The 130501-nt window shown below is 41.5% G+C and overlaps 2 protein-coding genes and 3 long non-coding RNA genes across 6 annotated transcripts; 2 read left to right on the forward strand and 3 right to left on the reverse strand.

The window, feature by feature from the left end:
* Positions 1 to 10330: 10330 nt before the first annotated feature.
* Positions 10331 to 27637, reverse strand: pih1d1 (PIH1 domain containing 1). 2 transcript variants are annotated; one of them, XM_040037303.1, is made up of 11 exons: positions 27548 to 27637; positions 24610 to 24700; positions 22013 to 22070; positions 21695 to 21883; positions 19166 to 19227; positions 18927 to 19008; positions 17578 to 17674; positions 17342 to 17368; positions 17175 to 17262; positions 16389 to 16532; positions 10331 to 10445 (listed from the first exon to the last, which is right to left on the reverse strand). In XM_040037303.1, the coding sequence occupies exons 2-11, from the start codon at positions 24688 to 24690 to the stop codon at positions 10410 to 10412; spliced, it is 864 nt and encodes a 287-aa protein (XP_039893237.1). In that variant the 5' UTR covers positions 24691 to 24700; positions 27548 to 27637; the 3' UTR covers positions 10331 to 10409. The 2 variants fall into 2 exon arrangements, with proteins under 2 accessions (XP_039893237.1, XP_039893238.1); XM_040037304.1 differs by lacking the exon at positions 27548 to 27637 and adding an exon at positions 27447 to 27541.
* Positions 10392 to 11282, forward strand: LOC120736922. The gene is made up of 2 exons (XR_005696642.1): positions 10392 to 10481; positions 10687 to 11282. It is a non-coding gene; the product is annotated as an uncharacterized LOC120736922 (long non-coding RNA).
* Positions 27638 to 56553: 28916 nt separating the features above from the next.
* Positions 56554 to 61398, reverse strand: LOC120736913. The gene is made up of 3 exons (XR_005696639.1): positions 61069 to 61398; positions 58189 to 58196; positions 56554 to 56564 (listed from the first exon to the last, which is right to left on the reverse strand). It is a non-coding gene; the product is annotated as an uncharacterized LOC120736913 (long non-coding RNA).
* Positions 61399 to 89679: 28281 nt separating this feature from the next.
* On the reverse strand, positions 89680 to 94704 carry LOC120736924. Its single transcript, XR_005696643.1, has 2 exons — positions 94497 to 94704; positions 89680 to 92073 (listed from the first exon to the last, which is right to left on the reverse strand). It is a non-coding gene; the product is annotated as an uncharacterized LOC120736924 (long non-coding RNA).
* A 16613-nt stretch (positions 94705 to 111317) lies between these two features.
* Positions 111318 to 113736, forward strand: LOC120736870. Its single transcript, XM_040037221.1, has 3 exons — positions 111318 to 111531; positions 112027 to 112506; positions 112610 to 113736. The coding sequence occupies exons 1-3, from the start codon at positions 111377 to 111379 to the stop codon at positions 113334 to 113336; spliced, it is 1362 nt and encodes a 453-aa protein (XP_039893155.1). The 5' UTR covers positions 111318 to 111376; the 3' UTR covers positions 113337 to 113736.
* The last annotated feature ends 16765 nt before the right edge of the window (positions 113737 to 130501 follow it).

Here is a 130501-nt window from a genome sequence, read left to right on the forward strand (position 1 = left end):
CCTCCCACCACAACTCTTCATATTCATGAAGAAGGTGTGAGGAAGCAGTTTAAGAGTCTGAATGCTCGAAAAGCTCCCGGCCCAGACGGCGTGTCTCCTGCCACCCTCAGACACTGTGCAAACGAGCTGGCCCCAGTGTTTTAGAATAGAATAGAATAGAATAGAATTCAACTTTATTGTCATTGCACATGCACAGGTACAGGGCAACGAAATGCAGTTTGCATCCATCCAGAAGTGCTTTAGTGATATAGATATATTACAATATATATTAGCAATAATATAGATATGTGAGTATAATACAGAAATGGGTCTATTATGGAATGTTATAATGTACATGGTATGAAGTATGTTGTGAATATTCTATAACTATAAGTATGTACAGGCTGTAGTGAGTACAAGCTATGTACAGGATATGAACAGGATATAAATATGAAAAACTATACAGAATATGAAATAAGTAACTTTACAGAATCTGAGATATACAGCTATACAGAAATGGGAACTATGCAAGTTGTAAACAGTTGTAGGATTACTGTTTTTCTGGTTTAGGTTTTCTGGCATTTTCAACTCCTCACTGCAGGCATGTCATGTGCCTGCCTGCTTCAAGTCCTCTACCATAATCCCTATCCCCAAGAAACCTAGGATCACTGGACTAAATGACTACAGACCTGTGGCTCTGACATCTGTGGTCATGAAGTCTTTTGAGCGCCTGGTTCTCTCCTATCTCAAGACCCTCACGGACCCCCTGCAGTTTGCATACAGAGCCAACAGGTCTGTAGATGACGCCATCAACATGGCCCTACACTTCATCCTGCAGCATCTGGACTCCCCAGGAACCTACGCCAGGATCCTGTTTGTGGACTTCAGCTCTGCCTTCAACACCATCCTTCCAGACCATCTCCGAGGCAAGCTTTCCCAGATGAATGTGCCTGATCCCATCTGCCGGTGGATCACTGACTTCCTGACGGACAGGAAGCAGCACGTGAGGCTGGGAAAGAATGTCTCGGACTCCCGGACCATCAGCACCGGCTCCCCTCAGGGCTGTGTTCTTTCTCCCCTGCTCTTCTCCCTGTATACTAACTGCTGCACCTCCACCCATCAGTCTGTCAAGCTAATCAAGTTTGCAGATGACACCACCGTTATTGGACTCATCTCGGACGGGGATGAGTCTGCCTACAGGAGGGAGGTTGAACGTCTGGTGTCCTGGTGCAGCCACAACAACCTGGTGCTGAATGCCCAGAAGACAGTGGAGATTATTGTGGACTTCAGGAAGCACACAGCCCCACTCCCCCCCATCATCCTGACTGACACCCCCATCACCTCTGTGGACTCATTCCGCTTCCTGGGTACCACCATCACCCAGGACCTGAAGTGGGAGCCCACCATCACCTCCGTCATCAAGAAAGCCCAGCAGAGGATGTACTTCCTGAGGCAGCTGAAGAAATTCAACCTGCCAACACGGACGATGATGCAGTTCTACACTGCAATCATCGAGTCCATCCTCACCTCCTCCATCACCGTGTGGTACGCTGGAGCCACTATCAGAGACAAACAGAGACTGCAGCGTGTTGTGCGCTCTGCTGAGAAGGTGATTGGCTGCAGACTCCCATCTTTGCAGGACCTGTACACCTCCAGGACATTGCGGCGTGCAGCTCGGATCTCAGCTGACCCCTCTCACCCTGGACACAGTCTGTTTGACCTGCTCCCCTCAGGCAGGAGGCTCCGGTCCATTCGCACCAGAACCTCTCGCCATAAGAACAGTTTCTTCCCCTCTGCTGTCGGACACATGAACAATAACCATATGACTGTTCCCACCACTAACACATGACCCTACGCTGTGTTCACTGCATCATTCCATGTTTGGCACTGATCACCACCTGCACTCATGTATATATCATGTATATATCTATCTATCTACTTAGCACTTTTAATTCTTATTCTCATTTTTATTTTCATGTCTATTTAAGCTTAATTTATGACAGTATGTTTGCACTGAAGCACTGCAGCAATTTCCTAATGTTGTAAACCCGCTCAACATTTGGCAATAAAACCCTTTCTGATTCTGATTCTGATTCTCCTTCAGCCTCCTCTCTTTGCTTGAAGCATAAGCGTGAGTCTCAGTCTGAATCTGAGTCTCAGTCCTCTGAGACAAACAAAAGTGTGTTGTTTGTTTCAGAGGACTGTTTATATATAAACAAACAAAAGCAATCAAGCAACTTACTAGAATATGAAAAAGTACAAGTGCACCAACAACTTTTAATGTACACCAAGTGAGTACACTACACAGCCCTGATAGAAGAGGTTTCTGTTAATATTTGTACAGCTGCTGTTATTGTGTATATATTTATTTATTTATTCATACATTCTTATATAGTTCTATATTGTGTATTTTGTTGTACAGTTATTTTATTTTCAACTTTAATTTATATATTTTATCTTATTCTTTCTCAGTTAAATTTACCCTTCATTCTAATTTGTGTTGTACAGTTATTTCATTTTTAACCTTAATTTATATTTTATTCCTTCCTAGTAAAATTTACCCTTTTTAATTTTTCATATTTATTTCCTATCTTATTCATAGCCTTTTCCTTTTTTGTTTTCTTTAGGTCACAAGCAGTTGTCCAAGCATTTCACTGCATATCGTACTGTGTATGACTGTGTACGTGACAAATAAAATTTGAATTTGAATTTGTTAGTCCTCCTCTTACTAAATCTGCCCCATAGCATCTAAACCAGAATATTTTCTTGTTATCCGGTGCAACTCCTTTGCTCCCCTTTCCCTCCTCCCTAAGCTTCCAGCTGAAAATTTGAAAAGGACAGTAAAAATTAATTTCAACAAAGTTTTCTTTTTGATTTTACAGAACCTTAAACACACTTTGATCAGTTCAGCTTATAATGAAATGGAAAATCCAGCTACAGCTAACATTTACAGTGGGGCAAAAAAGTATTTAGTCAGCCACCGATTGTGCAAGTTCCCCCACCTAAAATGATGACAGAGGTCAGTAATTTGCACCAGAGGTACACTTCAACTGTGAGAGACAGAATGTGAAAAAAAAATCCATGAATCCACATGGTAGGATTTGTAAAGAATTTATTCGGAAATCAGGGTGGAAAATAAGTATTTGGTCAATAACAAAAATACAACTCAATACTTTGTAACATAACCTTTGTTGGCAATAACAGAGGTCAAACGTTTACTATAGGTCTTTACCAGGTTTGCACACACAGTAGCTGGTATTTTGGCCCATTCCTCCATGCAGATCTTCTCGAGAGCAGTGATGTTTTGGGGCTGTCGCCGAGCAACACGGACTTTCAACTCCCGCCACAGATTTTCTATGGGGTTGAGGTCTGGAGACTGGCTAGGCCACTCCAGGACTTTCAAATGCTTCTTACGGAGCCACTCCTTTGTTGCCCGGGCGGTGTGTTTTGGATCATTGTCATGTTGGAAGACCCAGCCTCGTTTCATCTTCAAAGTTCTCACTGATGGAAGGAGGTTTTGGCTCAAAATCTCACGATACATGGCCCCATTCATTCTGTCCTTAACACGGATCAGTCGTCCTGTCCCCTTGGCAGAAAAACAGCCCCATAGCATGATGTTTCCACCCCCATGCTTCACAGTAGGTATGGTGTTCTTGGGATGCAACTCAGTATTCTTCTTCCTCCAAACACGACGAGTTGAGTTTATACCAAAAAGTTCTACTTTGGTTTCATCTGACCACATGACATTCTCCCAATCCTCTGCTGTATCATCCATGTGCTCTCTGGCAAACTTCAGACGGGCCTGGACATGCACTGGCTTCAGCAGCGGAACACGTCTGGCACTGCGGGATTTGATTCCCTGCCGTTGTAGTGTGTTACTGATGGTGACCTTTGTTACTTTGGTCCCAGCTCTCTGCAGGTCATTCACCAGGTCCCCCCGTGTGGTTCTGGGATCTTTGCTCACCGTTCTCATGATCATTTTGACCCCACGGGATGAGATCTTGCGTGGAGCCCCAGATCGAGGGAGATTATCAGTGGTCTTGTATGTCTTCCATTTTCTGATGATTGCTCCCACAGTTGATTTTTTCACACCAAGCTGCTTGCCTATTGTAGATTCACTCTTCCCAGTCTGGTGCAGGTCTACAATACTTTTCCTGGTGTCCTTCGAAAGCTCTTTGGTCTTGGCCATGGCGGAGTTTGGAGTCTGACTGTTTGAGGCTGTGGACAGGTGTCTTTTATACAGATGATGAGTTCAAACAGGTGCCATTCATACAGGTAACGAGTGGGGGACAGAAAAGCTTCTTACAGAAGACGTTACAGGTCTGTGAGAGCCAGAGATTTTCCTTGTTTGAGGTGACCAAATACTTATTTTCCACCCTAATTTACGAATAAATTCTTTACAAATCCTACCATGTGGATTCATGGATTTTTTTTTTCACATTCTGTCTCTCACAGTTGAAGTGTACCTCTGGTGCAAATTACTGACCTCTGTCATCATTTTAAGTGGGGGAACTTGCACAATCGGTGGCTGACTAAATACTTTTTTGCCCCACTGTATATGATCTCCACCACTTTGTTTATGATGTTGACTGTTCGTCGAATAGTTCGCCGCGATGAATTATGGCATGACAGTCTCTCCTATTCTTTCTTAAAAGATGGTTCCAGTGTTTCCTGTGCAATAAAGGAAGCACTCAAGAGTTTTTCCTTTGTTTTTGGAAAATTAGAACAGCTCTTATTGTGGTGGCCACGCAGATACTTCCAGGTCACTTCTCTTGGCTATTGGAATACACCCTAAGACTAACACCAGGACACAGGGAATAAAGGCGAGGCTTAAAAAGAGAAAACTCCAGGACTTAAATGTAACCTATGAGGAAACTCAAAAGACAACCTAATGACAAAAGCACAGGGTGCCAGTGGTGAATGTGTCAATTCTGGTATTCTATGGCAAATGCCAATCATGCTCCATGGTAGTGAGCACAGGACCCACTAGAGGACCTCAGGCTAAACTCATGAAGTCTGTTCCTGATTCACACCAGTGGCCAACTGAGGGTCATTTTGTAGCTCTGGCATGGCTCATCTTGTTCTGTCTTGCATAGAGGAGCAGGTAACAGTCCTGCTGATGGGTTATGGATCTTCTACGTCCCTGTCCAGATCTCGTAGGGTAACTTCCTGTCTCCTAGAATCTCCTCCATGCTCTTAAGAGCATGCTGGGAAACAGTAAACCTTCTGGCAATGCCATCCTCGAGTGGCTGGACTATCTGCAAAACCTCTATAGAGGCCAATTACTGCTTCACGCTAAAGTCTTCTAGGACAATTACACAGTCTAATAAAATGTAGTCAATCAGATTCAAAAGCTAAAGGTCATCAGTTCTGTGCACATAAATTGATGATCTTTATCAGACCTTCAGCGCTAAAGCTAAAACAAGCAATAATGGTGAATGACTCGGCCTCTGTGTGGAAAGGTTTTAGGAATATCACCAACTACAAGCCTAAAACCCCCCACTCCACTGATGACTTGCTCTTGGCCAACACCCTTAACGACTTCTACTGCCGTTTTGACGAGCCATCAGGCAGCCTTCACACCTCCAACGGCCCCAACAATAGAGGCACTTTGGACACTCATTCCCCCACCTCTCCCCCCTCCATAGAGCCATCACCACCTTCAAACTGTTCACCTACAACACCCCCCTCCTCACCCCACACAAAAGAGGATTTCACACCACCTCCTCCCACCACAACTCTTCATATTCATGAAGCAGATGTGAGGAAGCAGTTTAAGAACCTGAATGCTCGGAAAGCTCCCGGCCCAGACGGTGTGTCTCCTGCCACCCTCAGACACTGTGCAAACAAGCTGGCCCCAGTGTTTTCTGGCATTTTCAACTCCTCACTGCAGGCATGTCATGTGCCTGCCTGCTTCAAGTCCTCTACCATAATCCCTGTCCCCAAGAAACCTAGGATCACTGGACTAAATGACTACAGACCCGTGGCTCTGACATCTGTGGTCATGAAGTCATTTGAGCGCCTAGTTCTCTCCTATCTCAAGACCCTCACGGCCCCCCTCCTGGACCCCCTGCAGTTTGCATATAGAGCCAACAGGTCTGTAGATGACGCCATCAACATGGCCCTACACTTCATCCTGCAGCATCTGGACTCCCCAGGAACCTACGCCAGGATCCTGTTTGTGGACTTCAGCTCTGCCTTCAACACCATCCTTCCAGACCATCTCCGAGGCAAGCTTTCCCAGATGAATGTGCCTGATCCCATCTGCCGGTGGATCACTGACTTCCTGACGGACAGGAAGCAGCATGTGAGGCTGGGAAAGAATGTCTCGGACTCCCGGACCATCAGCACCGGCTCCCCTCAGGGCTGTGTTCTTTCTCCTCTGCTCTTCTCCCTGTACACCAACTGCTGCACCTCCACCCACCAGTCTGTCAAGCTAATCAAGTTTGCAGATGACACCACCATTATTGGGCTCATCTCGGACGGGGATGAGTCTGCCTACAGGAGGGAGGTTGAACGTCTGGTGTCCTGGTGCAGCCACAACAACCTGGTGCTGAATGCCCAGAAGACAGTGGAGATTATTGTGGACTTCAGGAAGCACACAGCCCCACTCCCCCCCATCATCCTGACTGACACCCCCATCACCTCTGTGGACTCATTCCGCTTCCTGGGTACCACCATCACCCAGGACCTGAAGTGGGAGCCCACCATCACCTCCGTCATCAAGAAAGCCCAGCAGAGGATGTACTTCCTGAGGCAGCTGAAGAAATTCAACCTGCCAACACGGACGATGATGCAGTTCTACACTGCAATCATCGAGTCCATCCTCACCTCCTCCATCACCGTGTGGTACGCTGGAGCCACTATCAGGGACAAACAGAGACTGCAGCGTGTTGTGCGCTCTGCTGAGAAGGTGATTGGCTGCAGACTCCCATCTTTGCAGGACCTGTACACCTCCAGGACATTGCGGCGTGCAGCTCGGATCTCAGCTGACCCTTCTCACCCTGGTCACAGTCTGTTTGACCTGCTCCCCTCAGGCAGGAGGCTCCGGTCCATTCGCACCAGAACCTCTCGCCATAAGAACAGTTTCTTCCCCTCTGCTGTTGGACACATGAACAATAACCATATGACTGTTCCCACCACTAACACATGACCCTACGCTGTGTCACTGCATCATTCCATGTTTGGCACTGATCACCACCTGCACTCATGTATATATCTTTCTACGTAGCACTCTTAATTCTTATTCTCATGTATATATCTCATGTATATCTCATGCACATATCTTTCTACGTAGCACTTTTAATTCTTATTCCTACTTTTATTTTTTCATGTCTATTTAAGTGCTATTTATGACACTATGTTTGCACTGAAGCACCGCAGCAATTTCCTAATGTTGTAAACCTGCTCAACATTTGGCAATAAACCCCTTTCTGATTCTGATTCTGATTGTTGTGCTACCTGGGACAGTTCGGCGAGTATTAGGAAAATGTATGGAACAGTCTGGTGATCTGCTGTGAACACACAACTGATATTCAAAGGTTATTTTGAGATTTTTGGATAAGAGTTCATTCTTTGAAGACTTGGATCACATGGGTAGTGTAGGACACCAGATATCCAGCCCCATCCCGGAGTAAACTGGAAATAATAACTAAATCAAAACTGTTTTTAATGTTACGGCTTCCTCCCCAAGACCCGAGACAGCTTTTGATCATTCACGGTGACTAAAATCAATAAAAGAAACAATTCAAATAATGAACACATGAACAAGCAAAGCCACCTGTTCTGGTGACGCATACACATGCATGGTAAGGAAACATTATATCAACACTATTCTGCTTCTCGCCTTGTGGCATTGAAGTCATTAAGTGAAAGAAAATGGATGGATGGATGGATAGTCCCAGGATACCTGGAATATAAAACTCAATTTACAACATACAGTTCACTTTGATGATGAGAAGTGAACTCCCCTTCTGTCTGCTTGCATGACTGTTTGTGCTTAAATTGTAAGAAATTTGTTTGTAAAATACTAGAAAAATGTGATTTGTTCATCTTTCATTTATTTACTTTGTAGTATTAATGGTCATTAATTGGTATCAGCAGAAAAAGATGTAAAAACACAAGTTTTACTATTTAGTTTTTTTCTTTCATTTGAAGGCGACTGTGGGCTGATAAACTGCTTTAAAAGAAGTGCAGTCAAATCAAATCAACAAACAAACAAACTACAGAGACCTACTTGTTTTAAACAGCTTGTGTGGACACAGACGTGAATGTTTGTGTTGAAGGAGCTGATTCTGAAACTGCTGAGTTATAAGAGTGATACGAACACAGGGGAGGGTGCCGTTGAGCAGATCAGAATGGGTGAGGAAATGTGTGCGGGACAATTCCTGATTGAGAGATGAATGTTTGGGAAATTCCAAATTGTTTCTGAAAGATCAGAAGTATTTTGTAATTTTACAGCCAAAATTGCAAAATAATTCCAGGCGGCCTGTTTGATGCTTGGGTAATAACATTCATTGATGAGCCGAGGGTGTAACAGCCTGTGCAGCCTGAGAACATATCAGCAGATCATGCCATGCCTTTAAAAAGAAAAAACACTCATTTTTCCAAGATCTGTGATTTGTCAGTCATGTTGAGAGCTTCCTGTCGTAAAGGATCCTCCAGCGCTTTCACAGATACTTGCGGGTAATTTCATTAATCGTCGCAAACAGATCTGACAACACCATGTTTTTACTCCAAGCTGATTACCTCTGAGCTTTCAGTTACAGAATCTTCACCTATCCAACATCAAGATTGCTTCACAGATAAAACTGAAATCTTGCCAAGTTTTGAAAACATATCTATTAATTTCCCACCAGACACAAAGAACCAGCAGCTGGCAGCAAATGGAGCCAAGCCTGGAAACCAGTTCAGACAGGTAAATCGAGCCACACTGGAACCACACACTCTAATGTATCTCACACTCTCTGTATTAAAACACCTAGAGCCCCAGAGAGCAGCTATTTGGCTTTTCTACCTTTTAAAACCCACCTTCCAGCCAAATGGCTGGTAGGCTTTTAGCTAGGCTTTAGCTTCAGCCAAGTGGAAGCTAAATTGGCTAGTCATCAATTTATATTGAAATTAGGTTGTTACCTGAGAATTCTAACTGCCAACTGCCTCTTTGTTTGTCTGGAGGGGGAGGGGGGGGGGGGGGGGCTGCTAAAAGCTGTGAACTTCCTTTTGTGTTCGTCTTGATGCATTCTCAATCATCCAGGAAAATAAATCTCCAAAAGCCACCAACTTGGAGTGTTTAGTTTCCTGAGCCACAAGGAAACTTGTGTTTCAGTTTGTCATCTTAGGGAGAAATCAACACACATGGGTGTATGTCCTTTGTTGCTGAGATTGATTGATAAAAACAGTACAAAAAACCAACCATTTGTACACATATTTACAAATAATAGTAAAAAGTGAGTCAGTACATTTCAACATTTTCAGCAATCACTCACAATCCTGGCACTGCCATGGTATCTGTAGTCTGCATTTACCACATGTGTATCTGTAGCAGTGAACACATCGCATTTCCCGGCGACTCTTGTTGGCTGTGCCGAGGATGGTGGTTTTCCGTCTAAGAAGTTTTGGCGCACGTGAAAGCGATGTGAAGAAATTGTCCGTGGTAACATTTCTGCCCTTGTCTAGGAATGGTTGCACAGAGGAAATCTGGCAGTCAGTCAAAGTTGCAAAATCACTTCTTGCTCTTTCATCATCTTCACTGCCCCGAGGGACCATGGTTGGTATTTACTGCACTGGCTGTTGTTGGTTAAAGTAACTTTAAAGTAACTCCGGGCTTCTCTACAGTCAGAAATCTTCTCCAACAAGATAATGAATTATTATGAGCGTTTTATGTGTTTATGATATATGGCAGTCCTTTTGCTGCTATGTTTGCTTCTTGTCCTTTTTCTAAAAACATTTGGTTTTCCAGAATAATGTGAAGAGGCATTGCCTCGCTTCACTCAACAGGTGCTCATTAAGCAGGAGTTTCACAGAGATTAGAGGCTTTGCTACAGGATTAGCAAAATGTGAAGTGTTATTAACATTTTCTTTTCCACCTTCGAGCGATTTCCCTGTTATAACATATGTCATCGACACCTGAAACTTACCTGTAATTACTACATGGTGTGTGAATATTTCAAAATGTCAAAGCACTCAATCTGACAGGTCGAACAACTGCTGAAACATCTGCTTTAGAAAAGAAAAATAAACATGAACTGTGGGGCAATAGCCTGAGAAAACTTTCAAAACAGGTTTTACAGACTTCAGGCCCTCCAGATTATCCTTGTGATAACTGAGGATTAATGGAAAAACAACACTAAACGACTTTATGAATAACACTTTTATTGCTGCAGTATTATTTTTTAAAGAAACATCACAAACTGAACAAGACTTCTGCAGTTTCATGAAGACACTACGGGCATGGTGACTGTGAGGATCTGGGGGAAAGAAAACAGAAACACATCGTACAGCAGGTTAAAAGACTGAATTTGACTGAGTTGTGTGTGTGTATGTTTGCTGCAACGTTAAGCTGTTCTTTGCTGGTGTGGTTCCTGTGGCTGCTGCGTCATTTGAATTCTGAACTGTTACTTGTCATCTCACGATGTGCAGTCTGCTAATTCACTCATTTTTATACTTATTTCAGATTTATTTTGACTGTTCATCATTTGGCACTTGCAGATTTGGGTCGTACATCACCACCTGCTAGCATCTCCTCCTTATTCCAGAAAGCATGTCCAACAAACTGTAACGGATCAACTCGCAACTCGGGTGTTCTCGAGCAGAAAACTCCAAAACATCCGAGTGTTTATCCTGAGTACTCCTACATCAGTAGGGAAAGAAAGCATCCAGCAATGCAGCTTTGAGATCAGGATTCACCATGGCAACAGGTAAATGGAGGGCTGACCATGATATTTATCAACCTCGTTTCATTATTTCTGAATTATTAGATAAAAATGATTAATGACATTCACAGCAAACCTTGCTTTAATGCTCCACAGTTTTCTAATCTGATCTAATGTCAGCCCTCACTGATAGATGTTGGCTCTCTAACAGCCACAGCAGGGATGCTTTACTGAGTTTCTGTGATACCCAGAGCTCTGTAGTCGTTTCACGTTTAGCTGAAAAAATGCAGGGCAGCTGCATTTAAAAGAATGTTTTAACACTTCACCTCAATACGGATGTATTGTACTTGGTCCAGCCCAGAGTCGATCATGACCAATTGGCTAATCCACCACCTTTCATTGTTTATACTGTTACAAAAACAACAAATAAACATAAAAAGAAAAAATCACCATCGGCCCACCGGGTGTGCCCGATGGCCAGTCCAGCTGTGCGGTCAGCTGGTGGGTAACAGGCATCTCGGAAAACGTTAGAGCACTTATGCAAATATGTGATGTCTTGATAAATCGAGCCGATATTTGAAGTTTACACAGCAACATTCTCGCCTGAAAATACAGTGGCTTGCAAAAGTTTGAACTTTCCCACATTTTTCACATTACAGCCACAAACATGAATCAATGTTATTGGAATTCCACATGAAAGACCAACACAAAGTGGTGCACACGTGAGAAGTGGAACGAAAATCATCCATGATTCCAAACATTTTTTACAAATAACTGCAAAGTGGGGTGTGGTAATTATTCAGCCCCTTTGGTCTGAGTGCAGTCAGTTGCCCATAGACGTTGCCTGATGAGTGCTAATGACTAAACAGAGTGCACCTGTGTGTAATCTAATGTCAGTACAGATACAGCTGCTCTGTGACGGCCTCAGAGGTTGTCTAAGAGAATATTGGGAGCAACGACACCATGAAGTCCAAAGAACACACCAGACAGGTCAGGGATAAAGTTATTGAGAAATTTAAAGCAGGCTTAGGCTACACAAAGATTTCCCAAGCCTCCAACATCCCCCGGAGCACTTTTCAAGCAATCATTCAGAAATGGAAGGAGTATGGCACAACTGTAAACCTACCAAGACAAGGCCGTCCACCTAAACTCACAGGCCGAACAAGGAGAGCGCTGATCAGAAATGCAGCCAAGAGGCCCATGGTGACTCTGGACGAGCTGCAGAGATCTACAGCTCAGGTGGGGGAATCTGTCCATAGGACAACTATTAGTCGTGCACTGCACAAAGTTGGCCTTCATGGAAGAGTGGCAAGAAGAAAGCCATTGTTAACAGAAAACCGTAAGAAGTCCCGTGTGCAGTTTGCCACAAGCCATGTGGGGACACAGCAAACATGTGGAAGAAGCTGCTCTGGTCAGATGAGACCAACATGGAACTTTTTGGCCAAAATGCAAAACGCTGCACATCACTCTGAACACGCCATCCCCACTGTCAGATATGGTGGTGGCAGCATCATGCTCTGGGGGGGCTTCTCTTCAGCAGGGACAGGGAAGCTGGTCAGAGTTGATGGGAAGATGGATGGAGCCAAATACAGGGCAGTCTTGGAAGAAAACCTCTTGGAGTCTGCAAAAGACTTGAGACTGGGGCAGAGGGTCACCTTCCAGCAGGACAACAACCCTAAACATAAAGCCAGGGCAACGATGGAGTGGTTTACAACAAAACATATCCATGTGTTAGAACGGCCCAGTCAAAGTCCAGATCTAAATCCAATCTAGAATCTGTGGCAAGATCTGAAAACTGCTGTTCACAAACGCAGTCCATCTAATCTGACTGAGCTGGAGCTGTTTTGCAAAGAAGAATGGGCAAAGATTTCAGTCTGTAGATGTGCAAAGCTGGTAGAGACAGACCCTAAAAGACTGGCAGCTGGAAACTGCAGCAAAAGCTGGTTCTACAAAGTATTGACTCATGGGGCTGAATAATTACGCACACCCCACTTTGCAGTTATTTATTTGTAAAAAATGTTTGGAATCATGTCTGATTTTCGTTCCTCTTTCACCTGGAATTCCAATAAAACTGTTTCGTGTTTGTGGCTGTAATGTGACAAAATGTGGGAAAGTTCAAGGGGGCCGAATACTTTTGCGAGCCACTGTATGTTAAAAGTTTATTTTGTGATCCAGAAAGAGTAATATTTTAAACTCCGCCACTCTGCGTTCCTCCGCCGCTGCCTCATTTGAGGTTTGGAAGAAATGCATTCTGGGATATTTGCCTGGGTTTGGCTACAGTAGCTAGCAAGCTGATTGGAGACCAAAACAGCCAGTTAGATTTTTTTGCATCCAAGTCTGTGATTGGTTGGTTTTGTGACACACTTATAACGGTGTACAGAAAGAGTTGAGCGCACATGAAGCAGAAATGTTGTGAGCGCGAGCGACACACTGAGAGCAGGTCCGCAGAGATCTGAGCAAGAGCAAATGCCAACAACTGAGCGAGAGGGGCTGCTATTGTGAGTGTGTGGATACTAGCAAACACTGAAATACATTTCTTGCATGCAGAAATTAATTTGTTCGCTCAAAATCATTTTCTCCTCAACACACAACATTTTTTTTTACGTGTGCTCAGAATAGAGGCACTAAAACAACGCCATATTTTCCCATCAGTGTGATCACTTATACATCTAACGATTGATCACTGATCAGTGTGTAGCATATTATAAAGGGGAAACTGACAGTCTCTGTGGACTAGCGCTACCATCTCACACTTCTGTTTAATCATTTGTCTGCTTGATGTTTATTCAGCTGTGTAAAAACTATAACTTTAATCTCAACCAAACCGATTTACTCAGGAACAAATAAAACACTGAAAAAAGCCAAACAATAACATTTTTAAGTTATCAAAGTGACTTATATATCATGTTTAACCTGAGTAGCGAAAATGATGTGCAGGGAGTTCGTTGTTCTCGCCAGTTCTCGTGAGCCTCGAACCCCGGCTAGCTACGAGCTGGTGGGTAACAGACGTGTCCGAAAACGTCGGAGCGCTTTTGCAAATATGTGATGTCTTGATAAACTGAGCAGATATTTGGAGTTTACACAGCTACATTCTCACCTGAAAATATCTTAAAAGTTTACTTTGTGACCGAGAAAGAGTAATCAGAGTAATATTAAAATAAATAGCTGCTACCATTGTTGGAAACTGGAACTGGCTGGGCCGCGCTATGAATTCTGGGATAGGTTGGGCCACAAAGGATACACCCGACCAATCCTTCAAATCCAGGGAAATGAAGGCCGCATTTGGAGGAGTCTTCGAATTTGGACACCCTTCATCGCGACACTGTAAAGTAATCGGCCTACAAATGCGACCTCCGAAGGATGTGGCCCCTAAATTTGGACACAACTACAATACCGGACACAGCTTCTTCTTCTTCGGGCTTAACGGCAGCTGGCATCTTCTGTTTCAGTCCGTTATTACACTCTTAAATCCTACAACTTATTCCTGCGTCTTTCAGGATCTTGCAAAGCTTCAAACGACGCGTCGACTATTAAATTAGTCATCAACGATTTTAATAGTCTAGACTATTTGTGGCAGCCCTACTGTGGACATCATTACTGTCCACAGAGTCTCAGAGTTACAAAGATGCAGAGCAGAGATCTTTTTCTGAGACGATATTAAATCTGTGCTGTCTTCTGACTTTTTTAGAGAGTCAAAACATTTTTGAGGTATTTCAATCTGGTTTTAAAGCACTTCACAGCACAGAGACTGCACTTTTGAGAGTTTTTAATGATATCTTACTAACTGCTGACTCTGGGAAGTCTGTCTTACTTGTGCTTTTGGATCTCACAGCAGCTTTTGATAGAGTAGATCACAATATTTTGATTTATCGTCTAGAACATCATGTTGGAATTAGAGGCACTGCCTTGGAGTGGTTTAAGTCATACCTCTCTGATAGAAGTTTTTCTGTCTCACTTGGTAAATTTCATTCATCTTCCGCCCCCCTCCCATGTGGTGTACCTCAAGGATCCATCCTTGGGCCCCTTCTTTTTAGTCTTTATTTACTTCCCCTTGGCCATATTATTAAAAAACATAAAGTCTCATTTCATTTTTATGCAGATGATTGTCAAATTTATCTACCGATGAAACACAATGACCTTAACCCCCTCAGGCCTATTTTAGAATGTCTTAAGGATATCAGAGCATGGCTGGCTCTGAATTTTTTAAACTTTAATGAAAAGAAGACTGAAGTCATTATATTTGGGCTGAATGGACCTGGTGTCCCTCCATCTGACTTGGGTCCTCTTACATCGTGTGTCAAATCAATTGTCACCAACCTTGGAGTAAAATTTGACACAGCTCTTAAAACGGACAAACAAGTAAATACAGTGGTGAGAAAAAGCTTTTTTCAGTTGAGGCAGCTCTCTAAAGTAAAACCTTTTATTTCTTTTTGTGACTTGGAGAGAGTTTTGCACGCATTTGTGACCACTCGCCTTGATTATTGTAATGGACTTTATATTGGTATTGATCAGGCTTCACTATCACGCTTGCAAATGGTCCAGAATGCTGCTGCTCGCCTGTTGACAGGGACACGCAAACATGAGCACATTACCCCTGTTCTTGCCTCCTTACACTGGTTGCCTGTCCATTTCAGAATTCATTTTAAAATTTTATTGCTTGCTTTTAAAGTCTTAAATGGCCTGGCTCCTTCTTACCTGTCAGACCTTTTACACCAACACACTCCACAAAGGTCTCTCAGATCATCTGACCAGTCACTCCTTGCTGTCCCCATGTCGAGACTGAAACACCGAGGGGACCGAGCTTTCGCTGTTGTGGCCCCCAAACTATGGAACAAACTGCCCCTCCATATTAGGCCTCAACACTTGAAATGTTTAAATCACTTTTAAAAACACACTTTTTTTCAAAGGCTTTCTAGGAGTATTATCAGAGTCAGTTTGTAGTCAGTTTTTAGTCAGCTGTTGGTCATTCTTAATCTTTTTACTTTGTTAATCTTATTCATTGCATATCTTATTGTTTATTCTACTCATGTTTTGATATTTAATATATACACTGATTTATTTTTATCTTTTTCAATTATATATTTATTTTGTTTATTGATTTCATTGTATGCTTAATGTATGGTTTTTAACTGCTATCTCTAGCAATGATATTGCTGTATAACATTTCTATAGCACATTAATATTTAAACTGGTGTTATTGCAGTCGACATGACATGGCACAGCTTGTAGTCTGAAGCTTGCACGTTCTTCTTGTGCCCGTTTGAATTTTCTTCATCTGCTCTGTTTTCTCTCCAGAGTGAAAGGATGTGCATGATGGGTTAAAAGGTTTTACAGAATGACCTCAGAGCACATTTAGTCCTACGCCGCAGTTTCCAGAAACATAGCTACACTTAAAGTGATGCTGACCTCAGCAAGCTTGCTGTTGCTGGTGGCACTGCTTGGTAAGAAGCTCGTGTATAAATCCCAAAAACAACAGCGGGCATCGAACACAATCCTGTATGTGACAGGGTCCAAGAACAGGGTGGATATTTTCTGTACCTGTGTGCTGCTGTTGTACTGTGCCACGCTGTTCTCCTGGTCAACCAGGAAGGGGTGGAAGATGTCAAGATGGAAGAGCGAGGGCCGAGCCGTTAACACCAGTCGATCCTCCCCCACATCCAGAACCAGAGAGCGAGACGACCCCTGTGCAGGAGACATCAACATATCATATCATCGTGTTTAGGAGCAGAGCTGTCGATCTCTACTTTTAAGATGGTTTTGAGCAAGAATAACTAAGAAAGCAACTTTTTAATTTTAGCCAACTGGCACAGACCTCTCCAGCTGTTTGTGGAGGCCATCAGGTACATGTGACTATTGTAAGCTTGGTGTAAATATTTAAACAATAAGATAGGCATATTTTTAACTTTATGCTGGACTTTGTTAAATGGAGAGTGGTTTCCACACTGAAGTGTAAGTTAACCACTCAGGTTGTTTCTTGTTTCTGATACATTCAAAGACAAATATATCAGTGTGTTTTGGACAGACGTACTGCTCCTTCTCTATGTTTTCTCTAGGCTGGGGTAAAGCTCAAGGTAAACGCAAACCCTAACACTTAGATATATACACACACCAGTGCCTTGCTAAGACACCTCAGCTCTGTGACAGCAACAACAAAAAATGACCTTCAAAACATTTTTAATCTCATCTTATTTTCCCTAACAGCAAAGTAAAGCTAAAATAAACCAGCCTGTATTTGAGGATGACGTCTACCCTGAAAGAAACAGGTAGGCAGAGAGGACTGAAATAAATGTGTGGTTAATTATGTGTGTTTGTTTAATATCTCACCACTCCGGGAAGCTTTATCTCTGCAATCAGATACTCTGGTTCACCAGCAGGAGGCTCAACAATCATCGTGAACTCTGGTCTGCGCAAACTGAGGAAAGGGTTGACATTTCAGATCACGTTGCTTTTCGTGGAAAATGAGACAAACAGGACAATGAACAAAGGTTCACCTCTTAGTGGTTGCGGGTGACTTCTCCCTGCGGGATGAAAGAAAGCCAAAGAAATTTCAACATGTGTTACAAATTATACAGAAACAGATTCCTGTGAATGCTGAAAGCTGAAACCGCAATTCCTGCAAATGATAAACTACAGCAGTGATGCAAATTGGCCTGCATCTTTATTGAGTAAGCCGAGTGCAATGATGTGTGTCAGTGTGTTTTCTGTTGAGCACAGCGGGGGTACATACGGAAGCTGCAGCTCTTCAATGACCGGCCTGCTCTTTGTGCGGATATTCTGCTCACTGACAGAACCCAAAAACTTTCTGTTTTTCAGGACCTTCCACTCTGCAAAAACACACACAACAAGTAGGGCTGGGTATCGTCACTGATTTCTAGAATCGATTCGATTCACAAGGTCCTGATTCGATTCCAATCGCGGAAATTTTGCCTCGAACAGTCAGAAATATTATAATTCTTATCATGCATCAGTACATTTCCATATTTTTATATCTATAAAAAAAAAGCTGACACTTGTGAGACTTTATCAAAGGTGTGAGCATCACAGCAGAGGCCTTTGTGTCAAAGTAACTGAGGATAAAACACAGAAAAACGTGAAGGAGATTTTCCTGGCCTGGGATTTTATAGCAGATAACCTTAAAAATATTCTGCAGTAGATCAAAAACAGAAGAAAACCATGAATCAGCATGTGAACATTACCTGATGCTGCTGAAGTGAAGCAGAGCAAAGTTACAGAGGTTTTATTAGAGACACAGTTAAGCATTTTGCAACTTTGCATAATTTTAAAAAGTTTAAATCTATTTAGTAGCCGATTAAACAGCAGAAATGAGGCTTTCTTGTCAGAAGTAAAAAACACAGCGGCCGACAGCGCTGTGAACAACGGTAGACTGGTGGGTAATAAGCAAGCGAATAATGCAGAAAACAGACTTTTAGATGGGAAACTGTTCATGAGAGAGAGAGAGAGAGAGAGCTGTGCATGAAGTGTGATTTTATCGTGGTGGAAGCAAAACAGCAAAAGTCAGAGTGAATTCACGACGATGTTTGTGTGAAGCGAAATGTGAAGTTTAGTTTGGATCTTCTTTTGCTGCTGGTTCAGTCAATATTGTTTGGAGAGATAAAACCTGCAGCTTCAGAATCGAATGCAAAAAGGACGTAAACACACAGCATGGACCCACCGAAACATCAACATCAGTGCACCATCGGCTTTCAGCCCGACCATGTCCGTGTTCGTGTCGTCAGGTGAGAAAGGCGACATCTCACTGATTCTGATGCGTCGGCGGTCCGCGCTTTGTGTTTACGTCTTTGTGCAGAATAAGCTTACATGCTCTGGTTTGCTGTTTTAGCTGTTTAGTGGTTGTTGAAATTTTGTGAGGTTTAACCTGAGATTCTGGCGTTTCGGGCAAAATAAATTTATATTTAAAAATCGATTCAGGATTTTAATGAATCTGATAATATGGCGTTATTCAAGCTAGAATCGATTTTAATTGGAAACGCGATCATCGAAACCCACCCCTAACAACAAGCGCGGAGTACGTCCAGAACAAGAATTATTAACACAGACACACACAGACACACTAACCTCTACTCAGCTCCAGATTGTATTTGTTTTCTAAACCCTCTACAGACACGAGGATAACAAACTGCTGGAATAAGGGATCCTTCTGCAAGACAAAAATCATACAACACTTTTTATGCAGAGTTTATAAATTAAGAAAGTTAATGAAGGTCAGTGCAATGAGGAGGAGTCAAAGGAATATAAAATAAAATAATTTCCTTTTTGATTGCAAAAGGAAAACAACCACATGCACATGAACACACCTGACACTTCTGGAAGAAGTCCTGGTTAATGACAACGTCATAAGCTGTGCAACCCTGAGAGCCTGAAACAGACAAAGAAACATTAAAAATATTTTCACCACAACACAGGAAGCTGAAACGCTTCCATCCTGTCGGCAACTTGAATCAGGAAAGACGATGAATAAATAAACTACTACTTATACAGACTGATGTTGTGTAGACCTTAGACCAGTCAGTCACAACATTAAAATACACAACTGAGAGATGAGGTAAACAACACGTACCGTACATTGTTACAGTGTTACAATGTTATCGTTATTCAGAAACACTGTTTCATTCATCTTTAACTTAACCATTGACCTTCATTCATTCTGGTCGGTGTGTGTACACCATCGTATATACACCAGGCTCAGTGCTCACTTGCCAAAGAATCGCAGACTTCTTAGTTATTGTTCTTGGTGATTTTAACAAAGGAAGCCTCAGTCAGGAACTCCCCAAATAAAGACAATTTTAATAAATCCAGGCAGTGGACTAAAATGTAACTTATGATCCTGCAAATGTGCCCATCCGTGCTGGAACATAGAAGTGACCAACAGCTCAGGTTAAGCAGTTTGAGGCAAGACTGACATGTGCAGAGGAGGGCTATTGGATATACTGGGCAAAGAGAAAGACTACATAGTAGTTCATGGACGCAGCAAAGGAAGGCATGCAGAGCTCAGAGCTCAGCTCCAAACAACCCAAATCTGTTTAGATAAGAAGCAGCAACCTGGTGTTTTGTCTTTAACATACTGGGTGGCAAATAAACCAGCTCTCAACCTTTTCAAACTCTTGTCACAACATGTTACTGAACCTAATGTGTGCAGGGTGAAAAACTTTCAGCAGGGCTCGCAAAATTTCAAAATCCCTGGTAGCCCTTCGGGCAGGGACTCTTCGGTTTTTGGTAGCCCAAAATAAATTTAAGTAGCCCGAATAAAAAAGAGCAATTTTTGATTGATGTTTTGTTTCCGTTACAATATTATACATTAAAGTATAAAATTGTAAAGGAAACAAAACATTAATCAAAAAATTGTTGAAACACAAATTACAACATTGTATAAAAATTACAATCATCAACTCAAATACTTGGTTGTAATTGAACAGAAATTTCTATGAACTTGTAAGAACTGTGTAGGACATGAATCAGTCTGTGTCAGATCCTGAATTTGAAATTTCCACTGAAGTCACGGGTAAGAGACAAGTGGAACCAAGATCGAGGCCATTTGCTTTTTGAAGTTTGCAAAGACTGCTACATTGTGCCAGTGGTAGTTCACTCTTTGCAACATAGTAGCTGTTCTAAACAGATTTTCAGGTTTATTTTTAGTATGTTATTTGCAATCGGTGTTTTTTCTGGGAAAGATATTGCAGACTGAGCAATAATGCATTTCTTGCATTTTTCATGGGTTCTAATGGGGGCCTTTCTTAAAATGACTGGTCCCAGTAACAAAGGCGCTTGTCGACTCAGAAATCGAGAGAAAACCAACAACACACCCGGCAGAACATGATGTTATTTACACGGGTGCACATAAGTGGTCCGCATGTGCGCATTCGCTGTCAAAATAAAAGACGCGCACCAGATAAGAAGTTGCAGCGCGCGTTTGCGTCCATATAAAAAGCTGTTTTTGTCCACTAGAGTGGGATTTTCACGGCACATTCTGCACCACATCTCTGTGCGTTCATCATTTGTTTGAAGCCAGCTCACCTCCTGCAACCACTTTTCCGAGAATACGCGCTTCTTTTGTGGTTCGGACTCCTTCTGACATTTGTTTGGAGGTGGAGGAACACCAAAGTAATTGCTTAAAGGAGCTTCTTCGACATATTTAAGAGTTCTAAACAAATGTCTGTCCTCCTCCAGAAAATCTTATGTATGCAAACACGCGTTGCAACTTCATATCTTGTGCGCGTTTTTTATTTTGACAGCGAATGCGCACCTGTGGACCACTTATGTGCAGCCCTGGTTATTTAGCTCGTCATATCGCAGCCACAGAAATTCTTTTGTCCATGAAACCATAAAGCTGCACTTTCTTTTTGCCTTATAGTCTGATTTGTCATAACTTCTCCGTTTTGTGGTAAGCTTTTCTTTGGCTGTCACTTCTTCACCCTGACCTGTCTTATTTGGCTCAGCAGAACTAAAATATATATCCTGCTGCTTTTACACACACACACACACATAACGGTCAGCGATTCTCTGCGCGATCAACCTCTCACATGTTTAAGCTTGCTGCGGGAGATTCCACTTGTCATGTTTGCATAGTAAGCTAACGATTAATAAGACGATGTCAGAGGAATTGGTGCACAAATTATCATCACTCACCAATCAGTGCTGTCGCTCTCTATACACAGTTCGCACGATTGCAAAATGAAAGCAAAAAACAAGCGCAAATTCAAACGCGATTTCAATATGTCACATATTGACAGTGGCTCACCGATGCCAATGACATAATTACCCAGCTACATTTCCGAAAGAATGCAAAAGCATTGACATACAAAATCACATGTTTGGCGGTTACGTACTATTGTCTATTTCTGTGTGTGGCTCGCCAAGACTCATGGGAACTCGAAAGCCGCTAGGATCGTCTGATTGGAGCAGCTCCACAAGCTTCTCTCTGGAGAGTTCTGGAGGAGGCGGGACTGAGTTCGACTGACAGACGTTTATAAATACCTTCTCCTTGTTTGACTCTGAGAAAGTCTTCACACACATGCCTGACACGTGGGACAGGAAAGGCAAAGGGAAAAACACACAAAAAGAAATTTTTGTATTAATGAGCAAACTTAGAGTATTGTTCCAAAATGTAAAGATTATATATACTATCTATCTGTGACATAGCTCACCAGGCTCCGGTCGGATTACTTTGGAGTCTGGACTTTCACTGTTGATCTGTCCAAGGGTCTAAACAAATATTACACATATTATTTATTGTTTGGCAAACTCACAGCAAAGAAAAAACACCTGTAACATCAAATGTCATCTGTGATTCTCACAGTTTTTGTGCATGGAGATTTTTCAATAACATTTTCTGTACAAATTTATTTTCCCAAGATCGAACAGAGGACAATATAAACAATGCAAGTTTTCTGAGTGCACTTTAAATGTCACAGGCCAGCTCTGTTTATGGGTAGGCTTCTGTTCACATGTCTATCTTAAAGTTTACATGAACGTCTCAATATTCAGCACAGCTATGACTTTTGATTTTAGCTGCAGATGGTTCTACATGACGTGTAGTCATCATCTGGAATGCATATATGCCAACAATGTCTGTGCTTTCTACTCGAGCAGTGATGAGCTCTTCTGTTTATTTAGAAAAAGAAACACCTGCTTTATTTGGAGAAGAAAATACAGAGGAAACCCAGATGTCCCAGTTTTCCCACTGGGACTTGAATGCACCGTACATTTTCTGGATCTGCGGAAGGCTGGAGGGTGACATCTGTCTCAAAACCCCATGTGGGCCTGCAAAGTGACTTGTGCATATCATGCGATTGGTCCATGTGCATTTAAGTTATTGTAAGTGAGCGAGGTATGTTACTAGCTGTGTCCCAATTCAGGGGCCGCACACTTCGTAGGACCCGGGCTTCGTGGTCTATGTGGGCCGGGTACTCCGAAGAGCGAGGAGGGCGGAAGTGCGAGGCTTGTGAAATGGGACGATCTAGCCTCTGTCGTGCTGCTCAGGTTGCCTAGCAACCATGAAAATAACCGCTAGAAAGGTTTCATAAGCATTGTTTGACAGAAATGAAGGAAAAAAATGTTTTTGTTCATTTGTTTTTTTATGAATGTTCCTTGATGTCACTCATGAGACTAGTGTATTACACTTTGGTAATGTAAATATAATATGGCCAATATTATATTTATTATTATATTAATTATGATTTATTACAGCAGTGAGCTTGAACTCTGTTTCAAATACTGAGCTTCAGTAAAGATTCAAGTTGATTCAAGACTGAATTCACAGAAGATGAAACTATCAGAATGAATATGAAGGATGAACAAAATCTGGAAATAGATGAAAAACACATACCACAACCAAGAGTGAGCACCAAGGAGGGAGAGAACTATCAGCATATTATTGGTCTTTATTGGCGGGCACAAGCATAAATACCTGGGACGCCATTGGCCCATTTATCTAGGTTATATTATAGACTTGACAAAGATTGCCCACTGAAGTCTAAATCACAGGAAACAATGAAAAAGAGAGAGAAGACATCCAGGGAGGAGAGAGCTGTATGCAGCATGTAAGAACTGATGAAGGCAGGAATCTTTCAATGTTTATACAGTTTCCTATTTTTCTATCAAAATATTAAGAAACACGGGGTTGCTCAAGACTTCTGTACAGGACCCTATATTTACTGTTCAAGAAACCCACCGTTTAACATGAGTGCTTTAAGTTTAATAAATAGAACTTTAATCTCAGTAGCGAAAACACAATTGTGATTAGGATTTTTGACATAGTCAGTCAGTCCTACTATGAAAACAGAGTTTTAGGGACAGATGAGATCAACATTCTCAACAAAAAAACGATGAGATCAACATTTTTTTGTTGACAATGAAAAAAAGAAAACACAACCACGTTTATCTCATATATGAGTCATAATAGTGAGCTCATAATGGTGCAGCTGCATTATCATTGTGAAACAAAGAGCTGTGAATGATAGCAGCATATCACAAGAAAATAACAGAACATCTGTTTGTAAACAACAGAGTTTGGCTGATGCAGCAAGACAACACATCTCGGTCTGTAACGCATCTTTGACGAGAGGCTGATGGGAAAAAAATTAAAATGAGTCTTTCAGGGCTGACTAGCAGTTACTGCAAATGCTTCCATTGCATTTCACCCACACATATGAAACAAATTTTCCTCTATGACCAAATGTAACATTTTATCAGATTTTTGTTTCTCATGTAGCACGACTAAGTCAGAGGGCCAGCTTTACCTCAAAACAATTCACCTTTGTTCCTTTATTGTGTTTTACTATTTAACACCCTGTGGGCATTTCTGTCTCCAGCTAGGATCGAACTGCCGACCACTTGCCAAGTACAGTGGAACCCCGACTTACGAATACCCTGTTTAGTGAAAAATTCAAGTTACGAAGGCACTTAACGGTAATATTTCTGCCCGTGTTACGGCAAAATGCCCGCGTAACGAAATCCGCTGGCTCTGATTGGCTGAGCCCACAATGCCCACAATGCGTTCCGAATCATGTGCCAACCCCCTTGGCTTTGGTACTTGCACTTCGTTCCACTTGAACGACATATTGTTGTTGAAGTTAGCAATTAGCCTGTAGCCTATCGTTCACTCAAAAGGCGCGATGGGTGCTTCGACTTACGAAAATTTTCGACTTACGAAAGACCCTCGGGAACGAATTAATTTCGTAAGTGGGGGTTCCACTGTAAATGCGTTACCATGTGATCACAGTTAACATAAAAGCAAACTTACCTGTAACAGTAGTTGCTGATACAACTCTTCCTGTTGCTGTAAGTCCAGCTCAGAGTTAAGAAGCGACGAGTCCGTCATCATTCAGCAACTCCTACAATCATATAAGAAATCAATTGTTTAATTGACTCATTTCTAATAATAACAATGTTACTAAATTTGCTCATACTTGCAGCTATTCTCATAAACTTTACAAAACACTGACAACCACAAGTCCAAAACAACCAGTTTCAAGAGGCAGATTTACAGGCAGAAGCGTAAAGCTGTGGTCAGAAATTTATGCACACTCATCATCTTCATCATCAGTGGACATTCAGCCCCATGAAGGTCTTGGTAATTTGGGCTTTTTAATCCTTAATTGTTTTTTCCAGGGTGGAATGATTGTGCAGTATACATCTTTAATAAGATAAAATGGATGTGTAATGTAAAATGTGAATACAACCTCAAATATCTACATATCCCCACTAATACTTGGTTCAGTGTCTCTTAGCAAGTTGCTCCTCAACCAGACACTTTTGATAGCCATCAGCAAAGTGCTGCACAATCACGTCACCAAAGCGTGTTAAAACGTTTAATAATGCACAAAATACTAGTTTCCGCCATTGCTACCTCTGAATAGCAATAGCAGGTGCATCTCCTTTCAGTAGATGTTGACCTCTGACCTTGAGGTCAAGGTTATCGAGGTTCAAACTAGTCTGAGATTTTTAGTAGATGCATCTATGGTGTCAGTTTGAAAGTCATGGCATTCACAAACTACTCCATCAGCCTTTTAGAGCTCAAGGGTGAAAAAACATTGTACTAATCGGTGCATGCACCTGTATGGAGCTACTGCATTCAAAGATAATGATTGAGTTTTTCTCCCACTGTAGCCAAAGCGCTTGCTCATAGGGGTTTGTATGACTGTTAAGTTTTTCTCATGTATGTATTATTGTAGGGTCTACCTTACAAAATAAAGCGCCTTGAGGCAACTGTTCTCATAATTTGGCGCTGTATAAATAAATACATAAATAAAATTGAATTTAAAAAAATAATTTCACTTATGGATCAGTTCATGGGCATAATTATGTGTCATGTGCAAGGTATAAAATTTCATGCAGAAAAGTGTATGGTAGTGTCCTACCCTGGTACCACAGATCACACATTAAGAACAACACAGGTAGCAGATCTACACCAGAGAAACACAAGCACTGAATTCACAGAAGATGCAACTATCAGAATGAACGTGAAGGATAAAAAAAGAAACAAATATGAAAAAAAGAAACAAATATGCTTGCCCCTGAAAAAAAGATACCACAACCAAGAGTGAGCACCAAAGAGCAAAAGAATTATCAGCATTTTATTGGTCTTTATTGGCTGGCATCACGTATAAAACATCAGGTCATGACCACACGGCCATTAACGCATAATGCACCACAGACAAGCATAAATACCAAGGATGCCACTGGCCATTTATATAAGTTACATTATAGGCTTGACAAAGATTGCCCACTGAAGTCTAAATCAGGCCTGGGTGAAAGAGAGCAGGCATCAATCCCACAGGAAACAATGAAAAAGAGAGAGAAGGCATCCAGGAAGGGGAGAGCTGCACGCAGCATGTAAGAACTGATGAAGATGGCCAGAGAGATGATGTCATGTTATTACACTCAGTCTGACAGCTGATCACTTTTGCTCAGTTAGAGTTGAATGTGGTAAAAGCTACAAGACAAAGGTGCTTGTGCACATGGACGCGTGCATGACCAATGAAGTCTCCTATTTAAACAAGTAGCGCTACACCTCTGATCTGACCCATACACAGGGCTGTGAAAAAGTATTTGGCTTATCTTTTTGCATATGTCACACCTAAAGGTTTTAGATCATCATAGTAATTTTAAATATTATACAGATTAACAGAGTAAACACTAAAATCAGTTTTTAAATGATAATTTTTATTTATTAAGGTCAAAAAACTATTCATACCTCCCTGGCCCTGTGTGAAAAAGCATTGCATGATGTTATTCAAGATTCAAGAGCTTTGTTCTCAATACAGTAACATACACAGTGTACAGTGTACCGGAATTCTGTTTCCGGTACACTGGAAACACAGCCCCCCATGGTGCATTTACAAGTATATATCATGCCAATATGTTCAATTCAATTCAATTTTATTTGGATATAGCAAAATCTTTGAAGAATGTCTGCAGAATGTTAGCAGTTTATACCAAATAAAACATCAGATGAGCATGTATTAGGGTGGCCATGAATATAACTAGGCAGCACGCCAAGGTATAACACTGCATTTCATATCCTTAAGGTAGCAATATATTGTCTGTCACACACACTTTCAAAAATGGAAAAATGCTGCCACTTTTTGCTGTTTTGTGATAACAGAATACCATTTCTTAACTATCAATGGACTAACTGCAGCTGCCACTGAATGTAATATTTGACAAAAACAAACCCTCCCATCATTACTGGCAAGACCCATCACAGGTAACTTGGTTAAGTGCTAAAAGTTGTAATTGCTTTTCTTCAACAGGCTCGCGCAAAACCGTGCATACGACTTAAATAAAGTTCAGTTTCACTAAATGGATGAGGTTTTATAAAGTGGGACGCTTAAACATTAGCAATGCTGTCATTTCTACTGCGTTCACGTCAGAGAATTAAAGTGAACACAATAATAATATTAGTAGCAAAACTGACACTATTAGGTGTACAGCCAAACTGGCGACTATGAACTCTTTCATGTTCCCAAAGCGCAACATAAAACTACTGGCTAGATCGTAACTACTTGTTTATGCACATGTTTGTCCATGTTGCTACCCGTATAAACACGTTAGCTTAGCCTTAGTTTACTAGCTTACCAGCCGAAAACCTCTCCTTTTAGCTTTCCGTTTCCTGTCATTTTCACTTCTGTTATGCAATTTATTATGTTTACAAGGTGCGTAAATAGATGTCTGTTTACCTTGTTTCTCGTGCCAATAATCGCTATTAGATGTCGCGCAGTTGTTAGACGTCACAGCGTTCCAATGGCAACTTCCGAACCAGAAATTTCAGAATAAAATCATCCATAAACTTTTTTTTTTAAATTTTTTTTATTAGTAATATAAACATACAAACAAAATGCACCATATATTACAGATTCAGAGAATAGACATTTCTTACATATTAGCAACTTTCATACATAGTGAAAATAAAATATAAAGATGGGGTCACATAATTTAACAAATTATTAACTCACTAAATCAAAATCTTCCATAAAGGAAACAAAAAAAGCAGCCTTTTTGTTTTTAACTAAAGTCAAAGATTTAACCAACAGGTTTAAGTCGTTTTTCCAGTAAGCTAGTGTTGGTTTAGTCTTAAAAAAGCGACATTTATGTATAAAATGCTTGCACAAGATTAATAACACATTAACACCATAATTAGCTTTCTTTTCTTTCAAAAACACTCCAAACATTATCATATTTAAGGTAAACGGGGTAATTTGAATCCCACTGGAATAAAGCCAGGTATGAAAATCCAACCAAAATATTTGTATAAAATTGCACAAAAAGAATAGATGGTCCAAATCCTCCTCTTCTGTTTCACAAAATACACAATTACCCGTTTCTATTTTGAATCTATCACTAAGGAGTCTATTTGTCGGGTAAATTTTATTCAAGATTTTAAATTGGACTTCTTTCCCTTTAGGAGGGATAGGGAAGGTGATATAATCAGTTCTTATTTTTTCAATTTCTTCCCTTTTGAAATCTTTTAATATGTAATTACATCTAAGTAAATTTGGAGAATAAAGACTCCTTAATGAAGATCTAAGAAACTTATTGTTGCATTTAACATCACAAAATCGAATATAATTTATATATAATTGCCTTAACTTGGGGGAGATGTCAGAATATATCATATCATTTACAACTATGTTTTTAAGTGACAATGGAATGGATTTTATAACCCGATTAAATTTACTTTTAGAACATTGGATATTAAACTTTTGGCAAAAATCTTGATGTCCTAGAACATGTCCTTCCTCATCTACAAAATGGGCAATTGCCCAAACACCTTTTGATAACCAATCTTGAATAAAAATAGATTTTCTGTTCATCAGTATATATCTATTGTTCCAAATTGGGCTATTATGTGGAGTGAAATTATGTTTAAATAACATTTTCCAATAAAGAAGGACCTGTTTATGGAATTCAGAGAGTTTAGCAGGTAGCTTAGTAATTTCAAAGTCACACTTTAGGAGAAAGTCGATACCCCCCAGTGTGTTAAAGACCTTACTTGGTATAAAAAACCAAATGGAGTGTGGATTATTTAGAAAGGATTTTAACCATTTAAGTTTCAAAACACCATTCATTATATCAAAATCAATTGCGTTTCCACCGCCTTCAATGTATGGTTTAACCAAATCATCTTTAGATATATAATGGCACTTATTCCTCCAAATAAAATTAAAATTCAAGCTATTAATTGTTTTAATAACTTTATTCGATATTGATAGAGAGTAAGCTGGATATATAAATCTAGATAAACTATCCATTTTGGTTAATAATATTCTTCCAAAAATTGTGATATCTCTTTGTAACCACTTATTTAAGATTGTCTTACATTTGTCAACATTATCTAAAATATTTACTTTTTCTAAGACTTTGTGATCTTTTGAAATTGTGATGCCCAAATATTTTACCTCCTTCTTCACCTTTATATCGTACAGTAATTGTGAATTACACTCCTTTAATGCCAATAATTCACATTTATTTAAATTTAACTTTAAGCCTGAAGCTTTTGAGAATGTAGTGATTATTTGTTTTACCAGGGGAATCTGATGTTCATTTTTTAAGAAAAGAGTAGTGTCATCCGCAAGTTGACTAATTATTAAAGAATTATCCATAATCTCAATTCCGGCAACGCTGCTGTTTTTAATTAGAATTGCGAGCATCTCCACAACCATTATGAACAACAACAGAGAGCTTCCACACCCTTGCCTAATTCCTCTTTTGATGCTAAATCTTTTACCAGTGCCATAGTCTAATGACACAGAGCTATTTATATAATTATACAGTATATCTATTATCTTCCTAAATTTATCCCCAAATCCAAATCGAGTTAGTGTTTCTAAAATAAAAGGATGTTCTACTGAATCGAAAGCTTTATAAAAGTCCAAGAAAAGAATAAAACTGTCATCACTAATTAGATCATTGTAGTCCAGTAAGTCTAAAACCAATCTGATATTATTATGAATGTTCCTGTCTTTCAAAAACCCTGATTGTGTCTCACTAATTATACTTGAAACCCCTTGTTTGAGCCTTGTTGCAACTGAGCTAGAGAAAATTTTATAATCTGTATTTAATAAAGTTATGGGCCTTAAGTTATCCAATTGTCGTTTATCTTTGTTTGGTTTAGGAATTAATGTAATTAATCCTTGTTTCATGCTAGACATCAATTCTCCCTTTTCAATACTGGCCAGTATAGCTTTGAATAAAATTTCCCGTAAGTCTTCCCAAAAAAATTGGAAGAAATTAACTGTAAGCCCATCTGGACCAGGGGATTTATTAAGTGCCATTTTCTTAACAGATGTATCTAACTCTTCAATTCTGAAGTCAGATTCACATAATTCCTTAAATGATTCATCAATTTTAGGGATCAGATTATCTATTTGATCAAAAAAGACATCACAATCAGCTTGGGAGAACTGTGAGGAGTATAAATTGGAATAGAATGTATAAGTTTCATTCTCCAAAATTTTAGGGTCGTCACATTCAATGCCATCAATTAACAGAGAAGATATAACATTTCTTTTCTGTCTGCTCTTTTCTAAATTAAAAAAATATGAAGAATTTCTTTCCCCCTCCTCAATCCACTTGGCCCGTGAACGCACAAAAGCTCCTTCTGCTTTATTTAGGTAGAGCTGATCTAATTTAGTTTGCAACTCCATAAGTTTACTCCTTTCTTGGGTATTTAGATCATCTTTACTACAGCAATAAGTAATTTCTTGGAATAATTTACATTCATATTCTCTTTGCTTTTGACTTGTGTTTTTACTGAATTGAATACTAAATTCTCTAATTTTGAATTTAATGAATTCCCATTTATTGATATATCCTACAATTAGATGATCAGCCATAATATCTTTTATAATTTTTTTGACTATGTTGCAGTAGTCTTCATTTTGTAAAAGTTTGGCATTGAACTTCCAATAAGTTCTTTTATTTGATTGTCTAATTTCCAATTTTAAGCACAGTTCAATAAAGCAATGATCAGATAGAGGTGCATTTGACATTACAACTTTTACAGTGTGGCTAAGAATGATGTCACTTCCTAGCCAATAGTCTATTCTAGATTTACAAGCTCCATTTGGTTTAAACCAGGAAAAGCTCTTAATTTCCGGATTTCTTACTCTCCAAATATCTGTCAAGTTGTTATTTATCAAAAAATCTATAATTAAGTTATTTTTTTGTGGTCTACCTGTCCTTGAGGGCCATCTATCAGTCCATTCATCAGGAGTCATATTCCAATCACCACCCATTAAAATGTATTCTGTAGGGTATCGATCTTTAAGTTCAAAAATATTTGAAGTTATATCTTCTAACATAATTTTATTCTGACTTTCATTGTTATATCCATAAACGTTGACTAAAATGAAAAACAAACTTTCAACTCTCATTACAGCAATCAACCAATGACCATTCAAGTCAGTCCGTTGTATTACAAGATCCCCAGGAAAGTTATTGAATAAAATTGCTACACCCCCCGACCTCGTTGAGCCATGGCTAAACAGGATTTTGCTACCCCATTGGTTTGACCAAAAAGATACATCACTATCAGATGAATGAGTCTCTTGTAGAAAAATACAGTTTGATTTTTTACCTTTGCAGTACAAAAATAAGGCTTTTCTTTTAACAGATTCTCTTAAACCCCTAACATTTAAAGAACCAAAACAAATGTTAACATTCAACATGAACTATAGACAGAATATCACTCACCACGTGAGAAAAAGGGAAAAAAAAAAAGTACTAAATGCTGAGCTCCTCAGACCGCGAACAAGTTTCCACTATCTCAGTTTTTGTCATTTTTAGTTCTCCTGTCTTTCCTCAACTTTGCGTCCATCAATGAAGGCATGTGGACCACGAAAGTAGGCTCGTTTACCCGCACGTCTTGCTTCCTCCACCAGAGGCCATAGGCGCTGTCGATCTTGTATGTCCTCCTGCGGAAACATCTCTGCGAAGCTGATGCCTTCTTGCTTGCAGGTTGAAGAGTCTTTGGTGCGCCTCCACAATTCTTCTTTAATTTGCCTCTGTGTGAATAGAATAATGATGTTTCTGTTTCTGCCATCAACTCGTTTCCCTAAGCGGTGGACAATATCAACGGCCTCTTCTAAGTTCAAGTCAGGGGCAATCTTCTGAAGCGTTTGCAAAACCTTCACTCTAATGTTTTCGTCTTTGTCTTCCTTCACCCCTTTCAGTTTTAGGCACCACCTCATTCGGTAGCGCTCCTGTTCTCTCACTCTTCTTTTCAAGTCTTCATTTTCTTTAAGCAGCTGTTCATTCGCATTTGCCAGTTTAACAACTTTCAGTTTGCAATCAACTATCTCTGCAGCATTAAACTCTACAGCCTTAGCCAAGCTGGCAACCATAGCTGCACTTTGTCTGTTTTGTTCCTTGATATCCTCCAGTTGTGCTTCAAATTTTTTGTCAAGTCCCATAATGGCTTCAAAAATAGTTTTATTGGAGATATCATCTTCCTTCTCTGAAGATTTTGTTCTTTTCTCCTCTGGCGGTTGTTTTGAAGGAGTTGGCGGCGCCGAGTCTGCTCCCCGTTCTCACTTGTTTAAGCCCACGTTGGCAGCTTCAGTGCTAGCATAGCCATGGTCACTGACTTTAGCATGCGACGACGTCTTAACATTGGGGTTTGACGGCACAAATTGCAGCTTTGCATTCTTAATAACCTTTTGGGCATCCATAGTTATAGTTCAAGTGGAAAGAGAATAAAGTTACTTAGTAAATTTTGCGGTCTTTCGGAGCTCCTGAAAAAACACGACTGTTCAAGCCGCCATCTTGGTGCCACCCCAAATCATCCATAAACTGAACTGACCGAAAACGACTTCCTACAAATGGGCTGAAGCGGTTCATTTGTTAACATAGCCTTGCTGCTACTATGTAAATTGAGAAATTTCTTAGGTAGAGAGGTCGAAATTCAGCCATTCATCATAAATATTTGCTGTATTATTTTCACTGTTCCAGCACAAAATATATGGCAAACTAATCGTAAGCACTCACCAGCCACTATATTTGCTTTATGTGAGTGAATTTGCCCCCCCCCCACCTTCTTCAAATCTAACAAAAGTGGTATCAAACGTTTGTGCTGGTTTGTGCTGGTTTGTGCTTCAAAGATTTTCGTTTGTGCCGCTTTCATTTTAAAGATATTAATAAAAATTTCTAGAGGTCATCAGAGGTCAAACCGGCCCCCCATGTTAATTAAATCAAACAAAACTGGTGTCAATCAACTGTGCTACGTTTGTGTTGGTTTGTGCTACTAAAATTGTCGTTTGTGCTGCTTCTGTTTTAAAGATATTAATGAAAATGTAAAGGTCAAAAGATCGACCACCCACATCACCCAAATCAAACAAAATTGATGTCAAACGTTTGTGCTACGTTTGTGCTGCAAAAATTTTTGTTTGTGCTGCTATCATTTTAAAAATATTAATAAATTAATGTCTTAATGCGGGCTTAATCATCCAGATAAGTAAATCCCAAAAGGTTGATTCTGCAGATCCAGTTTGTGAATGATGGTGTTGAAAGCTGAACTGAAGTTCATGAACGACATTCTAATGTATGAGTCTATAGTGTCCAGATGTGTGAGGGCTGAGTGAAGGGCAGTTGAAATTGCATCATCGGTTGAGCGTTTTGACCGGTATGCGAACTCAAATGGATCCAGGTTGGGGAAAAGAGATTATTTGATTTGATGCGTTACAAGCACTTCATAATGCTTGACTCCCTCAAGGTGGTGTCGGAGGGGCGGATGCTGTCCAAGATAAAGACAATGTTGGATAACACCTCCCACCCACTCCATGACATGCTGGTCAGTCACAGGAGCTCGTTCAGTGAGAGACTGAGATTACCGAAAAGCACCACTGAACGACACAGGAAATCTTTCCTGCCTGTGGCTCCCTGTACAACGCATCCACTTAACACACTGTTTACTGCTACAACTACACATGTTTCTTTTCCAGCTATTTATTAATGAGTGACTTATGTATATATATATCTATGTATATATTGTACTATTCTTAGTTAGCGTATTGTCTGTCTTGTTAATGTTGGTTTATAATGGAGCACTGTAACAAAAAAATAATTTCCCCCAGGGATCAATAAAGTATTCTGATTCTGATAATGATTATTATCATTATTATTATTATTATTCATAAGGATTAATTGTTGTGTGTATGAGGGTACAGTTGTCCATTTGTTTGTTTTGTCTGTTGTGTGTGTGTAGGTGGTTGTGGGTGTGTGTATGTTCAGTCCATGAGTTTAATGTTGGTCAGATGTCAGGAGTTCAGGAGTCTGACAGCTGTGGGGAAGAAGCTGTTCCGGTACCTTGTGGTACAGGATTTGTAGTGTGCTAGGACCAGCTGCTCTAAGCACTTTGTAATGATGGTGGTGAGTGCTACTGGGCGGTAGTCGTTTAGGCTTGATGGGTTGGAGTTTTTGGGCATGGGGACGATGGAGGTGGAGTTGAAGCAGGCCGGTACCACAGCGTGGGCCAAGGACAGGTTGAATGTGTCTGTCAGCACTCCTGCAAGCTCCCCAGAACACACTCTGAGAACACGCCCGGGGATGCCATCAGGACCTGCAGCCTTGTGGACATTAATCCTGCTCAGCACCGCTCCTACGTCGGTGGGGGAGAGAGTCAGTGGTTGGTGGTCCGGCGTCACTTCTGCTTTGGTTGTAGTTGTTGGATTCCCTCGCTCAAAATGAGCATAAAAGTTGTTGAGCTCGTTGAGGAAGGAGACATCAGAGGATGCGGGGGAGGGTTTGGTGGTCCTGTAGTCTGTGATGGTCTGGAGTCCTTGCCACATGCATCGGGGGTTGGAGTTGGAGAAGTGTTCTTCTACCTTCTTTTTGTAATGGTGTTTGGCTTTTTTGATACCCCTCTTTAGCTTAGGCTGTACAGTAGGCGTGTGCATCTCCTGACCTGAAGGCGGTGTTGCGGGCCTTCAGGAGGAGAATGTGGAGTTAATGTGATCCGTAAAGGTTTCAAACTTTCCAGGCCTCAAACCACATGTGTGTTCTTCCAAGTAGTAAATCTATAAAAGTAAGGCTTTTATGAACACACTGAATACATATTCAGGGTTTAAAATGTTCAATCGTGGTTTTGGTCGTGGCTATTATAAAGGCTTTATGGCTTTTCCTATAATACCTGGTGGGCCGGTCACTAGTCAAAATGCCTGGGCTGATTTTTTGTCCCAAACCAGCCCTGACTGATGCACCAGCCTCCGGCTCACGCCAAGCCGCACGCTGTCTACCCTTACATCACAAAAAACACTTAAGGTCATTGAAACTAATAGCGATTTAGCAATTCAATCACGCATCCACCTTATACGATAGGGCGAGCGTGGCTCAAGAGTTGGCAGTTCGCCTTGTAATTGTAAGGTTGCCGGTTCGAGCCCCGGCTCAGACAGTCTCGGTCGTTGTGTCCTTGGGTAAGACACTTCACCTACCGCCTACTGGTGTTGGCCAGAGGGGCCGATGGGGCGATATGGCAGCCTCGCTTCTGTCAGTCTGTCCCAGGGCAGCTGTGGCTACAACTGTAGCTGCCTCCACCAGTGTGTGAATGTGAGAGTGAATGAACAGTGGAATTGTAAAGCACTTTGAGGGCCCCGAAAAGCGCTATATAAATGCAACCCATTATTATTATTGAAAAGTATTGGTATCGCCAATACCAGCCTTATTTACTTGGTAACGGATCGATACCAATATATGCAGCATCGCACACCACTACATGCAGGTCATGTAGTGGTGTGCTTTCTAAAGCCAGAACAGAAAGATACAGTTGGAAGATGAATGATTGCGTTAGAATAAACCATAGAATAAAGTGGTCATGTGACCGCATATTTTTGAAGCATCAATCATTGTACTCATCCAGCAAAGAAGACAGCTTTATTGCATAAAAACCTTTGTAGTTCAAAAACTACTTTTTGCTTTTAAAGTAAAACTTCTATGATCAAGTTGTTTTTTTTATTGTTTTGCCCGAACAGTTATAGATAAGTTTGAAAACATTTCACAAATGTTTTAGTGCTTTGGTAAGCTACAGTCTACACACCTAGCATGAGTTTAGATAGAAACTGCTGGATAATGCATTTTTTGGGGGTGAATTGTGTCAAGAGGCCTGGGTTAAGCTTATAGATACATATTAGTTTATTGTAATTGTGATTGCATTTTTACTGTTTTTTTACTGTGACATTCTAAACATGCCTAAAAACACTTCACACACCACAAAAACACACAAAGACCTCAGCCAGCCCAACAACGGACTGTTCTCTCTGTTGAGGTCAGGAAAGCGATTCCGCTCCCTGAAGACCAACACAGAGAGACTGAGGAGGAGCTTCTTCCAGCAGGCGATACGGTCTCTCAATCACACCACCACACAGTACTGACCCACACATACAGTTCTTACACACACACTGGACATTCTGGACTTTGTTTACACTAATTTGACTAATGCGTGGTCATCTAATCGAATCACTTCATCACTAAATCACTTTAAGCATATTTGCACTGCAAAAGACACTTACAAATGTGGATTGCACAACACTGGACATTATATTTCTTCATTTCCACTTAATACTGTACAGCTGCTGTTATTGTGTATATATATTTATATTTATATTTCTTCATACATTCTTATATATTTCTATACTGTGTATTTGTGAATTGTGTATTTTGCTGTACAGTTATTTTATTTTTAACTTTAATTTTTATATTTTATTCCTTCCTAGTTAAATTGACCCTTTTTAATTTTCATATTTATTTCCTATCTTATTCATAGCCTTTTTTTCTGTCTCTTTAGGTCACGAGCAGTTGTGTAAGCATTTCACTGCATATCATACTGTGTATGACTGTGTATGTGACAACTAAAATTTGAATTTGAAACTTGTACAGCAAGAAGGGAGCATCGGGTAGCATCAACAGGTGTTATGGAGGAGGCCAGATATGTGCAGACAATTGCAGTTAACTTCATCTTCATTTGAATTTCATTTTGTTCTGTGCAAGGTGTAGCGCCACGCTACACCTTGTTTAGGAAAATTGACTTTTGGTATGTTCATGTGGCGCAATGGCCTTTGATGTTGTAAAATAACTGTAAATAAACCTTAGATAAGACATTTTTGTTGAAGTTGTCTAGCCTTCGTGGCTCAAGAGTTGGGAGTTTGCCTTGTAATCGAAAGGTTGCCGGTTTGAGCCCCGGCTTGGACAGTCTCAGTCGTTGTGTCCTTGGGCAAGACACTTCACCTGTTGGTCAGAGGGCCCAGTGGCGCCAGTGTCCGGCAGCCTTGCCTCTGTCAGGGTGGCTGTGGCTACAATGTAGCTGCCATCATCTGTGTGTGAATGGGTGGATGACAGGTTGTGTAAAGCGCTTTGGGGTCCTTAGGGACTAGAAAAGCGCTATATAAATACAGGCCATTTACCATTTAGCCTTTTATATAGCATTACAATTTTTGAGATGAAAAAGAGTTTTACTTTCATAATCAATGGCACAACTTACCCCGCACCGGGGCAAGTTGTGCCGCAAGACCACTTTTTTTCAGGAAGATATATTTCTTAAAAACTATATTTCAGAGCCATAGTGATTGTTTCCCGGGAAGTTTTGGTTGGAAGCTTTGCTGTCATGGCCTCACTTTAAAGTCACTTTAAGTAAAAACTCACCCCACTCTCCCCTACAGTTTGTATAAATTCACACTGAAGACCAAAATACTCGTATGACACACATGACACACGCACTAGGAGGAGACAGGGGCTGACCTAGGATGAACAAGCAAAAGTACCAGATATACTGTATATACTCAGGATATTCAACTAAAAACTAAATATTTTTATTTTTAAGTATATTCAAATTTCATAGTACAGAATATCTATTTTACCTGCATTTCATATTCACTTCACTTGCATGATTTCAAGTAATAAGCTCGATGAAACAAGTAATAGCAAAACATAAACCCAGTGTATTTAAAATTCAGTACTGCATGATGTCATTTCTTACAATATTATTTCATACTAATAATATGTGTTAACATTTTCAAATATGCACTGCTTCACTGTTTAATAAATGTATTTCTACTTTAATTGCTAATTATTAAAATAGCATTAAATCCATGTTGTGGCTCATTGCTGTTGTGTGTTGCCATGTGTGACAGTCACTATTGAAAGTAATGTGCTTCTTTTCATGCCTACGTGCTGTGGATGACAAAAGTTCAAGGATCACTAAAAACACAGAAAATAAGTTGTTGGCAGTAGCTCAAGAATTCACAAGCTGTCAATAATAGAAATGTCTAACAGGACGAACTTTTATCGCAATGATATTTTTACATCCAAAGGGTGAAGAGTTGAGTTCACAGTCTCATTTGAATATTGCGGTGAGAGAGAAACCTGGCCAAAAGTAAGTAACGTCACTCAGGAAGCAACTTCTCTTCAGGAAGAGCAGTCTGGGGATTTCCTTCCTGAAAAAGGACATCAGCTATGTGAACCTATCTAGGTTTTTTCTTTGCCTTGTATGTAAATCAAGAAACAGATGGCTCCTGTTTTTCTTGCAAAACAGTCTGGAGTAGAGTCTTTCCATTCTGCAGGAATTGCAGGGCAATGACCAGTTCATACTGCAAGAGCCCACTTTCCAGCTCAGCAGCCATACCTGGTGACACTTTTGGCAGTTCAGTGAGAAAAGAATTTAGGAAATCGGAGTCCCCTGTATACTCAGTTTTACAGAAACCAGCAGCAAGCAGGGAATCAATTATCTTCCTCTGCCCGATTCTCCTCTCCAATTCAAAAAAAGAAAAGGTGAGAAGGAGCATCCATCAGGGTGACATTCTGAAACCTACTGCGTACCACAGCAACCCTAGCAGACACGACCAGCAGATTCACTAAGGCAGACTTTTTATTTTTAAGGACCTCAATATGCCCTCGTTATCCTGTAGAATCTGCTAAAGACTGCTCCACTCACTCCCTGACATGAACCCGTCTCTTCCAGTCAGCAGCATTACCCTCAGTACTGTGTGGTTCCCGGACAAAGGTGGCATTCAATTTTTTAAGATTTCAATTCAATTTTATTTATATAGCACCAAATCACAACAAAAGGTGCTTTATATTGTACAGTAGATACAGAGAAAAGCCCAACAATCATATGACCCCCTATGAGCAGCACTTTGGCGACAGTGGGAAGGAAAAACTCCCTTTTAACAGGAAGAAACCTCCGGGAGAACCAGGCTCAGGGAGGGGCGGGGCCATCTGCTGCGACAAGTTGGGGCAAAAGAAGAAAAACAGGATAAAGACATGCTGTGGAAGAGAGACAGAGGTTAATAACAGATATGATTCAATGCAGAGAGGTCTGTTAATACATAGTGAGTGAGAAAGGTGACTGGAAAGGAAAAACTCAATGCATCATGGGAATCCCCGGCAGCCTACGTCTATTGCAGCATAACTAAGGGAGGATTCAGGGTCACCTGGTCCAGCCCTAACTATATGCTTTAGCAAAAAGGAAAGTTTGAAGCCTAATCTTGAAAGTAGAGATAGTGTCTGTCTCCTGAATCCAAACTGGAAGCTGGTTCCACAGAAGAGGGGCCTGAAAACTGAAGGCTCTGCCTCCCATTCTACTTTTAAATACTCTAGGAACAACAAGTAGGCCTGCAGAGCGAGAGCGAAGTGCTCTAATAGGGTGATATGGTACTACAAGGTCATTAAGATAAGATGGGGCCTGATTATTTAAGACCTTGTATGTGAGGAGCAGGATTTTGAATTCTGGATTTAACAGGAAGCCAAAACAGGAGAAATCTGCTCTCTCTTTCTAGTCCCTGTCAGGACTCTTGCTGCAGCATTTTGGATCAGCTGAAGGCTTTTCAGGGAGTTTTTAGGACTTCCTGATAATAATGAATTACAGTCGTCCAGCCTGGAAGTAATAAATGCATGAACTAGTTTTTCAGCGTCACTCTGAGACAGGATATTTCTAACTTTAGAGATGTTGCGCAAATGGAAGTCTTACATATTTGTTTAATATGTGCGTTGAAGGACATGTCCTGGTCAAACGTGGTTTTTATGGTTTGTATCGGTTTTTAGCGGGGGTTTAATCGTTTTTATCATTAACTCAGTTTCCCTGTGTCTTTTCCCATGTGTTATGAATAAATCTTTTTTTTTGTTTTATACTGGTTTTATATTGTTGTATTTATCCGCGACACCTTAAAGGCCGGTCAGTGAAAATATTATCGGACATAAACTGGTCCATGGCGCAAAAAAGGTTGGGCACCGCTGCATTACAGGACATGTGCTAAAGGATAAACTGCAGGTATCTGTAACAGATAACAGCAGAAACATTGGCTAAACAGAAGTATTCAACAGAGCACATAAAATGTTGTAAGTCACCAGAACATATATTTTACTATCACTTATTAGCTATAGAATAATAAAACAATATATAACTGATAAATATATTGATTTTAAAAAGTTATACAATCGACTAAATAAGTTTAAATGAAAAACTGCCGTGCAGTCCTCTGCTTCCATGGAAGTGCAGTGCCACTATAGTCCACCTGAGGGAGCATGTTGCTTTGCTTTGATTTTAGATTGCTTCTGAAATCGCTGCAATCGTTGCAACTCAAAAGCCGGATCAACCAGATATGGTGCAACTCTACAAAGTCACATTTCAAACTGAAGCTGACCTGTGACACATGCCAGTTGGATTTGTCCTGACAATTGCTGGGCCAATTACACTACAATGCACAAGTGTCTTTATGCCTGTTTTCCTTCAGGCTCTTTCCAAGAAGAACATTTATAATGTGTAGGTGACAGTGTTCTGCCATTTTCCCACAGCAGCACCTCTAATGAACACACGATTTAGTTGCAGCTTGTATCAAACAAAATCCCCAGTCAACAGTAAATTATACTTATTTTATGTTAGCTTAAATATATAAAAAAAAATTGCTGTTTCTGTGGCTGTGATCAGCTCCACTAGCGGGATTTGTCTCGGTGTGACAGCAAAATTCAACCCTTTAGCAAGGAACTGACTTCCCAGCATCCTGGGAGGAAAAAGTTCAATCTGATCTCCGAATCAACAAGCCTTGCCTGTTTAAACTGAATGCCAGTTACGATTTCTTAGTGGGCTGGTTTCAGTCATTATGCAAATGTACTGTTTATAAGTTTTGGGGAAACCTGCAGTCAGCTGAGACTGAAGAAGTCACTTGGATGGTGACGAAACGTTTCTCCCACAAAATGTTACGTCCAGATGAACAGAATCAACTTTTGGAGATTTACTTACCTGGATGATTGAAAATGCATCAAGACGAAAACAAATGCTGTTGTGATAGTGATGTACACTGTCTTATTGGTATATGTATGATTTCTATACATTTTACATCAGATAAAAACTTTGATTGTAAGATTCAGATAATTATTTATTAAAAGTGAGACATTTTAAATGACAATAAGAAAGAAAAGTGTTTCTTTGTGTCCCTCTTTCCCTGTTAATGCCCTGCCTGGTCCCCTGGCAAAACTTTGCTAGACCCGCCCCTGCACAGTTACCAGCTGTCAGCTAAAAAGGATCCTGGTGTTATTTGTCTCTCAGAAACAGCTCATAACTTCCCTTCAACTCATTCATGTCACCTAAAAGATAAACCTGTTTCTCCATCAGCTGTTCAGCTCTGATGATTCAGTAAGGACATCTCCTGGTTTCATCTTCATGTTTCCCTCTCACCAGGATATCCAAACCAATATCATGACCAGCAGTTTTACAGCTGTGGCTCCAGCAAACAAATAAATTCTAACTAACAGCTGATCAAGCTTAAACGTGCTGCTGTTGTTTAGCGCGACATCCACTGGTTTCCTCTTTCAGGCGCAAAGTGGGCGATAAACAAGCAAGAGAGACGGGACTTATGTTAGAAAAGCCGATCAGCTGATCATTGATCAGTTTCATGATTGAAGTAGCAACAGGAGAGGGAGGGGAGAGAATGAGAGAAGAAGAGGCAGCTGTGCAGCAAAGACGCAGAATAACTCCAGCTTTGTGTGTTTTTCATTGTAGCTGAAGTACGGGGCAAACTGTGTTCCTTTTCACCTCAATATGAAATGCGTAATATTTTCTCTGAATACGAGACGATTCCGTTTTTTACAGGACGGTTAGCAACTCTACTAACTAACCTATGAATAAAATAAAGTTCACTATCAGTAACATCATAGCACCCACCGAGCTGTATAGAAACATGCTAGCTAGTACGCAGTACAAGTTATTGATTGATTGATTGGTAATTTATTTCAACATGTGAACAATATACAAGTACATTTAGAAAAGAAAATGAGAGAGAGAAAAAAATACTATACAAATTACATACAAAAAGAAACGTTCTGATTAATTTACATGTTGAAAGGGAAGAAGTAAACACTTATTTAATCCCACCCCTTTGCCATAAATTATCAGTTAATATTTAGTCAGCTTCCATACTGATATAATTTGTAATAAAAATAGTGAACAGATTTCTGATATACTATATACTATAATAGCACATCATGAGTTTTTTTTTTGTTTGTTTGTTTGTTTTTACATCATGAAATCCACACAGAACATTTTAACAGCATTTACACGTACCTTCATTGTTTTGAAGTTACAAAAACCCCTTAAATTATAACTTCCTTCTTTCAAAAAAAACATACTCTGAATATTACCTGGCAGTTCTTTATTTTTTGCTTTGAATAGAATTTGTGCTGTTTGGAATTTCACTAGATCGTCAATTTTCAATATTTCAGACTGCAAAAATAGTGAGTTTGTATGTTCCTGTAACCTGCAGTGTGGATGATTCGAATTGCTTTTTTTGGAAGAGTAAAACGTGAATGTAATGTTTTATAGTTATTGCCCCAGACCTCTGCACAATAGCTTAAGTATGGTGAAACCAGTGAACAGTAGAGAATATGAAGTGATGTTCTGTCGAATACCTGTTTTGCCTTGTTTAGTACTGCAATGCTTCTTGATACTTTGGAATGAATATATCTTACGTGAGCTCTCCAGTTACGTTTTTCATCTGTTATTACCCCCAGAAATGTATTTTCACTGACTCTTTCAATATCAACACCATTTATTTGAATCTTTGCATTTGTATTTAAACTACTATTTCCAAATGACATAAGTTTAGATTTATTCAAATTTAATGATAATTTATTTTTATCAAACCAGAACTTCACTTTACTTATTTCATTAGTCATATCCTCCAATATATTCTGCAGATCATCACCAGAGCAAAAAATGTTTGTATCGTCAGCAAAGAGAACCATTTTTAATACTCTGGACACTTTACAGATGTCGTTAATGTACAAGTTGAAGAATTTTGGACCCAAAACTGACCCTTGGGGTACACTACAAGCAATGTCCATACATAAGGAGCAACCACCATTTAACTGCTTTCTGTCACTTAAATAACTTTAGGTTTAAATCTGGGACTCCCCACCATTTGACCTTAGAACTGGAGAAGCTTCTCGGATGAGAAGTGAAACGTCTTCAAGCAACTTAAAGAAGTCCAGATGCTTTTCTTTGCAAGCTGCTTTGACTCCCTTTTAGGCTCAGGGAGGGGCGGCCGGTTGGGGAGAGAGGGAAAAAAAGGATAAAGACATGCTGTGGAAGAGAGACAGAGGTTAATAACAGATATGATTCAATGCAGAGAGGTCTGTTAATACATAGTGAGTGAGAAAGGTGACTGAAAAGGAAAAACTCAATGCATCATGGGAATCCCCGGCAGCCTACGTCTATTGCAGCATAACTAAGGGAGGATTCAGGGTCACCTGGTCCAGCCCTAACTATATGCTTTAGCAAAAAGGAAAGTTTGAAGCCTAATCTTGAAAGTAGAGATAGTGTCTGTCTCCTGAATCCAAACTGGAAGCTGGTTCCACAGAAGAGGGGCCTGAAAACTGAAGGCTCTGCCTCCCATTCTACTTTTAAATACTCTAGGAACAACAAGTAGGCCTGCAGAGCGAGAGCGAAGTGCTCTAATAGGGTGATATGGTACTACAAGGCAAGTTTATTTATAGAGCACAATTCAACAACAAGGTGATTCAAAGTGCTTTACAGAGACATTAAAAAAACAAAAACAATAAAAAGCATGATTTAAAATTGATTAAAAAAACAGTAGATAAAATCAGTAGTTAAAATATAAGTTTTGAAATTTAAGCTTAAAAGTGTGGATTTGGTGCTTTATTCAAATGCAGCTGAGAACAGGTGAGTCTTCAACCTGGATTTAAACAAACTGAGTGTTTCAGCTGATCTGAGGCTTTCTGGGAGTTTGTTCCAGATATGTGGAGCATAAAAGCTGAATGCAGCTTCTCCGTGTCTGGTTCTGACTCTGGGAACTGATAAAAGACCGTATCCAGATGACCTGAGGGATCTGGAAGGTTCATACTGGGTCAGGAGGTCATTAAGATAAGATGGGGCCTGATTATTTAAGATCTTGTGTCATGGCCCCCATGCCTCGCTGGCTGACTCTGTGTTTGGCAACATGTTTTGTTTGTTTTTTTTTCCTTTGCGCTCTCTCTCCTTATAGAAGCTCATTATGGGCCCCCGCCCCTGGCCCTCGCACCTGTGCTCACCATCACACCTGCAGCTAATCCCAGCTGATTTGGAGCACTATTTATGACGGCGAACCTGTATCATCCTTCGCTGGATCGTTGAGCCATCAGCGGCAGTCCCTCTGAACCTGAACCTGAACCTGTGAGTTTGAGACTATCCCTAACCTGGACGTCTTTCTCTGTGTGTGTATATAGATCTGCCCTGGACCCGAGCGAGCATGTGTGTGTTTGGAACCCACTGAGAGCGTGTATTGGATTAATCCCTGCTTCCCCCCGGACCCTTTCCCCCGCCACATTGTATATATATTCTCAACTGGTGTCTCACTGTAAATAAACGCACTTTCTCTTTACCAAGGATACCTGGTCTGCGCGTGAGTCCGTTTCAAACATTGTGACACCTTGTATGTGAGGAGCAGGATTTTGAATTCAATTCTGGATTTAACAGGAAGCCAAAACAGGAGAAATCTGCTCTCTCTTTCTAGTCCCTGTCAGGACTCTTGCTGCAGCATTTTGGATTAGCTGAAGGCTTTTCAGGGAGTTTTTGGGACTTCCTGATAATAATGAATTACAGTCGTCCAGCCTGGAAGTAATAAATGCATGAACTAGTTTTTCAGCATTTTCAGCGTTCGATACTGTGCTGTGATGAGCTCTGAAACCTGACTGAAACTCTTCAAATAAAACCATTCCTCTGCAGATTATCTGTTAGCTGTTTGACAACTACTCTTTCAAGGATTTTTGATATGAAAGGAAGGTTGGAGATCCACCGGACTAAAAAGAGGTGCTTGTTTTAAAACATCTCTTGCTCTACTAATATTAAGGGTACCAAGCTTAAAGTTGCTCATATTTGAAGGAGAGCTGAAAGGAAACAAATATAACAGTGCCAGAGAAAATATGTGCTGTGAAATTGAACGAACTTCACTGTTTTCAGAGAAAACATAAATGTCATGGCTGACTCTTTTTACTGCTGACTCTACTCAGCAAGGCCAGAGAAAGGTGAGCTCTAGTGCCAGAGAGCCTTGTTAGTTTGCAGAGCTACATGTGGTGGCTGCTTGCTAGTGGTGTGCTGCTCAATATTGAAATATTGATTCCTCCAGTACAAGTTATTTATGTTCTAGAATCGATTCTCATATTAAAATATCGATATTTTAGTAATTTCGAGTAAATTTGTAGTTTATCATTAACAGGAACACAGTGGAAAGAAACTATATCATTCGGATCGTCTAACCTTAAAGGAATTACTTCGTCTTCCACCTTACGGCAGTGTAAATGTATAACATTACGTTTTTGTACAAAGTATCGGTATCGTCGATACCACCCTGAATTGTACTTAGTATCAGATCGGAAAGGAAATCAGTGGTATCGCACATCACTACTGCATGCTCCAGCTGTGTGTGTGTGTGTGTGTGTGTGTGTGTGTGTGTGTGTGTGTGTGTGTGTGTGTGTGTGTGTGTGTGGTTTTTTTTAGCCGTACTGACAAACCTTTAAGTTTAGTGAACAACTTCTGGGTTTTGTTATTTCCTTTCTTTTAAAGGTGATAGTGGCTTTTCAAAAGTCAAAGTAAACTTTATTGTCATCTCTGCTATATCCAGTGCAGTATACAGAGAGACAATGAGGCTCAGTTTACATCAGTGCAAAAACAAGCTAATAAATCGATATAAAAAGGAGAAGAAAATAAATAAATTTATGCTTAAGAGTTACATTTAGAATTTACACTTTGGTGTGGTTTAAGGTGACTGGTGTAGCAGCTTGTAAACCCGGAGTAAAGAAGATTGTCCATAGAGCAGCATCAATTGTCCATAGGTCAGCGTGTCTTACAGGGGCAGTGCTGTGCAAAAAAGTCAGATCACAGATTGTGTGGGTGTGTGTGGTGGGGAGAGAGGGAGGGCTGATAGTGAGTTCAGGAGTCTGGTGGGTCAAGCACGATGCCTGCAGCCTTACTGATGCAGTGGTTTTGGAAGATTTCCTGTATCACACGGAAATGCAGCTGGTCAGAACGCTCTCTATGGTGCCTCTGTAGAATGTGGTGAGGATGGGAGGAGGAAGGTTGGCCCGCTTCAGGGGTCACAAGAAGTGTAGGCACTGCTGGGCCTTTTTGGTGATGGAGGTGGTGTTGGTGGTCCGGGTGAGGACGTCTGAGATGTGAATTCCTCTTGATGCTGTTAACAGTCTCTACCATGGAACCATGGATGCTGAGTGGTCTGTGGGTGGAGCGAGTCTTCCTGAAGTCAACGATCATCTCCTTGGTTTTGTCCACATTCAGTGACAGATTGTTTTTGCTGCACTAGAACGGCATCTACTGAACCTCATCTCTGTGTGCTGACTCGTCGTTGCTGCTGATGAGTCCAACTACGGCTGTGTCGTCAGCAGTGTTGGTCAAGTTACTTGAAAAAAATAATCAGTAACTAATTACTGATTACCTCCCCAAAAAAGTAATCCCGTTACTTTACTGATTACTTATTTTCAAAAGTAATTAATTACTTAGTTACTTAGTTATTTTTTAAAAACACGATTTACAACCTGAATAGGTGATAAAGCGATAGATCTTTCAGCCCAATTCTACTTTTTCTGCATAATCCATCATACAAAATGTAATCAAATGAAAAAGTCTCTTTTTAAAACTTGTTTTATTAGTTTTCATCTTTCAACTTTATGCATCAAGCAAACATTAAGTTATATGCACCATTCTCTGACTGGAAGAAATTTGTTTAACATTTAAACCTATTTAAATAGGATTAATTTCAGGGATAAATTTTTGGATTAGCTGTTGGATTAACAACCTTATTTTAAAAATCCTGCAGCTATTCAAATTAGCCACACCGTGGAATGTAAGGAGCCCTCTGATTGGTTGGATCCAACAGCTAATCCAAAAGTTAATCCCTGAGCGAACAGGAAAAGGAAATGGAATTTGAAATGCAGTTTATTAAAGTGCAATTGGAAATGAAGTTTATTAAATTAGAATTCAAAAATGTTTTTTGAAATGAAGTTTTTAAAAAGCATTTTAAAAATCAGTTTATTAAATTGGAATTCAGAAATGAATTTACAAATGGAGAATTTATTCTACAATTCATTATTTAAGCGCAGAATTCTTTATTTCGATGCACGTGGCTGTTGTGGTCCTCCATACTTTAGTAGAATGTAACAACCACCCACCGGCCTCATCCAGATGCAGGATGAATTTTTAACTGAAAGCGAGCCTTTATTTTGGTGCCTGTACAAAAAACACTTCACAGCAACGAATGAAGGGATGAACTGAAAACACCAACAAAACTAAACTGGGTGAAGCTACACAAAAGAACATGACGAACAATGAAAACCCTAACCCTAACAAAAACCTGAAACCAGGAACAAGGAGCCCGAGCCATGAAACACTGAGGAGGAAATGCAGTAGCAACATGGAAGATGACGAATCAGCAACAAACAGGTGGCAACAAACAGGCTTAAATACACAGCAGGACAACAAGAGAATGGGGAACAGATGGAGACACAGCTGGGGCAATCAGATCACTTATCAAATCACTGAGAATCACAAAGCTAGAAACACAAAAGACTAAACTCTGGAAAACACAAAATCAAAGGAAAACCAAACATAAACACTGCAGACCCAGGACCATGACAGATGTGGCGTGAACCGCACTGACTTTAGCATAATTAAGAGTTTTGTAGATATTAACAAGCATCTTTTATAAGGTAGTAGTTGATGATAAAGTTCCAATCATTGTTATTGAAGTTCAGCCAACAGGTTTTGGAATGATACATTAGGAGAAAAGATCTTTGTTAAAGGCATTTTATTCTCTCTTTTTGCGTGTATAGAAGCATATATGTTGAATATAAAATAAGAAGCCCTTCTCTCAGAATCAGCAGCACCAGAAAATAGTGTATGTAAGACTGCAGCAGTATCACCATGAGTGTAAAGATTTAAAAGAGGCACTTTGCAGTTTTACAGCCTTAATCACTCAGGATCAAATTACATAAATGTCAGCAGGAAACCACTTAACCACATCCAAAAATAATCCATCCTTCCTGTCTGAAATCACTTCCTGAAATCACTACAAACGTTGACACAATTCCTACTGCCGATGATATAGAAGATGCTGAAAAGCAAAGGCTCCTTTAATATAGTGATGAAGTCTACTCAGCGTGAAATTATTTGGTGTAAGTTACACTGCAGTAGTGTTACACTACACTACATACTGTACATTAATGCCACGGTTTTGCACAATATCCAACTACACACCTCTGTATATTTTATATATTTTATTGTATTGTTGACTCTATTTAATTTGTAAAATATGTATACACACACACACACACACACACACACACACACACGTAGAAAAACATATCTAGTATACACATCCAGTAATGCATATACTATTATATATTGTACATATATTTATTAGTCTCAGATTTAGCCATTCTTATATTTTGCTTGTTTTACGTTATTGTATTTTTGCACAACTCTGTTGCTTGTGAAGCTCGCACACAAGAATTTCACTCACATGTACTGTACCAGTGTACCTGCACATGTGATGTGACAATAAAAGTGATTTGATTTGATTTAAATCAGCTACATTAATCCTTTCTAAAAGTGTCATGTGAATGGCATTTTCTATGTATTTATTATCTAAATACACTTTTTCATAGTTTACAGTATAATTTCTGTATGATAATCGTCATAATAATGGTTTTTCAGGGGGGGTTATGCTCAAAGTAAGTATATATTATGACAATAGGCACAAACCCTGATACGCTGTCAACTGTTACCCATCAGATGCGTTAAAGGTAACCGTGTTGACATTTCTTGCTCTCTGGCCCTGCTGCTAATATTCTAGCTGCTAACATGTCATTTTATGATATAAACCTTGTCTGTATTTTTTTAAGATCTAAGGTCTAAAGTAAGTTTACATGGACATGCTAGTAATGAGGTATTAACTCTGACAATCAGAATCAGATGATGAGCAATTAACCCTCTCTAGGCAATAATTCTTGAATACAATAATTCTGTATTTAAAATTCCCTCCACTGAAAGAATTGAAATAAGTTAGTATTGGCTATGCAACTTTAGGGCAAACTGTTACTGTGTTACAGGGGTTTTGCCAGTGGGTAACATGCTGGCGGAGGTTTCTCACACACAAAGCGAATAATGTATATTAATGGGTGAAATGCTTTTAATGTTTTAATGATTATTGAACAAATAATGCTGAAACGTATACACAAAAAGACACATCGCAGTGTTGGTATGAATAGCAAAACCTGACATTTCATTGGACAGCACAAAAAAAAATGTAAATCTACCACAGCTTCTGCAAAATAAATCATAGAGCCTGTTGACTGTTTTGCATAAATTAAAAGGAAACGTGGCAGTGTATGAAAGTGGTCAGTGCTGAAATTGCTAAATGATAGCTGTAAAAATGAAATGTACACTTAATTGTAGCATAAAAAGTCTATCCACCCAGGAACTCTCCTGCTGACACGCCCAGGAACTTATTTGGTCAGTTATGTTGAAACACTTTCTTAATTAGCTGAACTTTCAAAAGTCAGTGCTGGGACATAAAACTGTGCCTAGTTCTTAGAGAAGGGTGACAATAACAAAAACAACAACGCTTTAGAAGTGACTCTGTCCAAGAATAAAGTTTTGTTTTGCCTTTCATTGTGAAAGCAAAGATGCGAACAGTATCTGATATATGAATAATGGGAAGACAAATTGAACATGTTACATTACAATTTGGAAGAGTTGACCTCTGTTAAAACTGCTGAGCAACTCTTTTATATTTCCCCATGAGTTTTGCATGACTGCAGTATTTCCATTATTGTGTGTGTGTGGTCTCACAGTCAGGAAGAAAAACAGGATACATTTTTTTAACCAGCCACACTAGCAGTCTGCCACTTTAACTCATTTTGTCCGAAAGCCCTTATTAACTTGATGAGGGTCATGGTTTCATGTTTTGCCCAAGGCCCTCTCTAAACATGAACAGAAAGATTCAGTGAAGCAACTGCAGCCAGATTTGTGTTTTTGTCTTTTATTCTCACGACACGAGTACCCTACTAATGTCCCAGCACCTCTAGCATTTACTTTCTGCATATGACAGCCTCATTACTTGTCTGACCTCAGCTTGCTTGAGACACTTGACTCAGTGGCCAACTCTGATATCACCCTATATAATCCTCCAATTGCACATTTTAATCAGTCAAAAGAGGACTTCTGTGCCACTTTCTGTCTCTTTTTAAAGATCAACTAATTCCTTGGCACTGATACTGAAGTCCCGCGAATGACTGAATTCTGCTTGGACTTCACAGGACAGCATACATGTGTCTTTGTGTTTGACACTACTAGTCTGTGGCACGAGATTATAGCAACCAAGCTTTCTGGACATTCCCGGGTTTCAATTCGTGCACAAAGGAAGTTTCAGTACTCAGCAGTGTGAAATTGTGATCATGGCACATACTCAGTTTCATATTCTTACAGAAGTAAAAAAAAAAAAAAATCCACAAAGATGAGCAAGAAAACTCATTAACTTCCTTTAAAGAACATCAAAAAATCTGATTTAGATTGTCTAAAAGAAAAAGAATGATTTGTGGAAACGTAATCTTTTGATACTTGCTCACACATCAAAAGAAAATTGATTTACTGAAATGGTAAATGGCCTGTATTTGTTCAGTGCTTTTCTAGTCCCTAAGGACCCCAAAGCGCTTTACACAACCAGTCATCCACCCATTCACACACCCATTCACACACTGGTGATGGGCAGCTACATTGTAGCTACAGCCACCTGGGGCGCACTGACTGTAATAAATCTTACAGCTGATTTACAGTCACAGTAGCTGCAGGCAGGCTGTGACTTGCCTGCAGCAAACGCAAACGCACACAGACACGCACAGGAAAGAATGAGCGAGCAACATGTTTGAGTCAGTGACGAAGAGCTGGCACTGAACACTGTGCTTTCTGTCAGGGACTGATTTAACCCAGCTTCAGGAAATCAGCCATTCTCAGCAAAACTGCATAAAAACTCTTCTTTCTCTGACAGATGAGGTGTAGGATTTCACACACATATTTCTATATTGAGTCATTGATTACAGTCAAGAAACTTGTCTTATGTTCCCTAGCTCTGTGTTGTGATTTACCGTCCCCCAAAATATAATAAGACTCTCATTGAGGATTTTGCTGACCTTTTCGCATCTCTTTATTTAATTTATGATCGTGTTCTTATCACTGGTGATTTTAACATTCACATTTGCTGTAAAGATGATGTGTTTGCCAAGGATTTTTTAGCCTTAGCTGACTCTTTTAATCTCATCCTGTGGGTTTGTTTGGCTTTGAGGATCCTCGACATCTTGTTCGCATAATCAATCCTGTGACTGTGGCTGAATTTTCGGCTGCTTTCTCCAAATCTGTTCTTCCTGACATTGATCGTTCTACACCCTCTCCAGTTGATGATTTTGCCAACTCCTTCCTCTCTACATGCTCTTCTTTACTGGACGTTATGGCCCCTATAAAGGTAAAACGGCTTAGAAGCTGCCCTCAACCATGGTTAAATGACTCTTTACGTGCTCTACGGCGCATTTGCCGCCAAGCTGAAAGAGGGTGGAAAAAAGATAAGCTCCAGGTGTCTTTTGACATCCTTCGCAGGACCCGCCTGGAATTCCAGAAATCTGTTAGGTTGCCTAAGGCAGGTTTCCTGTCGGCTTTCATTACGGATCACAGTCACAATCCTTTGCTGTTCTCTTTATACTTGTTACCCTTGGGCTGAATCTTTGACTAATACAATATTTCCTTTCATTTTTACACGGATGACATTCAAATCTATTTTGAACTTGCTGAGGATGTCACGTCGTCGTTGCAACACTTTGATTGAATTTTTCTTTATTTGATTTTGAGTGAAGTTGAAAAACTGATTACTGAGCAATTACCTCATTTTAAATGATAAGAAGACAGAAATTGTAATCTTTGATACTCCCATCCCTCGGGCTGAACTAACTGGTATTTCTGGGCCCTTTGCTGACTCCCTTTCTGATACTGCCAGGAACTTTGGTGTTGTCTTGGACAGTTCCTTCAAGTTGGACAAACATGTGTCCTCTGTAGTTAAATCTGGTTTCTATCAATTACGTCTAAACTCTCAGACCAAGCCCTACATACCACGTAAGAACCTGGAAAAACATATCCATGCCTTTGTTACATCAAGATTAGATTACTGTAATTCCCTTTATACTGGTCTCCATTCTGCCCTTATTCACAAACTGCAGCTCGTTCAAAACACTGCTGCACGTCTCTTAACCGGAACTGGTAGGTGTGAGTCTATTACTCCAGTTCTCTCCGACCTGCACTGGCTTCCTGTTAAATTGCGTATTGATTTTAAAATCGTATTGCTCACTTTTAAAATCATAAATAAAACCGCGCCCAGCTATCTTAAGGATCTCCTCAGCTTTTATACCCCTGGGAGAGCGCTTAGATCAGCAGGCCAAAGGCTCCTGGTGCGACCTAGATCCCTCCTTAAGACCGGAGGTGGCCGCGCATTTGCCTCTAATGCACCCTACCTCTGGAATAATCTTCCCCAAGCTATCCGCGCGTCTGATTCAATTCAATCTTTTAAATCTCGATTAAAAACGTATTTATTTAGCCTTGCCTTCCCTGCCTCCTAGACCCTGCATTTTTAACTGTACTGTAACTTATCTTTTTTTGCTTTTATTAATGTTTTTATGTTTTAACCTTAGCCTTTCGACTTGTGCCTACTATGCCTGGTATCATTGGTTCGTTATGGCTCCCACCTGTTAGTATATTCTATTTGTGCTTATATTATTATTTTATTTACTTGTATTTATTATTGCTCTTATTTGCTTTCTGTGAAGCACTTTGGCATACACCTTGTTTTTAAATGTGCTATATAAATAAAATTGTATTGTTTTGTATTTAAATAATTTCCCCCAGGGATCAATAAAGTATTCTGATTCTGATTGATTTCAAACTTTCCTTTCCTCTCGTCTTTCTTGATCATTACTTCCTCATACACTTTCCTTTTTGGGTCTCTGCCTCTCCACACAGGTCTGTGGATAGAAAACCAAATAAAGGCTGCTTTTCACAGCAAAACATAATAATAAAATAAATAAAAAATAATGCAGACTTTAGTGACTCTAAAACATTAGTGTAAACAAATAAATGTGCTGTACATTTACTCTGGATGTCTGCATTTCCAGGTGGGCTTCAGCTTATGACAAAGTTCGACTGCTTTAATAATAATGGATTGCATTTATATAGTGCTTTTCGGGACCCCTCAAAGCGCTGTACAATTCCACTATTCATTCACTCTCACATTCACACACTGGTGGAGGCAAACCACAGTTGTAGCCACAGCTGCCCTGGGGCAGACTGACAGAAGCGAGGCTGCCATATTGTGCCATCGGCGCCCCCACAACTCTTGAGCCACGATCGCTTTACATATAGGACATGTTTATGACCACAAATCTACAAACCTTTGGTCCAGTTTGAGCATTGCTCAGTCTGACACTGGGGAGAATTTGCTGGGGCGTCCATTCTCTGGGAAACTTGCAGCTGTTTTTAATTCTTTCAACATGTAGAAGTGTTCTCAGTGTAGAGCTCATAGTATTTGAAAATGGCCTGAAGATCTTTTTCCAAACTGATGACCGACAACAGTTGCTTATTTAAGATAATCTGATGCCTTTGGCACATCATGCCAATGACTCACACCAGCCATTGTGGATCATGTGGCTGCTAATGGAAGTAGCAGAATGAATTCTAAAGTGTTCAGGGCTATGCTCTCTGCTCAGGTTATGGGTAATAGCAGTAACTGTGATATATTTGTTGAAGGTGAAAAAGTATTTTTTTTTAGAGATGCACACTATTGAAGTTTATAAAAGTGTCTTTTTTTTAAAAACTGGCATCACTTTATCAAGAATTTCCTGAATATTGTCATCAGCACAGCCACATTACATTTTTATAGTTGAAAAACACATTGAGGTTCTGCTTAAAAACTGCCTCCAAATTCATCAACAGTCACAATCTAAAACTAAAATCCATTTTTTGTTCAGCTCAGTTTTTTTCTGTCAAGCCACATTTCAGCACCAATATCATGCTTCCAAAACCAAAGCTGCCTCCGTTTGATACGGATAGATAGCTGTTCAAGCAACATATTTTTTAGGGAGGGTCTCCTGTTTACTTACATTTTGATATCCAGCTCATGCTTCAGCCTTGCTTCCTTCTCTAACATAAGAATTTTCTCACAGAGTCATTTTTTGACACTTTTGAATTCAGCTTTGGACATATGCCGCTTATCAAACAACTTCAGGTCTTAAGGTTTTAATTTGAGTATGGACAAGGCATTGAGTCTCAGGATATATGGACTATCAGAATCCTGAGACTCAGTGCCTTGTCCATACTCAAATGGACTATCGGAATCTGAACACCACAGGAGATGAGGACAATAGTGTCCCAGGAATTGGATCATTTTCTCGAAGGTTTGATAAATTGAGTAAAGTGGACACAAGCTCAAAACAAAATAAAACTTTAAATGTTTAACAAAGTTTATCAAGCAATACACTGGGAAGAAAACCCCCACTGATCTTGAGTTCCTCTGTGATCCGTTTTAATACGGAGCCCCGCAAGGGACATGGGAGAAAAAAAAATTAAGACTGTGTTCCTCCCGGCTGTAGTAGGTCTGGACCTCCCGTTAGCTTTGAGATGGTGGGTGTCAGATCTCCGAAAATGTCGGAGCACTTTTGCAAATATGTGATGTCTTGTAAACCGAGCAGATATCTGACGTTTACACAACTACATTCACGCCTCAAAATATCTTAAAAGTGTATTTTGTGACCCAGAAAGAGTAACATTACAACCAAGTAGCTGCCGCCATTGTTGGAATTCAACATTTGCGAGATCTCGCAAAAGTTTTGCGAGATCCCGAGTTTGTTTTGCGAGATCTCGCAAATGTTCATCGTAATTTTTTTTTCTCCCATGTCCCTTGCGGGGCTCCGTATTTTAAGCATAGAATCCCCTGAGTAATAAAACAAACAACAGTTCCAAAACGTGACCTCCACAGCAGAGTATTTCAGACTCCTGGCACACTGATCCCAATACTGAATACTCCCTTCACAGCTTCTCTCTAAATATTTACAAAGTGGAAACTCTCATCAATGTCCCGAAAGATAAGAGCGCCAGAATATGCACACACACACGCACCACTGTTGGGTAAATTACTTTAAATTAGTAACTTAGTTACATTACTAGTTACTTCTATCAAAAGTAACTCAGTTACTTCAAGTTACTCGTTACTTTCAAAGTAACTAGTTACTAGGGAAAGTAACTTTGGTTTTACTCAGAATTCTCTTGTTAATGTGTTGCTTCCATAACTTTGCCAGTCTTCTAGCTTGCTTACTTGCCACAAGTGCACTGTGCCACCTACCAATAGAAAGGAAAAGATAATGTGCATATTTCCACGAGAGAAATCCCACGCCTGGACCCCCGTTGACCGCCGCTATGATTCTAGCCTACGTCACAGCGTCATGTGCGCCTTTTACATCCAGCACAAAAACTGCAGTCATGGTGCTTTCGATTGTACTCAGAACTCAGAAATTCTGCCTTCTGAATAGGAAGATGTAGGTAACACCAGACTGCAGATGAGCTGCATACATGGCTGGACTGGGACAGAAAATCGTCCCGGGCATTTTGACTAGAGACCGGCCCACCATTATAGGAAAAATCATAAAGCCTTTGAATGAAAATAAACGCTGTTGTGACAGTGATGTACACTGTTTTGATGGTATATATGCATCAATCTATCAATCGTTTGTTGTAAGATTCAGATAATTATTTTTTAAAAGCTAGACATTTTAAATGAGAATAAGAAAGAAAAGTATTTCTTTGTGCCCCCCTCTCCCTGTTAATGCCCTACCTGCCCCCCTGGCAACACTTTGCTAGACCCGCCCCTGCACAGTTACCAGCTGTCAGCTACTTAGAAAAGGATCCTGGTGTTATTTGTCTCTCAGAAACAGTTCATAACTTCCCTTCAACTCATTCATGTCACCTGAAAGGTAAACCTGTTTCTCCATCAGCTGTTCAGCTCTGATGATCCAGTAAGGACATCTCCTGGTTTCATCTTCATGTTTCCCTCTCACCAGATAACCAAACCATATCATGACCAGCAGCTTTACAGCTGTGGCTCCAGCAAACATCAGCTGATACTAGAAATTAATATTAAATAAATTCTAACAACAGCTGATCAAGCTTAAACGTGCTGCTGTTGTTTAGCGCGACATCCGCTGGTTTCCTCTTTCTGGTGCAAAGTGGGCGATAAACAAACAAGAGAGAAAAGCCGATCAGCTGATCATTGATCAGTTTCATGATTGAAGTAGAAACGGGAGAGGGAGGGGGAGAATGAGAGAAGAAGAGACAGCTGTGCGGCGTAAACACAGAATAACTCCAGCTTTGTGTCTTTTTCATTGTAGCTGAATTACGGGACAAACTGTTCCTTTTCACCTCAATAAGAAACGCGTAATATTTTCTCTGAATACCAGACGGGACGGTTGGCAACTCTAATAACTTATGAACAAAATAAAGTTCAACATCAGTAACATAGCACCACCCAGCTGTATAGAAACCCCGTCATGCTAGCTAGTACCCAGCACGAAAAAGTCAGCATAACGAAAATAAACTCCACCTAAACTTGGTTCATATCTGACCCAGATAGACTGCAGTCATAACTTCATACCTGAAGTTCAGTTCACCTGACACTCGGACCAGCGCCCGCATCGGGTCTCTGCTCCTCCAGCCTCCCCTTTCCCTCATCCACCTGCTGGCCTCCACCACTTGCTAATGTTACTGAATCTGTGGAAGCTCCGCGATAGCCGGTCTGCAGACGCTGTGCGCAGACAGTCGGGAGCAGAAGTCCCCTTGTCAACATACCACGGCAGACCCGACGATGTTCGCATGAACATGCTTTTTTCTTTATTGACTACTTTTCACATAGCCAGCTGTAGTTTTACAGCTCACAGCCTGATACATACCAACACAACAGCAGAGAGAGCACAGAATTTAAGCCGGCGAGGCTTGATTGCAGATGCCGCTCAGGTGCGTCCACCTCCCCTGAAGCGGCACTGCAGACCACGCCCTGCCACACACATTAACCACATAAAATAAATATTTATGCAGATATTTTGCAAATACTTATTTTTCATTTTTTAGCAGCATATTGCTTTTTTCAAATTATTTTTAAAATTCAGATCAAGGCTCCGCTACAGGCTGCGAAATCCCAAAGGTGATAAGGATGACGCCTCACTACTGTTTTTGTTTGTATTTTTAGTTTAGTTCAAAATGTGTTCATTCCAGAAATAAAATGTAATTTTCTCTGTAGCACTTCGTGTATTTCATAAGCAACACACTTTAGTTGTTTATACAAAGCATAAAGGTAAAAAAAACAAAAAAACAAAACAGTGTTATCTTCATTTTAGATGTCAAAAAGTATTTGCGGCTCCCAGTGTTTTCTTTTCCATGGAAACTGGGTCCAAATGGCTCTTTGGGTGTTAAAGTTTGCTGAGCCCTGCCCTACACTGACACACACATACAGAGAGAGAGAGAGAGATAGTTGAGGGAGAATGAGCTTGAGGATGAGAGAAAGGCAGATATGGCAATAGACCGGCAAGAACAGGACCACGACACAAAAGAGCAATCATACAACACACACACTTGGTTGGTGGCATAGCCTAAGGCTTACCAGCACAAAAAGACTGTGTGTAAGATACAAATACATTTTTGTTGCAGCCAGTGTTACAAAAGTCAGAAATTTAAATTCTACACAAAGGCTTTAACAAAAAACTCTTTTTTAAGGCTGTCATTACATGGGTCAAACTTAGAAGGCAACATTACTGTCCGACAGAACAATAATTGAAGTGTATGGAAAAGTCCCCTTCTTGAGGCTTAAATACCACTTCATCTGTTTAAGGTCAAAGTTCAAGTCAGTATTTAAATGTAACCTTAACTAGCTGATTCTAACCACCCTCGACTGAAGGTGTTGACCCTCCACTTTTTATTTGCCAGCTATACAGGATATTAGGATTTGATAAGGAACTTAGTATTACAGAAAACATCCTGAGGGTTGGGTCTGGCTCCTAGCCTAAAAGACCTTCCAATGTGATGCTGTTTGGGGGTTGTCAGGCTTTTCTACCTTTGCTTGATTGGCTAGTTTGAACCAACAAGGAAGTCAAAAATGCCGTTTAACCAATGCAAATGTACCAAATGTTGGCACCTGGAGAGAGACAGACAACGTTCAGAGGCAACAGCGATGAGTGTTGTCGCAGCATATAAACCAAACCTCACATTTAGTCAGTATTTGTTTAAAATCAAATAAACACACTTAAGGCACAGGATCAAAAAATAGATTCCAGGAAATCCCAATTACAGGATCATATGCTCCAGTGTGTTGTGTAAACCTGAAATCCTTATCTCTTGCTAAGTTTAAGAGACATTACCAACAGGAAATGATTGGCACAGCTCACGTTTCACAGCCATAATGGAGTGCAGATTTGTTTTGCTATCTGTTTCATCATCAGCAGTCACTATGTCTACATCACTACCACCACTCCCAAAGCTGTAATCTGCCAAATGACAAACATCATCCTTTCCTTTTTGCTAAAGCATATAGTTAGGGCTGGACCAGGTGACCCTGAATCCTCCCTTAGTTATGCTGCAATAGACGTAGGCTGCCGGGGATTCCCATGATGCATTGAGTTTTTCCTTTCCAGTCACCTTTCTCACTCACTATGTGTTAACAGACCTCTCTGCATTGAATCATATCTGTTATTAATCTCTGTCTCTCTTCCACAACATGTCTTAATCCTGTTTTTCCTTCTCTCGCCCCAACCGGCCGCCCCTCCCTGAGCCTAAAAGGGAGTCAAAGCAGCTTGCAAAGAAAAGCGTCTGGACTTCTTTAAGTTGCTTGAAGACGTTTTACCTCTCATCAGAGAAGCTTCTCCAGTTCTAAGGTCAAATGGTGGGGAGTCCCAGATTTAAACCTAGTGGGAGTGACCCCCCGCAGAGGGACAAAAGGAGCCCCTGATGATCCTCTAATCGCCTGAGCCAAGGTGTGAAACTGGGTGTGGGTCCCAATCAGCCAGGGTTTCAGGTGAGCTCATTGTGAAACCTGGCCCCACCTTATCATGCGAATTCCTGAGGTCAGATTGTCCAGGATGTGAGTGGGCGTTAAGGCGTCTGGGAAGGGATCTCAAAACTGGATTATAGATGGCAGAGAGTTGGTGTCGTAAACCCCCGCCTCTGTTCAAAGACGGTCGCTCACAGTGGACATAGATGGCTTCTTTCACTCCTCTTTCAAACCATCTGTCCTCTCTGTCCAAAAGGTGAACATTGGCATCCTCGAAAGAGTGTCCCTCTTTGGGGGGAAACTCCCACTAGGTTTATATCTGGGACTCCCCACCATTTGACCTTAGAACTGAAGAAGCTTCTCGGATGAGAGGTGAAACATCTTCAAGCAACTTAAAGTCCAGACGCTTTTCTTTGCAAGCTCCTTTGACTACAATGACCTGGATGACTGAGAACCTTCACAGACCTGTTAAAAGGGAGTTTTTCCTTCCCACTGTCGCCAAAGTGCTTGCTCATAGGGGGTCATATGATTGCAATCTCCAGTGACTGCTCTATCTAGCAGTAGCTAGACCCCACTCAATTATTGAGCCAATAGCAGATGGTTTGTTTGATCTGCCAGACCCTTATGAAATACACTTAGCGTTTTTAGCAAGTTGTTATGAATCATATCAGGGCCTGGTGCAGTCCAACTCTTTTTACACAGGGAGATGCTGTGATCTGCTTTTAGCTCCACTAGCCACTGAGCATTATTGTCATAGCTGGACTAGCCATCATGCATACCGGGCATTTATGGGCTGATGTTTTTTCGTTTGTTTGTTTGTTTGTTTTTTGTAAAGGTATAAACAATGAAAGGTGGTGGTTTGGCCAGATGCTGGCCGATGTGTGAAAATAACTCAGTTGTTTGGTGGTGGCTATGGCGGAGCTTCCACGGAGGCCAGCGGGTGGATGAGGGAAAGGGGAGGCAGGAGGAGCAGAGACCCGAGGCGGCTGCCGGTCCGAGTGTCAGGTGAACTGAACTTCAGGTAAGAAGTTATGACCTGCAGTCTATCTGGTCAGATATAAACCAAGTTTAGGTGGAGTTTATTTTCGTTATGCTGACTTTTTGCAGTCAGTTACAATAACCGTCACTTAGTTAATAAGAAAACTGGAACGTTATGGTGTCAGAGGGGTAGTTTTAGATTGGGGCCGGAGTTATTTAAGTAACAGAAAAAAGTTTGTGAAAATAAATGGTGGTTGCTCCTTATGTATGGACATTGCTTGTGGTGTACCCCAAGGGTCAGTTTTGGGTCCAAAATTCTTCGACTTGTACATTAACGACATCTGTAAAGTGTCCAAAGTATTAAAAATGGTTCTCTTTGCTGACGATACAAACATTTTTTGCTCTGGTGATGATCTGCAGAATATATTGGAGGATATGACTAATGAAATAAGTAAAGTGAAGTTCTGGTTTGATAAAAATAAATTATCATTAAATTTGAATAAATCTAAACTTATGTCATTTGGAAATAGTAGTTTAAATACAAATGCAAAGATTCAAATAAATGGTGTTGATATTGAAAGAGTCAGTGAAAATACATTTCTGGGGGTAATAACAGATGAAAAACTTAACTGAGAGCTCACGTAAGATATATTCATTCCAAAGTATCACGAAGCATTGCAATACTGAACAAGGCAAAGCAGGTATTCGACAGAACATCACTTCATATTCTCTACTGTTCACTGGTTTCACCATACTTAAGCTATTGTGCAGAGGTCTGGGGCAATAACTATAAAACATTACATTCACGTTTTACTCTTCCAAAAAAAGCAATTCGAATCATCCACACTGCAGGTTACAGGAACATACAAACTCACTATTTTTGCAGTCTGAAATATTGAAAATTGACGATCTAGTGAAATTCCAAACAGCACAAATTCTATTCAAAGCAAAAAATAAAGAACTGCCAGGTAATATTCAGAGTATGTTTTTTTTGAAAGAAGGAAGTTATAATTTAAGGGGTTTTTGTAACTTCAAAACAATGAAGGTACGTGTAAATGCTGTTAAAATGTTCTGTGTGGATTTCATGATGTAAAAACAAACAAACAAACAAAAAAAAACTCATGATGTGCTATTATAGTATATAGTATATCAGAAATCTGTTCACTATTTTCATTACAAATTATATCAGTATGGAAGCTGACTAAATATTAACTGATAATTTATGGCAAAGGGGTGGGATTAAATAAGTGTTTACTTCTTCCCTTTCAACATGTAAATTAATCAGAACGTTTCTTTTTGTATGTAATTTGTATAGTATTTTTTTCTCTCTCTCATTTTCTTTTCTAAATGTACTTGTATATTGTTCACATGTTGAAATAAATTACCAATCAATCAATCAATAACTTGTACTGCGTACTAGCTAGCATGTTTCTATACAGCTCGGTGGGTGCTATGATGTTACTGATAGTGAACTTTATTTTATTCATAGGTTAGTTAGTAGAGTTGCTAACCGTCCTGTAAAAAACGGAATCGTCTCGTATTCAGAGAAAATATTACGCATTTCGTATTGAGGTGAAAAGGAACACAGTTTGCCCCGTACTTCAGCTACAATGAAAAACACACAAAGCTGGAGTTATTCTGCGTCTTTGCAGCTGCCTCTTCTTCTCTCATTCTCCCTCTCCTGTTTCTACTTCAATCATGAAACTGATCAATGATCAGCTGATCTAACGTAAGTCCCGTCTCTCTTGCTTGTTTATCGCCCACTTTGCGCCTGAAAGAGGAAACCAGTGGATGTCGCGCTAAACAACAGCAGCACGTTTAAGCTTGATCAGCTGTTAGTTAGAATTTATTTGTTTGCTGGAGCCACAGCTGTAAAACTGCTGGTCATGATATTGGTTTGGATAACTTGGTGAGAGGGAAACATGAAGATGAAACCAGGAGATGTCCTTACTGAATCATCAGAGCTGAACAGCTGATGGAGAAACAGGTTTATCTTTTAGGTGACATGAATGAGTTGAAGGGAAGTTATGAACTGTTTCTGAGAGACAAATAACACCAGGATCCTTTTTAGCTGACAGCTGGTAACTGTGCAGGGGCGGGTCTAGCAAAGTTTTGCCAGGGGACCAGGCAGGGCATTAACAGGGAGAGGGGGCACAAAGAAACACTTTTCTTTCTTATTGTCATTTAAAATGTTTCGCTTTTAATAAATAATTATCTGAATCTTACAATCAAAGTTTTTATCTGATGTAAAATGTATAGAAATCATACATATACCAATAAGACAGTGTACATCACTATCACAACAGCGTTTGTTTTCGTCTTGATGCATTCTCAATCATCCAGGTAAGTAAATCTCCAAAAGTTGATTCTGTTCATCTGGACGTAGCGTTTTGTGGGAGAAACGTTTCGTCACCATCCAAGTGACTTCTTCAGTCTCAGCTGACTGCAGGTTTCCCCAAAACTTATAAACAGTACATTTGCATAATGACTGAAACCAGCCCACTAAGAAATCGTAACTGGCATTCAGTTTAAACAGGCAAGGCTTGTTGATTCGGAGATCAGATTGAACTTTTTCCTCCCAGGATGCTGGGAGGTCAGTTCCTTGCTAAAGGGTTGAATTTTGCTGTTACACCAAGACAAATCCTGCTAGTGGAGCTGATCACAGCCACAGAAACAGCAATTCGTAAGAACAATATTGCAGAAGTGGAAGCAGAGCAACTACGGATGAAAGTTTTGGCCTGTCTCAGCAATGCAAAGCCCCCAGCATCCAACATCACCATGGAGGAGAAGAAGGCACTCACATCACTTAGTGATGACAACAACATTATCATCCTTCCGGCAGACAAGGGTAGGTGCACAGTATTGCTAAACCAGAAAGACTGTCATGAGAAGATTTTGTCACTACTCAGTGATGAAAATACTTATGAGCCCCTGAAACGAGACCCAGGAAGTGGCTACAGGAAGAGGGTGATAGGCTGTCTGAAGCAGTTAGAACAAGACAAGGCTATTGACCGGACCTCATACCACAGGCTGTACCCAGGGGAGTCTACACCAAGTCTTTATGGTTTACCAAAAATACATAAACAGGGTGCACCTTTAAGACCGATTGTCTGCATGATCAACTCTGTCACCTATAACATCTCCAAGTTTCTGTCTTCGATCCTCAACCCGCTGGTGGGCAGCTCTGAACACCACATCCAGGACACCCTGGATTTTGTTGAGAAGGTGAGAGATGTCATTATGGAGGCAGATGAAACCATGGTCTTAGCATCGACCAAGTGTGTTTGCTTTTGGAACTGTGTCTTCATTCCACCTACTTCACATACAAGGGTCAGTTCTACAGGCAGAAACATGGGTGTGCCATGGGCTCCCCAGTTTCACCCATCGTGGCCAATTTGTACATGGAAGAAGTGGAAAAGAGGGCTTTGCTATCCTACCCTGGAACACCACCAAGCCATTGGTTCAGATATGTGGATGACACCTGGGTGAAAATCAAATCTCAGGACATATCACATTTCATGGATCACATTAACTCGGTGGACCGACACATCAAATTCACCAGGGAGGATATGAAAAGTGACAGGTTAGCCTTCTTAGACTGTGAGATTTCCATCAGTAATGGGGGACATCTAAAAGCTGACGTGTACCGTAAACCTACACATACGGATCAGTATCTAAGGTTTGACTCTCATCATCCACTGGAGCACAAACTGGGCGTCATCAGGACGCTACAACACAGAGCGAACACCATCCCCACTGACACAGCAGCCAGGGAGGCAGAAGAACATCAAGAAGGCCCTGAGTAAATGTGGTTATCCCAGCTGGACTTTTGTCAAAGCTGGAAAGGCTCCTAAAGAAAGCTCCAGCCGATCCAGGAGAGAAGGACAACCGCTGCCCACCTGCAGTGATCCCGTACGTGTCAGGAGTATCGGAGCAGTTGAGATGCATTTTTTCTAAACACCGGGTCTCTGTGGCTTTTAAACCCCGAAACACGCTGCGCCAAAAATTGGTCCAGCCCAAGGATCGGGTCCCCCGACACAGAGTAACATAGTGTACGCTGTTAAGTGCAGGAGGATTGCCAGGATTTATACATCGGGGAAACCAAACAACCTCTGGCGAAGCAGATGGTACAACACAGAAGAGCTACCTCGTCAGGCCGTAAGTTAGCTGGATTTGATTGTTGACGATTTCGCGTGATCTTGGATCGTTCGGTTCCCTGAAGCTCATCCGGGACTTGCTGTCATAGCAACAGAGCCGTAAGCGTAAACCTGCTCGGGAGCAGGTTTACTTTATGTAAACAGGATTAGATCGCGGCCACGCAGGTATGTCCGCTTCATTTATACGAAAGCAACAGCGATATTCCACCACTGTTTCACCATAAATAAATAACATCAATGTAACTAAAGATAATGCAGCACTTGATCCTTTTATTGATTTCACACAGATACATACAGGTCATTTCCTAAAAAAGGGAAATGTACTATTAACATTCTATTACATGTATGTGATCATTACAGATGTAATTCATATTTCAGAGTAGTAATTGTAAATTACTTCGTGTAATCAAGATGAGAGACCACGGCTATAAAAGCGAAGGTGGATTTGGGAAGTCTGTCGCAGCCATGTCCTGTCCGTTTACGCGAGCCACCCATTGCAGAAGGTGCAAGATTGATAAGGAGAGTCCTCAGAATTCAGCGTATATTGCGGGATAGACAGGATCCTTTAGCTCAGCGCGACAGTGTGCTCATAGAGAGATATCGATTTTCCTGTGAGGGTATTATTCACTTAACCAACTTGTTGACGAGGGGGTGCAGGACCACCACCTGTCTTTTTTTGCTCTGCCCTTTTCTTGGTTGCTGTTATAAACAAACAGATTATTTCAGGGTCTCTTTCCAAGAGATGTAAAGCAATATAAGTGATAAATATTACCATTCTGTAGAATATTCTTATATTTCACTTTTACTTGTTCCCATGTTCTAGTGGGTCCTGTTGTGGCTCTAATGTGAAAGGGGATATAATATAACATATTATAATATAATATAATGTAATATAATATAATGTAATTTAATATTGGATAATATAGTGTGATATGATAAATCTACCCTACCGCCTACTGGTGTTGGCCAGAGGGGCCGATGGCGCGATATGGCAGCCTGGCTTCTGTCAGTCTGCCGCAGGGCAGCTGTGGCTACAACCGTAGCTGCCTCCACCAGTGTGTGAATGTGAGAGTGAATGAATAGTGGCATTATAAAGCGCTTTGGGTGCCTTGAAAAGCGCTATATCAATCCACTCCATTATTATTGTTGTTATTAAATTACTTACGAGTTTAATTTGTCAGCAACTTCCTGCCAGCCCTCTCTCCTTGCTTTTGCAGCCTTTGCAGTGTTCCCTTGCGTTCTGATTAAACTCTGGAACTCCTGAAATCCCTCACTCAAGAGTTCTTGCTCTGCTGCCGAAAAATACCGAGCGCGCTCCTTCGACATTTTCGCCGATCAATGTTTCTACTATCGATGCGTAGCCCCTTTTACGACACCCAGTGATCTCACATTACTTCATCCAGCTGTACTAATCATCAACAGCAGGTGTGTTCGGAGAACCGGATTAGCGAGCTCACGGTTAGCGCGATGATTTGGTCTTGGATGTAGTAAGCGAGGTACGAAGAACGGGCCCCAGGACTCTGCAGTCTATTTACACCTACAGGCCAGTGGACACTCTTTCAATGATGAGGATGTAACATCCTGGACAGGGAGGAACGCTGGTTTGAGGGCGGAGTCAAGGAGGCCATCTACGTGAAAAGGGAAAGACCATCTCTGAATCGAGGAGGGGCCTAAGGGTACATCTGTCACCATCTTACAATGCTGTGATTGCAGCCATTCCCCAACTCTCTGTGAATGGTACTCATGGCCATTGATCAGTGGGCTTTGATCAGTGGGTTGTGGTCAGTGGTTGTTGATCAATGGTCATGAGAATTTGCATAATTAAGATTAAGGAACTGACCTCCCAGCTCATTGTTCCTTCAGTGGGCTGGTTTCAGTCATTATGCAAATGTAGTGTTTATAAGATCAGAAACCTGCAGTCAGCTGAGACTGAAGAAGTCACTTGGATGAGTGACGAAACGTTTTTCCCACAAAACGCTACGTCCAGATGAACAGAATCAACTTTTGGAGAAATGTATTCTTGCGATACTTTATAAATATGAAACTCTAAAGATTTTGAGTTCATGCACATCGTGAAACAAAAATCTAAATATTTGTGTCACAATGATTTCTCTAAAAACATGTGCTTTAAGGGGATAATGTGACAAATCTATTGCGGGCCCTATTAATGATCAATGGTAATTGAAGAGGAAGCTTGAACCCTAACTAGCTAGGTGCGGGTCTTGTTGAATTATTGTGTGAATGCCATGAGGCATGCTTCGACCTTTGCTGGTTAACTCCTCCCTCAGTTTTCAGCCGATTTTCACCATTCAAACTTTAAACTGTTCTGCTCCTTCTGCTAATGCCAGCTATATCTTTTGGTGATTATAACTTTTTGAGATGTTAAGCTTTTTATTCCATCTTTTGGCCCATTTTGCTGACAGGGACCACATCATCAGTGTGATCACCAGTTTTGCTTGCCGGGCTGAGCCATGTTTTAGCTCAGTGAGATGAGCAGCCGTTCTCAGAGCAGGATGCCCGGGTTTGAATCCCGCTTATGACAAAAAAGATTTTCAGTTAACACGCCATATCTACAGAGGTAAGTGACGAGTAAGGTAAGTGACGAGTAAGGTAAGCGACCCATGTTGTAGGTGACGTCAGACGCCGGAGAATTGGCGGAAAAAAAGCGAATGGTAGCATAGAGCTTAACAAAGGTTTTTCAAGCTTCAGTATTACCAAATATCAATTGTCATATAACTAACAACATCTGTTTTATCATCTCTAACACACTGGAGGACAACGGGGAGAGTTTAGACGCTCTCCAAGATTACATCGACCGCTGTTTTCAAGATTTAGTAATGAAGAAGGCCCAGAGTGCATCTTCCCCGGCCAAAATTGAGACGCCGTCATCGAAGAGATGTCGCCCGGCAGACTCCCCCGGTACAACATCGCCTGCCGGCAAAGACATCGCAGACATCCTGGAGTCAATCGACAAGCGATTGTCCAGTTTCGATGCGAGGCTGTCCCTGGTGGAGATTTTACACCGGGAATTTAAATCTCTGAGAGAATCCCTGGAATTCAGCCAGCAGCAGGTGGAATCGCTTGCCGCTGAAAATACCACGCTACGGGAGTCGGTCAAATCTCTCACCGATAACGTGACCCAGCTAAACATTGAAAATAAAAAAATAAAAGAGTCCGTTATCGATCTACAAGCCCGTAGCATGAGAGATAATCTTGTGTTTTCTGGTATTCCAGAATCTGCCGGAGAGGACGCGGAGGCAACGGTGAAAAGCTTCATCAAAATCCACCTGAAGCTGCCGGAGGACACCGTAAAGAACATCGACTTCGATAGAGTACATCGTTTGGGGGGCGTGAGGTCGCGGACCGGGAGACCACGGCCTATTGTGGCCAAATTCGGTCAATTCAAACAGAAGGAACAGGTGAAGAGTCGCGGCAGAGAGCTGAAAGGAACGGACTTCAGCGTGAACGACCAGTTCCCCAAAGAGATCCTGGAACGACGCAAGGTCCTGTTCCCAGTTCGACGTAGCTTCATCCAGAAAGGCTCCCGTGCTGTCATCGCCGTGGACCGGCTCTACGTGGACGGACAGCTGTACCGCGACCCCGGCACCACACCGTGGTTATATTGACTGCATCCCAGATAAGAACCCGCTACACTCTTTTCTTATTCATTCACACTCTCTCCTTTAACATGTGTTTAACCTAGTAATATCAATATGATGTCATAGCAGATATAACACCGTCACCCTCCGTCATTACTTTAATTGGAATGTTTCCGTTTCGTTTCTTTTTTTTTGTTGTTGCTCACAGTTCATGTGGTTTCTTTCTTTCTCTTGTCTTTCACTGCTGTGATCACCTTCTTCCCCACTCACCTACAAACAACACTCTCTATTTCTCCATATTTTCACACCACGATCACGCAAACACATCCGCTCAACGGCAGCACATTCACAACAGCCTCACAGCACGCACAGACTTGCAGGACACATAAGCAAACCACGCTTGTTCATATTAGTGAATATTCACACACATAGTCAGACTTATGGAGCCTCTCACCACACTTTTTTTCCCCCTCTCTCTCTTTCTATTTACAAACAAGGGATGTTTCCACATTTTCTCCACCTGTCTAAACGAAACACCCAGTGTACATCATTAGACATACACACACAATTATGGGCATGCTGAGGTTTGTCACATGGAATGTAAATGGAGCTGGCACCAGAGGAAAGAGGTTAAAGATATTTAACCAGCTTAAAAAACTACAGGCAGATGTTGTTTTATTACAAGAAACTCACAGACCTGTCACAGGTTTAAACGAACTTAAAACACCTGAGTTTCCTAACGTGTTTGCAGCCTGTTATAATTCTAGACAACGGGGAGTAGCAATTTTAATACATAAAAATGTTAATTTTACAGTACTCGATACAGTTATAGATCCAGAGGGTAGATTTCTAATTATTAAACTATCAATATTGAACAAAAAACTATGTATTGTAAGTATATATGGTCCAAATGTTGATGAACCCTCATTCTTCCACGGATTTTTTAGTGCACTCTCTGAACACCTCGATTGCACACTCATTCTTGGCAGTGACCTCAACCTTGGACTAAATGAAGAAATGGATAGGCTCAATACAACAGGAACTCAGCGCAATTGGCAATCCACAAATATAATCAAACAGTATATGAGCGACTTTGGCCTTCGCGATGCATGGCGCTCCCTTCACCCCAACAGTAAGGAATATACTTTTTTCTCGCATGTCCATCACTCTTACTCTCGTCTGGATTATTTTCTGGTCAGCAGCTCACTGCTGAGTGACATTTCAGACACTGAGATTCATCCTATAGCTGTCAGCGATCATGCTCCTGTATCTTTAACACTAATGCACAAGAATAATACTACGCCAAGTAAAAACTGGAGATTTAATACATCATTGCTTAAAGATGAAGACTTTATTAAATATTTTAAAAAGGAATGGACTTCATATTTAGACTTTAATGACACTCCCGGAATATCTGCTTCTGTTCTATGGGAAGCAGGGAAAGCTGTGATGAGAGGTAAAATAATTTCTTTCTCATCACACAAAAAGAAAGAAGAAAACAAAAATATTCAGGAATTAGAAAAAAACATCAAATCACTAGAAGAAGCCTACGCGTGCGACCAAGATCAGGAAACATTGAACAAAATACGCAAGACAAAACTAGAATTAAATGAAACTATTAATAAAAAAACACAATTCCTTATACAAAGACTTCGCTTGCAGAATTTTGAACACAGTAACAAATCAGGTCGATTTCTAGCTAACCAGTTAAAAATAAATAAGGAAAAAACAACTATATGTGCTGCTAAAGATTTATCGGGGAACACAATATATGACCCTGGAAGAATAAACAACATTTTTAGGGATTTCTATGAAACTTTATACTCACCACAAATAAACCCATCTAAAAATGAAATTGATCTGTTTCTTGACAACGTAACTCTTCCAAAATTACTAGACAGTCAAGCAATGGAACTGGATTCGCCACTGACGCCAAGTGAACTCCAGGAAGCCCTGATAAGTATGCCCAATAATAAGGCTCCAGGCCCAGACGGCTTCCCTGCAGAATTCTACAAAGAATTCTGGACAATTCTGGCACCAGTATTCCACAGAATGTTGCAGGAAATCGAGGAAAATGGCAGACTACCACCAAATATGAATTCTGCCAACATTAGTCTCCTGCTAAAACCAGGCAAAGACCCTTTATTTCCCTCAAGCTATCGTCCAATTTCTCTTTTAAATGTAGACCTTAAAATAATCTGCAAAGCTCTCTCAAAGAGATTAGAGAAAATAACCCCCCTCTTAATTCATCCTGACCAAACTGGTTTCATAAAAGGTCGGCACTCCTCAACAAACACTCGTAGATTACTTAATTTAATAGACTACTCATACAATAAAAACATCGAAACCATAATATTATCTCTAGATGCAGAAAAAGCATTTGATAGAGTTAACTGGAAATTTTTATTCGCAATTTTACACAAATTTGGTTTTGGAAACTCTTTCATAAACTGGATAAGAATATTATACAATTCCCCAACAGCTCGTATCAGAACAAATGACCAGACATCCTCCAGCTTCTGTCTCCTGAGGGGCACCAGACAGGGATGCCCACTCTCCCCTTCACTTTTTGCAATTTTTATCGAACCTCTAGCAGCAGCATTTAGACAGGCTACAACAATTAAGGGCATAAACTGTAAGAACATAGAACATAAAATCAGTCTCTATGCGGATGATGTGTTGCTTTTTCTGCAAAACACACAAACCAACCTCTCTGAGGTAATTACTCTAATAAACTGGTTTTCAAGAGTTTCAGATTATTCAATTAACTGGCCAAAATCTACAGTTCTCCCCATTAACTGCTCCTTCCATAATTCTTCCTCTGCCCCACTGCAATCCGGAAATATTAAATATTTAGGTATTAATGTTTCTCCTAAGCTTTCAGACTTAACTAAATTAAACCACATCCCACTTCTAAAGAAAGTAGAAGGCGATCTGACTAGATGGAAATCTTTACCCATATCGCTCATGGGAAGGGTCGCCACTATAAAAATGATGATTTTGCCAAAAATAAATTACTTATTTTTGATGATCCCTAACAAACCATCACAAGATTGGTTCAGATCTCTGGATTCATATATTTCCAAATTCCTTTGGAAAGATAAACCCCCGCGTATCAGCTTAAAAACGCTACAAAGAACCAAGGATAGAGGAGGATTAGATCTGCCTAATTTTCAACAATACTTCTTAGCCAACAGGCTTCAGTTCATCTCAGAATGGTCAAAACATACCACCTTAGATGAGCCCTGGCTAGATGTTGAACAGGCACTATGCAAGGATCTAGAGATTTCAGACCTACCATTTATTAGCTCAAACATCAAAAGACATGAATGCTTTAAAAGTATCAACATCAGCTTCTCTCTGACAGCATGGTGGGAGTTTCTAAAAATAACGGAGTCTTCATTAATCCCATGTAAACGTACACCTATCTGGAACAACCCTGACATATTACAAAACAATAATATGATTAATTTCCCAGAATGGAGTTGTAAAGGAATTAAATACTTAGAACATATATTAGAGGGAACAGAATTTATTCCATTTGACAGACTAGTTGCACAATATGGGATCAACAAGAAAAGATTTTTAGAATATCAACAAATTAAATCCATAGTAAAAAAGAAATTTAACCTCAGTCAAGTTGAATTACAAACACCACCAAGTGCGGCATATTTCCTTACTCTTAAATCCCCCAAATTATTATCTAAAATATACAGAACACTTTCTAAATTAGATGAATCAATATCCCTTCCTATTGCAAAGTGGGAAACAGATTTATCAGTCAGCTTAGACCAAAACTTCTGGTCTCAGGTATGCTTAAAAACCTTTAAATTGATTAAAAATCCCAGTCTGCAATTAATACAATACAAAATACTACATAGAGTGCACTATACAGGTCATCGGATGTTCAAGATGGGCTTTACATCTTCCAACAACTGCTCACACTGTCAAGGCAATACACCAGACAATTACACTCACGCTCTTTGGTTCTGTCCACCAGTGCAGAAGTTTTGGCGCGAGATATGTGAAGACTTATCAAAGTGTCTGAAATGTAACATTCCAACTTCCCCCTTAGTGTGTTTGTTAGGCAGCTTAGATAATGTTACTTCAGAAAAGAATATAGCCCATATGGTTTTCACTGCCCTATGCATAGCCAAGAAAACTGTCCTCATGAACTGGAAAAATAAAAACAATCTTAATTCTAACCAATATAGAAATTATCTATTAGATTACATTAGTCTTGATACAGCCTCTGCCACCACATCAGATCAATTGCTCTGGGCTCCTTTGATCAGCTTCATCACCTAGTGGGGGTGGGGGGTCATAGTTTGGTCCCGCCTTCACTGTTGTGATTGGTGTGGCGGTAGGGACAGGCTTAGGGCGTCGGGGGGTTCCCCGGAGGCATCTTCCTTGGGAGGCTCAACCCGGGGTAGCGGTCATGTCCGGGTGGGGGCTCTTTTGGCTCTCGGGTGACTGTTTCCTCGTGGCTGCGTGCAGCGGGGCTAGGGGAGGGTCTGTGCTGACGGACGTGGGTTACTGACCTGGTAGCCTGGCTGCCCCTGGGTGGGTCCGGGATGGGCGTGAGGTTCTGGGGGTGCTCCGTCTCTGGGCTGGGGCCCGGGCCGGGCCTCGGGGCCTTGGGTCCTGGTTTGTGTGTCGCCGGGGTTGTGGGCGGGTGGGTGCATGGGGGCCCATCCCTGGCGCGGGGTGCCGCCGGTGCGTCGAGCCGCCTGGGGGGCTCTTCAACTGGTGGGGGAGATTGTCACACCTTGCAGGAGCTTTCCTCTCCTCAGGAACTCTCTGCAGGAGGGGGAGACACAGGAGAGGTGGAGGAAGATCTCAGCCTGGGCGTCTATTGTCTCATGTAGTCTGGAAGATGAATGGATGGTGGGGTGGGTGCAGTTTTCTCTGTGGTGGGGTTGGGTGGACTGTCCAGGGCTCTGTGGAGCCGGGGGGCGCTACTGCACTGGGCCCCGGTCTGATGGGCCTGGGCCCCCTTTCCCTGGCGGGTCGCGGAGGGTGGGAGTGCCTACTGGGGTCAGCGGGGGAGCTGGCCTCAGGGAGGGGTTACCTGCCCCTCCCTTCCTTCCCTCCCCATCTCCAGCTGCCTCCCTCTTCCCGCTCCTCCACAACCACCCACACATGCAGGGCCTTGGAGTAGGGGTATGTCACCAGGGTGCAGAGGAGGCTACCCCCCCCCTCTGTCCCCTTCTGGCTGCCTCTGCCTCAATTTTATCCCACAACTTAGACATTCACATTATTCACACTCTCATTACACATACATATAGGATCTTGGGGGTGGGCACAATCACGGAGTCCAAATTACCATCAGGGTGTATACCTCACCCCTGACGTCGTTGCCCACCTCTCAATTTTAAATACACTTAGTCATTGAGGGCTAGCAGGAGGGACTATGCGCCTACCTGCTGCTCCTTGGCAGGTAGCTCCATGCCCTCCTGGGTTTTAATTGCACCTTAGAACACATATGCATCAACACTACAATGAGCGGGTGGAGGGAGGTTTGGAGTCTTCTCCCACCCCCATTCTCTGCGGCCTGCTGGAGCGGGGGGGCTAGGAGGAGGAGTTGGCCGTCCGACTGCGGTCTGGGGTGTGGGGCCTCCCTGCTGCTGCGGAGTCGGGGTGGTCTGCCTCTCCCCACCGCAGGGAAAAGGGTAACACCACCTGGGTCTGGGTGCAATTCCCCCCTCCAGGGGCAAGGGTACCTAGACCCGGTTTGTAGAGTACGCTTGGGGAGTGAGATTGTGTGTACAGCGTCTCTTTATGTCTGTCTCCATGTTGGTTGAGTGTGGAGTAAGTGCCTATGAGAGCATGAGGGTGGGAATGGATGTTTGTGTCTGTGTGTGCCTGTATGTCTGTGTCTATATGTCAGGTTGAGTATCAGACGCCACCTCTCTGGGGACATCTCAGGCCCTCCAAGGTTTGGAGGCCTATCTCCACCCACCACCACTTCCCCTGCCAGTGGCGGACTCCCTCAGGTGTCGGTGCGTTGGTGGTTCTTTGTGTCTGGGGGTGGGCGTCTGGGTACACACCGGCTCACTCCTTGGCGGCCGCTTATCGGGGCCTGGAGCCTGGGGCTCGCTCGGGCCACTCCGGAGGTGGGGTGGCCCCGGCCTCTCGGCCTGGGGCTCGGTCACTCAGGCACAGCTGGCTGCCGGCGGAGCTCACGGGCGCGTCACTGCAACTCCCCCTGGCTTCTGCTCCGCGGCTGCTGAGTGAGCCCTCATCTGGGACTCTCCTCAGCTCTTACTGGGACAGTGGCGCGGCTGCCCCTCTGTTGGTCTTCCTTGGTCTCTTGTGTTCTGGGGGCCTCTGGATGTCTGGAGTCTTGATCTCCTCCATACCTGCTTCATGCCCTGGAGGACGGGGCTGTGGCTCCCCACACTCCCTAGCAGATCGTTACATGGAGAAACCTTTGGAATGCAAGCATGCTGATCCACACAGGTATGCACACAGGTGTACACACGGGTATTCACAGACGCGGACTACAGCTTTCTTGGCTGCTGCCTCAAAGCACATTGTGCGCTGTCTATCTTGCGTGCTGCACAATATCGTTTATTATTTAGTAACTATTGATATCTATGACTAGCTAGTTTATTGTGATGGTGCTTTGTTTTCTTTATTATTATGTTGCTCTTTGTTGTTTGCTGTCTCCTCTGTTTGTTTGTTTTTTGTTTGTTTTTTCTTTCTCCATACAGGTGACCCAGGAGTTTGTTTGTTTTTTTTTGGGTTTTTTTTTTTTTTTTTTTTTTTCTCTCTCTTCCCCCCCCTTCTCACCGTCTCTTCTCCCCTTTGGTTTTCTCTCTTTCCCTCCCTCTCTTTCTCTCATTCATTCCCCCTGTCCTATTTATTAAAAAAAAAAAAAAAAAAAAAAAAAAAAAAAAAAAAAAAAAAAAAATGACAAAGGATGAACTGAAGCTCTGCCATCACGTAATGTCGCATACTGCTGTTTCTGATGTCATTTAAGAAAAAAAAAAAAAAAAAAAAAAAAAAAAGATTTTCAGTTAACAGTTCAACTGTTTAAACTCTTTTCAACTCAAATTTCAGCCTCTTCTGCTCTTTTCAGCACAAAGTTCTGCTTCCTCACCTCTCTTCAGCAAATTTCAGCTGCTGCTCCAGTGCACATTTTTTCTGTCATCATATGTTTGTTTGGCACCAGAACTCGTTTGGTCCACTGGCAAAGGTTCAAATCCTGCGTTTGGCGGTTGCCACACATCTTCCCTGCTTGCATGCACTCTGCTTTCTTGACACCTCTTTTAAGATAATGCTGCTTTTCAACTGTTTTCAGCAGATTCCACTACACGGCATTCACACTGCATTTTCGCAGGAAATGCAACTTTTTCTAGTTAAACATATTTTTCTTTAATCTTTCAAGGCATAACCCCCCCCCAACTTTTAATTTTCTTCTGCTTGAGTCTCGGCCTCGGGTAGGTCTACCTATCATTGCTGAGTGAGTTGTCTGTTTGTGCTACTTTTTTCAAGGAGCAGTTGATTATTGGTAAGGGCGACTTTATGTGTTTATGCTGGGCAGACACTGTGCGATTTTTTTCAGTCGCGCGATTCAGCTCCTGCTCAAACTGTACGGTTGACTCGCAGGGGTTAGAAGTTCATAGGTCACGATGCAGGTCTCACACTATACAGCCCGATGCTCTGATGCGACCTGAGTGCTCACACTGTGCGTACATAAAACGAAGGTTATAACAGAAATTCTGTCGCTCTCTCTGTCTTTCACTCACACAGACACACCACCACCATCAACTTTGCTAAATTGCTAATGAAAAACATTGATCAGGCAGCTGTGATTGAGCAGCAATGTAAATCCAACTATTTTCACGGTTGTTGTGGTCGTGATAATTTTGTGATGCCACATGGAAAAGGCTCGGATGAGCTTTCCAAAGTTCTACAAGTTGTTCCTCCATCGCTTGTGTCCAGATCACACGCTGCACTGCCGTGCTGCGCCGTCTTTTTCGCTGACATTTGTGTTTGCGCGTGCGCAGTGTGAGAAACTGCGGTGACACCCTCACGACGGTCGTGAGGATTTCAAACCTGTTTGAAGTCCTCGCGACCAAGCGATTGATGATCGGGAGCTGGTCGTGAGGGGTTAATCGCGTCTCGTTACCCCACGTATACTACACGATGCATGACGCACGATGAAGGCCAAAATCGGGCCGATCGCCAAAACGGTCGCACGACTCAAAAATCGGCTCAAAATGGGCCAAAAATCGCACAGTGTCTGCCCAGCATTAGTTACTTAAGTGGAAGTACTGTGGAAAGTTTTACCTTACATACATCGGCACTATTAGATTCAATAGAATACATCACAAATTCTATAGACAAAAAGCAATATGTGGCTGGGTTATTCATAGACTTGACAAAGGCATTTGACACTATAGATCATGATATATTAATAAGAAAACTGGAACGTTATGGTGTCAGAGGGGTAGTTTTAGATTGGGTCCGGAGTTATTTAAGTGACAGAAAGCAGTTTGTGAAAATAAATGGTGGTTGCTCCTTATGTATGGACATTGCTTGTGGTGTACCCCAAGGGTCAGTTTTGGGTCCAAAATTCTTCAACTTGTACATTAACGACATCTGTAAAGTGTCCAAAGTATTAAAAATGGTTCTCTTTGCTGACGATACAAACATTTTTTGCTCTGGTGATGATCTGCAGAATTTATTGGAGGATATGACTAATGAAATAAGTAAAGTGAAGTTCTGGCTTGATAAAAACAAATTATCATTAAATTTGAATAAATCTAAACTTATGTCATTTGGAAATAGTAGTTTAAATACAAATGCAAAGATTCAAATAAATGGTGTTGATATTGAAAGAGTCAGTGAAAATAAATTTCTGGGGGTAATAACAGATGAAAAACTTAACTGAGAGCTCACGTAAGATATATTCATTCCAAAGTATCACGAAGCATTGCAGTACTAAACAAGGCAAAACAGGTATTCGACAGAACATCACTTCATATTCTCTACTGTTCACTGGTTTCACCATACTTAAGCTATTGTGCAGAGGTCTGGGGCAATAACTATAAAACATTACATTCACTTTTTACTCTTCAAAAAAAAAGCAATTCGAATCATCCACAATGCAGGTTACAGGAACATACAAACTCACTATTTTTGCAGTCTGAAATATTGAAAATTGACGATATAGTGAAATTCCAAACAGCACAAATTCTATTCAAAGCAAAAAATAAAGAACTGCCAGGTAATATTCAGAGTATGTTTTTTTTGAAAGAAGGAAGTTATAATTTAAGGGGTTTTTGTAACTTCAAAACAATGAAGGTACGTACTACAAGGAAAGGCTTTTGTGTTTCTGTTCATGGAGTGAAACTATGGAACAAACTGAATATGGAATTAAAGCAATGTCCAAACATAAAACTGTTCAAAAAGAGTTATAAAAATATGATCTTCTCGATCTATAAAGAAAAGGAAAATATTTAAATTAAGTGAATGTCTCTATTTAAAAACAAACAAACAAACAAAAAATTCATGATGTGATATTATAGTATATAGTATATCAGAAATCTGTTCACTATTTTTATTACAAATTATATCAGTAAGGAAGCTGACTAAATATTCACTGATAATTTATGGCAAAGGGGTGGGATTAAATAAGTGTATACTTCTTCCCACTCCCTTTCAACATGTAAATTAATCAGAATGTTTTTTTGTATGTAATTTGTATAGTATTTTTTTTCTCTCTTATTTCTTTTCTAAATGTACTTGTATATTGTTCACATGTTGAAATAAATTACCAATCAATCAATCAATCAATCAATCAATCAATACATAGATCTGACAGTACAGCTTCTGAGGTAACTGTTTACAAGATGTTATATCCTATCCAAAAGTTCTTTGCAATTTTACATTGATAAACATTATCCTTAACATATTTGGCCCACATAAAGTACCATGGCCATCACACTGGCATTCATAATTGTTTAAATAACTTGTGTCTTAAGTCATTCCATCAAACAGAAAATAAAAAAGCTGCGTGGTTCACTTTTACATCACAAAATGTTAGAAATATAAGCCGTTCATAACAAACTGAAAGGCTGGGAGTTTAAAATGCAAATCAATGGAAGCAGAAGTAGTAGACTATAATGTCACAGAGCACACGGTGTCTATTACTGTGTAGACATTTATAAATAAGAGCTTAATAAAGATGCTTAATTTCTTAGGAAATATGCAGGTGGAGTGATCTTTATCAAAAGTAGAAGTTACATCTGTGGATAAACCACTGTACACAAGAACTTTAAAAATCTACTGTGTGTGAGGCTGTGTAAGTAAAGCTTGCCCTTCTCACCCGCGTGTAACAAACCATCTGTTGGTGGTTGTGGATTTGACACCTCAGCATTGTGAAAGTGGGGAATCATGTTTCTGGCTGAGCATAAAATTTCTGCTTACAACTTAGACTCTCAGTTCTAAATGAAATTCAGATGTTTTTTTAAGTATGGCTAATGTATTATTTAACTTCTAAGGCGCGCACACACACACACACACACACACACGAGAACAACAACACAGAGAAGAAGAAGAGGGGGTCGTTTTACTACACATCATAAAAACGCAATTATTCATCTTCCAACTGTATCTTTCTGTTCTGGCTTTAGAATCATTGTTTGTTTACTGAGCCGTACTTTGGCAGTCATACTGTTGTGATACTGGGTAGAAGAGGGTAAGGTTTGATAGACTAAACCATTACACACAAAACTTCAAAAACCTAAAGAGTGTGTGAGACTGCTACCTGTGTCGTTCAGCAATAAAGTCATCTACAAATGTGTTAGTAAAGAGTGACTTGTACTTCTGTCCCATTAAGCAATGGTTTAACAAATTTCATGATGACTACAGGGATTTCTCTCAGTTGATTGTGTTCAGAGAAAAAGCAGCTAAATACATTGAGATTGCTCCACACTGTTAGTGAGTCAACTTGGAGTGAACAAAAGCAGAAAAACAGTAAAAGATGCAGACAGTGGTTTATTTCATGAACACAATGAAACATTTTACAGTTTACAGAGCAAAGCAACATATATGATGAATAGATACACATAACACGGACAGTGAGAAGTAAAACTCATCGTCTTACCAGATCTTATATTCTGTAAACTTAAAATAAACCACTGAAATTAGAGTTTAGTGTTTTTAAGTCATCTATTAAAAACACGAGTCTGAAGTGACACTTTAACGATGCTTCATATCACAGTCTTTATGATGATAAAACATGCTCTCGCGTTAGCACATGTCCAGAGTTAGGGTTCAAGCTTCCTCTTCAATTACCATTGATCATTAATATGGGGGGGGGAGGTGCAGGTATATTACTACTCATATGGGTATAATTGGCCATTTTTTTACTACTTTTAATGTTTCCTCTACATTTCACCTTTAAAAACTATTTACTTTGCCGTGGTGTCATTCTTTTCAGCACAACCTCACGTGTCTGAATTTACAGTTACATTTTCATTTTGACATACTGTATCAACACAATTGGGCAAAAAAAAGGTGCAGGTATATTACTGCTCATATGGAAAAGATGTATATATATCTTATAAAGTTTGTATCTGTCTTGTGTGAAACTTGTATGAAAAGCATACAAGAGTGAAAACAGATATAAGATCCCTTGAAAAATTATATAAATGAAACTTGTATGTTTTGGATACTTACTAAAACAATATATGAAAGTAATGATAAAATGGCCACTGTCATGAGTAAATCATATAAGCCTTATACGATTCACTATATGAAGTAGGCCACATCTTATGCAAGTCTTTTATACGTTTTTTTTCTATTTCTTTTATGGGTACCCTGGACTCCAGAGGGTTAAACGTTTTTTTTAAAGTAATGCAATAGTTACTTTTCAAGTAATTAATTACTTTTAGAATCTTGTAACTTAGTTACTAACTTAGTTACTTTTTTGAAGAAGTAACTAGTAACTATAATAATCACTTTTTCAAAGTAACTTGCCCAACACTGGTACAGTCATGGTCCTGGGTCGGTGACCCAGTTTATTGTTATAATTTTTCTAGTTTATTCTGATTTTGTATTTGTTCTTAGGGTTTGAGTTGTGTGTTTCTATCATCCCTACCTGTGTCTCTCCTGTGTTCTGTTCGTGTCCCCAGTTGGTTGTGTAAAACAGTCTGTGAGTTTCCTGTTTTACTTTGTAGGTTTGTGTCTCGTTATGTCCATTAGTTCCAGCTGTGTCCCCGCCTGTCTGCCATTTCCTAATTACCTGGTGTGTGTATTTATACTGCGTGTCTGCCTGTGCTCCTCGTCGTGTCGTCTGTGTTCATTCCCTATGTTTCTCTATGTCTCCCTGGTCTGCCATCTCTGAGTTTCTCCCGCTGACCTTATGTTCCAGATTTGTTTGTTAGTTTCACCCAGTTTAGGTTTATGTTCAGTCCTGCCCTCACTTCTGTTATTTTCACTGTAAATAAACCTCCACTCGCATCTCCATCACCGTCTGCATCTTGGGTCCTCATTTATTCATCACACGACTGCTGCCCCAGTCGTGACAGGTACAGACCCAATATCTGATTTAAAATAGAATATACTACCTGGTTGAAGTTGGCCACCCCCACCTTCTTCAAATCAAACAAAATTGATGTCAAACATTTGTACTGCAAAAAGTTTTATTTGTGCTGCTTTTGTTTTAAAGATATTAATGAACATTTTTAGAGGTCATCCAAGGTCAACGAGCCCCTTTCGTTACTTTGCAAAGGTTGTGAAATATAAACCAGAATTGGATATTTTTTTTAATCATGATCACACTCTTTTTAAAAGTAAAAAAAAAAACTAGCTTAAATTATAATAGTAAAACTATTCATTGTGTCAGAGGAAGAAAGCCTCTAAAGTTTAATACAATAATTCCAAAAAAAAGTAGCAAGTTCATCACAAACCAGCACAAATGTAGCGCACACGTTTGACATCAATTTTGTTTGATTTGAAAAAGGTGGGGTGGCAAACTTCACTCACATGAATACACTTTACTGTGGAAATTAATATTTAAGAACATGAGGACTTGTTAGCTTTACATTTCCAGTTCATCAAATCCCACTGAGCAGTCCTTACCTTTGAATCTAAGCTCTCTTCTTCCTCTCCTTTCTTATCTTTCTCCATTTTTGACTGAAGTTAGCTCTATTTCTTCCCTTTCTCTGTGAAAAACAGCAGCTGGACCTTTGAAAATATAACTCTCAAATGTTCACTTCTCTTTTTGTAGTCTTATCGAAGTACCACAACCACGACTTACAGACTTCTGCAGTTGTTCCCATTTGGTGCCAGAAAAAAAAAAAGAAAACCCACTTTAACCCATGACTATGGCACAGGATTGTGGCTCTTTGATCTCTTTTTATTTGATGTTTCTCAGTGATTAATAAAAGAATAGGACTGCTTTTGTGTGTTACTCTTAAGGCCTAACTTGGTTTGATGTTTGAAGGCTCCCAGTGATGAAATAATTACTTGACCCAACTGCCCTTTGAAGGGTTTAGTTTTATTTGCCCCCTGTTTCGTCAGCCCTAATCTCTCCCAGCTGTGTCTCCCTCCTGTTTCCCATTCCCTGATTACCGTATTTACCGCACTATAAGGCTCACCAGATTATAAGGCGCACTGTTGAAGACTGGCTCTGTTTTCATACATAAGGCGCATCATATTATAAGACGCATTAAGACAAACAAAAAATAACTCGACCTTTATTAAGCTCATTCACAGTAACTCTTAACACTGTTAAGCTGTAACACATTAAATATTGAAAAATACACACTTTTTCCAGTACGGTACATTCAACTTCCACAATTCCCTCAAACTCTTCACCTTCCGTGTCCGAGTTACGGTAAACAGCTGGGCAATTTCGGCATCAAGCATGCCCGGATCCCTCTCACACCGGATTAAAAGGCGTTTAAAGTGCATTCAGCAGAATAAAACAATCGGATGAGTTAAAATTTAACCAACTCATTCACAGTAACTATTACGGTGTGTTCACACCGAACGCGATGGACGCGAATAAAACGCCCCAAACGCCCCTAATTTGATGCGTGTACATTCGCGTCTCAACGCGTGTCCAAGAAAAATCCATCGATTTTGACGCGCGTGAACCGGAAATGTGGGAGGAATGTGGGAGGAATGTGGGAGGGAGTTGTGCCAGACCGGTATCTTTGCAAGATGGCAGCTATCGAGCTAGCGCTTGAAGAGAGAGTCTCCCTTCTCTATTTACTGTGGAGAGCAGAGCAGCGGCGTAAAAGACGTCCTCGCCGTACCTGGGTCCATCAGGTCCTCCAGAGGCGTGAGCAGTTTGGTGAGTTTCACCACTTGCTCCAGGAGCTGCGCCTGGATGACGGCCGATTCCAGCGCTATCACCGTCGGCCAGTTTGAGGACCTGCTTTCCCTCGTCGGTCCCAGCATCGCCCGCCTAGACACCAACTACAGACGCTCAATCCCACCTGCAGAGTGCCTGTCCGTCTGCCTGAGGTTAGTAAAACTATTTAATACGGTAGTCCTTTATTGATACCTGTGCTAATATATGCTAAACCATCCATTTATACACTGCTAACATGGATGTGCTATGCTAACAGTGAATGCTGTCGGTGTTTACTGAAAGCAAACTGTGGTACGGAGACGACTATTTATAATATTTCTAGTGATACTCAGAAGGTCTCATCAAGCCCCGATTTAATTCGATTTATGCTGTTATCAGTGTTTGCATGATAGCATGGCTGTGGTGTCACATCAATGTATGCGCTCGGTGTTTGCTGATATCAAACTGTAGCATTAGGACCACTGAGTTAACCTTTGTAGTGATACTCACTCCTTTTTTATTTAGACCTGGTTTGATTCTGGGATAGTTGAATATTTGTATATAATCCCTGCAGCTGTCAGACTCTATAGCAGGGGTCACCAGCCTTTATTAAAACAGAGTTAGATAAAACTGAACAGTTTGGTTCATCTTTAGTTACATGGTTCTATCTTGATAAGCTGTCTTATCACAGATTAATTTTTCAAAAATATTAATGATTTAAGCAAGGAAAGGGCTACATGTCAACACACAACTCTTTATTTCTATTAATGTCTCACTTCATTCCTACCTGATTGACATGTTTAGGAATTATGAGTGATTGGCTCACTGTAGTTGTGAAAGTTGCTACCAATCAAATTATGATATGTTAAAGTTAAAACAAAACAACTGTTTTAGATATTATCTAATATACATTTTGTAATTATCCTTATAATTACAAATGTTTTATGTAAGATTTAAGTTTTGTGATTTAAATCTGACATCACAAAAGTATTTTGGAATTTGAATAATGTATTTTGTAACTGCAGTACACATAATACTGATTTTGAACAATTTTGTCCAGGTTCCTTGTCACCGGGGACTCCTTCACGACCAAGCATTCAGTTACAGAGTCGGTGTGTCCACGGTGAGCCAGATCACCCCCCAGGCAGCGACGGCCATCTGGGACTGTCTAGTGGACGACTTCATGGCTGTGCCTTCACCTGGAGACTGGCGGTCCATCACAGAGGGATTCCAGGAGCGCTGGAACTTTCCTCTGTGCTGTGCAGCTCTGGATGGGAAGGACGTCCAGACAAAGGCACCCTATATATCATATAGGAGACACACACATTGATATACACTAAATATTTATTTCATTTCTTTTTTGTGGTGCCCAAATTTATGCACCTGCTTGATTTTGTTTAAACAATTATTGCACACTTTCTGTAAATCCAGTAAACTTCTTTTCACTTCTCAAATATCACTGTGTGTCTCTCCTGTATGATATTTAACTGACATCTTTTATTGTAACAACCAACGATTTATACAGGAAAATGATGGCTATTAACAAGGTTGCCCAAACTTTTGCATCCCACTGTATTAGTATATTTTGTCATTAGTATAATATGAAATAAATTCTACATGTGTCAAGTCGTGTGCCAACATTTGCTGTGTAGTAGAACTGAGACATTAGTCATTATAAAAATTTATTTGAAATAATATTAAAATTCTCAAACAGAAAAACATTAAACATAAATATATAAAATATAAGAATTTACAGAGAGACAGGAATAAAAAGGACCAGCTGCTCTCCAGAGCAGGAACATGGCTGAGGAGGAAATGCTCCATTGGAGACTGGTGTGGCCTCTTCAGGGACTCCAGGATGGCCAGCTCCACCGCCGATGGACCGTCCTGGGACCCGTCCCTCATCTGCCTCGGAGCCGTCCTCCCCTGTGGGCCTGTAAAACAGCACAAAACACAAAGAAATGAGAAGGCTGCTACTAGATTTTAATTTCAACATTGAAAAAAAAAAAACAATAACAGGATATAATCAGATTGGTTGTAGATATTTAGTAAAGGTGATCACAAGGCAATCCCACCGACTAAAAAGGTATCAGTGCTTGCTGTACATACAGTGGGGCAAAAAAGTATTTAGTCAGCCACCGATTGTGCAAGTTCCCCCACTTAAAATGATGACAGAGGTCAGTAATTTGCACCAGAGGTACACTTCAACTGTGAGAGACAGAATGTGAAAAAAAAATCCATGAATCCACATGGTAGGATTTGTAAAGAATTTATTCGTAAATCAGGGTGGAAAATAAGTATTTGGTCACCTCAAACAAGGAAAATCTCTGGCTCTCACAGACCTGTAACGTCTTCTGTAAGAAGCTTTTCTGTCCCCCACTCGTTACCTGTATGAATGGCACCTGTTTGAACCCATCATCTGTACAAAAGACACCTGTCCACAGCCTCAAACAGTCAGACTCCAAACTCCGCCATGGCCAAGACCAAAGAGCTTTCGAAGGACACCAGGAAAAGTATTGTAGACCTGCACCAGACTGGGAAGAGTGAATCTACAATAGGCAAGCAGCTTGGTGTGAAAAAATCAACTGTGGGAGCAATCATTAGAAAATGGAAGACATACAAGACCACTGATAATCTCCCTCGATCTGGGGCTCCACGCAAGATCTCATCCCGTGGGGTCAAAATGATCATGAGAACGGTGAGCAAAGATCCCAGAACCACACGGGGGGACCTGGTGAATGACCTGCAGAGAGCTGGGACCAAAGTAACAAAGGTCACCATCAGTAACACACTACAACGGCAGGGAATCAAATCCCGCAGTGCCACACGTGTTCCGCTGCTGAAGCCAGTGCATGTCCAGGCCCGTCTGAAGTTTGCCAGAGAGCACATGGATGATACAGCAGAGGATTGGGAGAATGTCATGTGGTCAGATGAAACCAAAGTAGAACTTTTTGGTATAAACTCAACTCGTCGTGTTTGGAGGAAGAAGAATACTGAGTTGCATCCCAAGAACACCATACCTACTGTGAAGCATGGGGGTGGAAACATCATGCTATGGGGCTGTTTTTCTGCCAAGGGGACAGGACGACTGATCCGTGTTAAGGACAGAATGAATGGGGCCATGTAACGTGAGATTTTGAGCCAAAACCTCCTTCCATCAGTGGGAACTTTGAAGATGAAACGAGGCTGGGTCTTCCAACATGACAATGATCCAAAACACACCGCCCGGGCAACAAAGGAGTGGCTCCGTAAGAAGCATTTGAAAGTCCTGGAGTGGCCTAGCCAGTCTCCAGACCTCAACCCCATAGAAAATCTGTGGCGGGAGTTGAAAGTCCGTGTTGCTCGGCGACAGCCCCAAAACATCACTGCTCTCGAGAAGATCTGCATGGAGGAATGGGCCAAAATACCAGCTACTGTGTGTGCAAACCTGGTAAAGACCTATAGTAAACGTTTGACCTCTGTTATTGCCAACAAAGGTTATGTTACAAAGTATTGAGTTGTATTTTTGTTATTGACCAAATACTTATTTTCCACCCTGATTTACGAATAAATTCTTTACAAATCCTACCATGTGGATTCATGGATTTTTTTTTCACATTCTGTCTCTCACAGTTGAAGTGTACCTCTGGTGCAAATTACTGACCTCTGTCATCATTTTAGGTGGGGGAACTTGCACAATCGGTGGCTGACTAAATACTTTTTTGCCCCACTGTAAGTGTATTGTTCAATATTCGATGTTTAACAGCTTAACAATGTTAATAGTTACTGTGAATGAGTTGGTTAAATTTTAACTCATCCGATTGTTTTATTCTGCTGAATGCACTTTAAACGCCTTTTAATCCGGTGTGAGAGGGATCCGGGCATGCTTGATGCCGAAATTGCCCAGCTGTTTACCGTAACTCGGACACGGAAGGTGAAGAGTTTGATGGATTTGTGGAAGTTGAATGTACTGGAAATGTAAGTGTATTGTTCAATATTTGATGTTTAACAGCTCAACAATGTTAACGGTGTGTTCACACCGAACGCGATGGACGCGAATAGAGCGTCAGGTTTACATGTAAAGTCAATGGAAAGGCGCGATGACGCGCGATTGCGGGTCCCGCGAAAATTCGGAAGCATATTTGCGTCGCGAAAACGCCAAAACGCGTGAAACGCGCGTCAGTGTAGCGCGTCTGGCGCGTTTGACTCGCGAATAAAACCACGCGCGTGAGTTTTTGTGTTGCATTTTGTGCATACGCGCGTTTCGCGTCTACCGCTTGAGTTGGAAAAATCTGAACTCCAGCGTCAAATCGCACCGCGACAACCAATCAGGAGCCTGGTGACGTGGCTGTTACCTAGGTCAAAGGGGCAGATCCAGCCAAAGCCTTTCATACTCCAATGGAGGGGAAGGCTAATCAATGCGGTAGCAAACAACTCGGAGCTGTACGACACCAGCTGCTTTCAGTACTGTTGAAATCTCCCAATTCTTTGAATCTTTGGGCTGAAGGAAGGACAATACTCGGTGTATTTATGCTCAATCAACAATCATTTATTTCCATACAATTCAACACTTATGAGCATTTGAACCATCATGATGGGGAGACATGCCTGAAGAGGGTCACAGCAAGTCTCGAAATGGTGACGGGTTGCTCAGCTTTTTATAGTCTCTAGTGGCCCCCATCTAGTCGTAAAAGCCAAAACATCACATTCTTTCTCCGTTACGGCGCCTAAGTTATGACCTCGGCAGTTGTTTCTCTGCTTTCTGTAAGGTGGGGGTATGGAATGTGGTCTGTCTATCTCCCCTGTCTTAGACACAGAGTCTCCTGCTTACAAGCTTCTCTTCATGATTCAACAATTAAGCATGTAATACATTCACAGCAGATCAAGGATACAGAGTGATGCACACTTATCTAATAAACTAATATGTGAATATGTTCTGTTAACTCAAAAGTATAACGAGAACTAAACTACATACAGCTCACACACTCTATATTAAAGGGTATAATATTATCTACAGCAGTATCATACTTCAACTACTTTGATTACATATATAAGGTAACATATAATAACAGAATAATCTAATAATTCCCCCTTTTGATCTCTTAAAAGAGATCACTTATAACATGCACTCCAGCATTGCAAGGTCCAGGTCTTCTTGATCCTGAGGCCCTCTGTCCCCCTTTAACGGGTGGACCATATGTGGGATGACCTCTGTGTTTACGCAGTTCAGATGCAAGCAAAGTTAGATTTACGACCATAACAGCAGTTACAGATGACTCTCCCATCACTCCCCAATTCTCCCACAGCTTTATTTTGGTGCTCCAGTTTTCCACCCCCTTTGATGCCACCTTATGCCTTTCAAACGTACTTAGACTAGAACCTCTGTCTAAGGAGCTTTTAACCTTTATTTTTATTGCTGCAGCTACCAGTGTCTTCCAGTTGGGTGATTCTCAGCTTCTTTCTTCGACCTCCGGGGTTAGACCACCCTTTGGTCATTGCACAGTTCTGGGGATTATTCTGCCCCGATTTCAAACAAGGATCTGTGTGTTTTGGGGTCACCGCCGTGTCCCCCTTTTTGCCAAGAGCCTCTTGAACCTTGTTGGTCTTGTGTTCCTGGTTTTCGCCAACCCCTTCATGGTTATTGCTGTGTTTATGGGATCCATCTTCTCAAGGAGCTCAAACGCCATGACACTTGACCCCAGTTGCTGTCTCGGCAGTCCCTACATCTGTCTCTGCTGTGAAGGGTCCTCATATCTCCGTGTCCCCGTCTGGTGTCTGTTCCTTTCTCTGCAAGAGACAGAAAACCAAAACACCTCTCTCCCTAGCCTTGATAATCTAATATTGTTATCCATTGTTGTTCTAATGATTCAAATTTGGTTTAAAATATTATGTTCAGGACCTATTCTAATCATAATCTACGTGTGTGTAAAAGAAATCAAAAATTAATGAACCATTTCTAAGTCTAACACATTATATGCTTAAGTTTTACCATAGCTAAATTATTAAACACACAAATAAAGTCATCAGATGTTCATAAAACCATTGTTTGATGTTCGGACTCAACTTCCCCTTTTTGACACACTCCCATGTGTCAATTCATTGGAGCTAGACAATTAAAAGAGAAGGTTAGTGACATCATATCTCAGAAAGTATCAGAAATTCTTCTCTCGAGTACCGTTGCTCCAGCCTTGTCATCCCTGAGGATCTTCAATCCCGGAAATTTCCCTTCTCCTCATGTAATGAAGTCTGTCATCCTTCCATGCCCTGGTAACTGGTCCATCCAGAGCTGTAACATTTTGAAATGTACATACAACAAGCCAAACCACACCTTGGTCACACCAACCCTTTTCTGCCCTGAAGATGTCCAACGCCATCTTAGTCTGGACCAGGGTTGTAATAGTTTTGCAATTTTCATTAGTTTTTATTTTTATTTAGCTTCGACTTCAGATTTTCAATTTTATATCAGTTTTAATCAGTTTTTACCACTTGTTTGCTAGTTTAGTTTAGTTTTGATTAGTTTCAGTTATAGTTTTAGTTGTGTCTGCAATAATTAAGTGTAGCAAAATCCCAGTCCCATCATATCAGTCATGCTCTTGTGCTTGTCCTTGGATATTGTGACTATTAACTCTTGCAGCACCGGGTGCTCCTAATTTTGGTTCAAGTGAATTTATAAACTTTGTGAAGGGAATTGACTCCTCTGCACACTGGAATAAACATAATCAACATGATCCACATTTTACTGCGTGTTATTTCACCATGTTATTGATTCAAATGCTCCATCCTTATGTGGTTTGCGGCATTATGTTTATCCACTTTGTCTCTAAATGTTTGAAGAATTTTCAAGTTTGGAGTCAAATTTTAAGAATTTGACCATAAGTGAAAGTTATGGTGTCATCACCCCCTTCGGGGCTTACCTTTCCCAGTTTTGATGATCTTCCTCCCTATTCTTTGCAAATACCCCCTGTTGGTGGCGAGTAACTGTTGGTGTGGTCAAGTGGGTGCTATAGAAACAAAAGCTCAGGACAGAACAGTTATCAGTCATGTACTTCATACAAATTTTGCATATATTGAATTTCATATTGATCCTCTGAGTGTAATGGTACATTTTAATTTGAATTTATCAAAACTAAACACAATAGGTTTTCTTTCTTTACTTTGCTCTTGTTCTTTTTCAGTACCACATCCTATCAAATGTCCCTGTCGATTATATTCTACTTTTAATAACTTACTATTTCAAGCGAGAACCTAAATCACGTGGCCCAATGTTTGTTATTGCATATCTCTATTCTGAATGTGGCAAGTCATTCATAGATATTATTAAAGTTTTGGCGATTTTCCTCTATAAAATTTAATTAACTTTTTACAGTGGCCTGCTGTGGTTAATAGTAACATATTCCAGTCATGAGTGATATCAAACGTTTTTCTCCACTGTAGCATTTGGCATTCCCAATAATATAACATGATACCTTAATCAAAACACAGCTAATATAGCACAGTTTTCTTAATGCAAACATCAGTAACTCAAAATCAGCAACCAAAGTGTTAAGTCTGCAGTTCATACTTATGTGAAGCTACAGTCTCCTCCTCCAGTCTCTCTTATCCTCCTGCTCCTGAAAAAACAAAACAAACAAAACGAAGCATCCACCCTTCTCTTGTCCGCTGGGTGAATTGTTTATTGGCATTTACTAATCCTAAAGTGGGTGCAGTCATTGTCTCAGTATCAAGTCAGTCAAAACTTTTAGTCGTCAGTCCATCACAGTCCATTCACATGCATACCTCCACACACATTCATACCAGATGTTGCTGATAATGGAGTCTCACGCGCAACCTATTCGAGCATCCATCACCAGCAAGATGACGTCATCATTTTAAAGGAAAACAATTCCTTGTTGTTTTTTGGGCCGGATTGACTCGGTGCAATCCTTTTAGACTCAGAACTTCTCAGTGTTCCCTATAAGTGAATTTCTCCCAAGCCAATTACAATCATGGAGAAGCACACTTTGCAACTGTTTACAGTAATAATATTTTATAGCGCTTTAAATCTCAATCTTTCAGGCCTGGTTTAAAGAGCTGATTGTTAAATCATGAACTCACAAAATATCAACATATCACCACCGGTGGATCACACCTCTCAGATTTTCTTATCTCAGTGCACTGTAACAAAAACGAAAACAGACATAACCAACAAAATACTACTAAAATAACACAAACTAGGGCCCGTTGCAGACATGTCCAAGCATAAAACTATCCTCTCTCGCTTACGAGAAAGAACACAAGCCAAAGCTCACTGATAAAATCAAGCTAGCGCTAAGCAAAACCAAACAATCAACCAGAAATTCACAGGAACGTTTTGCTTCCTGCCGGGACAATATTGTGTGGGAATGAGAACCTCAGGTGCCGTAACACCTTTTGTTCCTCCTTGAATTAAAACTCAATCACAGAAAATGCCGTACTCCGACCTAAACTTACACTATTAATTCATCATTTTCACTCTGTGCCACTGTTCCTCATCAGGGCTGTGTGAAGCACAGCAAAGAATTCAGTCAAGGCCTTGAGCCATAAACAGACATCACGCACAGACATTGTTTTCATAACCAAACCGTTTTAGAGCTTATTCCTAAAATCTACATAAATGCCCTCTGGGTGACATATAACACATTCTAAGTAATCAATGGTAATCAATGGCTCCTCATAAAAATTATGCATTGGGATGTTTGTGTGCAGCATTTTGCATATCAGCATAAGCAAAGCATTCTTCATTGCATCAGCGTGTGTGTGTGTGTATGTGTGTGCATCACTTCTCAGTGAATCAGCATTCCAATTTGTGCGTGTGTGTGTGTGTGTATGTCATTTCTCACTCAATCAACGAGTGCACATGTGTTCATGTGTGTATTTCACTTCATTCTGAATCTGTGTGTTTGTATACGTGTGTGTGTGTGTGTGTTTGTTCATCACTTTCCTGTTCTGGTGTCTTGGGTAAACCACGGCCTGAAGCATGCCCTGGGGTCCTGCCCTCCTCCTTTTCAGTTTGTTTGCGACCATTGCTGCTGCTGCTGCTCAAAGTTCAGTCCGTCCTGGTTCTGACCCCAATTGGGGCAGTCCTTTCTCCAGTGTCCATGCTCACCGCAGGTGAAACCTGCATCTTCTCCTGTGTTTTTTGTCCATTCTGAGGTGCCTTCTGTCCTCAGTTACTCCTCCTGTCCCGGTCACGCCCTTTTTGCTGCCCGATCATCCGTGTTGGTCCATCACTGTCCTGCACAGTGTAAATGCAGAGTTATCAAGGTCAGCATTCTTTTGCTCGGCCTTACTTTTCATTCGGGCTTGGCGGGCGTCTCGTCACAGCTGAGCTCTGTCAGCTGACGCAGTCTGGGAATTTTCCCCCGTGTAGTGAAACGGGCCTTAGGTTTAGTGCTCTCCGTCTCTGCTGCATGAGATCACATTCCTGCAGCACTGTTGACTTTTTCAGGTTGTTGTTGTGGGTCCAGCTGTTACAGCATTTGGTCAGTGTCACGTATGGGGGAGAGCAGGAGTCCAGTCAGCCTCGGCTTTCAGGGCCGGCAAAGCAGCCTGTAATTAAATATATATAGAGAAAAACAAAAAAAACAAAAACAGACAAAAACAAAAGCAAACGAACAGGAAAATGATGTTGTGTTGGCTGTATTACAACGAGAGGGGAGAAACACCGGGGCCAGGCCCTGTGTCAGCCTTCTCTCCCCCTTTTTTTTGTTTTTTCTCTCCCGATATAATCAACTCCTAACCCACCAAGTTGACAGGACAACATGCACCTGTTAAAATTCTTAAGATCATGTTTAAAAGCCCAAAAAGAAATTTTCTTTCATTCAATAATCACTTGTATCAATCAATCAGCAGAAAACATATCACAATTTGAATCTTTTAACCCCCTAAATTTGTCATGTCTTCACTGGTTGGTCAGACCAGTGTCTTTTTCTTTGAAGTTAAATTGTTGTCCTGCAACCCAGAGAGTTTATTTGTCAGTAATGTATTTATCCTTTAACAACAGGTGTATGTTAAGTTTCGCTGCTTTAGCCTTGCTGGAAAATCTTCACGTGTTCATGAGTGTAAGCTGTTTCTTCATTGCGTGTGTGTGCATTTGTAGGCAGGCAGGTTAATTTTATCTTTTTCTCAAACTAGGCGTTACCTTAAAAGGAGCCTTTCTCTCAGATTTCTCTGCTTGTGTGTGTTTTTGTTTCACCTTTTTGTTGTGATGCTCCGGACGCCTTCCCAACCTCCACAAGTCCGTTGGCCCCAATTTTATGTGTTAAAACTTCTCTTAATTTCTCCTCTAATTCTCTCCTCGCTGCTGTCTTTTTCACAGCTGCTGATTCTTACTGGGTGTGGTTCCCATTACCTATAATTTTGCTTCGGCCGCTGTGCTTGTGGGGGCAGTTGGTCCAGGTCCGCAGCCTCCTGTATCAACACACTAAGAGATTTATTTAATTTCATTTTCATCACTGTTAAACAGATAAGCAGGCCACACGCCTACCTTGACAGCGTAAACTGCACGCCAGTCTCCCAACACATTCCTCTCTCTACTCCTCCATAATTCTCCACTACACACCTCTTACTATCTCTCTTTTTTATTTTTATTTTTTTATTACACCACAGAGTAATACACCCAATTATGCCCGTCTATCTCTATGTGGCTCCAAATTCCCTCTTTATTTAATTTCACACTCGTCAGGGGACAGGCACACAACAATTTCAACCACTGAAACGAGGAATTCAACCTTTTTTTATATTTCTTTACTAATCTAGACTCAACCTTTGTTCGCAAAATGTGTCTTGTTCTAGTCCGGAATAAATGTGAACCCGTGGTTACACGGTCGTTCCAGTGTTACTTCCGTAGCTAAGCGGGAGTCCTCAGTTCCCAAGTCGCCACCTCGGCACTTAACCTGCCTGCACGTCTACAGACAGGGGGGTTGCCAAACCATGAACAAAATTAGTTTCCACAGGTACACTAGGCATCAACCTTTGATCCTAAAATGTGTCTTTGCTCTAGTGTCCTCCTAATCAAACACATCAACCGTCACTGTCACTGTGTTCAGACTTCACACACAGAAACACACTCAGCGCGCGCCTCACCCACAGCCAGAGCGCGCCTTACACACACAGCGCGTTACACCATCAGTGAGACACACAGAGAGCGTTCCTCATCAGCGGAAGATTACACAGAAACTTCTGAGCTCAACTGTTAGATCTCCTTAAAGCACACTGCACCATAGACCAAAATACCCCTTTCTCTGCGCTTATGACCGCCACAACGGGGCAAAGTCGCATCATAAAAGTGATGCTTGCATCCCCGAAGTTATACCTGACATCATAAACCAGGTTTTGCTCTATGTACTTCTTGGCAAGTAAAATTTTACTTTGTTTTATGACCGCGGCCCTTAAAACTCGACTGACGCCACAAACCACCGTCAAACCTCTATCCAATGTACTAAAACTAGCACCAACCACTACTGCACTTCACGGCCGCACCACCGGAACACGGCCGTATCATAAACCAAACCTACGGACGTGTTTCGCTCTCGCGTTGCCAGCGTTCAACTGCACCGTGAGCCAGCATCTGCTTTTTCTTAAATCAACTTCTATTTCATAGCCGGCAAGAGCCAGGACTTTACCGACACCATAAACAACTTCAAAACCTCGACTTCAATGTACTGAACTAATGGCCGCGTCTTCAGAAGAAATTCTAACGTATTATTGCTACAGAAGCCAGTATTAGACAAAATTAAATGTGGAAGGTAAAGTGGCTGCAACTAGTCCAACGTAGTATGTTATTAGTATCTCGGTAGAAGCAGTTTATTTAACACACTGGAATTCAGCCTCAACTTATGTTGTTAGTATCTTGCGCCAAAAACCAGACACCGACAAATTTACTGTGAAAATACGTGTAACTCAGTGAACAGATTAATTTGGAAAGCCCAATATGCACATTTGGTATTTATAATACAACAGGCTGTGCTTACCTTTTTATATTTGGACCGGTCCTCTGTTCACCTCGCCTCACGATCTCACCAAAGGCCAAATCTGCACTTCCTCAGCACGCCAAAGATCCGGGTCACGGCACCAAGTTGTTGAAATCTCCCAATTCTTTGAATCTTTGGGCTGAAGGAAGGACAATACTCGGTGTATTTATGCTCAATCAACAATCATTTATTTCCATACAATTCAACACTTATGAGCATTTGAACCATCATGATGGGGAGACATGCCTGAAGAGGGTCACAGCAAGTCTCAAAATGGTGACGGGTTGCTCAGCTTTTTATAGTCTCTAGTGGCCCCCATCTAGTCGTAAAAGCCAAAACATCACATTCTTTCTCCGTTACAGCGCCTAAGTTATGACCTCGGCAGTTGTTTCTCTGCTTTCTGTAAGGTGGGGGTATGGAATGTGGTCTGTCTATCTCCCCTGTCTTAGACACAGAGTCTCCTGCTTACAAGCTTCTCTTCATGATTCAACAATTAAGCATGTAATACATTCACAGCAGATCAAGGATACAGAGTGATGCACATTTATCTAATAAACTAATATGTGAATATGTTCTGTTAACTCAAAAGTATAACGAGAACTAAACTACATACAGCTCACACACTCTATATTAAAGGGTATAATATTATCTACAGCAGTATCATACTTCAACTACTTTGATTACATATATAAGGTAACATATAATAACAGAATAATCTAATAGTACCGAGACAGGAATAAAAAGGACCGAGCTTGGAGGAAGATATGTGAAGAGATCGGGCAACCTGGTAAGTTCATTCATTTTTCTTTTGAAAGTTTTCACTGACCCGGAGAAGCCGCACAAAAGCTAGCAAGCCACCGCTATTTTCCCACTGACGTACAAATACCGTTCTGCTTTTATGCATGTTGTCATTTAGGAATATATTTTATTGTTTATTAATAAACAGCACACAGTGGTCCCGCTGTTCATCCGTCACTGCTTTGCTTTTTCGCTGATTTTTTATTGCACAGTACAGCATTGCATTCTGCAGCCTGATTGACAAATCTGCTCCGTGCCGTGTCTCCTGCGCTTGCCAAATTTATCACGTTTGGTTTTGATAACCATCATGTCCAATAGAAAAAACAGCACAAAAACACCCATAACTACGACCCTCATTCGGAAATAGACACCTGCACCGCGAGGGAAAAAGGCGCACGAAAGTGGCGGGCAGATGAAGACAAACCGCGGCATAATAATACTTTTACGTTTTGCAATCTACAAAGGTTTGCACTTTGAGAATCAATTGTGAGAACTGTGACCAGGGGCTAGTTATTCTGAGAACCCCTGCTGCAATAAATGAGGGACCACTGTCTACTCTATGATTATTATATTCAACCTGTTAACATTTAATACTGTATTGATAGAACCAACTGATTCTGCAGCAGAGCACCCCCTGTTGCTTCTCCTGGCTCCCCAGTCCCTGAGCTCCTGCTGCTGCACCCACAGATACAGTGGGGCAAAAAAGTATTTAGTCAGCCACCGATTGTGCAAGTTCCCCCACCTAAAATGATGACAGAGGTCAGTAATTTGCACCAGAGGTACACTTCAACTGTGAGAGACAGAATGTGAAAAAAAAATCCATGAATCCACATGGTAGGATTTGTAAAGAATTTATTCGTAAATCAGGGTGGAAAATAAGTATTTGGTCAATAACAAAAATACAACTCAATACTTTGTAACATAACCTTTGTTGGCAATAACAGAGGTCAAACGTTTACTATAGGTCTTTACCAGGTTTGCACACACAGTAGCTGGTATTTTGGCCCATTCCTCCATGCAGATCTTCTCGAGAGCAGTGATGTTTTGGGGCTGTCGCCGAGCAACACGGACTTTCAACTCCCGCCACAGATTTTCTATGGGGTTGAGGTCTGGAGACTGGCTAGGCCACTCCAGGACTTTCAAATGCTTCTTACGGAGCCACTCCTTTGTTGCCTGGGCGGTGTGTTTTGGATCATTGTCATGTTGGAAGACCCAGCCTTGTTTCATCTTCAAAGTTCCCACTGATGGAAGGAGGTTTTGGCTCAAAACATGGCCCCATTCATTCTGTCCTTAACACGGATCAGTCGTCCTGTCCCCTTGGCAGAAAAACAGCCCCATAGCATGATGTTTCCACTCCCATGCTTCACAGTAGGTATGGTGTTCTTGGGATGCAACTCAGTATTCTTCTTCCTCCAAACACGACGAGTTGAGTTTATACCAAAAAGTTCTACTTTGGTTTCATCTGACCACATGACATTCTCCCAATCCTCTGCTGTATCATCCATGTGCTCTCTGGCAAACTTCAGACGGGCCTGGACATGCACTGGCTTCAGCAGCGGAACACGTCTGGCACTGCGGGATTTGATTCCCTGCCGTTGTAGTGTGTTACTGATGGTGACCTTTGTTACTTTGGTCCCAGCTCTCTGCAGGTCATTCACCAGGTCCCCCCGTGTGGTTCTGGGATCTTTGCTCACCGTTCTCATGATCATTTTGACCCCACGGGATGAGATCTTGCGTGGAGCCCCAGATCGAGGGAGATTATCAGTGGTCTTGTATGTCTTCCATTTTCTAATGATTGCTCCCACAGTTGATTTTTTCACACCAAGCTGCTTGCCTATTGTAGATTCACTCTTCTCAGTCTGGTGCAGGTCTACAATACTTTTCCTGGTGTCCTTCGAAAGCTCTTTGGTCTTGGCCATGGCGGAGTTTGGAGTCTGACTGTTTGAGGCTGTGGACAGGTGTCTTTTGTACAGATGATGGGTTCAAACAGGTGCCATTCATACAGGTAACGAGTGGGGGACAGAAAAGCTTCTTACAGAAGACGTTACAGGTCTGTGAGAGCCAGAGATTTTCCTTGTTTGAGGTGACCAAATACTTATTTTCCACCCTGATTTACGAATAAATTCTTTACAAATCCTACCATGTGGATTCATGGATTTTTTTTTCACATTCTGTCTCTCACAGTTGAAGTGTACCTCTGGTGCAAATTACTGACCTCTGTCATCATTTTAAGTGGGGGAATTTGCACAATCAGTGGCTGACTAAATACTTTTTTGCCCCACTGTACATTTCCAGTTCATTCAACTTCCACAAATCCATCAAACTCTTCACCTTCAGTGTCTGAGTTAAACAGCTGGGCAATTTCGGCATCAAGCATGCCCGGATCCCTCTCATCATTATCAGAATCAGTCTTGTTGCTGTTACTTAGCTGTTCAGTGATTATTCCAGCCTTCGTGAAAGCTCGGACGACACTTGAGACTGATACCTTAGCCCAAGCAGCCACGATCCATTGGCAGATAGTGGCGTAACTCGCTCGGCGTTGCCTCCCTGTCTTGGTGAATGTGTGTTCGCCTTCTGTCATCCAATGCTCCCACGCAGCTCGTAATTTAACTTTGAACGACCTGTTGATACCAATATCTAGTGGTTGGAGTTCTTTGGTTAATCCACCCGGAATGACGGCAAGCTCCGAATTAGTTTGCTTCACTTGGGTTTTGACAGCCTCGGTGAGATGGGCGCGCATGGAGTCGTAGATCAAAAGAGACGGAGATTTGTGGAAAAAGCCATCCGGTCTCTTGACATAAACTTCCCTCAGCCACTCGCTCATTTTCTCTTCGTCCATCCAGCCCTTTGAGTTAGCCTTGACGATGACGCCGGCCGGAAACTTTTCTTTTGGCAAAGTCTTCCTCTTGAAAATGACCATGGGTGGTAGTTTCTGGCCATTAGCTTGGCAGCCCAGAACTACAGTGAAGGATGACTTCTCGTTCCCTGTGGTGCGTATAGATACCGTACTGGTCCCTGTTTTCTCGACAGTACGGTTCACGGGGATGTCAAAGGTGAGGGGGACCTCGTCCATGTTAGTGATGTGTTCTGGCCGGATCTTCTTTTCAGTGATCTTATTCTGGCAGTACGTGCGGAAAATGGCCAACTTTTCTTTGTAATCGTTTGGCAGTTGCTGTGAGACAGTAGTTCTTGTGCGGATTGAGAGATTATGCCTTTTCATAAAACGGAAGCACCAAGAATGTCCCCCTCGAAAGTCGTTGATCTGCATGTCACGTGCTACCGCTGTTGCCTTGAGTCGAATAGAGATTGTAGAGACACTTCTACCTGCTGTTCTCTGTTCAATAACCCACTGTTCAATTTTGTCCTCTAACTGCGGCCATCGCGCCTTGTTCCCTCGGAAACTCCTTTTGGTCTTCTTTACTTGTTTTAGGTCATCTTTTTGCTTCCTCCACTTGCGCACCATGGACTCATTAATGCTGAATTGTCTGGCAGCTGCTCTATTTCCATTCTCTTCTGCATAACTAATTGCTCGAAGTTTAAAATCAGCTTCGTAAGCGTGTCTCTTCGCGGGTGCCATTTTGGAGTCGTTATACACACACAACACGGTAATGTTGTGTTGAAGCACAGTACGTAGTACTCCGCGAGGCTCCTGGCAACGGTAACCGTAATGCTCCAAAAAGTGGCACTAAAAATCTTTTTTTGACAGATTTTTAAACATAGTGTGCCACATAAAACCGGTTCGAGGTCAGTAAGCACAAACCAAAATTCATACATAAGGCGCACCAGATTATAAGGCGCACTGTCGATTTTTGTGAAGATTTAAGGATTTTACGTGCGCCTTATAGTGCGGTAAATACGGTAATCCCCTGTGTATATAAGCCCCGTGTTTCCTTTGCTCTCTGTTGTGTTGTTAACATCTGCGCCTCCTCACGTTCACTGTGTGTTCTGTTTGCCAGCCTGCCTGTTTAGTTTGTTTTATATTCTCAGTTTAGTTAGTTTTTTGTTCAGTTGCTTTCCAGCAGTAAAGCTGAGTGTTTTGAGTTAATTTAGCCTCTGTGAGTCCTGCATTTTGGGTCCTCTCTTCCTACCTGCCTGCACACAGCCATGACATAAGAATTCTTACTTAGGAATTACATTTGGGAATTACTGTCATGAATAATTTCAGTGACTGAATGATTGCCGGTAATTCATACACATTTACTGTATTCTATAAAACATGTAAACTAAATCTCTTTGAAACTTATAGAAGAACATTTTCTATCTATTTTCTACTATTCATTTGATCCTCTAACTTATTTGTGCATAGAACGGCTGTAAAAGCTGAAGCTGAAGACAGGCTTATTTTTGAGTTCACAAAAAAGCTTAGTTACACACATGAAGTGTATAAAATTTAAGTCTTTTTACAGCGTATTAGCATATTTTACTTAAGCTTAATAATCATAATAATGCTTTGATCTCTTAAAATAAATGAAATAATTCCTCTCCATTAAAACTGTTTGTTGTTCTCCACCTTTTCCCTAAACACACCAGACCCTTGTACTGCAGGATCAACCCGCGTGTCCCAGTCCTGGACCATTTTTTTAAACCAGCAGGATCCCATGCCTTGTTGATGTATTATAAATGTTCTTGTTGTATTGTCATTGTTATTTACTTTAGTCTCATTAAATAAATATCCATTTAAAATTGATCAAAGTTAGTTATGTTCATACATGATAAAGATAATTTAAAGGTAAATAAAATGAGTCAAGTGACAATTACTGTTTGTTTTAATCAATTTATTCATAACATAAAACCTTTAAACTAATGCAACTCGTATAACAATGTAACCAGTGTTGGGAAGGCTACTTTTAAAATGTATTCCACTACAGATTACAGATTACATGCTCCAAAATGTATTCTGTAACGTATTCCGTTACGTTACTCAATGAGTGTAACGTATTCTGAATACTTTGGATTACTTAATATATTATCATGCTTTTTACAACTACATGAATGTCCTATTGCTGTGTGATTTATTACTTTTACTGAAGGTTACTCACCATACCAGTAGCAACTAGATTTTTAAATCTTAATATAAATGAGTAACAGTAGGTGGACATTAGGTAAGGCTGCACTTTTTGCAGCGATCTCGTATAGAAAACTATTGCGCGCGTATATAAAACAGGTCCGCGGCTCCGAGCCATATAAAAGGACCTCTGGCTAATACGTCGGGCTCGTGTCGGACTCGTAGCTGAAAACTAGCTTTACTTTGTTGTCTGGGTCAAGTTTGCTAGCGAGAGACAGAGAGAGGCGTTGAAAGGCTGCTCCAACGGAGCTTATTGTTTGGGAGGAAAACTGTCACAAACAAGGATGCAGTGGACTCAATTGCTCGAACTATGTACAATTTATTGAAAGGAAAAGGAACTTAAACAAGACTGGGTCTAACAGAAATCATTCGCAGGAACTGAGGGAGGCCCAAGGGCGGAGAAACGGACATAGAACACAAGGAGAACACGGGCAGGAACTTCTGCAAACACAGGAGAAAGGTTTTACTGAATGGGAAACAATTAAAGGGCAGAGGTGAGTGGTACTAGTGGAGAGTCTTGTGCTTACTTAAAAACACCGGCTATTAGGCAGGGAAGGGGTTGCCGTGGGAGCGTCCCAGCGATGGTTGAGAGTGTGGGGAAGCTAGTCCAGGTTCCAAGGTGTCCAGGGAGGTTGAAGTACGGGTGATGAATCTGGAGAACACAGGAGACGGAGAACACATTAACCCACGATCCAGGCACACAGAGTCCGAGCACACAGGAGGCCAAGTTTATTACGGGTGGTAGCAGGACGAACTGGCGAGGAGTGGCAGGCAGTGCTGACTTAAAAACCCTCTAGATGGAGCCCCGGAGATTGGAAGCAGGTGATGAGCTGGCCAACTCCACCCCAGGGGACGGACAACAGGAACCTGGACCACACCCGACCAGACACTCCCACAGCATATGACAGAAAGCACGAACACAGTGTACAGTAGAGTCTTAATATAAAAAAATGGCGGCGCGTGTAGACGCAGCGACCTCACGCTCTCCTGAAAATGCGGTGTTTTGTTCGTCAAGTAAGTGTCTTTCTGCAAGTGTTTCTCGCCAGTCCACGTCGGAATATGTGTACAGTCGTCAGGCTCTCTTACACATTCGGAGAAGCAAGATTTGCCAAGTTTTGAACACTAACGTTGAGATGCTAAGGGAGATAGGACTTCTGCGACAGCCTGCTAGCTGGCCTAGCAACTCACCGGACTCACCTGCTACCCCTCCCCGGGCAAGGAGGCGTCGAAAGCGGTGCGCTAGGACAAGGAAGCGGGGCAAGCGCGGAGGTGTCCGAGTCAGGCTTAAGGCTAAGCCAACTCGCCCAGCCATACCATCGAGCCTCTTGGCCAACGTACGATCTCTGGACAATAAAATGGACAACATACGACTCCTGAGATCAGCGAATCGCAAAGTAAGTGACTGTTGTGTGCTAGTTTTCACTGAGACATGGCTTAATGACAACATTCCGGACTCGGCCATACAACTGGAGCAGTTAGCATGCTACAGAGCCGACAGGGCTCTCATAGACGGAGGCAAGACCCGAGGTGGTGGGGTCTGTGTTTACATCCGTGACGAGTGGTGTCGTGATGCCACTGTAGTACGCAAACACTGCTCATCACTGGCGGAGTTCATGATCGTGAAGTGTCGCCCTTTCTATTTGCCCAGGGAGGTAAGTTCGATCTTGTTGGTCGCTACTTATATACCTCCATCTAGCAACAACAGCGATAGAAATGCGGCGCTGAACGAACTGCATCAGGCCATCAGTGAGCAACAAACAGCACACTGTCAGTGGTGTGTGACATTTTTAAATACGATGAAGGAATACAAGACAGTCAAAAGGAGTTTTATAGAGCTACGTGCACGGGTGAGTGATCGAGTGATACTCACACCGAAGCACTGTAGTCAGCTTTATTTATAACATACCAAGAGACAGTTGCACAGCATTTCCTGTTTTTCAAGCTTACTTAGTATGTGTGTGTGTGTGTGTGTGTGTGTGTGTGTGTGTGTGTGACAGGATGTAATGGCATGTGATACAAAAATATATGAACATTTTAATACATTTGAAAGCTTTATAACGGAGGTATCTTTTAATAATAGACATCTGCAGTTTAAACTTAAAAGTTACTTCTATCATTCCCTGCTGTTGTTCAAATATTTTGCATCTTATCAACTTCTAGTCACTTGCGGGTAGATTTTCAACTAGAGTGTCATTTAGCGAAGTTAAATGTTCAACATTATAAATTCTTTTTCCTTATTTATATGTCGTCCTCTTCTTCCTCAGAGTCTGTGTCACTTTCATTGTTTTTAAGGAGCATCATAGTCTCTGGTGGGGATGTGACATGGGGAGTTATGGCTGTTGCAATCAATCTATTTATCAGTGCTCTGATGCAGGGTATGCAGCAGCATCCACACAGAGTGAGTATGGCTGCGAATACTGCTACGGATACCAGGATTGATGACACCAAACTTCGATATTTCCCAAACATGTCCATCCAGTTGTCCCACGTAGAAGTGTCAACTCCAGAATGCTCCTTCATTTTCTCGTTCAGAGTCTTCAGGCCTTCTAGGGCTCTGGTCAGACTTCCATCAGCTGCGGTGTTGTTAGGGATGAAGGTACAACATTGCTCTCCGAACATCGAACACACCCCATTCTTCTCGCTCAGTAGCATGTCCAATGCAATTCTGTTCTGGAAAGACATCAGTGAGGTGGCTCTTAGTTGCTCGGCCACTGCATGGAAGCCTGATTGTGTCAGGTTTCCTAGTCTCTGGACGTTATAGTGGATGTAGTTAATTCGGTCCACATTCTTGTTGATTGTACACCACCAGCACACCGACGATTCGAAACCGGCAGCCACTTGGTCCACTAGTTTATATTCGTCTGGTACTCCTCTGGGAATGCCTATGGCATCGATGTACGTTGGGTCTGGTCCAGGTTGTTCTGGTGCTGATCTCTTTTGTCGTGGGTTTATCTTCAGTCGTCCTGCTGTTATAGTTATATCCGTGGCTTTGAGTTTTACAACCTGAATGGGTAACAACAGTGATACCAATCCACACATGCCAATCCAGTTGTTAGGCAAACGATCATACAGGTTTAGGTCTCCACACCACCACCAGACATCAGCTCTGCTTCGTGGCTTGAATGAGGAGTCCACCTTTGTAATGGTTAGGCAGCTAGTTGCGTTGAGGCTTCCCAGCCTTTCTCCTGGGCCTATCATATTTATGCAGGTGTGGTTTGCTGCCATCACATCTTGTGAGAAGATGGGTTTTCTTTTTTCTTCGTTGGTGATGGGAAAGATTCTGTCCCATTTTGTGCAGTTCTTGTCTTGAATGTTGGTATGGTTCATTACAGCTGTCAGGCAGTTTTCTTCCATAGGTGCAGGTACCACTCTCAGTATTGGTCTTGGTCCTAGGCAGACCATGCAGTCATCACTAGCATCTTGAGCTGCTTGTTCTGCCAGTAATAACCAGTTATTTGAGTTTCCAATGTTGGTACAGTTCATGACAGCTGTCAGGCAATCTTCTCCTATAGGTGCAGGTACCACTCTCAGTATTGGTCTTGGTCCTAGGCAGACCATGCAGTCATCATTAGCATCTTGAGCTGCTTGTTCTGCCAGCAACAGCCAGTTGTTTATGTGTCCTGTGATACCTGTGGTTATTCGGAACCAGTCATCTGATTTCAGTTTTGGTCCTACTATCATCACTGCTGTCATGGTTGTTGATAGTGGGCCTTTGGTCAAAACAGGAGTTGTGTCTGTAGAAGAGGGGCTCGTTGAGGTGTTTACTTCCTTCGTTATGTTGTTACATATTGACAGGAAATGATGTGGGTCTTTTCCACTCTTGTAGATAAATAGGGTCAGGTGGTAGCAGTTAGAGCTACTTGCCAGCGTTGGAACCAGGTGGGTTCTTTTCTGTGAACTTGGTGGTTTCTCCAGCAGTGGGTTGCTTTGATATGGCGTCCAATCATTTCCAGTATAAGTGAAAACGGTGTCCCATCCTGGGTTGTTTCCGTCTGAACTGGATAGGGATAGGTACCAGTCGTAGCCTTTCCAGGCTTCGGCTTTGTATCCTCCTACGTAGAATGAGTTAAAAGGTATCCATACGGTAGAGGTGAAGCTTGTCTTGTTGTAACACAGGTAGAGGTCGTCTGTTTTCTTTGCCTGTCCGTCTGTGTCATTACAAGGGTTGAACCCGTGTGTCTGGGAGACAACCAGCAGGCTCAGAAGAGCTGGTAATAGCATGGTGGTCATCATGATTGGATGATTTTCCCTTGGGTGAGCGTCTCTTCTTCTTGACCTTGTGTCTCTCTCTCAAGACCCCCAGTGAGTAGACCCCGGCCAGAGAGGTGGGTTCACGAGTGTTGCCACCTGATCACCCTACCCCCCACCGGGCGAACACAAAGAGGTCTGGAGGAGACTAGGGTCTATGCTTTAGATAGGCTCTACCCTTTTGGTGTGACTTTGATGAATCCACGAAGGTCGTTCAGCAATTTTGCATGCCATGGGCGTGGTGATCAGGACCTGGTAGGGGCCTTCCCACCTGGGAGTGCTCCAGTTTTTTCTTTGGAGTACTTTGATCAGGATCCAGTCACCTGGTTTCAACCTGTAAGAAACTGGAAGAGAATCACTCGGCAGTTGATTGTTCGTTATTATTTCTTTATTTTGTATCCATCAAGGGCTCTGGGTGGGCTGCAGTCCCACCCGTCATCCGGCTCGAAGGACCAATTAAATGTCAGTGGTGTGTGACATTTTTAAATACGATGAAGGAATACAAGACAGTCAAAAGGAGTTTTATAGAGCTACGTGCACGGGTGAGTGATCGAGTGATACTCACACCGAAGCACTGTAGTCAGCTTTATTTATAACATACCAAGAGACAGTTGCACAGCATTTCCTGTTTTTCAAGCTTACTTAGTATGTGTGTGTGTGTGTGTGTGTGTGTGTGTGTGTGTGTGTGTGTGTGTGTGACAGGATGTAATGGCATGTGATACAAAAATATATGAACATTTTAATACATTTGAAAGCTTTATAACGGAGGTATCTTTTAATAATAGACATCTGCAGTTTAAACTTAAAAGTTACTTCTATCACACACCCAGACGGTTTCATCATCCTCGCAGGAGACTTTAATCATGCTGATCTTAAAACTGTTCTCCCAAAGTTTCATCAGCATGTACATTTTCCAACAAGGGGAGACAACATATTGGACTTGGTCTATACACAGGAAAATGGAGCATACAAATGGTAAATGGTAAATGGCCTGTATTTATATAGCGCTTTACTAGTCCCTAAGGACCCCAAAGCGCTTTACATATCCAGTCATCCACCCATTCACACGCATACAAAGCCATCCCCCTCCCCCACATCGGCACCTCTGATCACCTCACTGTTATGCTAATGCCAGCATACAGACAGAGAGTGAAGGTCATCAAACCTGTTATGAAAGAGGTAAGAGTGTGGCCACAGGAGGCCACCTCTGCTCTTCAAGACTGCTTTGGGTCAACTAATTGGGACATATTCAAGGTAGCAGCCACTTACAATAACATCATAGACATCGAGGAGTACACAGACACGGTGAGCTCATACATCATCAAATGCATTGATGATGTAACACAAGTGAAAAGTATCACAACTCGAGCCAACCGGAAGCCATGGCTAACAGGAGATGTCCACAGGCTGCTGAAGGCCAGAGACAAGGCCTTCAGAGCTGGGGATGAAATAGGCCTGACAACAGCGAGAGCCAACCTGTCCCGTGGCATCAGGACAGCGAAACAGGATTACACACACAAGATAACCTCCCACTTCAATGATAGCAAGGACGCAAGAAGCCTATGGCAAGGCATCCAGGCTATTACAGATTACAAGCCTGTAGTGCGTAGCTGTGAGAGCGACACCACTCTGCTCAACAACCTGAACAACTTCTTTGCACGATTTGAAGCACAGAACAACACACGCCCACAGAAAACACCACCACCTCCACACGACCAGCCTCTGTGCCTGTCTGCTGCCAGCGTGAAGAGGACACTCATCACCATCAACGCCCGGAAAGCAGCGGGTCCAGATAACATCCCTGGTAGTGTGCTGAAAGACTGTGCAGAGGAGCTGAAGAATGTCTTCACAGACATCTATAACATCTCCCTGAGGCAAGCCACTGTTCCATCATGCTTCAAGACTGCCACCATCATACCTGTGCCAAAGAATCCATCCCCAGCCTGTTTCAATGACTACCGCCCCATGGCACTGACACCCATTATTATGAAGTGCTTTGAACGACTAGTCATGTCACACATCAAATCCACCCTACCTCCCACCCTGGACCCATACCAGTTCGCATACAGAGCGAAACGATCCACAGAGGATGCAATCTGCTCTGCCCTCCACCCAGCCCTAACTCATCTGGACAAGAAAGACTCATATGTGAGAATGCTGTTCATAGACTTGCTCAGCATTCAACACCATAATACCACAACAACTCATCTGTAAACTGGACAGACTGGGCCTCAGCACCTCCCTCTGCAACTGGCTGCTGGATTTCCTCAGCCAGAGGCCTCAAGCGGTGCGTGTAGGCAACAAGGTCTCAAACAGCATCACCCTGAGCACGGGGGCTCCACAAGGCTGTGTGCTCAGTCCTCTGCTCTTCACCCTGTTGACACATGACTGCGCACCAACCTACAGCTCCAACCACCTTGTGAAGTTTGCGGACGACACAACGCTGGTGGGGCTCATCACCAAGGGCGATGAGACCCACTACAGGAAAGAGGTTGAGCTCCTGACCATGTGGTGCAGAGACAACAACCTCCTGCTAAATGTTAGTAAGACCAAGGAGATTATTGTCAACTTCCAGAGAGGCCACACCTGTCACCCCCCATTGACCATGCGGTGGAGAGGGTGAGCAGCACCAAGTTCCTGGGGGTGCACATCAGTGAGGACCTCTCCTGGACCACCAACACAGCATCACTGACCAAGAAAGCACAACAGTGCCTCTACTTCCTGCGCAAACTCAAGCGGGCAAGTGCTCCACCACCCATCCTGACTACATTCTACAGAGGAACTATTGAAAGTATCCTCTCCAGCTGCATCACTGTGTGGGGCGGTAGCTGCACTGACTATAACAGGAAAGCTCTACAACGCATTGTGAGAACAGCTGAGAGGATAGTTGGTGTACCACTCCCCTCCCTGCAAGACATTTACACCACTCGCCTCACCCGCAAAGCCATCACAATTGTCAACGATGCAACCCACCCCGCGCACTGTCTGTTCAGCCTCCTGCCCTCTGGAAAGAGATACAGAAGTCTCCACTCCCGCACTACCAGGCTCACCAACAGCTTCATCCACCAGGCTGTGAGACTGCTGAACTCTCTTCCCTCTCGGCTCCCAGCCAGCAGAATCACCAGATTGGCAGAAGTATAGGAAGACAGACTGGACTCTACCCCTCCCACCCCCACCCCCCACCCCCCATCCACGCACACTCTCCAATAAGGAAACACTCTCTGAACCAAGAACTGGAAAACATTCCTGACTGGAAACAACTACCTCTGCATTGCAATTGCACACACCTGCTGCTATATATTTTTAGTATTTCTTTTAGCACTATTTATATTATTATATTACTATTACTGCTGCTATAGTCTTATGCTGCATTAAAACAAAACCCCTACCAACCACAACCTGGGACTACCTCAAGTAGACTAGTATACTATTTTCCAGGGAACACTGTTGGAACACTTTCTTTTATTTATTTTTAGGTCTTGTCTATCCTGTTACCTATTTAATATTACCTTATTGTTAGGGCTGTTTTTGTTGTGCATCTGCACTTTATTGTTGTCAATGTCTACGCATGGGACAGTGTGAAACGTAATTTCAATTCCTTTGTATGGCAAGTACATTTGAAGAAATTGACAAATAAAGTTTTCTATTCTATTCTTCTATTCTATTCTATTCTATTCTAATAGCTCACTTACAACTGGGCTCGTCAGGCACTCTGTTTGGCTGCAGTGGTTATTATTATATTGTGGCGAGCTCAGACAAGGAGGAGACGGAGGTATCGTTTGGTCTTGCTTCCCGTGAGCTAGCCAGGGAGCACAGCCATTTATTAACATTTGCAGAAGAACACTGCCGCTAGCTAACTGCTCAGCGCGGCAACAACAACACACAGGGCGCCCTCTGACCCTGGAAAGACACACCGTCGCAGCGATAGGGCATCACCCGTCATCATGGCAACATACACAAAACATAACTGTACAAACAGAACCCCGAACAGCCCTGACCCGCTACAATATTTACATGCTTCCACACAGCAAAAATGCCAGTGTTGATTTTTCAGTGTTAGTAGAATTCAACAGAGTTCCGAGTTAGTTCAACACTTAATCGAGTTAAAATAACACATCGGGAGTTGATTCCTGAAAAGTGTTAGTGTGGATTTTAGTCGTTACTGCATTTTAACACTGTGGGTGTTAAATTAGACCACACCTTCATTTCCTGTGGAGCTTTGCATTTCAGAATCATCGGTCGCCATTTTTTCTTACTGCTGCGGTAAGTAATTCGATTAAATATTAACTTTTAGATTGATGTTAGAACAAGTAACATGATAACTAGTAAAAGAAATAGTATTTATATCAAAATACATCATCTTTAAGTGTCATATTTGAATTTTAACTGTTTTTGTTAAGCTGGGCTACTGCTAGCTAGAACTCTGCAAAGTACCAGTTACTTTCCTAATATTCATTTAGCATAATCTGACTATTGGCAGACTGTAATGAATATTACTTGTTAATATATGTCACAGTTTTTATTAAATGCCTTTTATTTATTTTCGAATTAAACTGCCAAAGCCTTAGGGTCAGTGGTCCCAAACTCGCAGCCCAGAGGCCACTTGCGGCCCACGTCAGGTGAGGTGAAGAAGTATAATGCAATTTGGCCCTTAAAGTGACTTTTTTTTTGTCATTAGCCAAAAACGTTTTAATATGAAAGCAATAGACTATGTGCACGTTAGCATATGCTACTTCCAGTGCGGAAACTCCTGTGGGGAGCTTTGTTTCCGGTGTCCTATTCGCGCCCTGTTTACAGTCCAAAACAATTTAAGCAAATGAATGAATCAAGCGGCGATTTACATTTCTATAGATGTCTTGGGCATTTACCCAATATATCTGTAAATGATGTTCATCGACTTGTCGATATTTTTCCCCTGCGCCTCAGAGCAAAAGAGAAAAGGGATTCAAATGTTTCTCAGTATCTGTAAACAGCGGTCCCTCGTTTATCGCGGGTGTTATGTTCTAAAAATAACCAGCGATAGGTGAAATCAAGTAGCCAATTTTATTTTTTGACGGTGCAAAGCGTTTCATCAACATCCAGTACTGCACTTCAGAGTCACACTGCTAGCGATCGATGCAGCGATTCTGTACTGTACAGGAGAGACGTCACGGAGGAGATCGTCTGCAGCGATCAGGATGCAGGACACAATGTGACGTAAAAAAAAGCATGCAAACTTGCACTAAAAAATCTGCGAAACAGCGAGGTGAAAGGTGAACCGCGTTATAGCGAGGGACCACTGTAATTTTGAAGGTAAGTCACAACATACCCTTCGTAAATGCTAATGTATAGAAACCGTTACACATTTTTGTGTGGCTTTTTTTCACGGTTTGTTAACATGCTGTGTAGGTGTGTACTTGACTAGCTGATATAGACATAACGGGGAAACATCTGGTTTGACTATTGTTCACCTGTAGTTTGAATGCTGAACATTTGCCTGTTTAAATCATAAGACCAGTCACTATACAGAGATGTGCTTCCTTCAGAGCACCTTCAGAGCCAACTTCAGCGGAGGATGACAGTGACACGGAGAGCGAGACTGATGGAGACAGATGTGATGAAGCTCTTCTGAGCCTGTTCAACTCCGACACTGAAGAAGACGACTTCATGGGTTTCAGCGAAGATGATTAAAGTGAGTTGTGGTTTCAAATACAGGAAAAATGGAGGTAAATAAATAGCGGTTATTTTCTCTTGGTTCTGTTCCGTTTTAATCAGCAAAGTTGCTGCCGTGTTAAAAGGCATTGTTCGGAAAGAATCTGTTCAGGTACATACTTGTACATTTGCAGTACAAGATTGTTCTGTACACGCAGTAAATATCTATTTTTTCATCATAGATATCTGCGGCTTATAGCCGGGTGTGGCTTGTATATCTTTTTTTTTTAATTTTTTAAAAATAGAGCTGATGCGGCTTATATACAGGTGCGCTCTATTGTCCAGAAAGTACGGTAGGTAAAACGGAGTGTGCCTGCTCCGACCGGTTGTAAAGGGTTAATTATATATTTAATGTAATAATTTATAAAAATTTGGGTTAGAAACAATAGAAACAATAGAAGACAAATGGCACGATAGACACGTTTCTATCGTCCACACGATATATATCATCATATCGCCCAGCACTATCTGTACCTAACGATAGAACCTCTGTTTCACAGCCTGTAAATGTGGCTCATCCCATGACAATAACTACACAGGTTCCAGTTGAAAAAAGGCAAATACTGAACATGTGCAGCTCTGTTATTGCTCAAGTACAATCATCAGGAGTTCCTGAAAGTACTGTGCAGTGTTTAGTTGGTTCATTGGAGGAACTGGTTAATGACATCCATGCACATGCAAAACAATCTGTTGTTGACTGTTTGTCAACTGATACATCAAGAGAAACCTTAGAAAAAGTTGAGGATTGCTTTGATCAGCTTGAAAATCCATTTTCATGTCTTAACACAGAATCTAAAAGGATAAGACATTTTGAGCGAAAATGGAAAATAGTTGAACCCATAGAGCAGGGGTGTCAAACCTGCAGGTGGGCCAAAATTCAAAACTGGAACAAAGTCACGGGCTAACGTTAATATTTATTGAAATATATTTATTCCTCCAGATATAAGAATGAATCTTTTCTTATGGACTCAAACACGTTTTGCTGAAAAACTGAATATGGAACAAGCAAAGCTTAATACTAAGCAATATATATATTAGCTGTATAATACCAGTAGGCCAGCTCTAATAGTAATTTGGTATGGCTTCGCCAAATTTGGCCCGCGGGCCAGAGTTTAACACCTATGCCATAGAGCATGTTCTTGGTGTGCGTTTTGATGTGCACAAAGATAGAACAACAGGGACATACAGGCAAGTTCCTGTCAATGATAAATTCATGTACGTTCCTATCATGGGATCCTGTTAAGAGATATACTCTAAAACACTTCTTCAGTAGAGAATCAGAGAAGAGAAACACACAGAACTTCTTGCTAGCAAGGGCAGCCTCCAGAACTGAGACTCGCACTGAGAAACTGCCCCGGTCTTTATTTATACTTCAGTGGGTGCCTGTGTTTGTGTGTGTGTCTCCATAAACGACTTTCCTAAACCTGCTGGACTTCCAGTCCAGCAGTTCATCTAAACAAAAAGCACTTAGACTAGAACAGACATAGCTACGTTAATCCTACCGTAAAACAATAAGACAAGGTACGACCTCTCCCATACTCCTAGGATGTGGGGGTGAACGCCAGAACACCCTGGAATGTTACAGACCTCCTAGGATGAGACATTCTTTCAATATGCCACCAACTATATACTTCTAAACACAAATGATTACATGCAGTATTCTACCATATGCAAACTTATATCATTAAAAGATTATACTGACTACTAAGTAAAATTTTCCATTGACAGATCCCTTTCATCTATGTTTCGAAACAGTGAACTTTGTAGCAGTTTCCAGAAAACAAAACTAAACATGGAGGGATTGTACAGAGATTTAAATGACGGCTCCTACTTCAAAAATCACAGTTTATTCTCACAACAAGAACATGCTCTCCAGATCCAGCTCTACTATGACGATTTTGAAACTGCTAATCCTTTAGGCTCAAAAAAGGGAGTGCACAAACTTGGTTGTATTTATTTTGTTTTGAGAAATTTGCCACCAGAGTTAAATTCTGTGTTGATGAACATTCATCTTGTAGCCCTTTTTCATTCAGAAGACTTAAAAAAATATGGGTTTGATCCTATCCTAAAGCCACTTGTTGATGATCTAAAGATTTTAGAGACTGAAGGAATGCAAGTGCCCTTTTCAGCCACACCTGTGAGAGGTTTGCTTTTTCAGATTACTGGTGACAACTTGGCTTTACATAGCATTTTTGGTTTTGTTGAATCATTTAGTGCAAACTAGACACCCTTGATAGGAAGAAGTGGAGGAAGGCATGCAAGATAGCGGACCCTGCGTCGCGGGATATAAACCGCTAGGAAGAAGAAGAAGATTTAGTGCAAACTATTGTTGTAGATTTTGTTTAACTGATAAGACAGAGTTGCAGTCAGTTTTTAGTGAAGATCATGTAGGCTTAACACTGCGTTCCAAAGAACTTCATTACAAACACTGTGGTGCCATTCAACAAAATCCTGCTTTGGCCTCAACATTTGGTGTAAAAAGAAATTGTTTACTCAATTCACTTCGGCTGTTCCATATTTCAGACAACTATGCTGTAGACATAATGCATGATCTACTAGAGGGAGTGGTGCAGTATGAGTTAAAGCTTGTGTTTCAGTACTTGATTAAGACCTCTTTGATATCCTTGAATTCATTGTCACAGAGAATTATAAGCTTTAACTACGGATATGCACAGAGAAGGAACAGGCCAGGTGGGCTAAAACTGGATGACAACAGCAAAGATCTTGGGCTTAATGCTGTGCAGTCATGGTGTCTTGTGCGGAATAGCCCATTGATTTTTGGAGATATCGTTTGCAGAAATGATGGACATTGGAACTTGCTACTTTTGTTAGTTCAAATTGTGAACATTGTTTTTTCACCCATTATAACTCATGGCATGACTTGCTATTTGAAACATCTGATTGCCGATCATCACAAGGCTTTCAAATCTCTTTTTCCAGAACGGAATTTGATTCCAAAGCACCACCTAATGATCCATTACCCACGCTGCATTAGAAAAAATTGGGCCACTCATACATATGTGGTGCGTGAGATTTGAAGCAAAGCACAAGTTCTTCAAAAGATCTGTAAAGAACTTTAAAAATATCACAAAAACACTTGTAAAAAAACATCAGAATCAATTAGCCTTTCATTTTGAAAATTTTTATTTTAAAAGATTACAGTTTGGCCCCATTAATGAAGTCTTGGCCAGCAGCTTAAAAGGCAGTGAAGCACTGAATAAAATGTCTGACGTTTCTTCTATTGTTTCTACAACTTCCTGGGTCAAAAGTTATGGTACAGAATATCAAGTTGGGATGTATGTTTGTTCTGGTGTTGAAAATGAGATGTCTTTGTTCAGTAAGATTGTCAATATAATTGTTAGAGATTTCAATGCTTATCTTCTAACTTGTAAGGTCTCAACAGTATATTTCAATGATCACTTAAATGCATTTGTTATTGAGGATGGATTCGATGTCTTTGCACTGATCTCTGTAGATGATCTGGTGTACTATAGACCTTATGATAGGCAATTTTCAAATGGCACTGATGACAAAATGTACATTGTCCTATACTGTTATTTTGTATAACTTGTTTACTTGTGGTGTATCTGAATACAAAGTATTTTGGAATGTTAATGTCTTGTATTTCTTTGTAATGGGTAGATGTTAGGGGTTAATTGTAGCAGTAGAGATATCAGAGATTAATGGGAGTTTATTGTAATCTGGTGGTATTAATGATTTGACTGACACTAGTGTTAGTGTTAGAAAATTAACACTATTCAGAGTTGAATTTTTAAACACCAGGGCTAGTGTAAAGTACTACCAACACTATTCGGTGTTAATTTTTTAACACTTAACACCAGTGTAGAATATTTTTGACACTGGTCAGTGTTACTCAGTGTTAATCTTTAACTCTGTGCAGTGTTAAAATAACACTAGCTCATTGTTAAAAATATAACACTTTGAAAAGTGTTAATTTAACACTCAAAAGAGTGGACACATATAGACACTTTTCCAGTGTTAAATTTAACACTCACAGTGTTAATTTCACACTAGCGATTTTGCTGTGCAGCTCCCGTTTCTGCTGGGAGACAGCTCGTACTTTTCCACTCTCCTTTTTCTCCCTCCCTGATGCTCACAGACACATAACAGGTATGGCAATCCATTCTCCCTGCAGCATGGACTACACTGCCCATGAGGCTACATTCTTTAGGACTGTACCACTCTGCCTGTTGCCTTCATATTAAATCATTTTTTGAATAATAATTTTTAAAAATATTTCTTCACGTCATTATGTGGGCCACGAGTAGGGGTGACATGGGCCGGGAGATTGAGACCCAGGCATTAGAGCCTCTTAATGCCTGTTTTGTTTGTCTATCACAAGTAGAGAGGGCATAGCCTAACATATGAAACAGGAAAGGACTGCCATGTAATCCATATAACTGTATTATGAATACCACTTTTTTAAACGGTAACGGTAACTGAACATATTTTGTATTTTAAATGTGTAATGCTGGTAAATGCTCTCCGTTACTCCCCAACACTGAGTGTTCCAAGGCCTCAAGTATGGCCAGCTTGCTGTACTTCTTAGGCATATCTTTATTCATCATACCTTTCTGAAGCTCCGATAGTGGGCTAACTAAACTCTGTGCTGCCTTGATCTTGATCCTTTATGGAGGGTACCTCTGCTTGTACCTTCTAGTAGACCTTCAGAGTGTGTGTATGTGACATGTTTCAGATCATCAAATGTTTTGAATCATTAAACAAATTTTTATATTGTCTAGGCTTGTTACTCTGTTAATTATTTCACTAAGAAAGTAATTTGGTGTATTACATAACATAAACCTATAGGATACACTTCCACACACCAACACAAAATATCATTCTGTCATGCTCTTGGATCTTTTACCCATGTTTTTGTGTCATAGCCTTTCAAGTTGTTTTTTTTATATCTTCCGATGATTCTTGGCTTGCTTAGTGTTTATATGCATTCTCTTTGCTGTGTTTGGTCTGGTCTTAGTTCCTTCCTTCTGAAGCTGAACCATTTCTTCCTCCCTGCACATAAAAACAGAAAACATCTCTCTTTTTTCCTCCTTTCTATCTGCTCGGAGTGCAGATAACTGAAGAATGACACCTAACTGAGAAAATGGTCCTAATGTATACTTCCGGTTGCGCCGTAAGATGGCTGCACCGACGAGAGCTCCCAGTCATCTCAGCAAAAATGTTATTATTTATTTTGTACTGCTTCCTATTTCTGTGCGCACAGCGCGATCATACACTCGGCATGACAGACAGACGCTTCTGGAGCTACGTTCGTCAGCCAGTTCGGACTTTACAGCGGGTTTCGACTCCGTGGACGCTCTGCTGCCTGGGATCCTTTGTTTACTCGCGCGACGTTGAGGGAAAACAAAGAGGGGGAAACACGCCGGAGTTTTGTGCCGAACGCGACAGAGAAACAGCAAGCCACCTCTGCCCAGCATCCTGCTCGCGAATCTCCAGTCTCTGGACAACAAACTTGACGAGCTGCGTGCATGGATTAAACACCAACAAGACATCAGGAACTGCTGCGTTCTGGCCTTCACAGAGACATGGCTGGAGCCCAGCGTCCCCATCACTGCGCCATCACGCCGGATGGATTCACTGTTTACCGGGGAGACCAAACGAAGGATACAGGCAAGAAAAGGGGAGGAGGGGTGTGCTTTATGGTTAACTCGTTGTGGGCTAGAGATGTGTGTATCTTAAAAACTTACTGCTCTCAGAGCCTCGAGCTGCTGACCATTAAAGTCAGGCCTTTTTACCTCCCGAGGGAGTTCAGTTCAGTTCTCCTTTCAGCTGTTTACATTCCCCCATATGCTGATAAAGCTAAAGCTATGGACGAACTGTATAACATCATTACTGGACTTGAGAACAAAAAACCATAAGCTGCCTTTATTGTGCTGGGAGACTTCAACAGAGCCAACATGAAGAAAGTTCTCCCCAAATACTATCAGCACATCTCCTTCCCTACAAGACGTGATCAAACACTGGACCACTGTTACACTCCATTCAAAGAGTGCTACAAACCCCTCCCCCACCCAGCTTTTGGCAAGGCAAACCATTGTTCCATACTGCTGCTGCCTGCATACAGACAAAGACTGAAACAGGAAAAACCAGCTTCCAGGGTTATTTACAAATGGGACAGTGAGGCTGAGGAGGTCCTGCAGGACTGCTTTGACACAACTGACTGGCAGATATTTGTGGATGCAGCTGATGGCAACATCAATGAACTCACAGACTCTGTCATTGGATATATTGGAAAGTGCATGGATGATATCATCACAAAAACCCCTGTCCGCATATATCCAAAACAGAAACCCTGGGTAAATAAAGACGTTCGCGCCAAGCTAAAAGTGCGGACCTCTGCCTTTAACTCCGGGGACGCTGATGCATATAAAGCAGCCAGGTACGACCCCGGAAAGTCCATAAAAAAGGCCAGAAAGGACTACAGGGACAAAATGGAGTCCAGCTACCACAGCTTTGACACCAGGCAACTGTGGAATGGACTGCGCTGCATCACTGACTACAAGAAGGTCAACACTGTCAGTGTTCAGCCCGCTGCATCTCTTGCAGACGAGCTTAACAACTTCTATGCTCGTTTTGACGCAGACAACAGAGAGCAGATCCTCTACCCTCAGGAGGACAGTGAGGCTGCAACTCTAACTCTGAAAACAGAAGCTGTGAGATGGACCTTTAAAAGAGTAAATCCTCACAAAGCTCCAGGACCGGACGGCATCCCAGGCCGGCTACTCAGAGTGTGTGCAGACGAGCAGGCAGAGGTGTTCACCAACATCTTCAACCTCTCCCTGAGGCAGTCAGTGGTCCCCACGTCCCTCAAAGCATCCACCATCATTCCCGTTCCCAAAAAATCAGTGGTCTCCTGTCTGAATGACTACCGTCCTGTTGCACTAACATCCGTCATCATGAAGTGCCTGGAGCGGCTGGTCAAAGGTCACATCTGCTCCTCCCTCCCTGACACACTGGACCCTCTTCAGTTTGCCTATCGGACAAACAGAGCCACAGAGGATGCCATCGCCCTGGCAAACGCACACCACCCTCACTCGGAGAAAGGGAAGACATATGCAAGGATGCTCTTCATCGACTACAGCTCGGCATTTAACACCATCATCCCCTCAAAACTTGCCACGAAGCTTGTCGACCTTGGGCTGGGAACACCGATCTGCAGATGGATTCTAAACTTCCTCACAAACAGGCCCCAGGTGGTGAGAGTTGGTAAGCACACCTCCTCATCACTCATCCTAAACACAGGTACGCCACAGGGTTGTATGCTTAGCCCCCTCCTATATTCCCTGCTCACACACGACTGTGCTGCTAAACACGAGTCCAACATCATCATCAAGTTTGCGGATGACACAACCATCATAGGCCTCATCACAGACAACGATGAGACGGCCTATAGAGAGGAGGTGATGGCGCTGTACGAGTGGTGCCTGGAAAATAACCTGACTCTCAACATCAGCAAAACTAGAGAGATGATAGTGGACTACCGGAAACGACCAGTCAGAGAACACCAGCCCATCCACATCAACGGTGTCAAGGTCGAAAGGGTCAGCAGCTTCAAGTTCCTTGGAGTCAACATCACTGAGGACTTCTCCTGGACCCTTCACACAGACACTGCTATCAGGAAAGCTCGCCAGCGGCTTTACTTCCTGAGGAGGCTGAGGAAGTTTGGCATGAACTCCAACATCACCTCAAATTTCTACAGGTGTGCAATCGAGAGCTTGCTGACGAGCTGCATCACAGTTTGGTACAGAAGCTGCTCTGCCAGCAGCCGTAAATCACTACAGAGGGTGGTGAAGGCAGCAGAGCACATCACTGGCACGAGGCTTCCTGCCATTCAGGACATTTATCTCCAGCGATGCCTCCGTAAAGCACACAGCATCATCAAGGACCACAGCCACCCAGCACATCAGCTGTTCTCCTTGTTACCATCTGGCAGACATTACAGTAGCCTGTCTGCTCAGACTACAAGACTCAAAAACAGTTTCTACCATCAAGCCATATGACACTACAACACTTAAACACACACACACACACACTCCACAGGACGCACTCAGAAGCTACCCTTCACAAGTACTCTGTATAATCTGCACTGGTCACTCCACTTTGTTGATATTTATATTTTTAAAAAGTGCAATACTGTAACAACTGCCACAAAAAAGAAAAACTTTTGTACTGTTTAGTTGTACTGCTGCTCATTCCTGTGCAATATTCCATCTGGCTCCCCTCCCCCCTTACATTCCTATTTAAGATTTTCTTTATTTAATCACTAGTGTGTACATATATTTATATATACAGGGTGGGCCATTTCTATGGATACACCGTAATAACATGGGGATAGTTGGTGATATTAAAGTCCTGTTTGTGGCACATTAGTATATGTGAGGGGGCAAACTCCTCAAGATGGGCGGTGACCATGGTGGCCATTTAGAAGTCGGCCATCTTGGACAAAACTTTTGTTTTTTCAATAGGAAGAGGGCCATGTGACACATCAAACTTATTGGTAATGTCACAAGAACAACAATGGTGTGCTTGGTTTCAACGTAACTTTATTCATTCATGAATTATTTACAAGTTTCTGACCACTTATAAAACGTGTTCAATGTGCTGCCCATTGTGTTGGATTGTCAATGCAACCCTCTTCTCCCACTCTTCACACACTGATAGCAACACCGCAGGAAAAATGCCAGCACAGGCATCCAGTATCCGTAGTTTCAGGTGCTGCACATCTCGTATCTTCACACCATAGACAATCTGTGGTCACCACCCATCTTGAGGAGTTTGCCCCCTCACATATACTAATGTGCCACGAACAGGACTTTAATATCACCAACCATTCCCATGTTATTACGGTGTATCCATAGAAATGGCCCACCCTGTAGATATATATATATTTAGTCAGTTAACTGAAAATCTCTTTTTTCTTTTACTACATCTTATTAATATTTTGCTCTTACTATTTTTCTATTTATTTTTTATTATTTTAATTTATTTTATTTTTTTCTACTGTACCATTCTGCTGAGTGACTGTCTTCTGCTCGTCAAATACATTTCATTGCGATGTTGACCCTGTGCTAACTTGCATATGACAAATAAAACTGAAACTGAAAACTGAAACTATGTGAAAAAGTAAGTCTCCATCTTCTTAAATCCCAAATTAATATGAATTGTGATTTAACCACATTTTTTGGAAAGCTGGAAAGCGGAGTTCAGTTTCACCACTCCTTGTCCTTTGGGTGAACCTTGTCCTGCAGCTGTCGTTGGGTTTGAAGTGCACTGGAATGCCATGCTTGTTAAACATACTCAGGAGATTCTTGGACAAACCTACTACAGAAGGAAAGCCAATGTTGCTTTTATTCTGCTTCTTCCTAGTTGGCGTCTGATCTTCCTTCTGTACATCTTCCCTGATTTGATGAAGGCCATATTTGTGTTCTAGAATATGGTGGGAGTTGAGCTCATTAAATCACCAGTAAACAACAGGGTCTGGCTGTGGGGCTGGGGTTATTCAGTGTTATCATTACTCTGGGTTCTTATCTAACTTTGTGATAAGCTGCGGTCACTGCAGATCCTTTGCAAGGAGTTTTGTTAGCAGTATAATGTGGTTGTTTCTGTACCGGACAGTTTCCACTGTGCCATTGTGCACTCGCCGTTTTGTACCATAAAAATAACTGTAACGTCTCCACTCCTGAAAAGCTGCATCGCTGCACTGCTCCACCATTCTCCTCCAGTACAACACAAAAGGAAAGTTTTTAAAGCAGAAAAGGTTATTTATTTACAAAAATTCTAATGTTAGAGATCCTGCAACTGGCATTTGGGCTGTGCAGGGGTCTCTCTCTTCCGGAAGATGATTGAATAAAAAGAAATATAAAATGTTTTGACCACTATGAGTCGGGTTTTCTCTCTTCTATCATGGGGACAAAAGAATCGGGGTTAATATTTGGTGTTTCCGCCCGGTTCTTCGTGTAACAGAGAGAATAAATGTGGCCGAAGGTTGGATCTGATATGAGGCGAACAGAAGACTGGTCTAAAAAGATTTAAAGGTAGGCACAAACCTGTTCAGAGAAAAAGCAAATCTGTACATATTGGATGAATTCTAAATTATCTGTTCGCTGAGTAGATGATCTTAACTATCAAATTGGCTCAGTAGTGGTAAAACTGAATTCTTGAGAATAAAGTAAAACTTTGAAGTAATGAGAAGCTTTGAAGTAAGGATAATGAAACTTGGAGAATGACAGTACTGAGTTAAAAGGGATATGGTATTTCATGGTAAAAGAGGAAAAAGAAGTAATGTGTGTTTAGGATGTTAGGTAATTGGTCATTTTTTATGTGTTTGAGTCCCTATTGATCATAAGGTTGGACCTGCATCGGTCAAATAGTTCTGGTGGACTTTTGATTGTTGTTTCAAATTAAAGTAAAGTATCTTAGTATCTTATCTTTACAGACGTGTAAAAGGACCCTCCGGCTTGAGGATTATCCCAGGTAGCACCTGCCAATGACTTGGGACCTTGGTTAAAAATAGCTAGTGATTGGATCACTTTGCCGTTTGGAACGGTATATGCACTTTTTTGGGCAGCAGAGGTTGGACCTTGGGCGTTGGACGCTTTTAAATTCACTTAGGGTTTAAATGAGGCCAGAGACAGTTTGGAACTGATACTGGTTAATTGATCACAAAAAAGTTGGACTTTTATCCGTTGGATGGTTAATTTAAATTCGTCAAAATTGTGTAGGTTTTTGGAAATAAGTATGTCAGGCCTGATAATTGTTGTTGTAATTACTGGACGTCCTTGTAATATAATATAAGAGATTCTTATGTGGAGGGAGTCTGTAAGCTGACAGTGAGTGAAAGGACTGATGCTATGTTCAGAGTGTGTGTGAAAATGCAAATGTGGAAGCTGTGAACTGCTTAAACCACCGTTGGTTTCAAAAATGCTGCTGTGAACATTGTTGAATGCGTGTATTTAAGACACCGTTTAAGTTTATTAGGGGGCTATAAATAAAGTTTTGAGTTTTTGCATTATATTTATAGTAATTGACTGAGTTTTGATATATATTGAGTGCACTGTACATACCTAAGACCAATATATTACTTTCAATAGTAACCTCTCATCAGCAATAAACACTGGTGTGTTTTAGTTTTTCCATTTTGGTGTGTGATGTGAGAATTATTAGCGGCTTAAATTGTTTTTCTTTCACTTTTCAAAGTATGTTTGATAAAATACTCTTAGGAAAAAAGGAAGTCTGAGAGAAGTGTGTGTGTGCGTGTGTGTGTGTGTGTGTGTGTGTGTGTGTGTCAAACAGGAAGTCTGAATACAGCTTGTGAGCTGGTGACAGACGTTGCAAGATGAAAACAGAGGAATTAGAGACTGAATGTCTTAGAAAGTAATAAAAATGATATTAATTACATGTTTTGGTGTCAATACAGGTGGAGTCTTCTCAACCTAAAAACATGAGTACAGAGGCAAAAGGATCGATTAACAGAATTGGGAGGAGAAACAGGCCAGGCTTTGGCTTAAAATTTTACAGCTTGACCTCTCATTCTGTCCCCATCCTGAGAAGAAGCTTAAAGGACAGACAATCTCCTGATGAAGACAGAAGACAGACAGAACATCGTGGACTTGAAGAGTTAACCGCAGGCAAAAGGCAGTGCAACTGACCTATAACACTGAAGGGACAAGCAGCAGCATGTATGAATACCACTGATGGAACATGAGCTTTGAATCACAAGCTGGAAACCTGACAAGTGACATGACTGTTTGAAGGCACTGGACGTGATATTTGCCATGCTGGGAGTTAACCTACAAGAGAAGACTGAAAAGATAAACAGAGAAGAAGAAACAGAGAAGAAGAAACAGCTGAGTTGGGCCTGTGTTTGCTGTAGATTTGAAGGCCAAACAGGACACTGTGAGAAGAGGGACAGGGACCAGTGAGTGACGAGTTCGAGTGAGAGAGTACAGGATATAATTGGATTGAAAATGGAAGCTGAAGTCATGGAGGTTTAGGATTGTCCACCACATCACAACAACAAAAAGAGGAAAAAAGAAAAGAAAAAGACAGAGAAAAATAAATACATGAACTAATAATTATGTGAATGAATAGAAAATGCAAACACACACAAATTGTTACATGTGAAATTATTTTTGGAAAGAATCAGAAGTGAGACAGTTTGAATCCACAACTCAGTGCAAAGAGGCATGAATTAAACCTGTTTACAAAAATACACATGTAATGAAGAAGCAGCTTACACTCAACATTAATATGAACACATAACATAAATGCAATGAAGAACACACTTACACTTAGGAATGAGAATACTTTCAGGTGAAAAGCAGACCTGGATCAATTTCCACATGCAGCAGTCGGAAGAAAGTTATAGGTTAACATCACTGGAAACGCTCAGTCAAGTTTCTGGTTGAAGTGTTTACAGCGCCATGCGTCACTAAACCTCACCAGCGAGCTCTAACTCCTGGCTGAGCACAGAGGAATGCTGTTATTTAATGTGGGAAATCAAAATTTGGGTTAGCAAACCTGGGAAAGAGAAAACTGACTGTTTAAGTGGGAAAATTGTGAAGGTGTCTGAAACACTGCAAAAAGAAACATATACAAACTCACACACAAACAGAAAATGCATTAACCTTACAAATACAAGAGAGCTCATGAAGATTAGACAGCATCTTTAGCATGTGAGAAATAAAATAATTTAATAAGGTGGTAATGTTTAAACATGTATTTCTTTTGTCATGACAACTTCTTCAGAGGTGACTTAGTATGCAAAGTAGTTGAATGACTCGGGACAGGAAAAGAAAAAGAGGAACTTGGGTTACCTGTCTGACTGTAGGAGCGAAGCTTGCACTGGAGGAGACACTGTGACTGTGTGGCGTTTAACAAGACTTTCTGTGTATTGAGCAGGTGAAATTATGTCAGTTGACCTGAGAGTGTCAGGACCCTGAAGAACTTGTGGCAAAACTTTTGTGTGTTTAAGATTTTTGAGGTTGTTGTAGTGATGGGTTGATTCTGTCAGTTAGGTTTGGGTCGTTTTCTTATTTTAATAGAGGGAGTTTTATTAAACATGGACATGTCTAAGGGGGCCCATTATTTTGTAACAGTGCACTTAGAGAAAACCAGGCAGGTGATTTTGTTTTGTGCTTTGATGAGCTAATAATCAGCTCTCTTTTTTCTCATTTTTGTTCTAAGCAGGCCTGGAAGATTGAACTGACAGCGCTGTAAAAATTTCTGGGAGAACAAACATAAGGTGACCTTTCCAGATTACAACTGGCTGAGAAGAAGGCTACCTGTGGGAACCTGATCAGGTTGTAAGTCCCTGTCTAAAAGGATTGCAGTCAATCCAGTCCAAGAGCATAAAGAGCTCTTTTCCTAAAAAACTAAATAAAATAAAATAAATGAATGAGCTCATGTTGCTCAGGGTGGAGAATCTGATTATTTGTGCGGGAGTCTCCACTATCAGCAATATCTCGTGTGAATGCGTGTGAGTGAATGTGTGTGACTAGACCAAGGCTAGGATAAATAAATGTGGACAAAGAAAGGGGATGCTTTGCTTTGCTTTGTTTTGCCATGAGCAGGAGGAGTGGAAGACTTAATTCTGGGGATGCTGATTTTGGGTTGCTGATGTTTGCTTTGAGAAAATTTCTGTTTTATTGACTGGGGTGAGATTATGGTATTACATTATATTGTTGGGAGAATGCCAAATGCTAAAGGGCAAATGCAATTTTTTTGATATAACTCATGTTACCATTAACTGAAGAAACACATGACTGATAACTGTTCTGTTTTAAGTTTTCTTTCTTATAACACAGATTGGATCATAAGTGAGCTGAGTATGAAATGTGAAGTTCAGGTTAACACACAGGTTTTGTTTCTAGGAAGTTCCAAGGATGCAGGCTCTGGATGGAGCCAGGAGTTGACATGATGATTAAATTGATTTCATCCCTTAAACACAGATTTGCAGATATACCTGAGAGGAGGATTGCTGAGGTGTTTAGTCAAATAATATGACTAACCTTTTTCTTTTGATTTCCTAAGCTCTGGTGAAGCATTTTCAGTTTGTGACACATAAGAGGTGTCAAAAGGGGGGATTTTAGGTTTAATTTGAAATAATGGGTTTTTATGATTCAGGTGCGGTAAAACTTATGCATAAATGATTGCTTATATGCTTAAGCTTAAACTGATTGAAAATCTCTGACTTAGGTTGGATGTATTTTAGTAGAATAAGCGTTTATAATCATTTTATTTATTTTTTTTTTTATTTATTTTTTTTTCTGTCCCGTTTGGATCTTTAGCCATCAGAATTGTTGTCTTAAGGCCAAGAAAGATGCCAAGCGGATTTATTTTACCAAGTGGATCATCATGGCCTTGCCATATTGGTCCATTTGATTGACCTTTATTATAATTATGAATTTATTTTATTTTCAGTTGCTACAAACGGGACAGACATGACTGGGGGATAGGACAGGGAGAAAGAATGAAAGAAAGAGAGGGAGAGAAAGAAAAACAGAGGGGAGAAGAGACGGTGAGAAGGGGGGGAAGAAAGAAAACAAAACAAAACAAACAAAACACCTGGGTCACCTGTATGGAGAAAAAAAAACAGAAGAGAAAGCAAACAACAAAGAGCAACATAATAAAAAAAACGGCACCATCACAATAAACTAGCTAGCAGTAGATATCAGTAGATACTAAATAATAAACGATATTGTGCAGCACGCAAGATAGACAGCGCACAATGTGCTTTGAGGCAGCAGCCAAGAAAGCTGTAGTCCGCGTCTGTGAATACCCATGTGTACACCTGTGTGCATACCTGTGTGGATCAGCATGCTTGCATTCCAAAGGTTTCTCCATGTAACGATCTGCTAGGGAGTGTGGGGAGCCACAGCCCCGTCCTCCAGGGCATGAAGCAGGTATGGAGGAGATCAAAACTCCAGACATCCAGAGGTCCCCAGAACACAAGAGACCAAGGAAGACCAACAGAGGGGCAGCCGCGCCACTGTCCCAGTAAGAGCTGAGGAGAGTCCCAGATGAGGGCTCACTCAGCAGCCGCGGAGCAGAAGCCAGGGGGAGTTGCAGTGACGCGCCCGTGAGCTCCGCCGGCAGCCAGCCGTGCCTGAGTGACCGAGCCCCAGGCCGAGAGGCCGGGGGCACCCCACCTCCGAAGTGGCCCGAGCGAGCCCCAGGCTCCAGGCCCCGATAAGCGGCCGCCAAGGAGTGAGCCGGTGTGTACCAGGATGCCCACCCCCAGACACAAAGAACCACCAACGCACCGATGTCTGAGGGAGTCCGCCACTGGCAGGGGAAGTGGTGGTGGGGGGAGATAGGCCTCCAAACCTTGGAGGGCCCGAGATGTCCCCAGAGAGGTGGCGTCTGATACTCAACCTGACATATAGACACAGACATACAGGCACACACAGACACAAACATCCATTCCCACCCTCATGCTCTCATATGCACTTACTCCACACTCAACCAACGTGGAGACAGACATAAAGAGACGCTGTACACACGATCACACTCCCCAAGCATACTCTACAAACCGGGTCTAGGTACCCTTGCCCCTGGAGGGGGGAACTGCACCCAGACCCAGGTGGTGTTACCCTTTTCCCTGCGGTGGGGAGAGGCAGACCGCCCCGACTCCGCAGCAGCAGGGAGGCCCCACACTCCAGACCGCAGTCGGACGGCCAACTCCTCCTCCTAGCCCCCCCGCTCCAGCAGGTCGCAGAGAATGGGGGTGAGAGAAGACTCCAAACCTCCCTCCACCCGCTCATTGTAGTGTTGATGCATGTGTGTTCTAAGGTGCAATTAAAACCCAGGAGGGCATGGAGCTACCTGCCAGAGAGCAGCAGGTAAGCGCATAGCCCCTCCTGCTAGCCCTCAATGTCTACGTATATTTAACATTGAGAGGTGGGCAACGACGCCAGGGGTGGGGTGTACACCCTGATGGTAATTTGGACTCCGTGTATCGTGCCCACCCCCAAGATCCTATATGTATGTGTAATGAGAGTGTGAGTAATGTGAATGTCTAAGTTGTGGGATAAAATTGAGGCAGAGGCAGCCAGAAGGGGACGGGGGGGGTAGCCTCCTCTGCACCCTGGTGACATACCCCTACTCCAAGGCCCTGCATGTGTGGGTGGTTGTGGTGGAGCGGGAAGAGGGAGGCAGCTGGAGATGGGGAGGGAAGGAAGGGAGGGGCAAGTGACCCCTCCCTGGGGCCAGCTCCCCCGCTGAACCCAGTAGGCACCCCCATACTTCGCGACCCGCCAGGGAAAGGGGGCCCAGGCCCATCCAGACCGGGGCCCAGTGCAGCAGCGCCCCCTGGCCCCACAGAGCCCGGGACAGTCCACCCAACCCCACCACAGAGAAAACTGCACCCACCCCACCATCCACTCATCTTCCAGACTACATAAGACAATAGACGCCCAGGCTGAGATCTTCCTCCACCTCTCCTGTATCTCCCCCTCCTGCAGAGAGAGTTCCTGAAGAGAGGAAAGCTCCTGCAAGATGTGACAATCTCCCCCACCAGTTGAAGAGCCCCCCAGGTGGCTCGACGCACCGGCGGCACCCTGCTCCAGGGCTGGGCCCCCATGCACCCACCCGCCCACAACCCCGGCAACACACCAACCAGGACCCAAGTTTATAATCATTTTATACACACATTGCATATTTGTGCTCATTAAGAGTTGATGATCAGTCTCAGTCTATTAAAGGTTTCAAACTTTGTTTGGCGCGATGTCCAGACAATCTATTGTGTAAGTGACTTGGAGCACAGAAGGATAAACTGCGTACATGCTTACAAACGCATGATTTAAACATAGGCCAGGCCAAAGGCCTGGGATTCATTTAGCTTTTAACTGTACAGCTTTTAACTTGCAGGGAAGGCGTGGAGTGTAGTGAATGAATGCATAACAGGCTTACATACACAAACATCACATAGATTTATTTTCTAGGGTAAAGGTGAAACACATCCTGCTTTATCTTTGCTTAGCAACTAGTGATGCAGAAGGTGTTAAAGATAAGTAAGTCAACAGGAAACGTGTGGGGGTGAGACGGTTGAAACAAAAATGTTGCAGATGACGGAAACTTGTCTAACTGTCATTAACTGTAACTTTTGCATGTCATGTATCTGCTGGAAGCAAAAAGAGGCGTAAATCCTGATAGACAAAATTTTGGAGTGTGCTTTCTAGCAGAGATTTAAGCTGATATGGGGATGGTGTATATCTTACCCTTGGTGTGTTTAATAAAATTAAAAGTGTTGCTCACGCGCATAAAGAGCATTGAGATTAAGTAATTTAACCTTTTAGAGCCGGTTGGAGCGGACACGCTCTGTTTTGCGTAACTATTTTTAAATCCCGTAGCTCTGCAACCAAGTAAGCTAGCGCAATTTTTTTTTTGCATATGAAACCGGAGGAGTTGTACTTACATCTTATGCCATCAGTTTGTCCTAGGTCACAGTTTCCTTCCACATATAGCTTTGCAAAAACTGCATTTTCGCGGAAATGTAGGTTTTTTTTTTACCATCAGGGCCTCAGGGCCTATACTGGTGTTTTTAAAAGTTATCTTTGACTTTATGACTTCCTGTGTCGTTTCTGGGATGCTTAGAACTCGAATTGCACTGCTGGAAATAGTTTATTTTGATGCATATGCTGCTTTTTTGCAAATTTGCAGTATAATATTTATTTTCGTTTTTCCTGCAGTATATAAAAATTGGTGTATTTCAAAAATAAAACTATGAAGACACTCAAAATAAATTTCCTGTGGTAGGAAACTATTTTGTGCAACTTTTTTGTATTTACAGTTTTGAGGGATAAGCCTCTTAAATTTCTCTAACTAGAAATATATATGTTAAAAAAACAAAAATGATTTTCAATTTTTTTGTAGTTTATTGCACTTTTTTGCAATTTATGTAATTACTATGCACTTAATGCAGACATATTATTAAAATCTGGGCTATAATGGTTGTATTGATGTATAGCAACTTGAAATGCTCCCAAAAATGGCTCCACAGCATGTAAAAATATAATATAAGCTCTGGCGGACTTGGTTCTATGGTAGGTCTTAAAGGGTTAAGATCAAGTAAAGATTAAGTAAAGTTAATATAAAGGCTAGAGCTCAGAACATGATATTAAAGGTAAGTACTAGGGATGGGTATCGTTTAGGTTTTATCCGATACCGGTGCCAAATAGGTACTTTTGAAACGGTGCCGGTGCTTAAACGGTGCTCGAACCGGTGCTTAAAGAATGGAGAACACAAAATTGGTCCATAAACCTCTCATGTTCAGCTGGTTTTTGTAAAAAGATAACAATGTTAGCCTTTTCTGCAGCTATGGGGCATATATGGTATCACTCTTGGCTGGAAGCAGTGCTTAAACAATGGAAAAAACACAAACTTTGTCCAAAAACCTCTCATGTTTAACTGTTTCCCACTTTTTCTTTGGTCATTTTAGCCTTTTTGGCCAGGGTGAAGGGAGTATCTGCCATCAAACAAGAAGACAGCCGCATGTAGCTATGATGATGTTTGCTAGTTCACCTTACCTGCATTAATGTAATAACGTGTTTAGCCTACTCAACGTAAATTACACACGAACATTAAGCTACTCACGCAGAGAAGAACGGCTGCTGCTGCATCATCATTCTCATCATTTCTGCTACACTGGCAGGGCTAGGGGCCAGGACTCTATTCTTCGGGTTTTTGGGGGATGTTGCTCCGGGTCCGATAACTGGCAACCCACCCGACGTGCACGGTGTGAGGTCTCGCAGCAAGCTATCAAATACGGCGCATTTCTCGGCTTTTAAAAAAAAACGCTATGCGTCGCCAGCTGTTTAATCGGATTTGAGGTGTTACCTCCTTTGACAGTATCACAGTATCAGCTTAAAGCACTTGTTGCAGGCTGCTGAGTTTGCATATTTTGCTGTGAAGTACAGCCAGACTTTTGACCGCTTCGCCTTGGACATTTTTAATCTGTAGCTCTGCTCTAACAGAACGTACGTACCTGGCCCCGCCTACTATCCTCGGAAACGTAAAATGATTGGCTAGAAGTGTATCACAGCTCAGGAAAAAAAAGCACCGAAATAAAGCACCGAAATGTGCGCTGCTTTTCGGTCTGGTTACTACCGTTTATGTCAGAACCGGTGCCATCATGGCACCGGACACCGGTACCCATCCCTAGTAAGTACTGAATATTATGCCACTTATTTATGTGCAAATGTTTAATAACGAAGAACATTAAAACATTACTGTTGGCCACATGTCAGCAAAGTTATGTGACATTAGTTGTGAATGTACTAACTTGGTTTTACAGCCTTTATATTAAAATATACGCCGTTCAATAGTCGACCTTAATCTTACAGAGAATGTGATGATTTCATGGATGTTTAAAGTCAGCACTGAGACAAATTTAGTAATGCCAACATATTAAAAGAACAATATTTGTCTCTGTCAATAGAAAATTGTACTTAGTAGTCAGTATAATCTTTTAATAATATAAGTTTACATATGGTAGTGATAGGATGTGTGATCCTTAATAGTCTGCAAAAGCTTTGCGTGCATTCCAGAGTGCTCTGGCATTCACACCCACAACCTGGGTGCATGGGAAAGGTCGTACCTTGTCTTATTGTTTTACGGTAGGATAAACGTAGCTATGTCAGTTTTAGTCTAAATGCCTTTTTTACATATAGATGAACTGTTGGACTTTCCAGACCAGCAGGTTAAGGGAAGTCGTTTATGGGGTCACAGTCTGACACACACACACACATACAGTACATATACACATCCACATTCCAATGTAAGGAACAAACACCCACCGATGTATAAACAAAGACCAGGGCAGTCACAGAGCTGCGAGTCTCAGAGCCCTCACTCTCAGTGCGAGTGCTCTGTGCTGCCCTTGTATACAAGTAAAACTGTGTTTCTCCTCTCTGATTCTCAACTGAAAAAGTGTTTAAGAATGCATCTCTTGACAGTCTCTTATATATAATACATTTATACATACAGTGTCAAAGGAACCTGTCTTTGAATGAAGATTTAAGGTGACAGGAAATATAAATAAATACTGAAGCTCAGTATTTGAAACAGAGTTCATTCACTGCTGTAATAACTAATAATGATTAAAATAATAACTTATTATATTTACATCACCACAGTGAGATGACTTTAGTCTCATGAACAA

This window comes from Simochromis diagramma, unplaced genomic scaffold, assembly GCF_900408965.1.
Source record: "Simochromis diagramma unplaced genomic scaffold, fSimDia1.1 OVJJ01000516.1, whole genome shotgun sequence".
Lineage (NCBI taxonomy): Eukaryota > Metazoa > Chordata > Actinopteri > Cichliformes > Cichlidae > Simochromis > Simochromis diagramma.

Bases quoted from the DNA above. Each gene is read 5' to 3' on its own strand.
- pih1d1 (XM_040037303.1), bottom strand. From the start codon at position 24,690: ATGATGACGGACTCGTCGCTTCTTAACTCTGAGCTGGACTTACAGCAA. The intron at 19,009-19,165 runs GTGTGTTCATGT...TTTGTCTTGCAG, and splicing joins ACTTCTTCCAGAAGTGTCAG to AAGGATCCCTTATTCCAGCA. The intron at 17,675-18,926 runs GTTAGTGTGTCT...GTGTTTTTGCAG, and splicing joins CAATCTGGAGCTGAGTAGAG to AGTGGAAGGTCCTGAAAAAC.
- LOC120736870 (XM_040037221.1), top strand. From the start codon at position 111,377: ATGGCTTCGCCAAATTTGGCCCGCGGGCCAGAGTTTAACACCTATGCC. The intron at 111,532-112,026 runs ATCCTGTTAAGA...TTCCATTGACAG, and splicing joins ATGTACGTTCCTATCATGGG to ATCCCTTTCATCTATGTTTC. The intron at 112,507-112,609 runs ATTTAGTGCAAA...AAGAAGAAGAAG, and splicing joins ATTTTTGGTTTTGTTGAATC to ATTTAGTGCAAACTATTGTT.